The sequence below is a fragment of the Vipera ursinii genome (assembly GCF_947247035.1).
Source record: "Vipera ursinii genome assembly, chromosome: 2".
NCBI classification, from domain to species: domain Eukaryota; kingdom Metazoa; phylum Chordata; class Lepidosauria; order Squamata; family Viperidae; genus Vipera; species Vipera ursinii.
The window spans coordinates 14,974,003-15,118,181 of NC_139513.1; the positions used below are offsets into that span (position 1 = coordinate 14,974,003).

At 43.6% G+C, this 144,179-nt stretch overlaps 3 protein-coding genes and 1 long non-coding RNA gene across 12 annotated transcripts in view; all 4 read left to right on the forward strand.

Moving 5' to 3' along the window:
- Positions 1-20,432, forward strand: part of LOC310635354 (uncharacterized protein) — a 22,736-nt gene extending 2,304 nt beyond the window's left edge. The window contains exons 2-3 of one of the 4 annotated variants that reach the window (XM_083354201.1): positions 14,360-14,526; positions 17,742-20,432. In XM_083354201.1, coding sequence (XP_083210327.1) covers positions 18,087-19,643 — 1,557 coding nt within the window. In that variant the 5' untranslated portion in view covers positions 14,360-14,526; positions 17,742-18,086 and the 3' untranslated portion in view covers positions 19,644-20,432. Of the gene's footprint in view, positions 1-14,355; positions 14,527-16,387; positions 16,435-17,741 lie in introns of those variants that run through there. The other 3 variants (XM_083354200.1, XM_083354203.1, XM_083354202.1) reach the window with 3 other exon arrangements.
- A 29,872-nt stretch (positions 20,433-50,304) lies between these two features.
- Positions 50,305-93,902, forward strand: LOC310634669 (uncharacterized protein). 6 transcript variants are annotated; one of them, XM_083353199.1, is made up of 6 exons: positions 50,305-50,365; positions 62,447-65,753; positions 71,316-71,692; positions 78,557-78,642; positions 79,340-79,560; positions 93,862-93,902. In XM_083353199.1, exons 2-3 carry the CDS (start codon positions 62,908-62,910, stop codon positions 71,575-71,577), a joined length of 3,108 nt encoding a protein of 1,035 aa, XP_083209325.1. In that variant the 5' UTR covers positions 50,305-50,365; positions 62,447-62,907; the 3' UTR covers positions 71,578-71,692; positions 78,557-78,642; positions 79,340-79,560; positions 93,862-93,902. The 6 variants fall into 6 exon arrangements, 5 of the variants coding, with proteins under 5 accessions (XP_083209325.1, XP_083209324.1, XP_083209326.1 ...); XM_083353198.1 differs by lacking the exons at positions 78,557-78,642; positions 93,862-93,902 and having other exon boundaries at positions 79,340-79,844; XM_083353200.1 differs by lacking the exons at positions 78,557-78,642; positions 79,340-79,560; positions 93,862-93,902 and adding an exon at positions 77,256-77,599.
- On the forward strand, positions 80,014-83,360 carry LOC310634671 (uncharacterized protein). Its single transcript, XM_083353204.1, has 2 exons — positions 80,014-82,392; positions 83,270-83,360. Exon 1 carries the CDS (start codon positions 80,162-80,164, stop codon positions 82,229-82,231), a length of 2,070 nt encoding a protein of 689 aa, XP_083209330.1. The 5' UTR covers positions 80,014-80,161; the 3' UTR covers positions 82,232-82,392; positions 83,270-83,360.
- Positions 93,903-119,627: 25,725 nt separating the features above from the next.
- Positions 119,628-127,981, forward strand: LOC310635365. Its single transcript, XR_014491392.1, has 3 exons — positions 119,628-119,677; positions 120,530-120,642; positions 127,639-127,981. It is a non-coding gene; the product is annotated as an uncharacterized lncRNA (long non-coding RNA).
- Positions 127,982-144,179: the final 16,198 nt, after the last annotated feature.

The following is a 144,179-nucleotide window of genomic DNA, read 5'->3' on the forward strand; positions in this document are numbered from 1 at the left end:
AACAAATGAAGGATTTCCTGCTGGTGTGCTCTCCATGTATTAGCCTGGCACATCTCTGCATGATTCAAAACTTTTTTTTTGAAATAGTAATGGCGCTCGTTTGGCATGTTCGGTTTTATAGGTAATCCTCACTTATCGCCTACCATTCAGTCTTCAAAGTTTCATTGGTGCTGAAAAAGAGGACTTGCAAATATTCCTCAAAGTTTTGGCCATTGCAGTTATTTAGGGGTGGCACTGGCTTCCATTTACGAGGGTTGCGTTGTCCCACAGTCACGAAACTTCCATTTGGAACATTCACAACTGGTTTCCAACAAACAAAATCAATTGGAAATTGACAGGAAGTTGCAAGTCACAGTCATGTTACATTGCAGTGAGCAGACCATGGTGATTCACTTAATGACCACAGCCAGAATAGATGTTGTAAATTGACATACAGTGAGGAAAAAAGTATTTGATCCCATGCTGATTTTGTACGTTTGCCCACTGACAAAGGAATGATCAGTCTATAATTTTAATGGTAGGTTTATTTTAACAGAGAGAGACAGAATAACAACAAAAAAATCCAGAAAAAGACATTTCAAAAAAGTTATAAATTGATTTGCATTTTAATGAGTGAAATAAGTATTGGGCCCCTTTGCAAAACATGACTTAGTACTTGGTGGCAAAACCCTTGTTGGCAATCACAGAGGTCAGACATTTCTTGTAGTTGGCCACCAGGTTTGCACACATCTCAGAAGGGATTTTGTCCCACTTCTCTTTGCAGATCCTCTCCAAGTCATTAAGCTTTCAAGGTTGACATGTGGCAGCTTGAACCTTCAGCTCCCTCAAGAGATTGTCTATGGGATTAAAGTCTGGAGACTGCCTAGGCCACTCCAGGACCTTAATATGCTTCTTCTTTAGCCACTCTTTTGTTGCCTTGGCCGTGTGTTTTGGGTCATTGTCATACTGGAATACCCATCAATGACCCATTTTCAATGCCCTGGCTAAGGGGAGGAGGTTCTCACCCAAGATTTGACTGTACATGGCCCCATCCATCGTCCCTTTGTTGCAGTGAAGTTGTCCTGTCCCCTTAGGAGAAAAACACCCCCAAAGCATAATGTTTCCACCTCAATGTTTGACAGTGGGGATGGTGTTCTTGGGGTCATAGGCACCGTTCCTCCTCCTCCAACACAGAGAGTTGAGTCGATGCCAAAGAGCTCAATTTTGATCTCATCTGAGCTCAACACTTTCACACAGTTCTCCTCTAAATCATTCAGATGTTTATTGGCAAACTTCAGATGGGCCTGTACGTGTGCTTTCTTGAGCAGGGGGACCTTGCGGGCACTGCAGGATTTCACTCCTTCATGGCGTAGTGTGTTACCAATTGTTTTCTTGGTGAATATGGTCCCAGCTGCCTTGAGATCACTGACAAGATCCTCCCATGTAGTTCTGGGCTGATTCCTTACCGTTCTCATGATCATTGAAACTCCACGAGGTGAGATCTTTCATGGAGCCCCAGACCGAGGCATATTGACAGTTATTTTGTGTTTCTTCCATTTGCAAATAATCGCACCAACCGTTGTCATCTTCTCACCCAGCTGCTTGGCGATAGTGTTGTAGGCCCTTCCAGCCTTGTATAGGTCTACAATCTTGTCCCTGACATCCTTGGACAGTTCTGTGGTCTTCACCATGGTGGAAAGTTTGGAATCTGATTGATTGATTGCTTCTGTGGAGAGGTGTTTTTTTATACACGTAACCCTATAAGAGAGTGCTCCTAACCTCAGCACGTTTCCTTGTATAGAATTCTCCTGGGAACCCCAAATCTTGCTGATTGATAGGGGATCAAATACCTATCTTAGTCATTAAAATGCAAATCAGATTATAACTTTTTTAAAATGTGTTTTTCTTGATTGTTTTGTTTTTACTCTGTCTCTCACTATTAAACCTACCATTAAAATTATAGACTGATCATTTCTTTGTCAGTGGGCAAAAGAACAAAATCATCAGGTGATCAAATATTTTTCCCCTCACTATAGTTAAGGGATTCATACTTAACAATCACACCATTTATGAATGGACTTGCCAGTCCCAATGGCTTTCGGTAAGTGAGGACTACCTGAATTGGAATGTCATCAGTGTGGTTCTGGACAACATTTCTTCCCTTTATCTTATTTGGAGTGGTTGACTTCTATAGGAAAATTAGGTCCTTTAAATCTAGCCAAAGATTTTGGGATCATTTCATCAATTAACACCCCCCATCCATCGCTTTAAAATTATGCCACAAAATGTGAGTGTACCCACATATATGTGTATATGTATACTCTGTCCCCAGCACTTCCAGATATATTTCATGATAACTGTTTGGAATTGTATTAACTCATGACTGACCCAAGTCAATAAGTAAATGTCATAACTGAATGGGTATTTGAATCTGAATCTTACTAGACATGTATATTGAAAATGAACCATAATTAATGTATATTTGCTTTTAACTCAAATACTTTGGCCACCTAATGAGAAGGAAGGACTCACTGGAGAAGAGCCTAATGCTGGGAAAGATTGAGGGCAATAGAAGAAGGGGACGACAGAGAATGAGGTGGCTGGATGGAGTCACTGAAGCAGTAGGCATGAGCTTAAATGGACTCCAGAAGATGGTAGAGGATAGAAAGGCCTGGAGGAACGTTGTCCATAGGGTCGCGATGGGTCGGACACGACTTCGCAGCTAACAACAACAACAACAACAATGCTTTTGGATCTGGTTTTTTTCAAATGTGCAGCCATTTTATAAAGCATAATTAAACTAACCTTTTATGTGAATCTTACAGGCAACACAATGCCAAAGAGAAGACTCTGGAGAAATGAGAATGACAATCACCATTAAAATGCAAAGCAAACCAAGACAGCAATCAAAATCTTATTAGTTCCTCTGGAAAACCCCAAAACTCTTCTTCTTCCTCAGCAAGTGACAGACAAGGAAGAGAAAACCAGGAAAAGAGTTTTGAGCTAGACTAAATAGAGTATACAGAAGAGAGATATCAAAATATCAAGGGGGATCATTTTGTAGTTCACAAAAAGAGGGAAACCTCTGGAATTTCATTGGAAGAAATAGGTCACTTGGACCGTAATGCAGGCCTCGCCCTTTGAGCAAGGAAACAGCTTGAATCAAACCTCCATCCAACAAGGGATTCAGAGTGTTTTTGAGGTCCTTGAGAATCCAAGAACATCAGTGGTGGAAAACATACAGAAATCTGCCTATTGTGTGAAAAGCACAGATACCAGTGCTCCCAATGCAGCAAAAGCTTTGGACAAAACAGCTCACATGTGGAGAACTCACACTGTGGAGAAACCATTTGAGTGTCTGGCTTGTGGGAAAGGTTTCAGTCAGAATTCTTATCTGATAATACACCAGAGGATTCACACAGGAGAGAAACCATATGAGTGTTCAGATTGTGGGAAATGTTTCACTCATAATTCGAGCCTGATGAAACACAAGAGGACTTACACAGGAGAAAAACCCTTTCAATGTCCTGATTGTGGGAAAACTTTCAGTTATAATTCCGACCTGATGATACACCAGAGGACTCACACAGGAGAGAAACCCTTTGAATGTCCTGTCTGTGGTAAAGGTTTCAGTCAGAATTCCAGCCTTGTGAAGCACCAGAGGACTCACACAGGAGAGAAACCCTTTGAATGTCCTGTCTGTGGTAAAAGTTTCAGTCAGAATTCCAGCCTTGTGAAGCACCAGAGGACTCACACAGGAGAGAAATCTTTTGAATGTCCTGTCTGTGGTAAAACTTTCAGTTATAATTCCGACCTGGTGATTCACCAGAGGACTCACACAGGAGAGAAACCCTTTGAATGTCCTGATTGTGGGAAAGGTTTTAGTCGCACTTCTAACTTGGTGATACACCAGAGGACTCATACAGGAGAGAAACCCTTTGGATGTCCTGATTGTGAGAAAAGTTTTAGTCGCATTTTTAACTTAGTGGTACACCAGAGGACTCACACAGGAGAGAAACCATATGACTGTCAAGATTGTGGAAAACGTTTCAGTCATAATTCGAGCCTGATGAAACACAAGAGGACTCACAAAGGAGAAAAACCATATGAGTGTCAAGATTGTGGGAAATGTTTCAGTCATAATTTGAGCTTGATGAAACACAAGAGGACTTACACAGGAGAAAAACCCTTTCAATGCCCTGATTGTGGGAAAACGTTCATTTATAATTCTGACCTGGTGAAACACCAGAGGACTCACACAGGAGAGAAACCCTTTGAATGTCCTGTCTGTGGGAAAAGTTTCAGTCAGAATTCCAGCCTGGTGAAACACCAGAGAACTCACACAGGAGAGAAACCCTTTGAATGTCCTGTCTGTGGTAAAAGTTTCAGTCAGAGTTCCAACCTGGTGATACACCAGAGGACTCACACAGGAGAGAAACCCTTTGAATGTCCTGATTGTGGGAAAAGTTTCAGTCAGAATTTTAGCCTTGTGAACCACCAGAGGATTCACACAGGAGAAAAGCCCTTTAAATGTCCTGACTGTGGGAAAAGTTTCACTCATAATTCTGACCTGAGGAAACACCAGAGGATTCACACAGGAGAAAAACCCTTTAAGTGTCCTGACTGTGGGAAAAGTTTCTCTCATAATTCTGACCTAAGGAAACACCAGAGGATTCACACAGGAGAAAAACCATTTAAATGTCCTGACTGTGGGAAAAGTTTCACTCATAATTCTGACCTAAGGAAACACCAGAGGATTCACACCAGAGAGAAACCCTTTGAATGTTGCAGTTGTTATTCTGAACTGGTGAAAAACCAGAGGACTCACACGGGGGAGAAACCTTACAATGTCCAGTCTGTGGCTTTTATTTCAGAGAAAGATCATCCCTTACTGCACACAAAGAAATCCACATGAGCCCAAATTAAACGATTTTAGAGAAGGCTTGAATTTCATTTGTGATATCTCATTGAAAGTGTAGGCGAGAAATTGACTATTTGAATTTTGGCCTGACTTTTTTTATTCAAACATGTCTCAGGATTAGACTTGTAAGTGGAGAGAAAAGGAAAGTGGAAAAAGGCTAAGTACCAGTTTCTGGTTATCAACAGCAGTTACTGGATATTTCCTTTTCCAGAAGTGGTAGAATTCCTCAAAAAGGTTTGTAAGGTTTTACACTTAGCCTCACAATTGCCCCAACATTACTCAGGAATTTAAAAGAGCAAAAGGAACTCCTGAGCCAAGGTTTCAACAACCAAAGATCTTTTATTTTGATCAAAATAGAGTTGGGTGGCCACATCTCTCTTTGTGGCTGGTAGAGAGATGAAGGCAACAACCAGGAAAGATGTCTTCCACCTTTTATACCAGGGCTTTTCAACCAGTGGTACGGGTACCACCTGTGCTACATTGGCAGCTAGCTGGTGGTACGTGACCATCCTAGAAAAGTGGTAGCGGGGGAGGAGATGGCTGGAGCTGCAGGGCTGTCAGAGTTCAGCGGAAGTGCCAGGATCAGCTCCAGCTGGAGCTCGGCACTAATCCTGGCACTTCTGCTGAGCCCAGAAGAAGCACCGATCAGCTGGAATGTTGCAGCATCTCCAGGGTCTTGTGATTTACATTAGGGCTTTTCAACCTTTTCACATATTGTACCACTTTTAGGACATGACAATATTTGAGTACCACCAGTGCTTAGCAAGATGTCAAAAACCTGATGACTAAAAAAAGGGGGGAGAGGAGTTTGGGTTTTACTGATTAGATTCATTTGTTGTTATAGAAATTGCTACTTTATAATATGGAAAAGTAAAAAGTTGAGGTTCAATGTTAATGCTTCCTTTTACTGCAACAGAGGAACACTGTTCTTTTTCCCTTCTTGTGCTGTACCAGTATGCATTCAGCTGCTCCATTTTATATCAAGTTTAGGAATTAAGAACTGGGTTAATGTATTCAGCATTTACAAGGTTAATACAGCACCCTAGCAGGATTGTATGTAAGAATATATAGCATTTACAGGGTTAAAAGTTATTTCCTCAAGGGATGCCTTATGGGAATTGTAGTCTAACTGTTTAGTGAATACCATGCTTACCTAGTTAAGTGGGTGGAGTTTAAAGTTTTATGGCAGGACTTCCGGCCTTTGTCTTTGTACTATCTCTCTGGTTGAACCCTGGCATGGCTGGGGATGTCAAGCTCCATTTTCAACATGTAACTATGCTCAGGATGAAAAGTTCATCATTTTTTACCTAATGAGATGGGTCCAAATTACAACCTTGCATTCTGGATGGACCTTTGCTGCAACCGTGAGTTATTGACATTGGACGCATGTGAAATAAAGTGATTCCCATTTCATTTGAGTTTATTCTGGCTGATTCAAGTGGGATTAGCAATCACATCTCTACTTGAGACGGAACAGTAAAAAAATGATGCAATTATTTCCATTCTAAAAATATGGCACGTTTCCTCATTTAGCTGCAGTTAAAAAGGAGATGATTAATTAGCCATTCTCCAGCTGGCTCTGCAAGAGGCAGAGTCGCACTTCTATGATTTGTACCTCTATGAACTGTTGTCTCTTCCTGTCTTCTCGTGGAGACCAGCTTGAAAAGCCTGTTTAAATCTTACTGCCTCATTTGCCATTGAGTTTCTAGGCAGCGTTTGAAAATGATTTGGAGAATTGCCTCCCCTTCTTTCCTCTGCCTGGAAAAACCTGCACATTTGAAATGCAAATGAGTTTTCTGTTTGCTCACAGAGATTTGCTTTGAATGTTTACAAGTGTTTCTAAAGAACAGACGTGTGTATCTGTATGTCAGCTTGCAATTTGCAAAGGGAGACTGTTTGCAATCTCCAAGCCTTGTGTAATCAAATGCAGGGAATAATTGCTCTCCGAAGAAAGCCTTCATGTGTGATCAAATTCCCCTGCCTGCCTTCTCCAAAGGGAAACCGCTTTTCCACCCAATTTCACTGGGAAGATCAGAGATAACACTCTCTGTTGCAAACCCAATTTGTGTTTAAAGCAGTATTTTTACTCAGAGGAGAATGTTTTAGTTTGCTAAAGTCCTTTTGTTTAAAAGACTACTGAGAGTGGGTAGCCTGACCCTCCTGCTTGCTTAATTCAACATTCGTCTTTCTCCAGCCTCTCTGGCTCAGCCATAAAAGAGCAATAAAACAATTGCCTTGGTAACAACAACTGGTGGGAGAAAGCCACTGCTAGCTTCTACACCACCCCTCCCTTCTGACTTAATGGAATGTAGTGGGACAAGACAGCCCTAGTTTCAAAACAGGCAGCGACCCCTGGCACCCTCTGGCAGAAAGTGCCTGAATTACAAGCATTTAACATTAAACTGCTTGTGGTCCTGGAACATCATAAGAAGCCCATACATGGCGGCCTTGTTCTGTTCCAGCCTACGACCGGCCCTGTTTGAATGTCAGGGACAATCCCTTTTTATAATCAACAGGCTGGAAAAAACCTCCCACACCTTCCCCTTTTATCAGCAGTCCCAAGGCGTGGCTTCTCATTGCCTTCTCCCGAGTTGCCTCATTGCCTTCTGCTTTTCTGCTCTACTAGATTTTCTCCTGCTCCTAGCATCCCTGAACAGAGCCAGCTGTGGATCATCTTCCAGTCCCTCATGCTCACACGGTTAAGTCTGAACAAGATGGGAGGGGCCAGGCTGAGAGTCCTGCTGTGCATCAGACCCTTCCTCTGACACCAAAGGCTCTCCAAACCCCTCCTCCTCCTCTTCAGAATCGTCTGACTCAGCTACCGGAACCACAGGCTGACGCTCAATCACAACACTATCCCGCACTGTAGGGTCTTTCCCCCGGGTCTGCTGATCCAGATGCGGTCGGGATAGGAATTGTTCTTCGAAGGCAGACACCAAAGCAGGAGCATGAACGGTGGTCGTATCTTCCCAGGTGAACTCCTTGGGTCTGTAGCCTTTCCATTCGATTAGGTACTGGAAATGACCTTTCAGCCAACGGGAGTCCCTGATGCTGGTGACCTCGTACTCGGGGGTGCTGTCATCACAATGTTCTGGTGGGGGAGGTTCTGTTTGGCGGAGTGGACATGCTGGTTGCTCGGGGACCAACAGAGACTGATGAAAGACCGGATGCACACACAGGGAACGTGGCAGAGTTAAGCGATAGGCGACCGGATTGATGACAGCCTCGACTGGGAACAGTCCTAAATATCGGTGGTCTAACTTCTTAGCTGGCCGGGTTGACAGTAGGTTCCTGGTGGACAGCCAGACCCGATCTCCCACCAATAGTGGAGGCGTATCCTGCCTCAACCCATCAGCAAACCTTTTGTAATTGGCCTTGGCCTTCTCTGTCGCCGCACCAATCAATGGATCGCCTGTAACTCTGCCGTGTAGTTGTCCGCTGCTGGCTCCGGTGAGTCTAACAGGGAAAGGGGGGAAAACCAGGGGTGATAGCCCACATTGGCCATTGAATGGTGTCATCTGTGTGGAGGTGTGCTGCGAGTTGTTGAATGCAAACTCAGCTATGGCCAAATACTCCACCTGATTGTTTTGCTGCTGATTGAAATAGCAGCACAGATATTGCTCCAGAATTCCGATGACCTCGGTTCCCCCATCAGTTTGGGGATGATATGCGGACAAGAGGCAAATCTTGGAAATCCAACGCATGCATTAACTCCTGCCAGAAACGGGCTGTAAATCGTATCTATCAGATACAATTCTATCATGGAGGCCGTGTACCCGAAACACCTGCTGAATGAACATACGACTAGAGCCTTGGTGGAGCAGTGGGCTAATGCCTCCTTAAGTAACACCAGCTGCCTGCAATTATTGCAGGTTCACATCCCACCAGGCTCAAGGTTGACTCAGCCTTCCATCCTTCCAAGGTAGGTAAAATGAGGACCCAGATTGTTGGGGGCAATAAGCTGACTTTGTAATAATGCCACTTGGGGGGGGGGAAGCCCTAATAAGCAGGCATATATATAGAATGAAGGCTATTGCTAAGAACATTTGATTTGGGCTTAGATTGTAAGCCGCCCTGAATCTTCGGAGAAGGGCGGGATATAAATGGGATTAAAATAAAATAAAAATAAATAAATAGTGGTGCGGGCTGACGGAAAACCACAACATGGAATGAAATGCGCCATCTTAGTCAGCATGTCCACCACCACAAACACTGTCGTAAAACCAGAAGATGGGGTAAATCTGTCAGAAAGTCCATGGACACAGCCCCCCAGGGTCTTTTAGGTGTCAGCAAGGGCTGCAGTAATCCGGGCAGGGCCCCTGTTGCTGACTTGGCCTGCCTACACAGGATACAGGAAGTGACATAGGCCTGGACGTCGTGTTGGACTCGGGGCCACCAGAAGGTATGGGAGACCAAGTTCAGGGTCTTAAACAGGCCAAAATGCCCCGCCACCGGGTTATCGTGACACTGGCTGAGGATGAGTCCCCTGAGTGGCCCTCCCGGAACATAGAACCGGGCACGATAAAATAAGAGTCCATCTGTGACTGTCCATGGAGAATCTGGCCCCACCTCCTCCTTCCGCTGAGCCACTTACACATCCTGCTGCTGTGTCTCCCAGATCTGAGCCCATATATCTATCGGCTCCTGCACTGCAGCAAAAGACTCGATGGGGAGCACTGTCCTGGGCAAAACCTTGTCTTCCACTCGGAAATATTTGGGCTTCCTGGACAGAGCATCCACTCTTTGATTGCGACCGCTGGGTATGTACTTGACTCAGAAATTGAACCTTGCAAAGAAAAGAGACCACCAAATCTGGCATTGGTTCAATTTCCGAGCAGTCTGCAGCCTTTCCAGATTCTTATGATCCATCTCCGTCTCGCTGAACACATCAGCAAATTCAGTCAGTTCAGAAGGCAAGGAAACTCCTGGGGAACTCTCCATCTGGCCGGCACAGATATGGTGGGTGTAGTCCATGCACTGCAAGCTTGGGAAGGTGACCAAGTTCTGTGACCAATAGATCTGTGGGTCATGCGTCCGGAGCCACGCCAGTCCCAAGACCACGGGGAAATGCAGATCTGAGGTAATATAGAACTGTATGGCCTCCTCATGGGAACTGATGGCCATACATAATGGTTGCATGGCAGCCTTAATTGGCCCAGACAGGAGCACTCGACCATTGATAGTCTCCACTAACATGGGCAGTTCCACCGGGCACTGGGGAACAGCCCATTTGGCCACAAATGCTGAGTCCATAAAATTTGTGGTGGCCCCAGAGTCAAGGCATGGACTGAAATCCCCTTCAGCTTGCCGGGGAGCATCAGACATGCCTCCAATATCAGATGCCGTGGAGATCCACAGGCAGCATCAGAAAGACGTCACCTTTTAGATCAGGCTCGGGGCATTTCCCAACAGAGGAGTAGGGGGCTTTCTCAGGGCAGACTCGGTCACAGACGACCATTGTTGCTTCTTTGGGCAAAGGGCAGCCAAATGCACAGGGTCCCCACAGTAAAAACACAACCCCCCCGAACGTCGCCTCTTCATTTCTGCCACCGATAGACGAGGCCTGGCAGCACCTAGCTCCATTGGCTCCTCCCTTTGAACTGGGGTCTCACGCACAACAAGAGCCGCAGGGGTCTCTGGGGTGGCACGGCGACTTCTTCGCTGCTGCAGCCGAGCGTCGATCTGCAGACAGATGGATCAGCCCATTGAGGTCTGAGGGAATATCAACATGGGCCAGCTCATTCAACATCTCCGACAACCCATCCTGGAAAGCGTCCACAAGCACAGCCTCATTCCAGTCTGAATATCCTGGCTAAGCAGCCAAAAATCGCTGATATAGCTCTGTAGGGGGCATCGGCCTTGCCTCAGAGCTTTCAGGCATCGGGTAGCAATTTGCATCTTTATGGGGTCCTCATACATCAGACGCATATGATTACAAAACCCCACAAAGTTGTCCAACAATGGACTAGGTTGAGCCAGCAGAGGTGTGCCCCAACGAGCTGCATCACCAGAAAGAAGGCTTAACACAAACCCCACCTTATCCCGGTCAGTGGGGAAATCAGCTGCTCTCACGCTGATAAATAGCTGGCATTGTCCCAAGAAAGCAGGAAACATCTCTGGATTGCCATTAAATTTATCCGGCATCGCAACTTGGCATTTTCTCCTGGGTGGTGGTGGTGGTGGTGTAGCATGGACCTGTGCTTGTAATTGAGCCACCTGAGCTGCCAACAAAGCAAGTTGCTGGGTGAGCTGAGCATTCTCAGCACGTAGCTGCTTCATAATAAGGGGTGGGAGGCTGAAGTCAAACTGTTCTGTTCCAGCCTACAACAGGCCCTGTTTGAATGTCAGGGACAACCCCTTTTTATAATACAACCCAACCAAATTTATTTACAAACAAACAAACAAAAGTTAAACGAAAAGTTCAAACAAGACTAAAACCAAAAGGTTAAACAAGAATAACAGACCAGGACTCTAGCAGAAAATCTTCAAACGGTTGCCTTCAGCAACCAGCACCTCCCACACCTTCCCCTTTTATCAGCAGTCCCAAGGCGTGGCTTCTCATTGCCTTCTCCCGAGTTGCCTCATTGCCTTCTGCTTTTCTGCTCTACTAGATTGCCTCCTGCTCCTAGCATCCCTGAACAGCGCCAGCTGTGGATCGTCTTCCAATCCCTCATGCTCACACAGTTGAGTCTGAACAAGATGGGAGGGGGCAGGCTGGGAGTCCTGCTGTGCATCAGACCCTTCCTCTGACACCAAAGGCTCTCCAAACCCCTCCTCCTCCTCCTCTTCAGAATCGTCTGACTCAGCTGCCGGAACCACAGGCTGACGCTGAATCGCAACAGTCCTCTAGTGGCAACCTGCAAAACAACAAGCCTAGATTTATGTTACCTGCAACTGAAGCCTAAAGCAAAGCAACCCTACCCAGTCTTGCCAGTTCTAAACAAGGGAACAAGGAACAAATTGACCTTTGTTAAAGGCACAGTTTCACGGCCTATGGTTGAAGCTCTTAACAAGGGCAGGCAGTTCCTTAGAAATTCCAGACCAGCTTACAACTTGTGGTCCTAAGAAGAAAAAAATTGGCTCACCTTGTGTCCAAGTGAAGGCTAGGGGCAATAACAGGGTTGCATTTGGTCACACAGAACAGCGCACCCCCCCCAGTGGCTGACCTGCAAATAACAGGCTTGCCTCCAAAGAGCGACCCCTAGGGGTCAGAGGGTGAACTTTGTTGAAGTACCCGCTCATGCAAGCAGCACCCCGGTGGCTGCTCTGCAAATAAAAGGCTTGTCCCCAGGCACGTGTAGAGTACCCCCTAGAGGTCGAAGAGTGAACTTCACTGAAGTCGCCACTCATGTAAACAGTGCCCCCTGGTGGCCAAAAGGTGAACTTCCCTGAAGTCTCTAAATATGCAGAAGGTGTTCACTGAATTAGTTAAAATAACTAGGAAGTTTTTTGAACCTGTCCTAGACATGGCGGAGTGCCTTACTGATTTGGAAGATCCGCTTCAAGTAACCGACCTTGGAGAGCTGTTCCAACCAGCCAGCCAAGCAGAACTGCTACATTCAACCAGCCATGGAGAGAAGCTCCAGCTAATTGACCTTGATTTGCAGACAGAAATTGATGCCCAAGCTTTGGTGAGGTCAAAGACAACTCAGAAGCCCTATGACCTGAGGCAACAAAGAAAGCCTACAGAAGCCATGTGAGTGAACCTGATGGAGAAATAGGATGCGTACTGGGAAAAATTAAAGAAACTCTGCCTAGCGCCTAAAGAGGAGCTTTCTCCCGAATGCACCCTTTCATTAAAGGAGTTTTTCCGCAAATGGAAAGACTACGGGTGCTATCTCAAAAGGGTCTAGAAGCAGCTAAGGGATCCAGCCCTTGAAAAAGTAATACAACAACTCAGGCTAAGAAACAAGGACCGTGAGCGTTGCTTAGATAGTAAAAAATGCCTCCCTGAGGGTGAGCTACACATCAAAGGGACGCCAATCGAGAAGGTCGAGGCCGAGGTGTCCCATCATTTGCAAGCGTCATCCCGCTGCTCTAAGGTATCTTCCCACCCCACCAGCGTGTCCGATCAACCTTCCATCTCAGGCGCCTCCCGTCACTCCAAAACATCTCCTCGTCATAGCCACTCATCCCGAGTCCCCAGTGCAGTGCAAGCACAAGTTGATACTGTGGTAGCCGCAGCAGTTTTACATGTTGCAAAGGAAGAGCAGCTGCTAAAGGAAGAAATGGCCAAATCGGAGACCAACACAGCTCTACATGTGGCTAGACAAAAGGAAGAAATGGCCAGACTGGAGGCTAGACAAAAGAAGGAAATGGCCATAGCTCAGGGCAGGCTTGACTTTCTATGGCATCAACGGGAAGCAGAAGAAAGTGTGGCAAGAGTGGAAGCTTTACAGAAGGGACTCCAAGATGCTACCTTCAAGCCCAATTCTAGAAAGCCAGAAGTTGTAAACCCACATGACCATATGCAGGCCTACATTGAAAACCACAGCCTGATTTGATATGAGCAGGCAGGAGCGCCACAGTTGTCCACAAATTCTCTGAGAATCTCCATGACCAGATGTGTCAATTAGCCAGAGAACCGACAGTGGGATTAGGAATCACATCTCTACTTGTGACAGAACACTTCTCCCCCTCACTTTTTCCCCCTTTTCCCTCCCCACTGTGTCCTACTATTTGCTATTGTATTTTTGTATTTTATTCTATAATCTAATGCCTGGCTTTTCAACCTTTTCACCCACTGTACCACTTTTAGGATATGGAAGCGGAAGCGCCAGGATCAGTGTTTCTTCGGGGCTGTCAGGGCTCAGCAAAAGCACCAGGATGAGCACCAGACTCCAACAGAAGCTCGGCACTGATCCCAGTGCTTCTGCTGAGCCCAGAAGAAGCGCCGATCAGCTGGAATGTTGCAGCATCCCAGGGTCTTTCTCACCATGATCCTTCACATCCTTCTGGATAATTCTTCAGCTGGGTACAACAATCATTTCCTCCCTGTTATGCTTCCAGCAAACGATATCCAGATGGCAGATGGTGTTTTTTTCTGGGTGTATTACAGATAGTCCTCACATACCATTCCAGATTATGATGGTATAAAAAAACAGTTTGGCAAACGGTCCTTGCATTCACATTGTCCCCCGATCCTATGATAGCCATTACCATCCTTCCCAACAAGCTTAAGACAAACAAAATCCGTGTAGACAGAAGACAGAAATAAAATCACAAGTAGCAGTCATTTGATGTCTCACTGAATGTCCATGTTGATTCACTTGATGACCAGAATGGAAGTCAGGTCAAAAACCTGTTGCAATAAAATGACTTATCGGGACTCCCATTCATAACTGTGGTCACTAAGCGAGGACTACCCACCTTTCATTCATCACCACCCTTCCTGCAGTGGATGGGGAGGAGACCAAGATGCAGTAAGGAGTCTCTCTGGATGTTTTTTCTTTTAGAGAGCTGGTGAGCTGCAGGGGTGAAGGTGCTGTTGCTGAGTGGAGACACCCGAATTCCAGTCCCTCCTCAGCCATGAAAGGTCCTTCAGGCTCAGCCCCACTTGGTAGACCAGCCCAAAGAAACAGCCCCACAGGAAGACCCAAACATTTTATTTTAAATGGAGACGGAAGGTAATAAGAAAACCTGGCAAGTTTGGTTGTGTTATACCTCCCTCCCCCCAAACATCTTATGCTACTGTGAATTGTTGTTGTTAGCTGCGAAGTCGTGTCTGACCCATTGCGACCCCTTAGACAACATTCCTCCAGGCCTTCCTGTCCTCTACCATCTTCTGGAGTCCATTTAAGCTCACGCCTATTGCTTCAGTGACTCCATCCAGCCACCTCATTCTCTGTCGTCCCCTTCTTCTATTGCCCTCAATCTTTCCCAGCGTTAGGCTCTTCTCCAGTGAGTCCTTCCTTCTTATTAGGTGGCCAAAGTATTTGAGTTTTAGCTTCAGGATCTGGCCTTCTAAAGAGCAGTCAGGGTTGATCTCCTCTAGGACTGATTGGTTTGATCACCTTGCAGTCCAAGGGACTCGCAGGAGTCTTCTCCAGCACCATAGTTCAAAGGCCTCAATTCTTTGGTGCTCAGCCTTTCTTACGCTCCACCTTTCACTGCCATATATTGCAACTGGGAAGACCATAGCCTTGACTATATGCACTTTTGTTGACAGGGTGATGTCTCACTGTCTAGATTTGCCATTTCCTCCCCAGGAGCAAGCGTCTTTTAATTTTTTGGCTACAGTCCCCATCTGCAGTGAATTTTACTGTAAATTAGGGAGGCGTTACTCTGAGCTTGTTTGTAAAATTAATTTTTGTACATTACTTTAAAATTTTCAAATTAAAAAAGGTATGCATTTCCAACAAAGACTATGGCCACCTTTCATAGTTTTTTGCATGTACTTTTACAACCTTTTGAAATGTCCCTTTGGGAACTTTTATGTTTCTTTTGCCGTATATAGGCAGTCACCCCCTCTTTCTAAGGCCCCCCTTTTTTAGGCTCTGCTCCCTCTTTGCCTCTCCCTCTGCATTAGCTTTGTCCTAATGGAAACTTCTGTGCAAGAGAATTTACAGAAGCACTTGGCATTTAGCAGACTTAAAATATCTCCCTTCACAAATAAAACAGACACTGGGCATGTTTGGACACAGCCTGGCTCCCTTGGGGCCTGTGGCCTGTTGATGCTCCCAGGTCCTAAATCCAGGGGAGCCCCAGGAAATCTGCCATAAAGATTTAGGATGTAGATAGGTATGGATCTCTGCTGAGAGCCACACCCCTACAAAAGTGCAGGAATCTATTGATCGGCTTCCAATCTGCAAATTAACACCCTCCAAAATTTTCTGCTCAGGAATAAATCAAGGCTGAATTCTAACTCTGGAAAATAGGAAGATTGCTCCAGCAAGATTCAGGCTACTCTGAATAAATAGGAAATAAATGTTCCATGTTCCATAACTTTATTAATGGAATCAAGCTAGCAGTCTGGCAAAACTAAATGTTCATGAGTTGTCCGGCACCCCACAAGAGGAATAACTGGCTGGAGGAGTCTTCACGGATTCTTAAGGGTGGTGTGCTTGACTTCTGTATGCATATAGTTCTCCCCCCTCCTCCTTTGGTGTAGTTCTTCCTGCATGGGAAGCTTCTTGCTCTGTTCCTGTGGTGATGGGTGAATCCTCGGGAGGTCTGAAACAACAACTTAGGGATAATCATCATGGGGAAAGGCTATCGATGCGATCCCTGGAGTTGAAAGCGACTTGACGTCACATAATCAGTAAAAATGAATCTTGCAACTGCTTTCGGTAGAGACGGAGCAACGTGATTTTCAGCTTTATGTCACTAGATGGCGATAGACCACTCTCACTGCAAGTACAGCATTGGTAACAGGCGAACCGAGTTGAAACATTCGATTCTTAGATTCCTAGAGGGGATGTGGAGGGAAAGAGAACAACAGCAAAGGAACTTCCTCTTCCGGCTCTCCGCTGGGAGGATGGAGGTGGTGAGCTTAGTTCTCTTGGTCTTCCCAGGGTGGAAGCAGCAGCTGAAAGGTGAGCTGAGGACAGGTGGAGGAGAGGCCGGGACAAGTAGGGCTGTTTGGGTTTCCCTGGGTTGTAAAAGCAGAGAAGCAACGAGATGGAAACATGTCAGCTGCTACACATTCCTTCCCAGATTTTATTCCACTGGTGGTGCAAGCATTAAAACGGGTGCCTGCGTTTTTCTCAGTGTTGGGAGATTTAAAAATTCTCCATCATGTTAGGGTTAGCTCCTTGTGATTTATGAACATGTTCTTGGCAACAATTTGGAACTGATCTGCCAATGCTGTTTTTCGGAATTTTGTTTTTACTTCCATATCTAGGAAACAAATGCAGCATTTCCTGGTGGTGTGCCATCCATGTATTAATCTGACACATCTGCATAACCCAGAACTTTTTTTTAAATGGTAATTGGGCCCATTTGGCACGTTCGGTTTTTTAGATTATCCTTACCACTTACCATTCAGTCTTCACACTTTCAATGGTGCTGAAAAAGAGGACTTACAACCAGTCTTCAAAGTTGTGGCCATCCCATTTACTTAGGGGTGGCACTGGCTTGCATTCACAAGGGTTGTGGTGTTCCACAGTCATGGACTTTCCATTTTGAACATTCATAATTGGCTTCCAGCAAACAAAATCAATTGGAAATTGACAGGAAGTTGCAAGTCACAGTCATGTTACATTGCACTAAGCAGACCATGATAATTCACTTAATGACTGCAGCCAGAAAGGATGTTGTAAGTTAACATATTTAAGTGATGTCATACTTAACGATCACACCATTTAGGAATGGACTTGCCAGTCCCAATAGCTTTGGGTAAGTGAGGACTACCTGAATTGGGATGTCATCAGTGTGGTTCTGGACAGTATTTCTTACTTTTTTCTTATTTGGGGCAGTGGACTTCCAAGGACAAAACCGGTCCTTTAAATGTGCCGAGGATCTTGGGATCATTTCATCAGTTACAATCCCCCCAATCACTCTAAAATTAGGCCAAAAAATGTGAGTGTACCCACATATAGGTGTATATGTATAATGTGTCCCCAGCATGTCCAGATATATTTGATGATAACTTTGCAATTCTATTAACTCATGATTCACCCAGGTCAACAAATAAATTTCAAAACTGAATGAGTATTTTAACTTGAGTCACAGTAAATATGCTTTTTGGAAATGAATCATAATAAATGTAAGAGGTTAGATTAGTATTTTGGCATCTTTGCTGTTTATTGTAATGTAAGCTTTTGGATCTGGTTTTTTTCAAATGTTGTGCAGCCATTTTATAAAATATAATTAAACGAACCCTTTTATCTGAATCTTGCAGGCAACAGAATGCCAGAGAGAGCAATCTGGAGAACTGAGAATCAAAAGCAGCATGTGGAAAAAAGGTATCAAAATATAAACGGGGATCTCTTCCAAGTTCAGAAAAAGAGGAAAACATCTGGAAGTCAGTGGGAAGGAAAAGGTCACTTGGACCGTAATGCAGGCCTCACCCTGTGAGGAAGGAAACAGTAGCTGAATTAAAGCTCGATCCAACGAGGGAGTCAAAGTATTTTTAACGTCCTTGAAAATCCAAGAATCTCAGTGGTGGAAAAGATCCTCAGATGTGCCTATTGTAGCAAAAGCACAGATTGTAGATCACAGCTGAATATACACGAGAGGATCCACAATGGAGGAAAGCCATATCAATCCACCCAATACAGAAAAAGCTTTGGTCAGAACAGTTACCTTATGGTTCACAGAAGGACTCACACTAGAGAGGAGCCCTACCAGGGCTCCCAATACGGTAAAAAACAGCGAGCAGGATGAGCTGATAATACACCACAGGACTCATACTCTGGAGAAAAGTTGTGGGAAAACTTTCAATAAGAATTCCAACCTGGTGAGCCACCAGATGACTCACACAGGCGAAAAACCCTTTGAACTTCCTGACTATGAAACAAGTTTCAGTCATAATAAAAGCATGGTAAAACACCAGAGGACTCACACAGGAAAAAAGCAACTTGAATGTCCTATCTGTGGGAAAAGTTTCAGCCGTAATTCCAGCCTGGTGATACACCACAGGACTCACACAGGAGAGAAACCATATCAGTGCCCAGACTGTGGGAAAAGTTTTAGTTGTAATTCTGTCCTGGTGAAACACCAGAGGACTCACACAGAAGAGAAACATTTTGAATGTCTTGACTGTGGGAAAAGATTCAGTCAAAATTCCAGCCTGGTGAGCCACCAGTGGACTCACACAGGAGAGAAACCCTTTGAATGTCGTGACTGTCCAAAAAGGTTCAGTTATAATAACAGCCTAGTGAAACACCAGAGGACTCACACAGGAGAAAACCTAATTGAATGTCCTATCTGTGGGAAAAGTTTCAGTGAGAATTCCAGCTTGGTGAACCACCTGAGGACTCACACAGGAGAGAAACCATATCCGTGTCTGTATTGCGGGAAACATTTCAGTCGGAATTCCAACCTGGTGATACATCAGAGGATTCACACAGGGGAGAAACCCTTTGAATGTCCTGATTGTGGAAAAAGTTTTAGTGATAATTCCAGCCTGGTTAAACACCAGAGGACTCACACAGGAGAAAAACCCTTTGAATGTCCTGTCTGTGGGAAAGGTTTCAGTCAAAATTCCAGTCTGGTGATCCACCAGAGGACACACACTGGAGAGAAACCCTTTGAATGTCCTGAATGTGGGAAAAGTTTCACTCGTAATTCTAGTCTGATGGTACACCAGAGGACTCACACAGGAGAGAAACCCTTTGAATGTCCTATCTGTGGGAAAAGTTTCAGTGAGAATTCCAGCTTGGTGAACCACCAGAGGACTCACACAGGAGAGAAGCCATATCAGTGTCTGGATTGCGGGAAACATTTCAGTCGGAATTCCAACCTGTTGATACATCAGAGGACTCACACAGGGGAGAAACCCTTTGAATGTCCTGATTGTGGGAAAAGTTTTAGTGAGAATTCCAGCCTGGTTAAACACCAGAGGATTCACACAGGAGAAAAACCCTTTGAATGTCCTGTCTGTGGGAAAAGTTTCCGTCAAAATTCCAGTCTGGTGATCCACCAGAGGACACACACTGGAGAGAAACCCTTTGAATGTCCTGTCTTCGGGAAAAGTTTCAGTCAGAATTTGGACATGATGAGCCACCATAGGACTCTCAAAGGAGAGAATCCCAGTGTCTGGTTTGCGGGAAACATTTCAGTCGGAATTCCAACCTGGTGATACATCACAGGACTCACACAGGAGAGAAAACTTTTGAATGTCCTGTTTGTGGGAAAAGTTTTAGTGAGAATTCCAGCCTGGTTAAACACCAGAGGACTCACATCCTTTATTGCACACAAGGAAGTCCATTTGAGGCAAAAGTAGTGGAGTTTATAGAAGGCTTGAATTTCATTTGTGATATGTCAGTGAAAGTGTAGGTGAGGAACTGACTATTTGAATTTGGGGCTGATTCTTTCTAGTGAAACATTTCTCAGGATTAGACTTGTCAATGGAGAGAAAACAATATGGAAAAAATCCTACTACTGGTTTCTTGTTATCAGCAGCAGTTACTGTATATATTTTCCTTTGCTGAAGTTGTGGAATTCCTCAAGGAGTGGCTTTTGGGTGGTAGTTTTGTATATTGATTATTAAATTCCCACATGTGGAGTTTCAGTCTTCTTTTTCTGTCTGTTAATGTTTCATTAGTTTATAGTATACAATACAAATAAAATGCAAAAGTAAATAGCGGGAAAGATAGGGAAGGGGAAAGGAAATGGAAAAGTGAGGGAAGGGAACAACAAAAAAAAGAAGGCATTGACTTGTGACTTCCTTTGGTGCAATAAAATAGAGTATCAACCTCAAACGTCAACTTTTTACTTTTACAAAATAGTATAAACTAGCTATTTTGATAACAACAAATCTATCTAATCAGTAAAGCCCAAAATCAAAATTTCAGTTTTTTCCACCTGAAGCAAAATGTCCAGTAGGATTTCCACGGAGTAATAAAAATATTTGTATTCTTTTCATTGATCAGTACAGTCAATTTAGCCATTTCTGCAAGTTCCATCATTTTCTGCAACCATTTCTCCATGGTAGGAATCGATATAGTCTTCCATTTCTGAGCATAAAGTAATCTTGCTGCTGCCAACATATATAGCATCAAAATTCCATATTTTTTCCAGGATCTTTGTCCATTAGCCCCAATAGAAAGGTCTCTGGTTTTCTTTCTATATCCACTTTAAGAATTTTCTGTATTAACATATGAATCCTGCTCCAATATTTTCTTGCTTTATTATACATCCACCATAAAAAGTCCCCTTTTTATTTATTTATTTATTTTTTTATTTTAATTCCATTTATATCCCGCCCTTCTCCAAAGACTCAGGGCGGCTTACAAGCTTAGCAGTAGCCTTCATTCTATGTATATGCCTGCTTATTAGGGCTTTCACACACACCCCAAGCGGCATTATTACAAAGTCAGCTTATTGCCCCCAACAATCTGGGTTTACATTTCCAACATTCATTTGAAATGCCTTTATACATTTTTGATAACTTATCTGGTGTTAAATACCAACACTACATCATCTTGTAAAAGTTTTCCTTTAATAATAATAATAATAATAATAATAATAATAATAATAAAATAATAATAAAGTTGGAAGGAACCTTGGAGGTCATCTAGTCCAACCCCCTGCTCAGGCAGGAAACCCTATACCCATTTCAGACAAATGGCTGTCCAGTCTCTTCTTTAAAATGTCCAGTGTTGGAGCATTCACAACTTCTGGAGGCAGGTTGTTCCACTGGTTAATTGTTCTAACTGTCAGGAAATTTCTCCTTAGTTCCAGGTGGCTTCTCTCCTTGATTAGTTTCCATCCGTTGCTTCTTCTCCTGCCTTCGGGCGCTTTGGAGAATAGCTTGACTCCCTCTTCTTTGGGGCAGCCCCTGAGATATTGGAACACTATCATGTTACCCCTAGTCCTTTTCATAAAAATACACATACCCAATTCCTGCAACTACCGTATATTTTCTTTAGCAACATTTATAAGAAGAAGAAATTGGAAGGGACTTTGGAGGTCATCTAGTCCAACCCTCTGCTCAGGTTAAGTTATAGTTTAATGTAAATTTCAATCCTTTATTCCATGTATTCTCCCATTGTTCAAGCACTACATTATATCCAAAATTCTTTGGCCACTGAATCACAATCTTTTATTTGTTCATTTTCCAGATTTAGATTCAGTAATATTTTATAAACTTTACCAATAATATGTTCATCACTACAACACAACTCATTTTTAACAAAACTAAATCCATGATTCTTTTTGTCTAGTTTAAATCTTTCTTTCAATTGCATATATGTAAGCCAATGGCAGAAGTGACTTTCTGACTCTTAACTCCTTGGATTTGAGGGGAGGCTCGCCCAAATTAAAAGGTATTATTTTACCATAGATCCATCAATTCGCCCTCATCACCATCTCTTTTCTGAAAAACGCAGTGGCACCTTCGTAGAGAACCTTGTTTTATATTTATTCCAAACTCTCAAAATGGCACGTGTAACAAAATGATTACTAAAATCAACATTAACTTTGTCATACCACAAGTAAATGTGCCAGCCAAACCTTAATTTTTTTTTATTATTATTACATTTATATCCCGCCCTTCTCCGAAGACTCAGGGCGGCTTACAAGCTTAGCAGTAGCCTTCATTCTATGTACATGCCTGCTTATTAGGGCTTTCACACACACCCCCAAGCGGCATTATTACAAAGTCAGCTTATTGCCCCCAACAATCTGGGTCCTCATTTTAACTACCTCGGAAGGATGGAAGGCTGAGTCAACCTTGAGCCTGGTGGGATGCGAACCTGCACTAATTGCAGGCAGCTGGTGTTACTTAAGGAGGCATTAGCCCTCTGCTCCACCAAGGCTCATGGCCGCCTAAGTCCAGTAACTTATTCTGAAGGTTCGCCCATTCTTTTAGCCAAAACAAATGACAAGCATCAAAGTACAATTTCAAATCAGGCAAACCCAAAATACTTCTTTCCTTAGCATCTTGCAATAATTTATACCTGGTTCTCGGTTTTTCCCCCCTGCCATATAAACTTTGAAATATCCCTCTGCCATTGTTTAAACAGAATATCAGTTGCAAGTATTGGTAATGTTTGAAAAAGGAAAAGCAGCTTTGGTAAAACATTCATCATGAAATTACAGAAATTCTACCCAATAGTGATAAATGCAATTTATCTCATCTTAATAAATCTTTCTGAACAATTTTATGTTTGAGTTTGTTAATGTAACCCCCCAAATATTTCAACTTTTTCTCAACCCTAAGACTTTAGTCAGTATATCCCCAACCTGTGAGGTCGCATTCTTAATCAACATGGATGTTTTCTGCTTGTTTATTTTAAAACCAGCCAAGGACCAAAAGTCGTTTAGTTTCCTCATCAAATGTTCTATATTATTTTTTGCGTCTTGCAGAAATATCACCAAATCATCAGCAAAGGCCCTCAATTTGTAAACTTCCTTCTTAACTTTTATACCTTTTATTTTCCTATCTTGCTTGATATCTCTATTCAGGACTTCCAACACCAGGATAAACAGCAGTGGATACCATGGGCTTCACTTGTCTTGTACCCTTTCGAATGTCACATGAATTAGTTAAATCACCATTAATATTTTTTTTTCTTGCTGTGATGTATAAACAGCTTTGACCCCTTGAATAAAATTCCCACCAAAATCCATTTCTTCTTGAAACGTTGTTAGCTGCGAAGTCGTGTCTGACCCATCGCGACCCTATGGACAACGTTCCTCCAGGCCTTCGTGTCCTCTACCATCTACTGGAGTCCATTTAAGCTCACGCCTACTGCTTCAGTGACTCCATCCAGCCACCTCATTCTCTGTCGTCCCTTTCTTCTATTGCCCTCAATCTTTCCCAGCGTTAGGCTCTTCCCCAGTGAGTCCTTCCTTCTCATTAGGTGGCCAAAGTATTTGAGTTTTAGCTTCAGGATCTGGCCTTCTAAAGAGCAGTCGGGGTTGATCTCCTCTAGGACTCATTGGTTTGATCGCCTTGCAGTCCAATGGACTCGCAGGAGTCTTCTCCAGCACCATAGCTCAAAGGCCTCAATTCTTTGGCGCTCAGCCTTTCTTATGCTCCAGCTTTCACTGCCATATATTGCAACTGGGAAGACCACAGCCTTGACTATATGCACTTTTGTTGACAGGGTGATGTCTGCTTTTTAGTGTGCTGTCTAGATTTGCCATGGCTTTCCTCCCAAGGAGCAAGCATCTTTTAATTTCTTGGCTACAGTCCCCATCTGCAGTGATCGTGGAGCCCAGGAAAATAAAATCTATCACTACCTCCATTTCTTCCCCATCTATTTGCCAGGAATTGAGAGGGCCGGATGCCATGATCTTGGTTTTCTTAATATTAAGTTTCAACCCAAGTTTTGCACTCTCCTTCTTCACCCACAACAAGAGGCTCTTTAGTTCTTCACTTTCTGCCATTAGAGTGGTATCATCTGCATATCTTAGGTTGTTGATATTTCTTCCGGCAATCTTAATTCCAACTTTTGATTCATCTAGCCCTGCCTTTCTCATGATATGCTCTGCATATAAGTTAAATAGGCAGGGCGACAGTATACAGCTTTGCCGGACTCCTTTCCCAATTTTGAACCAGTCAGTGGTTACTTGTACAGTTCTCACTGTTGCTTCTTGGCCCACGTATAGGTTTCTCAACAGACAAATAAGATGGTCTGGTATGCCCATCTCTTTAAGAACTTGCCACAGTTTGTTATGATCCACACAATCAAAGGCTTTAGCATAGTCAATGAAGCAGAAGTAGATGTTTTTCTGGAACTCTCTAGCTTTCTCCATGATCCAGCGTATGTTGGCAATTTGATCTCTAGTTCCTCTGCCTCTTCGAAATCCTGCCTGTAGTTCTGATAGTTTTTGATCCACATATTGCTGGAGTCTAGCTTGTAGGATTTTAAGCATAACTTTACTAGCATGAGAAATGAGTGCAATAGTGCGATAGTTTGAACAGTCTTTGGCACTGCCTTTCTTTGGAATTGGAATGTAAACTGATCTTTTTCAATCCTGTGGCCACTGTTGAGTTTTCCAAATTTGCTGGCAAATTGAGTGTAGCACTAGCTCAGCTGGAATACTGTCACCTCCACTAGCTTTGTTGTTGCTCAGCTTTTCTAAGGCCCACTTCATTTCACTTCAATTCATACCTGAGCGGCCTAGTGCTTTTCCCTACTTTCTTCAGTTTAAGCCTAAACTTTGCAACGATAAGATCATGGTCTGGAGGAAGTCAGGTGGTCTCACTAGGTTGGTAAGGATAAGAGAACCAGATGGTAACCACTGATGGGTAATAGATTTTCCAAGAGGCCACAAAAGGATCAAAGAGGGGACTCCCAAGACCAGGGAAAAGGAGATAAAGATGTGGGAAAGGGAGATAATGTTTTCATCCCTCCTCACAGTCCCCTGGGGATGATCCTGGCTGGATGGAATCATCCTCCTTATAGTAGAATGGTAAAAGATTTAGATAAAGACCTGATGATTCAATACTGTTATTTGGGGACAAAAACGAATAGATGAGGGAACTCAGTGGCCATAGTTAGGTAGTTTTAATTACTTCATTTGAGGGCAAGGTTGGCAGAATAAACTATATACTTGAGGTAAAAGTAAAAGTATTATGATAAAGTATTGCTGTTTTAAATGTTAGCAGGATGGGATGGAGTCATCTGGAAAATACACCTGGGATAAGAGTAAAGATACCATGACTCAATATTGTTATTTTGAATGGCCAAGAAATCCTATTAAAAGCATTAGTGCATTTTGCTCAAAATATGGAAGTTTTAAAAATTGGCTATGTCAACCACTAACGTATAGGTTAATAAAAGAAATTTATATGCCTGTTGGATCCCAGGCAATATATAGTCCATTTTTGTTAGAGGAGTGTGGAGGTAGTGTCTGTGTGTCTGTGTTGTGTCTAATAATAATAAAAAATAAAAAGCCCTTATTTACAAAGAGATTAATAAAAACAAAGGAGCTCATTGGCTTGTGAACAGCTCCTTGTAATTATAATAATAGTTATTCATTTGTCAGAAGAAAGTATGAAATAAAATATCTGTATGTGAAATTGTTTATGCAAGCAGTTTGAATGGAAATGAATGTATGGATATGCTAATCCTCTGTCTGTGTGTGTGAGAGAGTTTCTCCCCCACCACAGACTATGAAAGAAACAGTAAACTGCAGAATTTTTTTGTTTATTAAAAAGTGAAATGAAAAAGCAATATAAGCGTTTGTATGAGAAGAGTTTCATGGAAGATGTGTGAGAGAATTCATGGAAATAATAATATAATAATAATAATAATAATAATAAGTTGGAAGGGACCTTGGAGGTCATCTAGTCCAACCCCCTGCTCAGGCAGGAAACCTTATACCACACATGTCAAACTCAAGGCCCGGGGGCCGGATCCGGCCCGCAACGTGGTTTCATGCGGCCCACGAAGCCATCTTGGAAACAGTGAGGGAACGGCCCCCACTGCCTTGGTCCTGGCCCAGAGACCCTCCTCCCGCCAGAGACCCTCAGATCTGTCCCACTCCTGCCCAGGCCTCCATAGGCACCCTTGATGTGAACGATGTAGAGCTGGCCACGCCCACCCAGTAGTCCATACGCACTCTAGCCATGCCCACCCAGTAGGCCACACCCACCCGGCCCCCTGAGGGCAACCGCCATGCTGATGCGGCCCTCAATGAAATTGAGTTTGACACCCCTGCCTTATACCATTTCAGACAAATGAGTGTCCAGTCTCTTCTTAAAAATGTCCAGTGTTGGAGCATTTACCACCTCTGGCGGCAGGTTGTTCCACTGGTTAATTGTTCTAACTGTCAGGAAGTTTCTCCTTAGTTCTAGGTTACTTCTCTCCTTGACTAGTTTCCATCTGTTGCTTCTTGTCCTGCTTTCAGGTGCTTTGGAGAATAGCTTGACTCCCTCTTCTTTGTGGCAGCCCCTGAGATATTGGAACACTGCTATCATGTCACCCCTCACCCTTCTCTTCATTAAACTACACATACCCAATTCCAGCAACCGTTCCCTATATGTTTTAGCCTCCAGCCCCCTAATCATCTTTGTTGCTCTTCTCTGTACTCTTTCTAGAGTCTCGACATCTTTTTTACATCGTGGTGACCAAAACTGGATGCAGTATCCCAGGTGTGGCCTTACCAAAGCATTGTAAAGTGGTATTAGTACTTCACTTGATCTTGATTCTATCCCTCCGTTAATGCAGCCTAGCACTGTGTTGGCTTTTTGGGCAGCTGCAGCACACTGCTGGCTCATATTGAAGTGATTGTCTACTAGGACTCCGAAGTCCCTCTCACAGTTACTACTATTGAGCAAGGTACCACCTATACTATACCTGTGCATTTGATTTTTCCTGCCTAAATGTAGAACCTTACTTTTTTCACCATTGAATTTCATTTTGTTAGATAGTGCCCAGTGTTCGAGTCTGTCCAGATCCTTCTCTATCTTAAGCCTATCTTCTGAAGTATTGGCATGTGAAGAAGAGAAAACTATTTTGTTAGTGGTGAGATTTTTGTGTAATTCTTCTTTTTCTGTCTCCTCCCCCCTTGCTGGCTGTGTTGCTTTAAGAGAGAGAGAGAGAGAGAGAGAGAGAGAGAGAGAGAGAGAGAGAGAGAGAGAGAGAGAGAGAGAGAGAGAGAGAGAGAGAGAGAAAGTGGGGTCTGATCTTTTAAATTTTTTTTCTGTTTAGAATTCTGGTTTGAGGAAGCTGGGGTGGATGTGAAATTTAATGTTTTAACCTACTTAATGGAAATTTGTTTCCATCAGAATGGAATCTGATTAAATTGGAATTTGACTAAATTTATATGAAAAGCAAAAAGTTGATACTAGTTTGATAGAAAACTATTTCAGTAACTCAGAATATCTTATTAAGCTTGTTTATTTATTTATTTATTTATTTTGTGTAGTTGCTTGTTTTATTTTTTTTAAATTAAATGTTTTTATGTCTGTGTACAGGATACACTGATAGAAAATCATACCTAAGAAAATTAAAGGAATTGTAATTCAACCCTTGTTTAAAATGAAGGAGTTGAGAAAATTTTGGGGATTATATATGAGCTATGTTGTTTCAAGTAAAGATTTGTGTGCAAACAAACTCAAGCAGAGTTTGGTGAGCATTCCTTTGTTGGCTCTTTACTAAGCAATATTTTTGTAAATGCGGACAAAGGAATGGCTAGAGAAAGGGGGTTTTACCCAGAAGTGGAGGAAAAGAGGCAGCCAGTGGTATTTTTGTCTAAAATTGACATTTGGGGAAGTCTTGGTGGTTAGCATTTCTTATCGTATGTGTAAACACTTGTTCATAGCAAAGTAGTTGGGGGAATAAAGCAATAACTCGGACACAGAAGCAACCACTGAAGGAGGGATGGTTGATACTTTTCTATGGTTAATATATGGTTGGTTATATGATAACTATGATATGTAGACAAGTAAATAAAATGCTCTATAACATCTAGTGGTGATGCTATTTCAATGCATTCAAGTTGATTTTAAATTACCTCAAGTGGGAAATTCCACAGTATGAAACTAATGACATGTTTATAAAGAATTAGATACTGGGGCTGTTTTCTGCTTTGTCTTTTCTCAGCAAGCAAGGATTAGTAGCCCAGACACCTCCATTGGAGTTTGCTGTCCACAAGTTTCAGCTTGGTGATTGGGTCCTGATAAAAAAAACTGGTGTGAAGAAAAACTTACTTCAGCCTGGGGTGGTCCCTACCAAGTCCTAACAACTGAAACAGCAGTTCGAAAGAAATAAAGGATGGAGCAAAAGAGTGGAAAATAATTCCTGGAGAAGACCCTTTCGGAATAAAAATTTACAGAAACCTGATGTGGTCATTGTGGGGTGAAGAAATAATAGCCTGGGTTTGTTTGTGATTTTTCTCTTGCAGGAGTAGCAGCTTTCCATCCAAGGATTCCAGAAGAAGCTGTGGACCTCTGCATTCTACAAACGTCTACATAATGTGTTGGTTCTGTGATTGCAATGGTGTTACTGAATGTTCTTATCACTGTTGTGATTGTGGACAATCTGTCCCTGTGAAGAAATTTGTGACATAGTAATAGTGGAGGATTGGTTAAAAATATGTAAAGGTCTGACATCAACACTCTTTAGCCCACATACCCAATTATAGGAGAAATTGAAATTTAGGCAGCAGAAACACAACCTAACTTAAATTCAGTTATATTAGGAGATAGTGATATTCAAATTCCATGGAATATAGAATGGATAGTTTTAAGGTGTATACAAGTTAATCAAACATAAGAGGAATGGAACAGAGATTAATAGAAACTACCATTACTAAAAGAATGTCTTTAGGAGAAACCCCCCTACACCATATAAAAATGAGGAAATGTGTTTGAGGGATAATGAGGAGGAAGAACAACATCCCAGAACCTTTCATAACTGGGATCATTATAGCTCAAGCTTGCTTGCCAACATATAAGTATATAACATAGCTCATATATGCAAAGTGCATTTTTTGTTTGTTTATAAATTTCTGAAAGGATAAAGAAAGGGTAGATTGAAAGGAATAAAAGTATTATTGAGAATTTCTAATGAGTCTAAAGGTTGAAGCAGAAGCCAACTGAAGATCAGAAATAATATATATCTAAGTATTGACAGGTACAAATGTGAAAAGGAGAAGTTACAAATTGCAAGAGGAAATATTGAAATAACTATAGAAGACAACTGTGCTAACAGAAAATTAGATGGCAAAAGATAGGATATGGACAAAGGGGCTTTCTGGAACATGGGAAGGATAGTGGTTTTAGGCGGTCTGGAAAGTTTATCGGATGATTAGGGAAGGGGCGTTGAGTGCGATAGGGGAGTGGGAATTGCGTCGGGGATAGGATATAAAAATGTATCAAACAGCTCTGTAAGGTGTAGCTGAACTCTTGTGTGTGTTTCAGTCCACCAAGCCTTTGCAAACGCTTCTTTTGAAATAAAAACTTTGTTGCTGGAATTCCAAGTGAGTTTGTTTTGTTTTGGATCTTGAGCCACGTTCCAAACAGTCACAAATATATTACCTGTAAAACCTTTTTTAGTCTTTCTGCCAAAATTGCAGTGAATAGTTTATAGTCCTCATTTAATAATGAGATTGGTCTGTAGTTCTTTATCATCATAGCATCTTGACTCTCCTTTGGAAGTATCACAATATTAGCTTCTCTCCAAAGTTGGGGATATCTTTCCCCCCTGTAATATAACAATCCTTACATGCTTTAATGCAGGGGTCTTCTTGGCCATTTTATGACTTGGCTGAGTAATTCTGGGAGTTGAAGTCCACAAGTCATAAAAGGGCCAAGTTTGAAGACCCCTGCTTTAATGGCTAAAGAAGTCCATCTTCAAAACATTTATAATATTGACTTGTCAGTTCGTCTGGGCCAAGGGCTTTGCCTGATTTCATTTTTCTTATAGCTTCTGATATTACAAATCTACCATATTCATCTGATAAAAGTAGCCTACGTTTAAATTGGAGTTTCATATATAACCCCCCCTTCATGGATTACTGCCTTGTCGTGGCAAAGGAGCTTGCATAATTCAATGAAGCTATGAGCTATGCCGTGCAGGGCCACCCAAGATGGAAAGGTCATAGCAGAGAGTTCTGACAAAACGTGATCCACTGGAGAAGGAAATGGCAACCCACTCCAGTATCTTTGCCATGAAAACCCTATGGACAGTACCAAAAGGCAAAACGATATGACGCTGGAAAATGAGCCCCTCAGGTCAGAAGGCGTCCAATATGCTACTGGGGAAGAGCAGAGGGCTAGTACTAGTAGTGCCAGAAAGTATGAAGCGACTGGGCCAAAGCCGAAAGGACGCTCAGCTGTGGATGTGTCTGGTGGTGAAAGGAAAGTCCGATGCTGTAAAGATTTTTTCACCATAGGAACCTGGAATGTAAGATCCATGAATCAAGGCAAGCTGGACATGGTCAAACAAGAGATGACAAGACTGAACAGCGACATCTTAGGTATCAGCGAACTAAAATGGACAGAAATGGGTGAATTTAATTCAGATGACCATCAGGTATACTACTGTGGGCAAGAATCCCTCAGAAGAAATGGAGTAGCCTTCATAGTCAATAAAAGAATAGGAAAAGCAATACTGGGATACAATCCTCAAAATGACAGAATGATCTCAGTTCGAATCCAAGGCAAACCATTCAATATCACAGTAGTCCAAGTCTATGCTCCAACCACCAGTGCTGAAGAGGATGAAATTGACCAGTTCTATGAAGCCCTACAGCACCTTATAGAACTAACACCAAAAAAATGATGTCCTTATCCTCATGGGGGATTGGAATGCTAAAGTAGGAAGCCAAATGATAACTGGAATAACAGGCAAGTTTGGCCTTGGAGTACAAAATGAAGCAGGGCACAGGCTGATAGAATGTTGTCAAGAGAATAAGATGGTCATAGCAAACACTCTTTTCCAACAACCCAAGAGATGGCTCTACACATGGACATCACCAGACGGTCAACACAGAAATCAGATTCACTATATGCCAAAGATGGAGAAGCTCTATATAGTCAGTAAAAACAAGACCAGGAGCTGACTGTGGCTCAGACCATGAGCTTCTCATTGCAAAGTTTAGACTTAAAGTGAAGAAAGTAGGGAAAAGCACTAGGCCACTCAGGTATAAATTAAATCATATCCTTGTTGAATATACAGTAGAGGTGACAAATAGATTTAAGGAATTAGATCTGATAGACAGAGTGCCTGAAGAGGTTTGCAACATTGTAGAACAGGTAGCAACCAAAACCATCCCAAAGCAAAAGAAATGCAAGAAAGCAAAATGGCTGTCTGAGGAAGCTTTGCAAATAGCTGAGGAAAGGAGGGAAGCGAAAGGCAAGGGAGAAAAAGAAAGATACGCCCAATTGAATGCAGAATTCCAGAGAATAGCTAGAAGAGATAAGAATGCCTTCTTAAATGAACAGTGCAAACAAATAGAAGAAAACAATAGAATAGGGAGGACCACAGATCTTTTCAAGAAAATTGGAGAGATGAAGGGAACGTTTCATGCAAAAATGGGCATGATAAAGGACCAAAATGGCAGGGACCTAAAAGAGGCAGAAGAGATTAAGAAGAGGTGGCAAAATTACACAGAAGAACTATACAAGAATGAGCTTAACGTCCCTGATAATCACAATGAGGTGGTCACTGACCTCGAGCCAGACATCCTAGAATGTGAAGTGAAGTGGGCCTTAGAAAAGCTGAGCAACAACAAAGCTAATGGACGTGATAGTATTCCAGCTGAGCTATTCAAAATCTTAAAAGACGATGCAGTAAAAGTGCTACACTCAATTTGCCAGCAAATTTGGAAAACTCAACAGTGGCCACAGGATTGGAAAAGATCAGTTTACATTCCAATTCCAAAGAAAGGCAGTGCCAAAGAATGTTCAAACTATCGCACCATTGCACTCATTTCTCATGCTAGTAAAGTTATGCTTAAAATCCAACAAGCTAGACTCCAGCAGTATGTGGATCAAGAACTACCAGAAGTACAGGCAGGATTTCGAAGAGGCAGAGGAACTAGAGATCAAATTGCCAACATATGCTGGATCATGGAGAAAGCTAGAGAGTTCCAGAAAAACATCTACTTCTGTTTTATTGACTGTGCTAAAGCCTTTGATTGTGTGGATCATAAAAAAATGTGGCAAGTTCCTAAAGAGATGGGCATACCAGACCATCTTATTTGTGGGCCAAGAAGCAACAGTGAACACGGAACCACTGATTGGTTCAAAATTGGGAAAGGAGTTCGGCAAGGCTGTATACTGGTGCCCTACCTATTTAACTTATATGCAGAGCACATCATGAGAAAGGCAGGGCTTGATGAATCAAAAGTTGGAATTAAGATTGCCAGGAAAAATATCAACAACCTAAGATATGCAGATGATACCACTCTAATGGCAGAAAGTGAAGTGGAAGTAAAGAGCCTTGTGTTGCGGGTGAAGAAGGAGAGTGCAAAACTTGGGTTGAAACTTAACATTAAGAAAACCAAGATCATGGCATCCGGCCCTCTCAATTCCTGGCAAATAGATGGGGAAGAAATGGAGGTAGTGACAGATTTTATTTTCCTGGACTCCAAGATCACTGCAGATGGGGACTGTAGCCAAGAAATTAAAAAACACTTGCTCCTTGGGAGAAAAGCCATGACAAATCTAGACAGCACACTAAAAAGCAGAGATATCACCCTGTCAACAAAAGTGCATATAGTCAAGACTATGGTTTTCCCAGTTGCAATGTATGGCAGTGAAAGTTAGACCATAAAAAAGGCTGAGCACCAAAGAATTGAGGCCTTTGAGCTATGGTGATGTAGAAGACTCCTGCGAGTCCCTTGGACTGCAAGGCGATCAAACCAATCAGTCCTAGAGGAGATCAACCCTGACTGCTCTTTAGAAGGCCAGATCCTGAAGCTAAAACTCAAATACTTTGGCCACCTAATGAGAAGGAAGAACGCACTGGAGAAGAGCCTAATGCTGGGATAAATTGAGGGCAATAGAAGAAGGGGACGACAGAGAATGAGATGGCTGGATGGAGTCACTGAAGCAGTAGGCGTGAGCTTAAATGGACTCCAGAAGATGGTAGAGGACAGGAAGGCCTGGAGGAATGTTGTCCATAGGGTCGTGATGGGTCGGACACGACTTCGCAGCTAACAACAACAACAACATATAAAACCACTCCATTATCTTTTTTTAGCCTAGCAGATATAAATTCCTCTCCAAGTCTTTATTTGTTAAATATTTCTCATCTTGTTTTCTAAATATGTGTTTCTTGGTTTCCTCCAGATTTTGGGCTACCGAATTCCCCAGGCAGCATACAAGTAGTCCTCAAGATATGACTGTCATGGGCCTTGAAATTACGGTTGTATGTTGCAACAGCTGTTCAGTGAGACTGCTTTCCTTAGCTACCCGCATCCCTCTGCTCGCCCTGATGCAGCCATTAATTGAATGTGTGAGTCGTTAAGTGTAACACTGGTTACCTCAGGGTTAGGGAAAACTCTTGGAGGCCTAGTGCAGGGCCATGTTTTCCTGCCTCTGGCATCCCTAGGCCTCCTCCATCCTCTGAGACATCTTATGCTCTGTTTCCCAACCTTTGTATCTCCACAGGGTACCCACAGCCTTTTTCCCCCCCACTCTCACTAGGACCCTGCAGTCCTTAGGCCTGACTTCCACCCACCAGGCCTCACACCCTCCTCTTTACCTTTTGAAAATCCCTGAACCTCATTTTGGGGAAGGAGAGGGCGGCGTGCATCCTTGGCCCTTGGAACTGTGTCATGGAAGTAGCCGTTATTTTCAGTGGGCCCTGGCTTTGTCCCTGGGCCATGCGGTGGACTTGTGGAAGCAGCTGCCATTTTGCTGCACTGTCCACGCTGTCGTGCAGAAGATGGATGAAACTCTCTGTTTTGCTACCTTAGCATGAGAAAAAATTGTACAGTTGAATATGTTTGATTTTTAAAAATGCATTATGTTAGAATTATTAGTAGCTTTTGACAAGGGAAACAATGCGTATTGTCAGTGTGAAGATTAGGTTCAGGCAAGTCGCTCAAAGTTGCCTCAGACAAGTTTAATAATAAAAAGGTAAGGTAAAGCTTATTTCCCAACTCTTGCTCAGTGGTGATAACTCCACACATAACACATAACATACTACAATTTTTAACTAGTAATGTGTTATATATGTAAACAACTCATATACTTCATTTAACAGATTGTATAAAGTAAGGAAAACAGTCTGACAGGAAAACACGCGGGAACTTTGACAGCTGTCAAAGTTCCCCGCACAGCGCAGGCGCAGCCACTGACAGCTCGCGGCTGTCAAAACACCGGACCATGCGGAAGCCTGAGCTGTCAACAGAAGACGACGCGGATTGGTTCCGGTTAGACGCGGCGCCAAAATGAACACCCCTGATTGGCTCTCGCTAACAGCTGCCGGCTATAAAAGCCGGACAAGTTATTCTATGTTTGCCTTGTTCTAAACAAACCTTGTTGTTAACTAGCCTGTCGTCCCGAGTGGTCCTTAGTCTACTTCACTGGCGACGAAGGTGGGATAGCTCCGGAGTTGAAGTCACGGCCGAGGAAGAGAGTTCCCGGCAAGAGCTGTCACGGGAAGTTTTAACTTCCATAGGAGCAACCCAGGACCGGACGACATGGCAAACTTCGGGCGTGTGAGGGAATTTGATACCCGCCATCCCGAGAGATGGCAATCACACCTAGGCCAGGTCGAGGGATTCCTCCTCGTCAGTAAAATCACTGACGACAGAGCAAAGGCCGCCGCTCTACTGTACATCAGCGGACCTCCAGTGTATGATGCCGCCGTTGGCCTGTTCAGCCCGGTGCCCATCACGGAAGTCTCCTACGCGGACCTGGTGGACCAGCTGAACAAGTACTATATGCCGGCTCGCTCAGAACTGTACTGGCGGGTCCAATTCGCCCAAAAGAAACAGCGGCCGGACGAGCCCGCCAACGAGTTCATCGCCGGGGTCAGACACGCCGCGAGGAACTGCTGCTTCCCCGACCTGGAGGACCGCATCAGAGACCAGGTGGTGATCGGTCTGAGGGACGAGAAGCTGCAGAAAAAGCTAACATCCAAAACCGACATGAGCCTGGCAGAGCTGACCAGAGAAATCATGGCCTACAAGCACAGCCACAAGAAGAAGCCGACGACCTCGACCCCAGAGAGCCCAGCGACCGTCTTCCAAGAGAGCGCAACCTTCAGCGACAGCGAAGAGTCAGTGGATTTCACCGACGGAGAAGCCCTGCAGCGCAGAATGGAACGCAGGCAACCAAGGAGAGGCGACACTTCAGACCGCCGTAGGTCCAGGAACCCCCCTCCGCCGTCGCCACGTTATGAGCAACGGGCCGCCTGTGCCAGCTGCGGGGGCAACCATGCCCGAGGAAGCTGCCGATTCAGAAACGCTAAGTGCCACAATTGCGGAAAGACCGGCCACATCAAACCGGTGTGCCGCAGCAAGGGGCGTGACAACATCCATGATCTGGAGGCAAACTCCCCAGGTAGGCCAGCTACCCAGGCCAGCAGAGAAAAACCGCCAGGGCCCCTGGTAGAGACAATTGACCGGGTAAACAGCCTAAGCGCAAAGGTTAAGATCTGGGTAAAAATTCAGGGGGTGCCCTGCCACATGGAAGTGGATTCAGGGTCAGCAGTCTCCTTAATTTCAGTAAAAACGTATCAGGAGATCTGTCGGCAAGGCAAGGGACAAATTCCCCTGAGGCAGACCCAGGTACACCTAGCTGACTTCCAGAAAACCCCTATTCCTCTGGAAGGGAGGGCTAAGGTCGTAGTGCAGTACAAGGGGTTCAAGGGCCCCTTAGAGGTCTTAGTTACACCAGGGAACCGCACCAACTTGATAGGGTTAAACTGGTTCGGGCTGCTAGGGATCGCCATAACGGGGGTAAACACAATTCAATCACCCAGCCTAGAAGCCGTTTGCAACAAATATGCAGACGTCTTCGATGGCACTTTAGGAAAATACACTGGACCCCCCATCTCCTTACAGTTAAACCCAGCAATCCAACCAATTAAGATAAGAGCTAGGAGAGTACCCTTTGCCCTAAAAGAAAAAATAGAAAACGAACTTGATCGCCTCATAGGTCTCGGGGTGCTTGAACCAACGGAGGGGGGGACCTGGGAGACCCCTATTGTCACCCCAATTAAACCTAATGGAGAAGTGAGAGTGTGCGCAGACTATAAAGCGACAGTCAACCTAGCCCTCAGCCCCCACGCTTACCCGGTGCCAGCGGTAAGGGACGTATTTGCTTCCATCCGTTCTGGCGCCATTTTCGCCAAACTCGATCTCACGCAGGCGTATTTACAACTGCCTGTCACTGATGACACCGCGGAAGCCCAGACAATTGTCACCCACCGCGGTGCCTTTAAAGTAAAGAGACTCCAATTCGGCATATCGGCGGCCCCGGGTATATTTCAGGGTATCATGGAGAAGACCCTGAAAGGAATACCCGGGGTCTGCCCCTATTTTGACGATGTTCTCATCGCCGGAGAAAACGAAGCAAACTTAGCTGACAGGCTGTCAGCTGTGCTGAGCCGGCTCAGAGAAGCCGGCCTCAAACTAAAGCGAGAAAAGTGCTCTATTGGAGTCACATCCACTGAATTCCTAGGGTACAAAATAGATGGCCAGGGCATCCACCCCACCACAGAAAAACTAAGGGCTATTCAAACTGCACCAAGCCCAAGGAATAAACAAGAGCTTCAAGCCTTTTTAGGATTATTAAACTTTTACCATGCCTTCATCCCCCATAAAGCCACTATCGCTGAGCCCCTGCATAGGCTCCTGGACAAGGGTACTGTTTGGTCCTGGACCAAGATACATGAGAATAGTTTCCAATCATTAAAAAAGATTATCTGTCACAGCTCAACTATCACCCTTTTCAGAGAAGACACCCCAATATGCATCGCGTGCGATGCCTCTCCCTATGGAATCGGGGCTGTGTTAAGCCATCTATTCAAGGATGGTACACAAAGACCCATAGCCTTCTATTCACGCACTCTGACCAAAGCAGAAAGAAATTACGCACAAATAGACAGGGAAGCCCTAGCAATAGTTGCAGGGGTCAAAAAATTTCATGACTACCTTTATGGGAGGCCATTTACTATATTTACTGATCACAAACCCCTGCTGGGCATATTCACTTGGAATAAAACTACACCACAAATTCTCTCTCCGAGAATATTACGGTGGTCCACATTCTTAGCAGCCTATTCCTATCAACTAATACATAAACCAGGAAAAGAATTAGGACACGCAGACTGCCTCAGCAGACTGCCCATGCAAAACAAGGACTCAGACCCAGCCCCAGCTGGTCTGATTTTAGCAATCTCTCAACTTCCAGATTGCCCCCTGACTGCAAACATTATAGCCAACAATTCAGCTAAAGACAAAATACTTAGCAGAATCCTCAAATGGGCCACAACAGGGTGGCCAGCTCAAAACCCACAACCCCAATTCCAACCATATTTAAACAGGAAAAATGAGATTTCCACCCATAGGGGATGCCTGCTGTGGGGAAATAGGGTCATCATACCAGAGAAAAACATAGACCAAACATTACACATTTTACATGAAGGACACCCAGGCATTGTAAAGATGAAAGCGATGGCTAGAAGTTATGTATGGTGGCCAGGCATAGATAAACAAATAGAAAAATATGTGGGAGGGTGCTATACCTGTCAGGCGACCCGAAACGAGCCACCCCAAGCACCAATCCACAAATGGGAAACTACAAGGAACCCTTGGTCACGTATACATTTAGATTTTGCAGGACCAATCCAGGGCCAAAGTTTCTTAATTGTAGTGGACAGCTATTCTAAATGGCTAGAAGTCACTCCCCTTAGAAAAACAACGTCTGGAGCCACTATTCAAGCCTTAAGAAAAATATTCGCCACACATGGCCTTCCTGACACCATAGTTTCAGACAACGGACCTCAATTCACCTCTCGTGAATTTCAGATGTTCGCTATGAAGAATTGTATTAGGCTGGTCACGTCTGCACCGTTCCACCCATCGTCGAACGGAATGGCTGAAATTATGGTACGGTCCACAAAAGAAGCTTTGAAAAAATTCGCTAAAGGGAACTGGCAGAGGCGTCTCAGCCAGTTCCTCATGTCACAACACACAACTCCATGCACAACAACGGGCAAATCACCAGCGGAACTGAGATGGGGGAGGAGGCTAATAACACGACTCGACAGACTGCACCCTGACACATGTCCGGAAGAAAAAGAGCACTCCTACCCAACCCGCACACTTAACCCAGGACAGCTGATATGGGCACGGTCATACACGGATAAAAACAAGTGGGTCCAGGGGACAGTACTAAAACAAACCGGACCCATTTCATATCTTATAGCCACACAAACCCATGGCAACATACGCCGCCATATAGATCAACTCAGACCCAGACAACCGCCACACAACTCAGAGCAACCAATGGAACTCGAGCTACAACCACCCCCAGAAATACTTCCTATACCAAACCAGGAAGAAGGACAGCAGGGGAACGAACTACCAGAACCAGACAATCCCCCACCCCCCCGCCGCTCCAACAGGAACCGGAGAGCCCCCGCCTACCTAAAAGACTATCAGTGGGCAGGCTCCAACGCCCAAGGGGGAGGAAACGCGCCAGGGGAGGGGTAAGGGGTGTGTTATATATGTAAACAACTCATATACTTCATTTAACAGATTGTATAAAGTAAGGAAAACAGTCTGACAGGAAAACACGCGGGAACTTTGACAGCTGTCAAAGTTCCCCGCACAGCGCAGGCGCAGCCACTGACAGCTCGCGGCTGTCAAAACACCGGACCATGCGGAAGCCTGAGCTGTCAACAGAAGACGACGCGGATTGGTTCCGGTTAGACGCGGCGCCAAAATGAACACCCCTGATTGGCTCTCGCTAACAGCTGCCGGCTATAAAAGCCGGACAAGTTATTCTATGTTTGCCTTGTTCTAAATAAACCTTGTTGTTAACTAGCCTGTCGTCCCGAGTGGTCCTTAGGCTACTTCAAGTAATCTCCCTCTTGTGCATTCTGCACCTCTAACTAATCTGTAACTAACACTCAGCTTCTCCTCCCCTCTGATTATAAATTTATTTCATTTTCAATCGTACATCACTCCAGCCGCTCTCTGCCTCTGAAGACGTGAGCTGCAGTTAGGCCTCGACCTCTGTAATTTATTGTTGCATTACTATCTGCCCCAGTCCTAAATTCTATGAAAACACAGCAATTCATTAGGCAGAGTTTAAAAAAATTAGAACGGCTAAACTGGATCTATTTTGATTGGCATTCTTCTGAAATTGAAGAATGATCTTCTCCCTCACTGCCTGTCTTAGAGACAGAAACTGGGACATTTCAAACTGAACAACGAAGCTATGGTTTCCCTTTAAAGCAGCCATTGGTTCTTCCAGTGGGTTTGAAGCCTTTGAAAATCATAACATTACAGAGGATCTCTCTGACTTCCCTGATGATTCTCCGAATTCTGAACCAGATTCAACAGACATCGTGAAAGTTGAGGTCCCTGTGGAGGGAGGCAGTGAATAGACAGAAATGTTTCGAAAAGCCTGGAGATGAATTCCTTTAACATAAGAAGAACTTGGCTGATCAATCTGAAAGCTAGTCCTGAGTGTGGCACTTGTGCATTTGAAGGTGCCTGTGACCCCCACTCTTCGTTCTTCTGGGCTCTGTGCCCTCTGATTTGATTCCTTCTTTTAAAAGATTGAGAATTCACAAGTTATTTAATTAAAGCAAACTTCTGCTTCTGTTTCCACTGATGCTTCTGGGGAAACAGAAATGATTGGCAGCTATAAATGAAGCCAGAATGAGTTTCTTTAAAACAGATGACGCCAGACAAACATTATTGCCATTTTTGATGAAGTAACTACATTAGTGGATCTGTGAAATGTGGAGATAGTATACTTGGACTTCAGCAAGTCATTTGACAAAGTAATTTAATTGAATTTAATTTAATAATTTAATTTGTATACCGCCCTTCTCCCGAAGGACTCAGGGCGGTGAACCGGGCAATACATAATAAAAAACAGGATACAAAAATTAAAAAGTGATTAAACAGCTATGCCCGTAGTAATTGATACATATTAAAAGTTAAAACTAATTATAAAAAAACCCCCAACCCCATCCCGTCAGACCAGGCCAGCTTGTTCAAAAAAGAAGACCATAACTTACTTCTTGGTAAGGTAGAGTAATGTAGGATAGATAGAGCCAGCACCAGGTAGATTCGTAACTGACTGACAAACCTCATTCACTTGATATTCCTCCATAGAACTACATCTACATGGGGAGCAGCATGCAGTGGGCTTCCTAAAAGTTTGTTCTTGGGCCTAGTACACTTCATGATCTACAGGAGGGGATAGAAGGAGAACTCATGAAATTTGCAGATGACACCAAGTTTGGGGGGGGGGGGGAAGAGCCAATACTTTAGAAGATAGGCTTACGATCCAGAAGGATCTTGAACAGCGGCTCCATGGTGATTGAAATGAGGTCCTACACTTAGGTAGGAAATAAGGTCCTACACTCAGGTAGGAAAAACCAGATGCACAGGTTGTCAAGGTTCCAACTAATCAACCAAAACAAATCAGAACTCTGAGGCTTGAAATTTCCTCAAAGAACATTTTTATTGGATACATAATATGGGCACGGTCAAAAGTGAAAACAACTCTAAAATTCCCCTCAGGGATACAACATAATTAAATGTATTAATTCCATCCCCTCTTAGTCTATAGATCATGCTACCCAATTGCAGCAGTTGGGGGGCTCTGTTTCTCCACCTTCTAGCTCCTTTGGGAACGACCTTGGTTCTCATCAGACCACTTCATGTTTAGACTAGCAAACAAGCGTGTGTGTGTGTGTGTGTGTGTGTGTGTGTGTGTGTGTGTGTGTTGACTGAGAATGACAAGATGGTTCCAGCCAGGTTCCTTCCTGAGATTACATAGGTATGAATAGGTAGTACATGGCTCAACATTAGTAAGTGTGAGAAGAATCTAGGTTTTCTAGTCACTATTGGACAAGTATGAGCCAGTAGTGTGCTCCAGCTGTCAATAAAAGTCAATGGAGTCTTAGGCTGCATCAACAGAGGGATTGTGTCAAGACAAGAATTAATAGTACTGCTTCACACTATGCTCGTGAGACCACACTTAGAATATTGCATCAAATTCTGATCACCAGAATACAAAGAAGATGTTGAGATCTTAGAAAGTGCAGAAAAGATCAGCAAAGATGGTAAAGGGTCTGGAAGTTAAATCGTATGATGATCAGTTGAGGGAGCTAGGATCACTAGGCTATCAAAGAGAAGGATTAGAAGGAACCACGTTAAGAGGGCTTTGAAGAACTGGCTGTGCTCCCCGTGGCAGCCTCTTGGGAAGAGCTCAGCTCACAAAGCCATCCATTTGGAAGGGAGCCATCCATTTTTGTGCGTCCATAATCCCAAACGCCTCCATCAGTCCCAGAGGAAGGGGACCTCCCAGAGCAGAAATGTTTTTTTCTCTCCATGATCCTTCACATCCTTCTGGGTAATCCACCAGGTGGGTACAACCATTATTTCCTCCCTGCGATGCTTTCAGTAAATGACATCCAGATGGCAGACGGCTTTTTTTCTGGGTGTAATACAGATAGTCCTCACTTAGCATTTGCCTCATTTAGCAACCATTCAAGATTATGATGGTTTAAAAAAACAGTTTTTGGCAAACAATCCTTGCATTTACAAGTATCACATTGTCTCCTGATCCTGTGATAGCCATTACCAATCTTCCCAACAAGCTTTAGACAAATAAAGTTCATGTGGGAGTCAGAAATAAAATCACAAGTAGTAGTCAATTGATGTCTCACTTAATGTCCATGTTGATTCATTTAATGACCAGAATGGAAGTCAGGTCAAAATTGCTAGTCACAATTGTGGTGACTGAGTGAGGATTGCTGGCATTCATTCGTCCACACCCTTCAGGCTTCTTCTTCCTGCAGTGGATGGGGAAGAGGCCAATGTGCATTAGGGGGTCTGTCTTTCCTATTAGAGAGCTGGTGAGGTGCAGGCGTGAAGATGCCGTTGTTGGGCTAGGAGTGGAGAACATCCGAATTCCAGCCCCTCCTCATCCATGAAAGGTCCTTCAGTTTCAGCCCCACTTGGTAGACCAGACCAAGAAATCAGCTCCACAGGAGAGTCTAACACTTTTATTTTTTACTGAGACCTAAAGGTAATAAGAAAATCCTGCAAGCCTGATCATGTTGTGGCTCCCCACCACCCAAGTCTTATGCTGCAGTGAATTATTTTATTTATTTATTTATTTAATTTATTTAGATTTATATACCGCCCTTTCCTGAAGGACTCAGGGCGGTTTACAGGATGTTTAAAAGAAAATCAATACAAAAGTTAAAACAATTTAAAAAAGATTAAATGAAACCCTGAGAGAAAATAAAAACCCCAGTTAAAATTAAAAATTAAAAATTCTCAGCCTGGGCCAGAGAGCTCGAAGAGCCAGGTCTTCAGGTCCCGGCGGAATGAACGGAGGTCTGGGGCGTGTTTGAGCCTTTTTGTAAAATTATTTCGTTTGAGCCTTTTTGTAAAATTATTTCGTTTGTTTTGTATATTACTTTAAAAATTTTGACTTAAAAAGGTATGCATTTCCAGCAAAGACTATGGCAACCTTTCATAGTTTTTTGGATGTACTTTTACAACCTTTTGAAACGTCTCTTTGGGAACTTTACGTTTCCCTTTTCATTCTATAGGCAGTCACCCCCTCTTTTTAAGCCCCCCTTTTCTAGGCTCTGCTGCCTACTTGCCTCTCTCTCTCAATATGAAGAATAGAATAGAGCTGGAAGGGACCTTGGTGGTCTTCTAGTCTAGACACCCCCCCCGCGGCACCCCTCCTTGCTTAAGCAGGAGAACGTTCAGGGGTAGGCAAGCTCGGCTCTTTTATGACTCATGGACTTCAACTCCCAGAATTCCTGAGTCAGCTGACTCAGGAATTCTGGGAGTGGAAGTCCATGAGTCATAAAAGAGCCGAGCTTGCCTACCCCTGAGTCCTATACCATCTGAAACAAGTGATTGTCCAGTCTTTCCTTAAAAACCTCCAGTGACGGAGCACCCATGATTTCTCAAGGCAAGCTGTTCCACTGGTTAATTGTAATCACTGTTAGGAATTTTCTCCTTAAATCCAGATTTCTTCTCTCTTTCATCAATTTCCAACCATTGTTTCTTCTCCCCAATAATACATATAAGGAATAAATGTTCCGTGTTCCATCATTTTATTATTGGAATCAAGCTGGCAATTATTTAGGGACTCTGCACACAAATAAGCAGTTCATGAGCTTTGGAGGCCCAGAACCTTGTTAATTTTGAAAAGCTAAGTAGGGTCAAGCCTTCAAGTTTCTGTTTCTTGCAAAACCTAAGTGTTCATGAGTTGTCCTGCACGGCAAACCCCCACTCCAAAAAAGGAATAACTGGCTGGAGGAGTCTTCACCGATCCTTAAGGGTGGTGTGCTTGACTTCTGTAGGCGTCAACTTCCCTCTGCCCAGTGCGCTCCCACAGAGAGGGCCTCTTAAGGGTGCCGCCGTTTGGAGAATGCCGTCTGGTGGCTCCCAGGGGGAGGGCGTTCTCTGTGGGCGCGCCTGACCTATGGAACCGTTTACCGGTTGAGCTCCGGATGGCTCCCGACCTTCGCTCCTTCCGACGGGACCTAAAAACCTATCTGTTTGAGCAATCCGGTCTGGTCTGACGGGTTTTGTTTTAATTATTGTTTTAACGTAACTTATCTTCTGCATTTGGGCATTAGGATTTAATTTGTTTTCAATTTCTGTATTTGTGCATTTTGATATTTATGTCACTGTTCACCGCCCTGAGTCCTTGGGGAGAAGGGCGGTATACAAATCAAATAAATAAATAAATAAATAAATAAATAAATAAATAAATAAATAAATAAATAAATAAATAAATAAATAAATAAATAAATAAATAAATAAATATAGTTCTCCCCCCTCCTCCTTTGGTGTAGTTCTTCCTGCATGGGAAGCTTCTTGCTCTGTTCCTGTGGTGATGGGTGAATCCTCGGGAGGCCTGAAAGAACAAGTTAGGGATAATCATCATGGGGAAAGTCTATCGATGCGATCCCTGGAGTTAAAAACGACTTGACGTCACATAAGCAATTAAAAAAAATCTTTCGACTGCTTTAGGTAGAGACGGAGCAACGTGGTTTTCATCTTTATGTCACTAGATGGCGCACTACAGATAGGCTAGAGTCGCTAGACACACTCTCCCTTCAGCATTGGTAACTGAGGCGAACCGAGTTGAAACATTCGAATTTTAGTTTGCTAGAGAGGATTTGGAGGAGAGGAGGACAACAGCGGAGAAACTTCCTCTTCCGCCTCCCCGCTGGGAGGACGGAGGCGGGGAGGGCGGTTCTCCTGGTCTTCCTAGAGTGGAAGCAGCAGCTGAAAGGTGAGCTGAGGACAGGTGGAGGAGAGGCTGGGAGCAAGTAGGGCTGCTTGGATTTCCCTGGGTTGTAAAAGCAGAGAAGCAAGGAAATTGAAACATGTCAGCTGCTACACATTCCTTCCCTCCCCAGATTTTATTCCACTGGTGGTGCAAGCATTAAAACTGGTGCCTGCGTTTTTCTCGGTGTTGTGAGATTTAAAAAGTCTCCATCATGTTAGGGTTGGCTCCTTGTGATTTTATGGACATGTTCTTTTCTTGGCAACAATTTGGAACTGATCTGCCAGTGCTGTCTTCCGGAATTTTGTTTTTACTTCCATATCTAGGAAACAAACGCAGGATTTCCTGGTGGTGTGCCATCCATGTATTAACCTGACACATTTGCATAACCCAGAACATTTTTTTTAAATAGTAATTGGGCCCATTTAACATGTTTGGTTTTATAGATTATCTTCACTTACCGCTTACTGTTCAATCTTCAAAGTTTCAGTGGTACTGAAAAAGAAGACTTACAACCATTCTTCAAAGTTGTGGCCATCCCATTTACTTAGTGGTGGCAATGGCTTGCATTCACAAGGGTTGCGGTGTTCCACAGTCACAGACTTTCCATTTGGAATATTCACAACTGGTTTCCAACGAATAAAATCAATTGTTAATTGACAGGAAGTTGCAAGTCACAGTCATTTTACATTGCACTGAGCAGACCACGGTGAGTCAAAGACCGCAGCCAGAAAGGATGTTGTAAGTTAACATAGTTAAGTGATGTCATACTTAATGATCATACCATTTAGGAATGGACTTGCCTGTCCCAATGGCTTTTGGTAAGTGAGGACTACCTGAATTGGGATGTCATCAGTGTGGTTCTGGACAGTATATCTTACCTTTTTCTTATTTGGGGCAGTGGACTTCCAAGGGCAAAACCGGTTCTTTAAATGTGCCGAGGATCTTGGGATCATTTCATCAGTTGCAATCCCCCCATCACTCTAAAATTAGGCCAAAAAATGTGAGTGTACCCACATATAGGTGTATATGTATAATGTGTCCCCAGCACGTCCAGATATATTTGATGATAACTCTTTGCAATTCTATTAACTCATGATTCACCCAGGTCAACAAATAAATTTCATAACTGAATGAGTATTTGAACTTGAATCACACTACATACGTTTTTTGAAAATGAATCATAATAAATGTAAGGGGTTAGGTTAGCATTTTGGCATCTTTGCTGTTTATTGTAATGTATGCTTTTAGATCTGGGTTTTTCAAATGGTGTGCAGCCCTTTTATAAACCATAATTAAACAAACCCTTTTATGTGAATCTTACAGGCAACAGAATGCCAAAGAGCAATCTGGATAATTGAGAATCACAAGCAGCATTAAAATGCAAAGCACACCAAGACAGCAATCAAAATCTTATTAGTTCTTCTGTAAAAACCCCAAAACTCTTCTTCTTCCCCAGAAGGTGACAGACAAGGAAGAGAAAACCAGGAAAAGAATTTTGAGCAGGAAAAATAGAGTATGTGGAAGAAAGATATCAAAATATCAAGTGGGATCTCTCCCAAGATCAGAAAAAGAGGGAAACATCTGGAAGTCAGTGGGAAGGAAAAGGTCACTTGGACTGTAATGCAGACCTCGCCCTGTGAAGAAGGAAACAGTATCTTGAATTAAAGCTTGATCCAACGACGGATTCAGAATATTTTTGACGTCCTTGAAAATCCAAGAATCTCAGTGGTGGAAAAGATCCAGAGAGCTGCCTATTGTGGCAAAAGCACAGATTGTAGATCACAGCTGAATATTCACAAGAGGATCCACAATGGAGGAAAGCCATATCAATCCACCAAATGGAGAAAAAGCCTTGGTCAGAACAGTTGCCTTGTGGTTCACGGAAGGACTCACACCCGAGAGGAGCCCTACCAGGGCTCCCAATACGGCAAAAAACAGCGAGCAGGACAAGCTGATAATACACCACAGGACTCATACTCTGGTGAAAAGTTGTGGGAAAAGTTTAAATAAGAATTCCAACCAAGTGAGCCACCAGAGGACTCACACAGGCGAAAAACCCTTTGGACGTCCTGACTATGGAAAAAGTTTCAGTCATAATAAAAGCCTGGTAAAACACCAGAGGGCTCACACAGGAAAAAAGCCACTCGAATGTCCCATCTGTGAGAAAAGATTCAGCTGTAATTCCAGCCTGATGATACACCAGAGGACTCACACAGGAGAGAAACCCTTTGAATGTCATGACTGTGCAAAAAGGTTCAGTCATAATAACAGTCTAGTGAAACACCAGAGAACTCACACAGGAGAAAAGCCATTTGAATGTCATTTCTGTGGGAAAAGTTTCAGTCAATATTTCAGCCTGGTGATACACCAGAGGACTCACACAGGAGAGAAACCATATCAGTGTCCAGACTGTGAGAAAGTTTTCAGTTGTAATTCTGTCCTGATGAAACACCAGAAGACTCACACAGGAGAAAAACCCTTTGAATGTCCTGACTGTGGGAAAAGTTTTAGTCGTAATTCCAATCTGATGATACACCAGAGGACTCACACAGGAGAGAAACCCTTCGAATGTACAGATTGTGGGAAATGTTTCAATCAAAATTCCAACCTGGTGTGCCACCAGAGGACACACACAGGAGAGAAACCTTTTGAATGTCCTATCTGTGGGAAAAGTTTCAGTCAGAATTCCCACATGATGAACCACCAGAGGACTCACACAGGAGAAAAACCGTTTGAATGTCCTGTCTGTGGGAAAAGTTTCAGCTATAATTTTGACCTGGTGAGCCACCAGAGGACTCATACAGGAGAGAAACCCTTTCAATGTCCGGACTGTGGGAAACGTTTCAGTCATAATAAGAGCGTCATGAAACACCAGAGGACTCACACAGGAGACAAACTGTATCAGTGTATAAACTGTGGGAAAAGTTACACTCGTAATTCTGACCTGGTTAAACACCATAGGACTCACACAGGAGAAAAACCTTTTGAATGTCCTGAATGTGGGAAAAGTTTCAGTTGTAATTCCAGTCTGATTGTACACCAGAGGACTCACACAGGAGAGAAACCCTTTGAATGTCCTGTCTGTGGGAAAAGTTTCAATAAGAATTCCAACCTGGTGAGTCACCAGAGGACTCACACAGGAGAGAAACCCTTTGAATGTCCTGTCTGTGGGAAAAGTTTCAGTCAAAATTCCAGCCTAGTAATCCACCAGAGGACACACACTGGAGAAAAACCTTTTGAATGTCCTGTCTGTGGGAAAAGTTTCAGTCAGAATTCCCACATGGTGAGCCACCATAGGACTCACACAGGAGAAAAACCCTTTGAATGTCCTGTCTGTGGGAAAAGTTTCAGTGAGAATTCCAGCTTGGTGAACCACCAGAGGACTCACACAGGAGAGAAGCCGTATCAGTGTCTGGATTGCGGGAAACATTTCAGTCGGAATTCCAACCTGGTGATACATCAGAGGACTCACACAGGGGAGAAACCCTTTGAATGTCCTGATTGTGGGAAAAGTTTTAGCGAAAATTCCAGCCTGGTGAACCACCAGAGGACTCACACAGGAGAGAAACCGTATCGGTGTCTGGATTGTGGGAAAGGTTTCAGTCAGAGTTCCAACCTGGTGAACCACCAGAGGACTCACACAAGGGAGAAACCTTTCAAATGTCCATTTTGTGGACGTTACTTCACGCATAAATCATCCCTTATTGCACACAAGGAAGTCCATTTGAGGCAAAAGTAGTTGAGTTTATAGAAGGCTTGAATTTAATTTGTGATATGTCAGTGAAAGTGTAGGTGAGGAATTGACTATTTGAATTTGGGACTGATTCTTTCTAGTGAAACATTTCTCAGGATTAGACTTGTAAATGGAGAGAAAACAATATAGAAAAAGTCCTACTACTGGTTTCTTGTTAGCAGCAGCAGTTACTGTATATATTTTCTTTTGCAGAAGTTGTGGAATTCCTCAAGGAGAGGCTTTTGGGTGGTAGTTTTGTATATTGATTATTAAATTCCCACATGTGGAGTTACAGTCTTCTTTTTCTGTCTGTTAATGTTTTATTAGTTTATAGTATACGATACAAATAAAATACAAAAGTAAATAGCGGGAAAGATAGGGGAGGGGAAAGGAAATGGAAAAGTGAGGGAAGGGAACAAAAAAGAAAGAAGGCATTGACTTGTGACTTCCTTTGGTGCAATAAAATAGAGTATCAACATCAAACGTCAACTTTTTACTTTTACAAAATAGTATAAACTAGCTATTTTGATAACAACAAATCTGTAATCGGTAAAGCCCAAAATCAAAATTTCAGTTTTTTCCACCTGAAGCAAAATGTCCAGTAGGATCCAGTAGCAAATTTACAGACGTACATGGTATTTAGCATTTAGCAAATATAACATTGTCCTTCAGGAACGGAGCTGGCATGGTGGGAGCTCTTGGGTGCAGACCTGGCCAGCAGGAGTGAAGCTGGCTCTTATGGAGCCTCTGGCCTGATGGTGATTTAGGCCGGGGTAGGCAACCTTGGCTCTTTTATGCCTCGTGGACTTCAAGTCCCAGGCTCAGGAATAAAAGAGCCAAGGTTGCCTACCCCTGATTTAGGCCATGGCCTAAATCCTTGGGAACCACAGGAAATCAGTCATAAAGATTTGGGATGTAGAGAGGTTTTGATAACCGCTGAGAGTCACCCTTAAGAAAGCAGATTGTGCATTCTGTAAAACAGTCACGAACGCTTAGTGCTCAGCACATAACATCTTCACAAGCTAAGTAGCATCACATCACTAATACCACTTTACAATGCCTTAGTAAGGCCACACCTGGAATACTGCATCCAGTTTTGGTCACCACGATGTAAAAAAGATGTCGAGACTCTAGAAAGGGTACAGAGAAGAGCAACAAAGATGATTGGGGGACTGGAGGCTAAAACATATAGGGAACGGTTGCTGGAATTGGGTATGTGTAGTTTAATGAAGAGAAGAGTGAGGGGTGACATGATAGCAGTGTTCCAATATCTCAGGGGCTGCCACAAAGAAGAGGGAGCCAAGCTATTCTCCAAAGCACCTGAAAGCAGGATAAGAAGCAACGGATGGAAACTAGTCAAGGAGAGAAGCAACCTAGAACTAAGGAAAAACTTCCTGACAGTTAGAACAACTAACCAGTGGAACAACCTGCCTCCAGACGGTGAATGCTCCAACACTGAAAGTTTTTAAGAAGAGACTGGCCAGCCATTTGTCTGAAATGGTATAGGGCAGGGGTCTTCAAACTTGGCCCTTTTATGACTTGTGGACTTCAACTCCCAGAATTCCTCAGCCAGCATGCCTGGCTGAAGAATTCTGGGAGTTGAAGTTCACAAGTCATAAAAGGGCCAAGTTTGAAGACCCCTGGTATAGGGTTTCCTGCCTTAGCAGGGGGTTGGACTAGATGACCTCCAAGGTCCCTTCCAACTACTACTACTACTACTTCTTCTTCTTCTTCTTCTTCTTCTTCTTCTTCTTCTTCTTCTTCTTCTTCTTCTTCTTATTATTATTATTATTATTATTATTATTATTATTATTATTATTATTATTATTATTATTATTATTTCACTTGGATCAGTTGCAAAATTGGTTGTTAGAAGTCAAAAACGACTTGATAGCCTTTAATCAGTGAAAAGGTCTTGCAAACGCCTTAGGCGGAGACGGGACATGCGCGTATTTCCACCAATTACCCGCGGTCAAGCAGGCGAATCTTTGCCTAGAAAGCGGACGATCCAGCCGGCGGGTTTCTGTAGCTGAGCTTAAACGAGTTAAAACCATTGAGTGCTGCATTGCTAGAAAGGAGGGGAGGAGAGAGGAAGCGCCGAGGAACTTCCTCTTCCTGATCACTCATCGGAGGAAATTGGTGTGCAGAGTGCCTCTTTTGCTCTTCCCAGGATCGAAGCAGCAGCTGGAAGGTGAGTGGAGGGCAGGTCGGAGGAGAAGCCGGGAGCAAGCGGGGCTGTTTGGTTTCCTCCACGGCCTCCAAGCAGAGAAGCAACTAGGCCAGGGGTAGGCAACCTCGGCTCTTTTATGACTCATGGACTTCAACTCCCAGAATTCCTGAGCCAGCCAAGCTGGCTCAGGAATTCTGGGAGTTGAAGTCCATGAGTCATAAAAGAGCCGAGGTTGCCTACCCCTGAACTAGGCTGAAGCAGGTCAGCTGCTGCTGCTGCATTTTCCTTCCCTCCCCAACTTCTTAGTCCGCTGGTGCTGCAGGCTGTTAAACTGCGGGCTGCAATTTCCTGCTGGTGGGAAGATTTAAAAAGTCTCTTTCAAGCGAAGGTTGATTCTTTGGGAACGGCCTCCCTCCAAAGGTTGTGGGTGCTGCATCACTGGAGGTTTGTAACAGAGTTGGAAGGAACCTTGGAGTTCTCTATTGCAACCACTTACTCCAGCAGGAGACCCTAGGGCAGGGGTAGGCAACCTTGGCTCTTTGATGACTCGTGGACTTCAACTCCCAGAATTCCTGAGCCAGCCATGCTGAGGGGAAAGGGAGAGGCTTCCAAGCTGAGCCATGCTGGCTTAGGAATTCTGGGAGTTGAAGTCCACGAGTCATAAAAGAGCCAAGGTTGCCTACCCCTGCCCTAGGGTCTACCCACCATTTCAGAGAAGTGGCTGTCCAGTCTCTTCTTAAAAGCCTCCAGTGATGGAGCATCCACAACTTCTGAAGGCAAATCATTCCACTAGTTCAGGGGTAGGCAACCTCGGTTCTTTTATGACTCATGGACTTCAACTCCCAGAATTCCTGAGTCAGCATGACTCAGGAATTCTGGGAGTTGAAGTCCATGAGTCATAAAAGAGCCGAAGTTGCCTACCCCTGCACTAGTTAATTGTTCTTACTGTCAGGAAGTTTCTCATTAGTTCTAGGTTGCTTCTCTCTTTCATTAGTTCCCATCCATTGGTTCTTGTCTTGTCTTCTGGTGCTTTGGAAACTATGTTAATGCCCTCTTCCTGTCCCCTCAAGTACCGTATTTCTTCGTGTATAAGATGCTACTTTTTTCCCCCTGCAAACACCCTGTTCAAAAATCAGGTGTGTCTTATACAAGAGCAGCGCCTTATACACGAAAAAATAATGGTAACCTCCAGAGCCTAGGGCATACATGCCGCCTGGTGCTGGAGGATCGCGTTGTCTCAAGGATGCTGCCAATCCCACTGAAGCTGCCGCCTATGACCCGTTTTTCACCAGCGCAGCTCAGGCTGAAGCCACAAGAAGCACCGGGAAGCCGCCTCAGTATACTACAGTGATTGACGGCCGAGGGGGTGGGCGGGGCTAAGCCCGCAGAGCGTTATCTTATTGGAGGAAATCGCCTCTCTTGTGCGATGGCATGTCCACTTGTTTTACTGCCGCTAAAGATGTGGTTTGTTTAATATTTAAAATGTTGGTTTCTGAATTTTTTGCTTAGAAAATTGAGTGCCGTCTTATACAAGGGTGGGTCTTACAGACGGAAAAATACGGTATTGGGATACGGCTATCATGTCACCCCTAGTTCTTCTTTTCACTAGATCAGATATACCGTACCCAATTCTTGCAACTGTTATTTATATGTTTTAGCTTCCAGGCCCCTAACCATTTTTGTTGCTTGTTTTCTGCACTCTTTCTAGAGTTTCAACATCTTTTTTATCATATGGTGACCAAACCTTGATGCAGGATTCTAAGTGTGGTCCTACATTTTATAAAACAGTACTAATACTTCATATGAATCTTGATTCTATCCCTCTTTTAATACAGCATTCGGTTTTTTGGCCACTGCAGCACACTGCTGGCTCAAGTTGGACTAGAAGTTTCTTCCCACTCTGTTATTCTATTATAATAATAATACAACAGGTCATCTAGTCCAACCCCCTGCTGAGGCAGGAAACCTTATACCATTTCGGACAAATGGATGTCCAGTCTCTTCTTAAAAACTTCCAGTGCTGGAGCATTCACCGCTTCTGGAGGCAGGTTGTTCCTCTGGTTAATTGTTCTAACTGTCAAGAAGTTTCTCCTTAATTTTAGGTTGCTTCTCTCCTTGACTAGTTTCCATCCATTGCTTCTTGTCCTGCTTTCAGGTGCTTTGGAGAATAGCTTGACTCCCTCTTCTTTGTGGTAGCCCCTGAGATATTGGAACACTGCTATCATGTCACCCCTCACCCTTCTCTTCATTAAACTACACATACCCAATTCCAGCAACCGTTCCCTATATGTTTTAGCCTCCAGCCCCCTAATCATCTTGGTTGCTCTTCTCTGTACCCTTTCTAGAATCTCGACATCTTTTTTACATCGTGGTGACCAAAACTGGATGCAGTATTCCAGGTGTGGCCTTACCAAAGCATTGTAAAGTGGTATTAATACTTCACGTGATCTTGATTCTATCCCTCTGTTAATGCAGCCTAGCACTGTGTTGGCTTTTTTGGCACTTCCCTTCTCTCCCTCTCTCTCCCTCTCTCTCTCTGTGTGCGCGCACGAGAAGGTGAAAAGCTTATTGAGCGGGACTCCTGTCTTTGCTGCGGTTTGCACAGAAAGGAGCAAAAAGCAGCAGCTCTCAAGGGCAAGAGAGCTACAGCTTGTCCAGAACAGCGTGAAGCCAGCTTGCCAGGTGAGCAGAAGATTGGAGAGAGGGAAAGAGGGGGGGAGGAGAGAGAAAGAGCGAGAGAGAGAGAGAGAGAGAGAGAGAGAGAAGTGAAGCGAAGCTCAAGAGAGAAAACAAATATGAATACATATGGTTGTCTTTACTGGATTTTTGGTAAAGAATGTTTAATGAAATATTTTGATGGTTTTTTAATTAAGAGGTGAGTTATGGGGATAATTATGCTGTATTTAGATAAGCTACTAAAATTGTTTTTACCTGTTGGGATGAATGAGAAAGGTTTTTTTTCCCTCTTTCTCCTGTCCTTTTCTCCCCGCCCCCCGCCCCCCCGCAATTTTTTTCTTTTCTATTTTTTCTCTTTGTACTTTTTATAGTTTGCATAGGCTTTTTATTTCATAAATACAAGGAGGATTCAAATAGACATTTGAGTATTTCATTTAAAAGTCACCTTCGACCCAGCGTCTGGTTGTTTTTTTTTTTTGGAGTTCAAAATGCTTTTGTTGCATGCAGAAATAAAGATTTGTTTTCTTTTTAGCAGTTCATTGATTTCATAATTGCAGCACACTATAGGTTTTTTAAACATAGCGCAAAGGTAAAAAAAGGATATATGCAGTGTTATCTTCATTTTAGATGTCAAAAGGGCTTTGCGGCTCCCAGTATTTTCTTTTCGGTGGGAAACGGGTCCAAGTGGCTCTTTGAGTGCCTACCCCTGCCCTATACTATACCTGTCCATTTGGCTTTTCCTGCCTAAATGTAGAGCCTTACTTTTTTCACCATTGAATTTCATTTTGCTAAATAGCGCCCAGTGTTCGAGTCTGTCCAGATCCTCCTGTATCTTAAGCCTGTCTTCTGGAGTGTTGGCTATTCCTGCCAGCTTGGTGTCATCTGCAAATCTGATGAGTTCCCCATCTATCCCCTTGTCCAAACCATTTGTTATGTATTTAATGTTAATCACGTTGTATACCTCACATGTTCATGAGGGAAACCCGGCAGCCCGTTGACAGCTGTCGCTTCCCGGACCTCGAAGACCGCATCACGGACCAGGTCATCGTTGGTCTGCGGAACCAGAAACTCCAAAAGAAACTTGTCACCAAGCCAACTATGGACCTTGCCGAGTTGTCAATCGAAATCATGGCTTACGAAGACAGCCACAGGGAAGACGCAATCCCGGCGGGGAACCCCTTCAGCGGGTCAGTCCATCAAGACTACCCAAGAAACCCCGACCCGGGAGCACCCAAACAAAAAAACGAAGTGGACGCCATCCGTCCGAGATCTGGCAACCCCCAAGTCCGCCGCGAAGGCGACAGGAGACCAGAACAGCCAGCCGGTGGCTCAAAAGACCCCGCCACCCGCCCCAAGTGTGCCAGCTGCAGCGGCAACCACGCCAGGGCCTCTTGCAAATTCCGCAACGCCAAGTGCCATGGGTGCGGCAAAACTGGCCACATCCGCTCCGCCTGCCGCAGCACGAACCGCGACACCCTCAACGATCTGGAAGTCGCCCCGGAAGGTAATATTTTCCCCCCTAAATTGCCCAGGGAAACCCTAAGGTCATCTATCCTGACCACTAGCACGGACCAGGGGCCCTTAGCCACTAACTACATCCGCCCAAAAGTTAAAATCCAAATCCGCATACAGGGAGTCCCATGTGAGATGGAGGTGGACTCAGGGTCCTCAGTCTCCATCTTATCTTGGGACACACTTCAAGGAATCGCGTGTCAATGCGGACGCCGGTTTCCTCTTAGCCCCTCAAAGATCCTTTTAGCTGATTTCCAGGGCGCTCCGATCAAACTAAAAGGAGAAACCAGACTTTCAGTCAATTACAGGCAATTTCACGGCGAACTGACAGCCCAAATTGCAGTAGGGAGGCGAGCCAGCCTCATTGGCCTCAATTGGTTCGAAGCTTTGGGCATAAAAATCATCGGCATCAACCACTCTCAGTCCCGTCAATTAGAAGCCGTCTGCCACCAGTACGCTGACGTGTTTGACGGGACTCTGGGGAAATACAACGGCCCCCCCATAGACTTAAAGCTAAACCCAGAGGTCCTTCCTATTAGAATCAAGGCAAGGAGAGTCCCCTTCGCCCTCAAGTCCAAAATCGGAGCGGAACTCGACAGGCTAGTTGGCTTAGGAGTGATTGAACCCACAGAAGGGGGTACTTGGGAGACCCCTATTGTCACCCCAGTTAAGCCCAATGGGGAAGTCCGCCTCTGCGCGGACTATAAAGCCACCCTGAACCGTGCATTAAACCCCCACGCCTATCCAGTCCCAGCTGTCAGGGACGTGCTCTCCTCCATTCAGTCGAGCACCATTTTTGCCAAACTCGACTTGGCTCATGCTTTTTTGCAATTGCCAGTCTCCGAAAAGACAGCTGACGCCCAGACCATCGTTACCCACCGCGGGGCGTTCAAGGTGAACTGCCTGCAGTTCGGGATCGCTGTGGCACCTGGCATATTCCAGGAAGCCATGGAGAGAACCCTTAAAGGAATTCCCGGAGTCTGCCCCTACTTCGATGACGTGCTCATTGCGGGGGAGACTGAGGAAATTTTAGCAAACAGGCTGCAGGAGGTGCTGCAAAGATTCCGCGCCGCCGGCCTCAAACTGAAAAAAGAAAAATGCTCCATAGGAGTCCCCGCCACTGAATTCCTGGGCTATAAGATCGACGCTAAGGGAATCCACCTTACGGATTCTAAAGTCCAAGCTATCAGGGCAGCCCCACCCCCCCAAAATAAGGCAGAACTTCAAGCCTTCTTAGGACTCCTTAATTTTTATCACGCCTTCCTCCCCCAAAAGGCAACTATAGCAGAACCACTGCACAGGCTGCTAGATAAAGGAGCCCCCTGGCTCTGGACCCAGTCCCACAATGACAGTTTTCAGAAACTAAAACAGCTCCTATCCAGTAAATCCACAGTCACCCATTACAGAGAAAAATTGCCCCTCTGCGTTGCTTGCGACGCCTCCCCCTATGGCATAGGCGCAGTCCTCAGCCACCTCCACAGCGATGGAACACAATCCCCCATCGCTTATTACTCCAGGACCCTATCCAGAACTGAGCGTAACTACGCTCAAATAGATAAAGAGGCCCTAGCAATAGTGGCTAGCGTGAAAAAAATTCACGACTACCTATACGGTTGCTCCTTCACAATTTTTACCGACCACAAACCACTGCTAGGGCTCTTCACCTGGGACAAATTAAAACCGCAAATCTTATCCCCTAGAATGCTGCGCTGGACCACGTTCCTAGCGGCTTATTCATTCAAACTTGAACACAAACCTGGGAAGGAAATGGGTCACGCGGATGGGTTAAGCAGGCTGTCCCTGCCCACCCTCGAGCCGGACCCCGCGCCAGCTGGCCAAATCCTGGCAATCCAGGAACTGCCGGACCGCCCCTTATCGGCCAAGGACATAGCTGCAGCGACCAGCAAGGACAAAGTACTTGGGAGGGTCCAAACCTCGGTCCTAACAGGCTGGCAGTCCACCTCCCCTGGACCAGAATTCCAACCCTACTTTCTTAGGCGACACGAACTGTCAGCTCACCTTGGCTGCATCCTATGGGGCAGCCGCATCATCATCCCAAGCCCCCACAGACAGCAAGCTTTAAACTCCCTCCACGAGGGCCACCCAGGTGTGGTTAAAATGAAATCGCTTGCCCGCAGCTACCTATGGTGGCCAGGGCTCGACGCTGACATAGAAAATCACGTAGCCACCTGCTACATGTGCCAGCAAACCAGACCACCCCCGCCACATGCCCCCATCCACAAATGGGAGGTGACTAAGAACCCCTGGTCCAGTGCCCATATCGATTACGCCGGCCCCTTCCAGGGCCAATACTTTCTCATAATAGTTGACAGCTTCTCCAAATGGCTAGAAGTCATTCCTGTCTCTACCACAACCACCGCAGCTACAATCAGGGGGTTGAGGAGGGTTTTCGCCACCCACGGGTTACCCGATGTCCTAGTGTCCGACAACGGCCCCCAATTTACCTCTCATGACTTCCAGATTTTCACCAGGGACAACTTGATTAGGCACACCACGTCCGCGCCTTTTCACCCCTCCACGAACGGCCTCGCAGAGGCCATGGTGAAGGCCACCAAGGACTCCCTGAAGAAAATCATCTCCGGAGACTGGCACTGCAGGCTGGCACAATTCCTCCTAGCCCAACATTCCACTCCTTGCTCCACCACCGGCAAGTCACCGGCCGAGCTCCGTTGGGGTCGCCGCCTGGTCACCAAGCTGGACCGTCTACATCCTGACAGGGCAGCCGCGGAACCAAACCACACGCCATCTGTCAAAACATTCCCTCCCGGCCAACTCATCTGGGCTAGGAACTTCGGGGCCAGCGACAAATGGCTACAAGGCATGGTATTAAACCAAACCGGCCCAGTCTCCTACCTAATTGACTTAGGGGGCGGACGGCACATCAAACGACACACCGACCAACTAAGACCCAGAGCGCCGCAAAGCCACATTCCCCAAACACCCCCTATTACGTTAATCACCCCACCCCCACAGTTACCGCCAAGCCCGGCGCCGCGCAACCCCGATGTCCCCATCAGCTCCGAACCTCCAAGCCCGACAACTTCCCCCACCGGAGGAAGGGGGGATCAGCCCAGCGTGGATCTCTGCCGCTCCACCAGACCGCGAAGGACGCCAGCTTACTTAGCCGACTACGAATGGGCCAGCAGCAGAACCATTGAACCCGAGCCAAGTTGAAAACTTCCAGGGGGGGGAAAGGGGTGTTATGTATTTAATGTTAATCACGTTGTATACCTCACACGTTCATGAGGGAAACCCGGCAGCCCTTTGACAGCTGTCAAAAGGGCTGCCGCGGCTCCCCCCCACTGACGCGGCAAGCGGCCGATTCTGACAGCTGTCAAACTGTCGCGCAGGCGCAGTACACTGACAGCTGTCAAACCAGTCGGGCCGCGCAGGCGCAGACCAGCCGGAGCTGTCAAAGCTGCCAGCTGGCCACGGCAACAGCTCGCTGACAGCCGCGGCTGTCTCAGCTGGTCTCGCTCGATTGGCTGTCGTCGCGTGGCGGGAGAACGCCGCCAGTTGATTGGGTTGTTACTGTTTTTGTTTGACACAGTTCTCTATAAATAAGGGGGATCCCCGGCGGTGCCTCGCCCGGGACCTGAGCCCTAAATAAACTGTTAACCGAGCCTGCTGCCTCCTGGTCTTCCTTTGGAACAATCCATCATTGATGAAGATGTTGAAGAGCAGTGGGCCCAGAACCCCACTACACACTTCCCTCCATGTAGATGCGGTTCCATTGAGGACCACACGCTGAGTACGGTCGGTCAGCCAGTTATGAATCCATCTGGTGGTGATGCTGTCTAATGTACATTTTTCTGTCTTATCAAGTAGTAGGTTATGATCTACTTTATCAAATGCCTTACTGAAGTCCAAGTTAATTATATCCACAGCATTCCACTAATTTTGTCACTTGGTCAAAGAATGCAATAAGATTTGTCTGGCATGATCTATGCTGGCTTTTAGTAATGACTTTGTTTGCCTCTAGGACGTGTTCACTGATTCGTTGTTTGATTATCTTTTCCAGAATCATCCCAGGTATTGAGGTCAGGCTGATAGGTCTGTAATTTCCTGGATCCATTTTTTTTCCTTTTTGGAAGGTGGGAACTACATCAGCTCTTTTCCAGTCATCTGGTAGTTCCCCATTGCTCCAGGATCTTTGAAAAATATAGTTCAGTAGTTCAGAGATCACATCTGCCAGTTGCTTGAGAACCTTGGGGTGTAGTCTATCTGATCCTGGTGAATTGACCTCATCTAGGCTGGACAGGTGCTCACTTACCATTTTCTTGCCTATCTTAACTTGCGTTTCTATTCTGTTTTTTATGGCACTGTTTTTGGTAGGTTGGACTGTTTTTTCCCTTTGTGTAAAGACACATGCAAAAAATGAGGTAAATAGTTCTGCTTTCTCCCTGTTGCTTGTCACCTTCTTGCCACTTTCCCCCACTAATGGACCAATCATTTCCTTAACTTTTTTCTTTTTTTATATGTTGGAAGAAGCTTTTTTTGTTATTTTTGACTTTGGTCGCAAGCCTTAGTTCATTTTGAGCCTTAGCTTCCCTCACTTCATCTTTGCAGGCACGGGCTATTTGCTGATATTCTGACTTAGTTATGTGCCCCTGTTTCCAATTCTTATACTTGTCCTTTTTATCTTTCAGTTTATCAGAGAGTTCTTTATGCAGCCATGCTGGTTTCTTTTGAGAGCTGTTATTTTTCTTCTTTGTTGGTATTGTACTAGACAGGGCCTTTTCAAAATTTCCCAAGCTTCTTGAGTTGTTTTCCCCTTTAGGATTCTCATCCATGGAATTCTTCCCACAATCTCTCTACGTTTATTGAAATCAGCTCTTTTAAAGTCCAAGACTGTAGTTTGACTGTGTTCTATTGCTTGTGCTTCCATAATGTTGAATTCCAATATTGCATGATCACTTCCTCCCAAGGTTCCTGTGACTTCAACACCTTCTATAATTTCATCTCTGTTAGTGAAAATTAGATCCAAAATTGCTAATCCCCTAGTTCCCTTCTCTACTTTTTGGGAGACAAAGATGTCTGCTATGGGCTTGCTGTTTTCATGGCAACAATATCGGACTGATCTGCCACTGCACTTTTCTGGGATTTTTGGTTTTTTACTTCCATTAATCACCTAAAAGCACATTGTTTCCTATTGGTGTCCCATCCATGTATTAAACAGATCCAACTGTGCTCAGTCCAGCTCTTTGAAAACTACCTATTGAGGACCTTTCGGGATGCTTGTTTTATATAGGTACTTCTCCCCATTTGTTTCATGAGCCTTCAGAGTTACAATGGCACTGTGAAAGCAGACATAAACCTGGTCTACAAATTTCTGGCCGTCATAGTGCTTGTTGAGTGACCACACGTCAACAGTTCTTGTCGTTATGAAGGTGCAGGAAAAGGAGTTGCACCAGTTTGGGTTCTGCCAACTGATGCACATTTATGATGGCTACAGCATCCCACACTCATGATCCCCATTTGTGACCTTCTCATCTAGATTCTGACGAGCAAAATCAATGGGTGTACTGGTAGGAAATTGCAAGTCACAATCATATAACATTGCCTTTAACAGCCTACAGTGATTTTCTTACAAACAGCAGAAGAACAGGTGTACATTGGCCCTGTCATATGACATGCTTAATGATCAGGCTGCTTAAGTGACACAAAAGCCAGTCCAAATTGCAGTCAGTAAGTGAAGACTGCTTGAATTGGGATGTCACCAGAGTAGTTGTGGGCAGTATTTTCTGCCCTTATTTGTAGGTAAGGCCTTCCATGAGGAAACCTGGTGCTTCAAATCTTGCAGAGGCTTTGGGCATCATTTCATCAGTTAAAGCCATATCTCTAAAGTTAGCTCAAAAGCTTTGACTTAACCATTTTGGGACATTTTTCCAGGCTTAAAAGACATAGATTTTCTCAATATAGACATTTGTAGTTGTATGTATGTGTATTTCTCCCTCTATGCATATATCTACAATTATATAATCTATCCCCATCACTTCTAGATGTATTTGATGATAACCCTTTGCAGTGCTAAGAATTTGTGATTGACTCAAATCAACTGAATTTGACTGAATGGATATTTGAACATGGATGACGATTGTCTTCCATGTGTCAAATGAATCATAAATAATGTAAAAGATTATTCCATCATTGTGGCATGTGGTGAGACCTCTCCTCAAGAAGCCTGCCTTGGACCCAGTTGTGTTAAATAACTTTCGTCCGGTCTCCAACCTTCGCTTTCTTGCAAAGGTTGTTGAGAGTGTGGTGGCGCATCAGCTCCCTCTGGTTCTGGATGAAGCGGATTATCTAGACCCGTACCAATTGGGCTTCAGGCCCTGGTACAGCATGGAGACGGCATTGGTCGCTCTGGTGAATGATCTCTGGAGGGCTCGGGACAGGGGATATTCCTCTGTCCTAATCCTATTAGACCTCTCAGCGGCTTTCGATACCATCGACCATGGTATCTTGCTGCGGCGTCTCAGGGGATTGGGAGTGGGAGGCACAGTTCTTCACTGGTTCTCCTATCTCCTGGGACGTTCGCAGTTGGTGTTGGCAGGGGGGCAGAGGTCGACCGCGAGGCCTCTCGCTTGTGGAGTCCCTCAGGGGTCGGTCCTCTCGCCTCTCCTGTTCAACATCTATATGAAACCGCTGGGTGAGATCATTCGTGGTTTTGGAGTTGGGTATCATCAGTATGCTGATGATACCCAGCTTTTCATTTCGACCCCAAACCACCCCAGTGATGCCCTCAACGTGATGTCCCGCTGCCTGGAGGCGGTTCGGGTCTGGATGGGGAGGAACAGGCTTCGACTCAACCCTGACAAGACTGAGTGGCTGTGCGTACCGGCATCTCGGGATATTCAGGATATCCCATCTCTTTCTATGGGGGGTGAGTTATTACCCCCCGTAGATAGGGCTCGCAACTTGGGAGTCCTCCTAGACTCACATCCTTCTTTAGAAGACCATATAGTAGCTGTGACTAGGGGGGCCTTCGCCCAGGTCCTCCTGGTGCGCCAGTTGCGGCCCTATTTAGACCGGGATGCCTTATGTACGGTCACTCATGCGCTCGTGACCTCTCGTCTGGACTACTGCAACGCTCTCTACATGGGGCTGCCCTTGAAGACCACTCGGAGGCTCCAACTGGTACAGAATGCAGCCGCGAGAGTTGTGTTGGGAGTTTCCCGACACTCCCATGTTACACCTCTGCTCTGCGAGCTGCATTGGCTTCCAGTTGTCTTCCGGGTGAGATTCAAGGTGTTGGTAATGACCTACAAAGCCCTACATGGCATGGGTCCGGAATACCTTGGGGAGCACCTGCGGCTGGCGTCAACTTCCCTCCGCCCAGTACGCTCCCACAGAGAGGGCCTCCTCAGGGTGCCACCGGTCAAAGAATGCCGACTGGTGGCCCCCAGGGGGAGGGCGTTCTCTGTGGGCACGCCAGATTTATGGAACCATCTTCCGGTTGAGCTCCAGATGGTGCCTGACCTCCGCTCCTTCCAGCACGATCTAAAAACTTACCTCTTTGAACAAGCTGGCCTGGTCTGATGGGATGGGGTTGGGTTTTATTAATGTGTTTTAACCTAATTTTTTAATGTGTTTTAACTTATTGTAAGAGTTGTGGGCATTTTGTTTAATCTTTTTTAATTTTTGTATTTTGTCTTTTAACATGTACTGCCCTGTTCACTGCCCTGAGTCCTTCGGGAGAAGGGCGGTATACAAATAAAATTAATAATAATAATAATAATAATAATAATAATAATAATAATAATAATAATAATAATAATAATAATAATAATGTTTGCTTATTTATTGTAATATATACGTTTTTGTTTTTTTCACATCTTCTGAAACCATTTTGTACACAATTAAAGTTACACTTTTCTTTGAATTTTACAGACAAAGAGGATGGCAGTAAGAGCACTCTGGCCAACTGAGAATAACAAGCAGCACTGAAAAGAAAAGAAAATCGAGCCAGAAATCAAAGTATTTTCCATTTCCTTCAGAAAACTACACCTCCTCCTCCTCCTCCAGCAGCTGTTAGAAAAAGAGAGAGAAAATCAAGAAATATTTCAACTGAATGAATAGAACATATGGATCCATTATATGAATACATTACATGAAAAGTCAAGGGAGATTATTTTTCCATTCAGAAAAATATCTGGAAGTCAGTGAGGAGGTAAATGTTATTTGGAAAGCCATGTACGGCAGATACTGATGCAGGCCTGGCTCTGGGAGGAAGAAAACTGCTTGAATCAAAACACCACTAAACAACGGATTATCCATATTTTTGACCTCCATAAAAATATCTGTGGTGGAAAGGCTACATTGTGGGAAAGATAAAACTTGCACGTCTCATTATGGATGAGAGGATCCACACTGGAGAAAAGGCATACAAATATTCTGAATGTGGCAAAAGCTTTGGTCAGACCAGCTCCGTTGTGGTTCATGGAAGGACCCACACAGGACAGAAGCCCTATAAGTGCATCCAATGTGGTAAATGCTTTAGTGAGTATGGCAACTTGGTGATACATCAGAGGACTCACATCAGAGAGAGACCATATAAGTGCCCACATTGTGGGAAAGGTTTCATTAGAAATTCCCACCTTGTGAGACATCTGAGAACACACACAGGAGAGAAACCCTTGGAATGTGCTGACTGTGACAAAAGTTTCATTAGAAATTCCCACCTCATAAACCACCAGAGGACTCACTTGGGAGAGAAACCCTTTAAATGTCCTGGCTGTGGGAAAAGTTTCAGTCAAAAGTCTCATCTCATGAGACACCAAAGGACTCACACCAGAGAGATACTGTTTGAATGTTCTTATTGTGGGAAACGTTTCAGTCAGAAATCCAGCTCGGTGAAACACCAGAGGACTCACTCAGGAGACAAACCCTTAGAATGTCCTGATTGTGGGGAAAAATTCAGTCAGAATTCCAATCTGGGAATACACCAGATGGCTCACACAGGAGAGAGACCCTTTGAATGTCCTGATTGTGGGAAAAGTTTCAATAGAAATTGCCACCTCATGAGACACCAGAGGACTCACATAGGAGAGAAACCTTTTGAATGTCCTAATCATGGGGCAAATTTTAGTCAGAATTCCCTCCTTGTGAGACACCAGAGGACTCACACAGCAGAGAAACAGTTTAAATGTTCTTATTGTGGGAAAAGTTTCAGTCGCAATTACAGCCTGGTGATACACCAGAGGACTCACACAGGAGAGAAACCATTTCAGTGTCTGGAATGTGGGAAACGTTTCAGTCAGAATTGCAGCCTGGTGATACATAAGAGGACTCATTCAGGAAACAAGCCGTTTGAATGTCCTGATTGTGGGAAACGTTTCAGTCTCAACTCCATCCTGGTGATACACCAGAGGACTCACACAGGAGAGAAACCCTTTGAATGTCATGATTGTGGAAAAAGTTTCAGTGAGAATTCCAACCTGGTGAAACACCAGAGGACTCACACTGGAGAGAAACCATTTGAATGTCCTGAATGTGGGAAAAGTTTCAGTCAGAATTGCAGCTTGCTATTACACCAGAGGACTCACACAGGAGAGAAACCATTTGAATGTTCTATTTGTGGAAAAAGTTTCAGTCAGAAATCCCACCTTGTGAGACACAAAAGGACTCACACAGGAGAGAAACCCTTTGAATGTTGTGATTGTGGAAAATGTTTCATTAGAAATTGTCACCTTGTGAGACATCGGAGGACTCACACAGGAGAGAAACCCTTTGAATGTCCTGATTGTGGGAAATTTTTCCGTGATAATTCCAACCTAGTGATACACCAGAGGACTCATGCAGGACAGAAACCTTTTGAATGTTCTGATTGTGGAAAACGTTTCAGTCAGAATTCCCACCTCGTGAGACACCAGAATACTCACACAGGAGAAAAACCTTTTGAATGTCCTTATTGTGGGAAATGCTTCAGTTGCAATTCCAGCCTGTTGATACACCAGAGGACTCACACAGGAGAGAAACCATTTGAATGTCGCGATTGTGGAAAATGTTTCATTAGATACTACCACCTCATGAGACACCAGAAGACTCACACGGGAGAGAAACTCTTTCAGTGTCCTTATTGTGGGAAACGTTTCATTAGAAATTGTCACCTGGTAAGACATGAGAGGACTCACACAGGAGAGAAACATTTTGAATGTCCTGATTGTGGAAAATCATTCAGTGAGAATTCCAACCTGGTGATTCACCAGAGGACTCACACAGGAGAGAAACCATTTGAATGTCTTCATTGTGGAGAAAATTTCAGTGAGAATTCCCATCTGGTCATACACCAGATGACTCACACAGGAGAAAAACCCTTTGAATGTCCTGATTGTGGGAAAACTTTCAGCCAGAATTCCCACCTGGTGATACACCTGAGGACTCACACAGGAGAGAAACCATTTGAATGTCCTGATTGTGGGAAAAAATTCAGTCAGAATTCCAACCTGGTGATCCACCAGAGGATTCACACAGGAGAGAAACCATTTGAATGTCCTGAATGTGGGAAAAGTTTCAGTCAGAATTGCAGCCTGCTAATACACCTGAGGACTCACACAGGAGAGAAACCTTTTGAATGTCCCGATTGTGGGAAAAGTTTTAGTCTGAATTCCATCCTTGTGATACACCAGAGGACTCATACAGGAGAGAAACCCTTTGAATGTCGTGATTGTGGGAAAAGTTTCCGTCACAATTCCAGCCTGGTGGTGCACCAGAGGACTCACACCAATGCTAAACTGTATCAATGTCCAGATTGTGTGAAAAGTTTCGATAAGTGTTCTGACCTGATGAAACACCAGAGGACCCATACAGGAGAGAAACTCTATGAGTGTCCAGATTGTGGTGAAGGTTTCTGTCTGAATTCCCACCTGGTGAAACACCAGACAGTTCACACAGGAAAGAAACTCTATGAGTGTCCAGATTGTTCGAAATGTTTCCTTTGGAATTCTCAGCTGGTGATACACCAGAGGACTCACACAGGAGAGAAACCATATGAGTGTCCAGACTGTGGGAAAGAGTTCAGTACTAGGTCTAACCTTATAAATCATGTGCTTATACACACAGGGGAGAAACCATTTCAGTGCCCTGACTGTGGACGGTTCTTTTGGAAACATTCCATACTTGTTGAACACAAGAAAATCCATGAGGCCCAAAGTGATGAATGTAGAGAAGGCTTGAATTTCATTTCTAATGTCCCATTGTAAGTCCAGCTGAGAAACTGACTATTTAATTTGACTACAAAGAATTTGCCTGAAAAGGAAAGAATGGAACGCTTTAGTTTGATCATGGCTGTCTGGCCATCCGGAGCAGAAGTTGGGCAATTCTGTAAAATCTTTTTGGGAGTATTCTTTGCATTTTCCTATTGATAAATGCTAGAAGTGACATGTGCAGAGTCCCAGCCTTCTTCTCTGTCCCTGTCCTCAAGATTTTCCAGAATTACCCAGTCAACATCTTTTTGGGATAGGAGCACTCAGACTATAGTTAGAGATTGTGGCTTCTCATAGAAGGAGAAATGAGAGGAGAAGAGAGGGGTTCAAAGTTCATGTTTTCCTAACTGTTCCAGGAATTCAGTGCAGCAAGCATGTCAGTTCAGATTGGGTCAAGAATGAGGCAGGCAAGGGGAGGAAATCATGAGTAGCAAATATTTTGGGAGAGTTTGGGGCAGTGACAAATGAAGTGTAAAATTTCAGATGTAAAGGCTGTTCTGCCTTGCAGGTGACCTTCGTGGAGAAGAGCTGTAGGAATATTGAGTTGAGGAGAAAAGGGATTATGGTTTTGATCACAGGATCTCCAGGTTTATTAGCAATTTCTGCTGTGATCTCCTTAGCTTGGAAGTGCCTTCTTATTAGCCTTTGACAGCTGAGGGGGAATAGTTTTTGAGAAAGAAAGAAAAAAGGAAAGTTCCAGTGTGTGTGTGTGTGTGTGTGTGTGTGTGTGTGTGTGTGTGTATAAAATTGATTTTTTACAATAACAATCTTTAGTGCTTAGTAATTAATGCGTTGTCTGGGTTCACATATTTTACATGAATAATAATACATTTTTCATTCCTACTCTTTACTCTGTTTTTCTAGTCATTTATAAAAGTTATCCCATGTTTGAAAGTATTCTGAATCTTGTTTCCCTTTCATTTTCAATGTAAGCCTATTTATTTCTGCACAGTCCAGAATTTTCTTAATTATATCTTCTTCAGATGGCGTTTCTTCGTTTTTCCAATACTGAGCAAAAGTAATTCTTGCTGCTGTTAGTTCATGTAATATTAAATATACACATTCTTTATCATGGTTTTCTGAGGTTATACCTAAAAGAAATACTGGTAGTTCTGGTTTATAGTCTACATGTTTTCCTGTCATCTTCTCTAGCCACCCATGTATTTTTGACCAGAATTTTTTTTGCTTAGGGCATGTCCACCAAAGGTGTAGTTAGTACGTGCCTGGATTATATCCACATTTCCAACAATTGCTAGACATATTTTTAAACATTTTTGCTAATCTTGCAGGTGGTAAATGCCATCTATAAAACATTTTATATAAATGTTCTTTATAGGTAGGTGCCCTTGCTATTTTATAGTTTCTGTCCCACAAGTTTTGCCATTTTTCTAACAATCCATTGTGCCCAAAGATTTTTGTCCAAATTATCATTGTTTGGGGTGTAGAGATGTTGCGATGAGCGACCGGTCAGGGTTCTGGCTTCAACTCTTAGAGCCCCTTAACAGGGGTGGGAATTTAGAGAGACCCTCGCAAGGGTGGACACCTTGAGTAAGGAAGGATCTTGCCTTTTACCACCGACCCAGTATGCCGGAAATTCCGACGGTCATACTTGGGAACTGCGATGATTAGGCAGAGTTAGAGACAGAGTAAGACAAACTGAGGCACCAGTACAAGAAGGTGAGGGAGCATGGAGTGCTCGGGGTGGATGGTGTGCCCCCCCTAACAGCTCCATAAACCCTCCTTTTTATTAGGCTGTTTCATTTGGGAGGGGTGAAGTACACATGAGGAATTAACATAAAGGAAAAACATAACTCATTGCATACATCTGCTAATGAACATATGTGAGGTCAAAGGAAACAATAAAACATAGTTTATGCTAACAGAGAACTGATAATGAAGAGGGTAAAGGTCATTACAGGAAACAATAAAGCATAGCTTATTATATTACAGAGAATACTAGGGTTGTCATAACTTGAAACATAACTTGAAACATAACTTGAAACATATAAAAGACAAGTCTTTGTTATAAATGAAGCAAGGAGCAAAGGTTTATCACAGGAAGGCAGAGGCCCTATCTTGAAGCAAGGACAACTTCAGGAAAACTATATACTGGGCAATTTAAATGAAACAAGTCTTTGTTGTATACACATGTGAATCAGAGACAGGAATGTGGTTGTAAATAAGAAAAGAGTTTTATCACCAGAGGCAGAGATGGAATGTAGGAATGTGGCCTTACAATTGCAGATTTGGAGAAGAGGCAGAAGTGTTAAACTGAGTGCAGGAATGTAACTTTGCAAATGGGGGGGAAGGCAGAAGTGTTCAAAGAAGGTCTTTTGCAGGCAGAGGAAAGCAGATTAATATAGGAATTTAAAAAGGTCTTTTGGGATATAGGAATCAAAAAGGTCTTTTGGGAGTCTGGGATTTACATAGAGAGGTTTTGGATCTCCACTGAGTCACCCCTAAGAAAGCTGATTGTGTAATTGTGTAAAACAGACATGTCAAACACAAGGCCCAGGGGCAAGATCCGGCCCGCGAAGTGGTTTCATGTGGCCCGCGAAGCCATCCTGGAAACAGTGAGGGAATGGCCCATGCTGTCTTGGCTCCGGCCCAGGCCATCAGGAGCCAATTTACAATTTTGTGGTGGTCATCTATGCTGAAATACATTCAGTCTTAGCTCCACAAGGCCATCTGGAAACAGTGAGGGACTGGCCCCTGCCGCATTGGCCCCGCCCCCTGAGTGCATGCTAGGGAGATATCACCCTTTGTGAGGAATGAAGAAATGCACCATTGCCTGGAAGTGGCCAGCCCATGGCCCAGCCTACTTCGGGCAGGCTAGGGGCTGGGCAGCATTGTGCTTCTCTTCAGATTTGTGCCACCCAGCTCAGCCTCTGGGCACTGTGAAGAGAGGGCCATGTGCTAGCCACTTCCAGGCGATGGTGCATTTCTTCATTCCTCCTGAAGGATGACACTTCCCCAGCTGCGTTTCTTGCCTGTTTTTCTCCCTCCCTTATCTCAAATTTTTTCCCATCACTCTGTTCTTAGGAAGGAAGGAAGGAGAGGGAGGGTCTGAGGGAAGTCCTGCCTTAATCCTTCCCTGCTGCCCTTTCACCATCCCCTTGCCCCCTCCTCCTGGCCTAACCTGGGTGGTCTCCCATCCTATTGCTAAGGAAGCTTTGGATACAAAGCCAGGTCTCCTCACATGGAGAGGAAGTGGGCCTCCCTCTTGACGTTGCTCTCATACCCATCATGAGCAACCTGGCTAAGGAGAGCAAGCACAGCAGCTGGGCACCCCCTTGGGGAAGTGGGGGTGAGCTTAGTGCTGCAGGTGCTTGAAGGCTAGGCTGGGCATTTGACCTCCGCACCACTGTGCAGCCTCCCCGCCCCCCCCCCCCCCCCGCATGGCCTGAGAGGAACAGTGAGGCTCCTCCAGTGGACCATGCCTTGGCACTTGCCCCAGTCCCATCTCCTTCTTCCAGAGACCCTCAGATTTGTCCCACTCCTGCCCAGGCCCCCATAGGCACCATTGACGCGAACAATGTAGAGCTGACCATGCCCACCCAGTAGGTCACACGCACCCCAGCCACGCCCACCCAGTAGGCCACACCCACCCTGGCCATACCCACCCGGCCCCTCAAGGGTAACCGCAATGCTGATGCGGTCCTCAATGAAATTGAGTTTGACACCCCTGGTGTAAAACTTTCATGTATTTTTTAGGATTCAGCACACAGCTAAGCTTCACAAGCTAAGTAGCATCACATTTCACTCTTTCACTAGGCTCAGTTGCAAAAGGTCACATGCTAGAAGTCAAAAAACTACTTGATGGCTTTTAATCAGGGACAACATCTTACAAATACTTTAGGTAGAGACTTCAAGGAGTTAAAACCATCGAGTACTGTATTGCTAGAGGGGAGGAGGATAAGCACAGAGGAACTTCCTTTTCCGGATCACTGACGGGAGGAAGGTGGTGTGCAGAGTGGCTTTTGTGCTCTTCTAAGGATCGAAGCAGCCTCTGAAAGGTGAGCGGAGGGCAGGTCGGAGGAGAAGCCGGGAGCAAGCGGGGCTGTTTGGTTTCCTCCACGGCGTCCAAGCAGAGAAAGAAACGAGGCTGAAGCAGGTCAGCTGCTGCTGCTGCATTTTCCTTCCCTCCCCAACTTTTCAGTCCGCTGGTGCTACATGCTTTGAAACTCAGGGCTGCAATTTTCTGCTGATGGGAAGATCTAAAAAGTCTCCTTCTAGTGAAGCTTGATTCTTTGGGAATGTCTTCCCTCCAAAGGTTGTGGGTGCTCCGTCACTGCAGGTTGGAAGGGACCTTGGAGGTCTTCTAGTCCAACCCCCTGCTCAAGCAGGAGACCCTGTACCATTTCAGACAAATGGCTGTCCAGTATCTTGTTAAAAGACTCCAGTGATGGAGCAGCCACAACTTCTGAAGGGAAATCATTCCACTAGTTAATTGTTCTCAGTGTCAGAAAATTGTTCCTTAGTTGTATGTTGCTTCTTTTGCATCATTTCTTGCCTTCTGGTGCTTTTTTTTTTAATCCCATTTATATTCCGCCCTTCTCCGAAGACTCAGGGCGGCTTACAATTTAAAGCACAAATCAACGTGCTTAGCAGAAGCCTTCATTCTATGTATATGCCTGCTTATTAGGGCTTTCGCCCCCCCAGCGGCATTATTACAGAGTCAGCTTAATTGCCCCCAACAATCTGGGTCCTCATTTTACCTACCTCGGAAGGATGGAAGGCTGAGTCAACCTTGAGCCTGGTGGTATGCGAACCTGCACTAATTGCAGGCAGCTGGTGTTACTTAAGGAGGCATTAGCCCACTGCTCCACCAAGGCTCTTTTTGGAAAATAGGTTGACCCTTTCTTCTTTGTGGCAACTCCTGAGGTATTTTATTTATTTATTAATTGGTTTTATATACCGCCCTATTCCCAAAGGACTCAGGGCGGTTTACAGGGCAAAGTTAAAAAACAATATAAGTTAAAATAGAGTTAAAATAGAGTTAAATAACAATTAATAGCCCCAAAAGTTAAAAATTTAAAACCCCTCAGTCCAGGCCAGATAAATCAAATAACCAGGTTTTTAGGTTATTTGGGGTACTACTATATTTCCTCTAGACTAGAAATACCCAATTCCTCCAACTGTTCTTCATATGCTTAGTTTCCTGCTAAATCATCTTTGTTTCTCTTTTCTGCACTCTCTCCAGAGTCTCAACATTTTTTTTATAACATTTTTATGACCAAAGCTGGATGCAATTTTTTAAGTGTGGCCGTACTGTTTATAAAGCGGTACTAATACTTCACATGATCTTGATTCTATCCCCCTCTTAATGCAGCCTAGGATTGCACTGGATTTTTATTATTATTATTATTATTGCTATTGCAGCACACTGCTGGCTCATATTTAAATGATTGTCCACTAAAACTTCAAGGTCCCTCTCATAGTTACTGCTATTGAGCCAGGTTTCACCTATTCTGTTCCGTTACATTGCTTTGTTTCTGGGCTAAGTGTAAAATCTTCTCTTTTTTTCCTCCATTGAATTTCATTTTGTTACATAGGGCCCAGTGTTCAAATCTATCGAGATTCTTCTGTGTCTTGAGCCTATCTTCTTGGGTGTTGGCTATTCCTGCCAACTTGGTGTCATCTGAAAATATGATGAGTTCTCCTTCTATTCCCTCATCTAACACATTTATGAAGATATTAAAGAGTACCAAAATGGATCTTGGGGTACACCACTGCTTACGTCCCTCCATGCAGAAGTATTGTAGAATTCCCTCCATTAAGGAATACACTTTGAGTGCAGATTGTCAGCCAGTTTGAATCTAAGACAAATAAGAATAACAAGCAACTTTAAAAAGGAAAGCAAATCAAGCCAGAAATCAAAATATTTTCCATTTCTTCAGAAAACCGAACAATTCTCCTCCTTCTCCAGCAGGTAAGAAGAGACTGGGAAAAGCACAGATTTCGGTCAGCACTGATAGAAATGGACACAAAGTGAAGCAAGCTGTCAGAAAGAGGAGTTTTAATTCAGAAGCCAAAAGATGTAGTGACACAGCAATGGGTTAGCTAGCTGATTAATAGGTTGAGCCCCACAACCTCTATAACCTTTCTGTGCTATTGAAACTTTGATGAGATTTGTAAGGGTTTTGTTTTCCTAATTTTCTTGCCTGTTCTTATCCTTCGGGGAAAACGTTAATCCTATCCCCAGGGAAAGAAGATAGCTCTCTGCTCAGATCGGCTGGGGGGGGAGGAAGTGAAATCACTCTGCAGCCCTAGAACGCGCGAGTTTGGAGTTTGGGAAAGTGAGCAGGGCCTTAACATAAAAGGCTAGTTCTGCTTTCAAAAAATAGAGAAAGGAGGGAAGATTATTGGGCTCCTTGCCTCATTCCCGCTTGAAGCCATCCTTAGCAACAAGGAAAAATCTAATCTATCCAACGCTACCCAACATTTCAAATATGTGTGCACTGAGAGGATAGCAATTTTTAAGACGCCAGTCCTGCATATCTATATCTAGGAATAATCTCATTAAACCCATGAGGCTGTGAAACACAGAAAGGAAAAACACATACACACACACACACACACACACACACACACAAAGACAGCTTCCAATCTTGTGAGTAATTCCAACAGCTAAACTAGCCTGAGAGAAATTCCAAATCTCCTCACCTTCCCAAACTCCAAACTCACGCGTCCTTCTTCCCTCACTTGCCTTCTCCAACTCCAAACTCACGCGTCCTACGATCGTCTTCCAAGTTTGGAGTTCGGAGAAGGCAAGCGAGGGAAGTAGGCTGTGAAACACAGCAAGGCTGTGAAACACAGAATGCATGCGCGCGCGCACACACACACACACACACCAGCTGCCAAATGAACCTTGGTCTTCCTCTGCAGAGACATCTTCAGCACCTTGTTGAGGCCGTGGGGGTTTGTCATGCTGCAAGTTTGCTCTCTGCTCAGCGCCTGCTAAGGGCTGGCTGATAACAGAGGGAGCGGTAGCCTTGCCATGTGCTCCTCACCGGCCTGCTCCCATGCAAACTCTCGCTGACAGTGCTGAACCGGCAGTCGCCATCGGATGCCCGCCTTCCCAAACTCACGTGTCCTACTTTTCTCGCTCGCCTTCTCCAACTCCAAACTCCCGTGTCCTAGTTTGGAGTTTTGGAAGACGAGCGAGGAAAGTAGGACGCACGGGTTTGGAGGGAGTAGCATAGCCTGTACAAAAGCTTTTTGTGTGTGTGTGTGTAAAAAAAGGTGCCGGAACGCTGTTCTGAGCGTTCTATGAGAAAAAAGCCATAATAATAATAATAATAATAATAATAATAATAATAATAATAATAATAATAATAATAATAATAATAAAAAAAATTGGAAGGTACATAGCTGGCCAGTCTCTTCTTAAAAACCTCCATTGTTGGAGCATTCACCACCTCTGGAGGCAGGTTGTTCCACTGGTTAATTGTTCTCACTGTCAGGAAGTTTCTCCTTAGTTCTAGGTTGCTTCTCTCCTTGACTAGTTTCCATCCATTGCTTCTTGTCCTGCTTTCAGGTGCTTTGGAGAATAGCTTTGACTCCCTCTTCTTTGTGGCAGCCCCTGAGATATTGGAACACTGCTATCATGTCACCCCTCACCCTTCTCTTCATATCAAACAAAATAAAGCCAATCTAAGACCAATCAAAGGGACTGGTCAACAGGGTGAGTTCAAAAACCATAAGAAGCAATTAGGCTGAAACATGTCAGTTGCTGCATATTATAGGACAAATAACTGGCTGGAACAGTCTTCATCGATCCTTAAGAGAGGTGCATTTTCTTTCTTCTGTACGCATATAGTTTCCTCCCCTCCTCCTTTCCCTTGGTGTAGTTCTCACTTCTTGCATGGGAAGCTTCTTCCTCTGTTCCTGTGGTGATGAGTGAATCGTTGGGAGGCCTGAACAAACAGGTTAGGGACAATCATCACGGGGAAAGTCTATCAATGTGATTGCTGGAGTCGAAAAGGACTTGACACATAATCAGTAAAAAAAATCTGGCAACTGCATTCAGTAGAGATGGAGCAGCCTGGTTTCATCTTTATGTCACTAAATGGTGCACAATAGATAAGCTAGAGTCTAGACCAGGGGTCGGCAACCTGAAACAGTGAAAGAGCCACTCGGAACCGGTTCCCTTACAAAAGAAAAAACGGAGCCGCAAAAAAGAGTGCGCATGCGCATGCATGCGCAAAACAAGAGACTGATCAGTGGCCCTGTGTATGCGTCCTCCCGGCAGATCTGGCAACTCCGTAAGGCCAGCCCCGAACTTCATAAGTGGAAATCGAGGGAGATTGCAGGGAACACGAGATCAGCGTTTCTCAGCCCGTGCTGATCTCGCCCTTCTTGCAGTCTCCTTCTCTCTGTTTCAGCTTGCTTTTCGGCTACTTTTCTTTCGGGGGATCCAGCCTTTGCCGCCCACTTCTTTCAACAGCTGGATGCTCCGAAAGAAAAGCAGCCGAAGGTAGCAGCTCTGTGAGTCTCCGCCAAGAGAATGGATGGCGGAGAGAGAATGGGGGCGGCGGATCCCTCGAAAGAAGTCTCTGCTGAGACGATAGAACGGGGTGGCAAGCTGCTGAGAGAATGGGGCGGTGGAGCGCTCCGCCGAGAGAATGGGGCGGTGGAGGCTTGCCGCCCATTCTCTCGGTGGAGATTTCTTTTGGGGGATCCAGCCTCTGCCGCCCCCTTCTCTCAGCTGCCCAGCTGAGAGAAGGGGGCGACAGAGGCTGGATCCCCCAAAAGAAGTCTCCGCTGAGACGAGAGAATGGGGCAGTGGAGCGCTCCGCCGAGAGAATGGGGTGGCTTGCTGTTCTCTTGTCTTCTCGCGGCAGAGGCCGGATTCCCCGAAAGAATGGGCGGTAAGCCTCCACCGCCCCATTCTCTTGGCGGAGCGCACCACTGCTCCATTCTCTCGGCGGAGAGAAGGGGGCGGCAGAGGCTGGATCCCCAAAAAAAGTCTCCGCCGAGAGAATGGGTGGCAAGCCTCCACCGCCCCATTCTCTTGGCGGAGGCTTGCAGAGGTGGCGGCGGAGCTGCGTGCGCAGCTCTCCAAACCACCGCCGCCCCGTTTGGAGAGTTGCTTCCTTCGTCAAACATGTTTGACGAAGGAATCAGTTCTGTAAACAGGGCGGTGGCGGTTTGGAGAGCTGCGCATGCAGCTCTCCAAACCGCCGCCGCCAGTTTGGAGAGCTGCTGTCTTCGTCAAACATGGATGAAGGCAGCAGCTCTCCAAACGGGGTGGTGGAGGTTTGGAGAGCTGCGCGCGCAACTCCCAAAATCTCTGCCACCTCATTCTCAATGGGACTTTTTTACTCCCACTTTTTTTCCAGAAAGGCGGAGGAGTGACTGGGAGCCGCATGCGGCTCCGGAGCTGCGGATTGCCAACCCGTGGTCTAGACAATTGTCACTGCAAATAGAGCATCGGTAATAGAGGGAAACGGAGTTGAAATATTTCAATATTAGAATCCTAGAGAGGATTTGGAGAACAGCAGAGGAATTTCCTCTTCCTGCTCTCTGCTGGGGGGATGGAGGAGGTGAGGTTAGTTCTCCTGGTCTTCCCAGGGTGGAAACAGTAGCTGAAAGGTGAGTTGAGGACAGATGGAGGAGAGGCCGGGAGCAAATAGGGCTGTTTGGGTTTCCCTGGGTTGTAAAAGCAGAGAAGCAAAGAGGTTGAATCATGTCAGCTGCTACACATTCCTTCCCTCCCCAGATTTTATTCCATTGGTGGTGCAAGCTTTAAAAAGGGTGCCTGCATTGTTATGTGTTTGTTGAGAGATTTGAAAAGCTCCTTCAGATGAGGGTTGGCTCCTTGTGATTTTATGGACATGTTCTATTCTTGGCAACAATTTGGAACCGATCTGCCAGTGCTGTCTTCAGGAATTTTGTTTTTACTTCCATATCTAGGAAGCAAATGCAGGATTTCCTGGTGGTGTGCCATCCATGTATTAACCTGGCACATCTGTTCGTAACCCAGAACTTTTTTTAAAAAAAAACCCAAATACTAAATGGGCTCATTTGGGATGTTCGGTTTTATAGGTAATCCTCATTTACTGCTTACCATTCAGACTTTCATTGGTGCTGAAAAAGAGGACTTACAACCGTTCCTCAAAGTTGTGGCTGTCACAGTTATTTAGGGGTGGCACTGGCTTGCATTCACAAGGGTTGTGGTGTCCCACAGTCATGGACTTTCCATTTGGAACATTCACAACTGGCTTCCAGCAAACAAAATCAATTGGAAATTGACAGGAAGTTGCAAGTCACACTCATGTTACATTGCATTGAATGGACCATGGTAATTCACTTAATGACTGCAGCCAGAAAGGATGTTGTAAATTGACATAGTTAAGTGATTCATACTTAATGATCACATCATTTAGGAACGGACTTGCCAGTCCCAATGGCTTTCAGTAAGTGAGGACTACCTGAATTAGGATGTCATCAGTGGGGTTTTGGATAGTATTTCTTGCCTTTATGTGGTTTGGAGTGCAACCAGGTTGTAGATCAGCGCCCGGTCAGCCTGGGCCGGGCCGAGGTGCAGCGGGCCAGTCCTTTGCTCTTTTCAGAGCAGATCCCCGGGCCGGATGAAACCACATGTCGGGCCGCATCCAGCCTGCAGGCCTTGTGTTTGACATGTCTGGGTTAAGAGGACTGGCAGATCAAGGGCAGAAAGAGGGAGGGAGAGAGGGAAAAAGGAAGGGAGGGAGGCAGGGATTGAGAGAGAGAGAGACAAATATATATATGAATATGTATGGTTGTCTTTCCTGTCAACAAAAGTGCGTATAGTCAAGGCTATGGTCTTCCCAGTTGCAATGTATGGCAGTGAAAGTTGGACCATAAGAAAGGCTGAGCGCCAAAGAATTGAGGCCTTTGAACTATGGTGCTGGAGAAGACTCCTGCGAGTCCCTTGGACTGCAAGGCAATCAAACCGGTCAGTCCTAGAGGAGATCAACCCTGACTGCTCTTTAGAAGGCCAGATCCTGAAGCTAAAACTCAAATACTTTGGCCACCTAATGAGAAGGAAGGACTCACTGGAGAAGAGCCTAATGCTGGGAAAGATCGAGGGCAATTGAAGAAGGGGACGACAGAGAATGAGGTGGCTGGATGGAGTCACTGAAGCAGTAGGCGTGAGTTTAAATGGACTCCAGAAGATGGTAGAGGACAGGAAGGCCTGGAGGAACATTGTCCATAGGGTCGCGATGGGTCGGACACGACTTCGCAGCTAACAACAACAACAACATGGTTGTCTTTACTGGATTTTGGGTAAAGAACGTTTAATAAAATATTTTGATGGTTTTTTTAATTAAGAGGTGAGTTATGAGGATAATTATGCTGTATTTAGATAAGCTACTAAAATTGTTTTTACCTGTTGGGATGAATGAGAAAGGGTTTTTTTCCCTCTTTCTCCTGTCCTTTTCTCCCCGCCCCCCGCCCCCCCCCGCAATTTTTTTCTTTTCTATTTTTTCTCTTTGTACTTTTTATAGTTTGCATCGGCTTTTTATTTCATAAATACAAGGAGGATTCAAATAGACATTTGAGTATTTTATTTAAAAGTAACCTTCGACCCACCGTCTTTTTTTTTTGGAGTTCAAAATGCTTTTGTTGCATGCAGAAATAAAGATTTGTTTTCTTTTTAGCAGTTCATTGATTACATAATTGCAGCACACTATAGTTTTTTTATACATAGCGTAAAGGTAAAAAAAGGATATATGCAGTGTTATCTTCATTTTAGACGTCAAAAGGGCTTTGCGGCTCCCAGTATTTTCTTTTCGATGGGAAACGGGTCCAAGTGGCTCTATACTATACCTGTCCATTTGGCTTTTCCTGCCTAAATTTAGAGCCTTACTTTTTTCACCATTGAATTTAATTTTGTTAGATAGCGTCCAGTGTTCAAGTCTGTCCAGATCCTCCTGTATCTTAAGCCTGTCTTCTGGAGTGTTGGCTATTCCTGCCAGCTTGGTGTCATCTGCAAATTTGATGAGTTCCCCATCTATCCCCTTGTCCAAATCATTGATGAAGATGTTGAAGAGCAGTGGGCCCAGAACCCCACTACACACTTCCCCCCAGGTAGATGCGGCACTATTGAGGACCACATGCTGAGTATGGTCGGTCAGCCAGTTATGAATCCATCTGGTGGTGATGCTGTCTAATCCACATTGTTCTATCTTATCAAGTAGTAGGTTATGATCTACTTTATCAAATGCCTTACTGAAGTCCAAGTTAATTATATCCACAGCATTATCCTGATCCACTAATTTTGGCCCTGTCATATGACATGCTTAATGATCAGGCTGCTTAAGTGACACAAAAGCCAGTCCCAACTGCAGTCAGTAAATGAAGACTGCTTGAATTGGGATGTCACCAGAGTAGTTGTGGGCAATAGTTTCTGCCCTTATTTGTAGGTAAGGCCTTATATGAGGAAACCTGGTGCTTCAAATCTTGCAGAGGCTTTAGGCATTATTTCATCAGTTAATGCCACATCTCTAAATTTAGCTCAAAAGCTTTGACTGTAACCATTTTGGAACATTTTTCCAGGCTTGAAAGACATAGATGTTGTCCATATAGACATTGTCAATACACATCCTCGAATGGAAGCATACACGAATCTCTGTGACAAAACAGAGGTTGCTTTATTCAGCTCCAATGCACATAAAGTGAAAACAAAGTCAGCATTGGTAGCACATCGCTCCCAACGCTTACATAGTCGCCAGGTACAGGGCTCCGCCCTCAATCCATAGACCAACATCCGCCCACACATCCATATAAATTCTCCTCCCCCCTACAGCTCTGTTTGCTGCTGTCTCCAGACGCCATCCCCACGCGTGTTCGTCAGCTTGCCTTCCCCCTGTCCAGCAACCCACCCCCAACCAGGTAAGTAGACCAGGTAACCCCCACCCTTATTCCCAGTAGGGAGCTCCAAATACTCCGCTGCCCCCCCCAAGGTCTCATAACCTGCCGGTAGCAGAGCCACCAGTACGTTCTAGACTCCATGCAGCCCTTTCCAGTGCTTCCCGGATCAGCTGTTCGGCGGCAGGCCCGGCAGGAAGGCCAGTTTGCACAGCCGCGACTGCCAGCATTACCGGAAGCAGATGGCAGGCGGCCGAAGAAGGACGTCCAGGAAGGCTAGCGGCGTTCGTAGGGACGGGCGATGGACATGGCTGCCTGGCGGTAGGCCCCACGTGCAGACTGTTGGAGGCAGGAACTGGGGGAGAGGGGCCGGGGAGAGAGACCGGCCCCCCCACTGAATGTATGTGTATTTCTCCCTCTATGCATATATGTACAATTATATAATCTATTCCCATCACTTCTAGATGTATTTGATGCTAACCCTTTGCAGTGCTAAGAATTTGTGATGGACTCAAATCAACTGAATTTGACTGAATGGATATTTGAACATGGATGACGATTGTCTTCCATGTGTCAAATGAATCATAAATAATGGAAGAAATTATTCCATCATTGCGGCATGTTTGCTTATTTATTGTAATGTATACTTTTTTGTTTATTTCACATCTTCTGAAACCATTTTGTACACAATTAAAGTTACACTTTTCTTTGAATTTTACAGACAAAGAGGATGGCAGTAAGAGCACTCTGGCCAACTGAGAATAACAAGCAGCACTGAAAAGAAAAGAAAATCGAGCCAGAAATCAAAGTATTTTCCATTTCCTTCAGAAAACTACACAATTCTCCTCCTCCGCCTCCAGCAGCTGTTAGAAAAAGAGAGAGAAAATCAAGAAATATTTCAACTGAATAAATAGAACACATGGATCCATTATATGAATAAAGGTAAAGGTAAAGTTTCCCCCATACATGCATGCTAGTCGTTTCCGACTCTAGGGGCTCATCTCCGTTTCAAAGCTGAAGAGCCAGCGCTTGTCTGAGGACATCTCTGTGGTCATGTGGCCGGCATGACTAGATGCCAAAGACACACGGAACGCTGTTACATTCCCACCGTAGTTGTCCCTATATTTCTACTTGCATTTTTACGTGCTTTCGAACTGCTAGGTTGGCAGAAGCTGGGACAAGTCACAGGCGCTTACTCTGTTATTCGGCACTCGGGATTCGCCAAACTGCCGACCTTCCGATCGACAAGTTCAACATCCTAACCCACTGAGCCACCACGTCCCTATTATATGAATACATTACATGAAAAGTCAAGGGACATTATTTTTCCATTCAGAAAAATATCTGGAAGTCAGTGAGGAGGTAAATGTTATTTGGAAAGCCATGTACAGCAGATACTGATGGAGGCCTGGCTCTGGGAGGAAGAAAACTGCTTGAATCAAAACACCACTAAACAAGTGATTATCCATATTTTTGACCCCCATAAAAGTATCTGTGGTACAAAGGCTACATTGTGGGAAAGATAAAACTTGCAAGTCTCATTATGGATGAGAGGATCCACACTGGAGAAAAGGCATACAAATATTCTGAATGTGGCAAAAGCTTTGGTCAGACCAGCTCCGTTGTGGTTCATGGAAGGACCCACACAGGACAGAAGCCCTATAAGTGCATCCAATGTGGTAAATGCTTTAGTGAGTATAGCAACTTGGTGATACATCAGAGGACTCACATCAGAGAGAGACCATATGAGTGCCCACATTGTGGGAAAGGTTTCATTAGAAATTCCCACCTCGTGAGACATCTGAGAACACACACAAGAGGCAAAAACTTGGAATGTGCTGACTGTGGCAAAAGTTTCATTAGAAATTCCCACCTCATAAACCACCAGAGGACTCACTTGGGAGAGAAACCCTTTAAATGTCCTGACTGTGGGAAAAGTTTTAGTCAAAAGTCTCATCTCATGAGACACCAGAGGACTCACACCGGAGAGATACTGTTTGAATGTTCTTATTGTGGGAAAAGTTTCAGTCAGAAATCCAGTTTGGTGAAACACCAGAGGACTCACACAGGAGAGAGACCCTTTGAATGTCATGATTGTGGGAAACGTTTCAGTAGAAATTACCACCTCATGAGACACCAGAGGACTCACATAGGAGAGAAACCCTTTGAATGTCATGATTGTGGGAAACGTTTCAGTCAGAATTGCAGCCTGGTGATACATAAGAGGACTCACACAGGAAACAAGCCATTTGAATGTCCTGATTGTGGGAAAAGTTTCAGTCTCAATTCCATCCTGGTGATACACCAGAGGACTCACACAGGAGAGAAACCCTTTGAATGTCATGATTGTGGAAAAGGTTTCAGTGAGAATTCCAACCTGGTGAAACACCAGAGGACTCACACAGGAGAGAAACCATTTGAATGTTCTATTTGTGGAAAAAGTTTCAGTCAGAATTCCCACCTTGTGAGACACAAAAGGACTCACACAGGAGAAAAACCCTTTGAATGTTGCGATTGTGGAAAATGTTTCATTAGAAATTGTCACCTTGCGAGACACCGGAGGACGCACACAGGAGAGAAACCCTTTGAATGTCCTGATTGTGGGAAATGTTTCCGTGATAATTACAACCTAGTGAAACACCAAAGGACTCATGCAGTACACAAACCTTTTGAATGTTCTGATTGTGGAAATCGTTTCAGTCAGAATTCCCACCTCGTGAGACACCAGAATACTCACACAGGAGAAAAACCCTTTGAATGTCGCGATTGTGGAAAATGTTTCATTAGATACTACCACCTCGTGAGACACCAGAAGACTCACACAGGAGAGAAACATTTTGAATGTCCTGATTGTGGAAAAAGTTTCAGTGAGAATTCCAACCTGGTGAAACACCAGAGGACTCACACAGGAGAGAAACCATTTGAATGTCCTGAATGTGGGAAAAGTTTCAGTCAGAATTACAGCCTGATATTACACCAGAGGACTCACACAGGAGAGAAACCTTTTGAATGTCCTGATTGTGGGAAAAGTTTTAGTCTGAATTCCATCCTTGTGATACACCAGAGGACTCATACAGGAGAGAAACCCTTTGAATGTCATGATTGTGGGAAAAGTTTCCGTCACAATTCCAGCCTGGTGGTGCACCAGAGGACTCACACCACTGGGAAACTGTATCAATGTCCAGATTGTGTGAAAAGTTTTGATAAGTGTTCTGACCTGACGAAACACCAGAGGACACATACAGGAGAGAAACTCTATGAGTGTCCAGATTGTGGTGAAGGTTTCTGTCTGAATTCCCACCTGGCGAAACACCAGACAATTCACACAGGAAAGAAACTCTATGAATGTCCAGATTGTTCGAAATGTTTCCTTTGGAATTCTCAGCTGGTGATACACCAGAGGACTCACACAGGAGAGAAACCATACGAGTGTCCAGACTGTGGGAAAGAGTTCGGTACTAGGTCTAACCTTATAAATCATGTGCTTATACACACAGGGGAGAAACCATTTCAGTGCCCCGAGTGTGAACAGCGCTTCAGGAAACATTCCACCCTTTTCGCACACAAGAAAATCCACATTAGGTCCAAAGCGATGAGTGTAGAGAAGGCTTGAATTTCATTTCTAATGTCCCATTGTAAGTCCAGCTGAGAAACTATTTAATTTGACTACAAAGAATTTGCCTGAAAATGAAAGAATGGAACGCTTTAGTTTGATCATGGCTATCTGGCCATCCGCAGCGGAAGTTGGGCAATTCTGTAAAAATCTTTTTGGGAGTATCCTTTGCATTTTCCTATTGATAAATGCTAGAAGTGACATGTGCAGAGTCCCAGCCTTCTTCTCTGTGCCTGTCCTCAAGATTTTCCAGAATTACCCAGTCAGCATCTTTTGGGGATAGGAGTACTCAGACTATAGTTAGAGATTGTGGCTTCTCATAGAAGGAGAAACGAGAGGAGAAGAGAGGTAGGCGGGGTTCAAAGTTCATGTTTTCCTAACTGTTCCAGGAATTCAGTGCACCAAGCATGTCAGTTCAGATTGGGTCAAGAATGAGGCAGGCAAGGGGAAGAAATCATGAGTAGCAAATATATTGGGAGAGTTTGGGGTAGTGACAAATGAAGTGTAAAATTTCAGATGTAAAGGCTGTTCTGCCTTGCAGGTGACCTTCGTGGAGAAGAGCTGTAGGAATATTGAGTTGAGGAGAAAAGGGATTGTGGTTTTGATCACAGGATCTCCAGGTTTATTAGCAATTTCTGCTGTGATCTCCTTAGCTTGGAAGTGCCTTGTTATTAGCCTTTGACAGCTGGGGGGGAATAGTTTTTGAGAAAGAAAGAAAAAAGGAAAGTTCCAGCGTGTGTGTGTGTGTGTGTGTGTGTGTGTGTGTGTGTGTGTGTGTGTGTGTGTGTATGTATGTATAAAATTGATTTTTTACAATAACAAACTTTAGTGCTTAGTAATTAATGCGTTGCCTGGGTTCACATATTTTACATGAATAATAATACAGTTTCCATTCCTACTCTTTACTCTGTTTTTCTAGTCATTTATAAAAGTTATCCCATGTTTGAAAGTATTCTGAATCTTGTTTCCCTTTCATTTTCAATGTAAGCCTATTTATTTCTGCACAGTCCAGAATTTTCTTAATTATATCTTCTTCAGATGGTGTTTCTTTGTTTTTCCAATACTGAGCAAAAGTAATTCTTGCTGCTGTTAGTACATGTAATATTAAATAGTTCTGGTTTATAGTCTACATGTTTTCCTGTCATCTTCTCTAGCCACCCATGTATTTTTGACCAGAATTTTTTTTTTGCTTAGGGCATGTCCACCAAAGGTGTAGTTAGTACGTGCCTGGATTATGTCCACATTTCCAACAATCGCTAGACATATTTTTAAACATTTTTGCTAATCTTGCAGGTGTAAATGCCGTCTATAAAACATTTTATATAAATGTTCTTTATAGGTAGGTGCCCTTGCTATTTTATAGTTTCTCTCCCACAGGTTTTGCCATTTGTCTAACACTCCATTGTGCCCAACGTTTTTTGCCCAAATTATCATTGTTTGGGGTGTAGAGAGGTTTTGGATCTCCACTGAGAGTCACCCCTAAGAAAGCTGATTGTGTAATTGTGTAAAACCTTCGTGATTTTTTTAGGACGCAGCACACAGCTAAGCTTCACAAGGTAAGTAGCATCACATTTCACTATTTCACTAGGCTCAGTTGCAAAGGTCACATGCTAGAAGTCAAAAAAATACTTGATGGCTTTTAATCAGGGACAACATCTTACAAATACTTAGGTAGAGGCTTCAAGGAGTTAAAACCATCGAGTACTGTATTGCTAGAGGGGAGGAGAGAAGCACGGAGGAACTTCCTTTTCCGGGTCACTCACGGCAGGAAGGTGGTGTGCAGAGTGGCTTTTGTGCTCTTCTAAGGATCGAAGCAGCAGCTGAAAGGTGAGTTGAGGGCAGGTCGGAGGAGAAGCCGGGAGCGAGCGGGGCTGTTTGGTTTTCTTCACGGCGTCCAAGCAGAGAAAGAAACGAGGCTGAAGCATGTCTGCTGCTGCTGCATTTTCCTTCCCTCCCCAACTTTTCAGTCCGCTGGTGCTACATGCTTTGAAACTCAGGGCTGCAATTTTCTGCTGATGGGAAGATCTAAAAAGTCTCCTTCTAGTGAAGCTTGACTCTTTGGGAATGTCTTCCCTCCAAAGGTTGTGGGTGCTCCGTCACTGCAGGTTGGAAGGGACCTTGGAGGTCTTCTAGTCCAACCCCCTGCTCAAGCAGGAGACCCTGTACCATTTCAGACAAATGGCTGTCCAGTCTCTTCTTAAAAGACTCCAGTGATGGAGCAGCCACAACCTCTGAAGGGAAATCATTCCACTAGTTAATTGTTCTCAGTGTCAGAAAATTGTTCCTTAGCTGTATGTTGCTTCTTTCCTTTTGCTTCATTTCTTGCCTTCTGGTGCTTTGGAAAATAGGTTGACCAGTGCTTTTTTTGTAAAAGAAAAAGGTGCCGGAACTCACACATGTCATATAACCCGCCTTGCCTACCCTACAAGGTTCCATCCAAAAAAGGTGCCGTAACTCCGTTCTGAGCGTTCTGTGATAAAAAAAAGCCCTGAGGTTGACCCTTAGTGTGTGGTAGGATGTGTGGTAGGATGGAGGGTTTGTTGTCACTGTGTGTTGGGGGGAGAGAGCACAGGAGGAGGCTCAGCTAATCTCAATGTACACATGTTGTACTTTGACAGTAAAGGTATTATTATTATTATTATTATTATTATTATTATTATTATTATTATTATTATTATATTAAAAGCTGTCAGAGGAGTTTTAATTCAGAAGCCAAAAGATGTAGTGACACAACAGTGGGTTAGCTAGCTGATTAATAGGTTGAGCCCCACAACCTCCATAACCTTTCTGTGCTATTGAAACTTTGATGAGATTTGTAAGGGTTTTGTTTTCCTAATTTTCTTGCCTGTTCTTAGCCTTCGGGAAAACGTCAATCCTATCCCCAGGGAAAGAAGATGATGAATTTCTGAGTGTTCGTATATGTGATCCTGTCAGTTTCCACTGTTTATTCCAGGACTATCTTTTTCTCACTGTAATTGTTTCTTTTACAGAGAGAGAGAGAGATTGAGGGAGGGAGGGAGAGAGAGAGAGAGAGAGAGAGAAAGAGGGAGAGAGAGAGAGGGAGGGAGGGAGGGAGGGAGGAGGGAAAAAAAACCTCTGGTGGTTTTAATTTCGGCTTGGCTTTTCTTAGGCATAGGAAATGGCAGTTTCTTTTAGGAATATTCTTAATAGAATATTCTCTTCATTTTTAATTAACGATAATCTTATCAGAGAAGTAGAGGTGGTACAAAGTTTATATTTTCCTAACAAAGTTCCAGGAATTCAGTGCACCCCAAGCATGTCTGTTCAGATTGTGTCAAGAATGAGGCGTGCAAGTCGAAGAAACCATACGAATAGCAAGTATATTGAAGGAGTTTGGGACAGTGATCAAAGAAGTATAACATTTCAGGTGTAAAAGCTGCTCTGTCTTGCAGGTGACTTTCATGGAGGAGGGCTGTTGGGGAAAAAAAGATTGTGTTTTTTGATCATAGGATCTCCAGCAATTTCTGCTGTGATCTCCTTAGCTTAGAAGTGCCTCCTTTTTAACGTTTGACGGCTGGGGGGGGTGAGAACAGCATCAAAAGGCTGATACTTCACGTGAAGTACTAATACCACTTTACAATACCTTGGTAAGGCCACACCTGGAATACTGCATCCAGTTTTGGTCACCACGATGTAAAAAAGAAGTTGAGACTCTAGAAAGGGTACAGAGAAGAGCAACAAAGATGATTGGGGGACTGGAGGCTAAAACATATGGGGAACGGTTGCTGGAATTGGGTATGTGTAGTTTAATGAAGAGAAGGGTGAGGGGTGACATGATAGCAGTGTTCCAATATCTCAGGGGCTGCCCCAAAGAAGAGGGAGTCAAGCTATTCTCCAAAGCACCTGAAAGCAGGACAAGAAGCAACGGATGGAAACTAGTCAAGGAGAGAAGCAACCTAGAACTAAGGAGAAACTTCCTGACAGTTGGAACAATTAACCAGTGGAACAACCTGCCTCCAGAAGTGGTGAATGCTCCAACACACTGGAAGTTTTTAAGAAGAGACTGGACAGCCAGTTGCCTGAAATGGTATAGGGTTTCCTGCCTGAGCAGGGGGGGTTGGACTAGATGACCTCCTGAGTCCCTTCCAACATTATCAACATCATCATCATTATTATTACTTTTGTGGTCTCTCCCTCGGTTAGAAGATGTGAGAAAAAAATTGTACAGTAGATAATATTTCTAAAACAGCATTGCGTTAAGTATCATGAATATTTTTAAGAAAGAAAAAATAAAGGAAAGTGTCAGCATTTCTACAAACATTGGGACAGGACAATGCAAAAGCTCTCTTCCCAAAACACGGGAGACGTTTCCTCTTTCACTTCTCTCCCAGGGCTCTTTTTTTTTTCAAAAAAATACCTTCAAATAAAGAGAGGATCATCATTCGTAGCAGCGGAAGTGACATTTTAGCTAGGCAGATGAATGATCCTGATTTTACTCGGCTTAGAAGACACCAAAGAATTCCAAGATTATTCATTTCACCCACACAATTCAAAATGAAAAGTTACAGTTATTTTTGGGAAGGTCACATTGCATGGGATCTCTTTGCAAAGAGGACACCCAGTGACCAGGAGCAGATCAGGCCTGGCACGTGGAGAAACCAGGAGGCTTGTTTGGCCTGAGTCTCAAGTTCCAAGTGATTTCAGACTGAAATACGTGCAACATTTCTAAACATTAAAATAGTAAAAGTTATATTTCATCTGTTTTCCTTTTTGTTTTTCCTTAGTGTCATATTTTAGTGCACGTCTTATCGTGTCTCGTTATGGTTAGGGGTTGGAAACCCTGGGTAATGATCCCAAAGCCTTGGGATCTCTCACAGGGGATGTCAGAATCCTTTTATATTTCATTTCTAACGATCTCCTCTGTGCTAAAACCAAATCTCATCTTCCCCTGGATTCTGCCATTACTAAGGGGGAGAGGAGACAGGCATGTGGGCTTTATTGTTTTCACTTCCTCCATAAATGTACCCTTTTGTTTATCCGCCTGTCTGCTATCCATTACAGTGTAACAAATTGCTTTTTATGCTATGCATTCTCTCTGAATTTCCCTACCTTACCAGGCAACTAGAAATAGGAGTGGGGGAAAAGATACAACTCTCCGGGATCTGGTTTATTTCTCCGAAGGAGGTGTGAGGAGCTGTGGAAATGATCCTGCTGCAAACCGGCCCAGATTGATGTTATCTTTCCTTTCCCACGATGGACTGACCACCTGGAGATTGGCTGATCTGGAACTGACCGAATGAACTGTGGGGTGGGGCTTGGTTGGGGGCACTTTAAAATTATCGAGATGTAAGGGAATCCCTCAGATCGTGTCTATTATGCCTGCTATCTCCTATTTCTCAGTAGAAGTTCCTGCTTGGAAGAAATTGTCTCCAAGAGTTCTACTTTCTTAAGATGTGGGTTGAGGTGGGTTCTGACATTGGGCTCTAGAAAAATATCAAACAAAGCCAATCTAAGACCAATCAAAGGGACTGGTCAGCAGGGTGAGTTCAAAAACCATAAGAAGCAGTTAGGCTGAAACACGTCAGTTGCTGCATATTATAGGACAAATAACTGGCTGGAACAGTCTTCATCGATCCTTAAGGGAGGTGCATTTTCTTTCTTCTGTATGCATATAGTTTCCTCCCCTCCTCCTTTCCCTTGGTGTAGTTCTCGCTTCTTGCATGGGAAGCTTCTTCCTCTGTTCCTGTGGTGATGAGTGAATCGTTGGGAGGCCTGAACAAACAAGTTAGGGACAATCATCACGGGGAAAGTCTTTCAGTGTGATTGCTGGAGTCGAAAAGAACACGATGACACATAATCAGTAAAAAAAATCTGGCAACTGCATTCGGTAGAGAGGAAGCAACCTGGTTTTCATCTTTATGTCACTAAATGGCGCACTATAGATATGCTATAGTCTAGACCAGAGGTAGGCAACCTCGGCTCTTTTATGACTCATGGACTTCAACTCCCAGAATTCCTGAGTCAGCATAAAAGTCCATGAGTCATAAAAGAGCCGAGGTTGCCTACCCCTGGTCTAGACTCTAAGACACGGGTCGGCAACCCGCGGCTCCGGAGCTGCATGCGGCCCTTTAAGCCGTCTCGTGCGGCTCCCAGTCCTCCTCTGCCGTTCTGCAAAAAAAGTCCCATTCAGAGAATGGGGCGGCGGAGGTTTGGAGAGCTGATGCCTTTCGGGGCCAAAAGAAATGCGAACGAAGGCAGCAGCTCTCCAAACGGGGCAACGGCGGTTTGGAGAGCTGCGCGCGCTCCAAACCTCCTCCGTCCAGTTTCCAAGGCTGCCGGCTTCGTCCATGTTTGAGGAAGCCAGCAGATCTCCAAACGGCCGGCGGCGGTTTGGAGAGTTGCGCGCACAGCTCTCCAAACCTCCTCCTTCCTGTTTGCAGGGTTGCTGGCTTCCTGAAACATGGACGAAGCCGGCAGATCTCCAAACGGGTGGAGGAGGTTATGAGAGCTGCGCAGCTCTCCAAACCTCCGCGGCCCCGTTTGGAGAGCTGCTGCCTTCGTCCGCTTTTTTAAGAAATGGCGCCCCGTTTGGAGAGTTGCTGCCTTTGTGTTTGAAAGAAACGCAGAAGAAGGCAGCTCTCCAAACCTCCGCGGCCCCGTTTGGAGAGCTGCCTTCGCGTTTTGGAGACCTGCGCAGGTCTCCATACCTCCGGTGCCCCATTTGGAGAGCTGCTGCCTTTGTCCGTTTATGAAAGAAATGCGGACAAAGGCAGCAACTCTCCAAACCTCTGGTGCCCTGTTTGGAGAGTTGCTGCCTTCGTGTTTGAAAGAAATGGGGGCAGAGCTGGTGCTTGTTTTGCGCATGTGCACGCATGCACATGCACATTTTGCAGCTCCCACTTTTTTATGTGTGTGACGAAACCGGTTCCGAGTGGCTCTTTCATTGTTTCAGGTTGCCAACCCCTGCTCTAAGACAATTGTCACTGCAAGTAGAGCATCGGTAATAGAGGCAATATTTCAATATTAGAATCCTAGAGAGGATTTGGAGAACAGCAGAGGAATTTCCTCTTCCTGCTCTCCGCTGGGGGGATGGAGGAGGTGAGGTTAGTTCTCCTTGTCTTCCCAGGGTGGAAACAGTAGCTGAAAGGTGAGTTGAGGACAGATGGAGGAGAGGCCGGGAGCAAATAGGGCTGTTTGGGTTTCCCTGGATTGTAAAAGCAGAGAAGCAAAGAGGTTGAATCATGTCAGCTGCTACACATTCCTTCCCTCCCCAGATTTTATTCCATTGGTGGTGCAAGCTTTAAAACGGGTGCCTGCATTTTTATGTGTTTGTTGAGAGATTTGAAAGGCTCCTTTCAGATGAGGGTTGGCTCCTTGTGATTTTATGGACATGTTCTATTCTTGGCAACAATTTGGAACCGATCTGCCAGTGCTGTCTTCAGGAATTTTGTTTTTACTTCCATATCTAGGAAGCAAATGCAGGATTTCCTGGTGGTGTGCCATCCATGTATTAACCTGGCACATCTGTTCGTAACCCAGAACTTTTTTTTTTAAAAAAAAAACAAAACCAAATACTAAATGGGCTCATTTGGGATGTTCGGTTTTATAGGTAATCCTCATTTACTGCTTACCATTCAGTCTTCAGACTTTCAGTGGTGCTGAAAAAGAGGACTTACAACCATTCCTCAAAGTTGTGGCTGTCACAGTTATTTAGGGGTGGCACTGGCTTGCATTCACAAGGGTTTATTTATTTATTTTATTACATTTATATACCGCCCTTTCCCTGAGGACTCAGGGCGGTTTACAGGGAATTTAAAACCAAAAATAACAAAAGTTAAAACCAGTTTAAAAAAGATTAAATTTAACCCTGTGCAACTAAAACCCCAATTAAAATAAATTAATCCTCAGCCTGGGCCAGAGAGCTCGAAGAGCCAGGTCTTCAGGCCCCGGCGAAATGAACGGAGGTCGGGGGCAGTCCTCGGCTCCACTGGCAGCTGGTTCCAGAGGGCAGGCGCCCCCACTGAGAAGGCCCTATCCCTGGGCGTTACCCGCCGGCAATCTCTTACCGGAGGGACCCTGAGCAGACCCTCCCTGTGGGAGCGCACTGGACGAAGGGCACTTGATGCTGGCAGCAGGTGTTCCCTCAAGTACCCCGGACCCAAGCCATGTAGGGCTTTATAGGTAATGACCAGCACCTTGAATTTCACCCGGAGGGCAACCGGAAGCCAATGCAGCTCGCGGAGTAGAGGTGTTACATGGGAGTATCGGGACACACCCATTACAACTCGCGCGGCCGCATTCTGCACCAGTTGAAGCCTCCGAGTGGTCCTCAAGGGCAGCCCCATGTAGAGAGCGTTGCAGTAGTCTAAATGGGAGGTCACGAGCGCATGAGTAACTGTGCGTAGGGCATCTCGGTCCAGATAGGGACGCAACTGGCGCACCAGGCGAACCTGGGCAAAAGCCCCCCTGGTCACGGCTCCTATGTGGTCTTCAAAATTGAGTTGTGAATCCAGGAGGACGCCCAAGTTGCGAGCCCTATCAACGGGGGGTAACACCTCACCCCCCATCGTTAGAAATGGAATAGTCTGGTTAACCCGAGATGCCAATATGCACAACCACTCAGTCTTGGCGGGATTGAGACGAAGCCTGTTTCTCCCCATCCAGACCTGGACCGCCTCCAGGCACCGGGACATCACGGCGAGGGCATCACTGGGTTGGTTCGGGGAGGAAAGAAAAAGTTGGGTATCATCAGCGTACTGATGATACCCCACCCCGAAACCACGAATGATCTCGCCCAGCGGCTTCATATAGATGTTGAACAGGAGGGGCGAGAGAACCGACCCCTGAGGAACTCCACAAATGAGAAGCCTCGGGGCGGATCTCTGCCCTCCCGTCAACACCGACTGCGAGCGGCCCAGGAGATAGGAGGAGAACCACCGTAAAACGGTGCCTCCCACTCCCAACCCCCTGAGACGCCGCAGCAGGATACCATGGTTGATGGTATCAAAAGCCGCTGAGAGATCTAATAGGACCAGGACAGAGGAGCAACCCCTGTCCCTAGCCCTCCAGAGATCATTCACCAGCGCGACCAATGCCGTCTCCGGGCTGTGTCCGGGTCTGAAACCTGATTGGTACGGGTCCAGATAATCAGTTTCCTCCAGGAACAGAGGAAGCTGATGCGCCACCACACTCTCAACAACCTTCGCCAAAAAGCGATAGTTATTTAAAACAGCCGGGTCCAAAGCAGGCTTCTTGAGGAGGGGTCTCACCACCGCCTCCTTCAAGGCAGCAGGGAAGACACCCTCCTTCAAAGAAGCAGTTATTACTGCATGCAACCAGCCTCGTGTCCCCTCCCGGGCCGCATAAGCTAGCCAGGAGGGGCACGGATCCAACAAACAGGTGGTGGTGCTCAGTCTCCCCATGATCCTGTCCACATCATCAGGGGAAACAGGGTCGAACTCATTCCAGATAACATGCTCAAGACCGCCCGATTCCTCCACATCAGACTCTGCCCAGTCAGAGTCCAGACCGGTCCGGATCTGAGCGATTTTGTCCGCCAGATGATGACTAAACTCCTCGGCTCGTCCCCGCAAGGGATCCTCCCTCACCTCCTGGTTAAGGAGGGAGCGAGTTACCCTAAACAGGGCGGCTGGGCGATTATCTGCGGACGCGATAAGGGCAGAAAAGTAGTTAGACTTCGCCGTCCTTATCGCCGCAAGATAAGACCTTATAAAGGTTCTTAACTGCAATCGGTCAGATTTGGATCGGCTGGACCTCCAACCGCTCTCTAGACCTCGTCTCCGACGCTTCATCTCCTGGAGCTCCACAGAGAACCATGGGGCCCAACGGGATCTGCGCCGGGTCAGAGGTCGCAAGGGTACAACGCAGTCAAGTGCCCCGGCGGCCGCCGTTTCCCAGGCATCCACCAGAGCATCGACTGGGCTGTGGATAAGGGTGATAGGTATAGGCCCAAGCGCCCTCTGGAACCGTTCCGGGTCCATTAGGCGCCTGGGGCGGAACCACCTGGTCGGTTCCGCCGCCCAGCAGCGGGGGGTGGCATAACGGAAAACCAGCCGCAGGAGGTAATGATCTGACCATGACAGGGCGGTGATGGTTGGTGAACCCCCTCCCAGATCATCCAACTACTGTCCAGATAGGAACACCAGGTCGAGAGTATGATCCCCCACATGTGTCGGGCCCTCAATAACTTGGGTCAGGCCCATGGCTGTCATGGAGGCCATGAACTCCCGAGCTAACTCAGACGACCCTCCCAGTGACGGCAGGTTGAAGTCACCCAGGACTATAAGCCTGGGGAACTCCACCGCCAGCCCTGAGAGAGTGTCGAGCAGCTTGGGCAGGGCTGTTGCCACACAGCCGGGCGCCAGGTATGTGAGCAACAAGCTCAACTGAGCCCGAGGACCACATCTCAAGAGGAGGGATTCACTCCCGGCCATCTGGACAAAGTCTCCCGAATAACCACTGCCACCCCATCACCCCTGCCCTGAGCCCGTGGCTGGTGTAGCACCCGGAAACCTGGAGGGCATAACTCAGTCAGAGGCACCCCTCCCTCCGAACCCAACCAAGTTTCCGTAATGCACACTAGATCCGCACATTCCTCCTCGATCAGATCATGAATGAGGGGAGCTTTGTTAACGACGGATCTAGCGTTAAAATAAACCAGCCTGAGCTCAGGGACCTGATCACCCTCATCCCCGGGTAAGAGGGTGCTAACCGGAGGGTCGGAGCGCGCCACCGCTTGGAGATAGCGGGGGTGCGATCCCGGGTGTTGATATGGCCCTCCGTGCAAGCACCTGCTGCCATTCCCTATCGTCGTGGGGATTTGAAGCCCCACCCCCACATTCCCAGAACCAGCAGCCACCGACCCCGTCCCGTCAGGACCCCTAACAGGCCCAGACTGAGTGCCGGTTAAAGATTCCCTCCCCACCCTCCTACCCCTCCCCCTCCCTAACCTTTTAAAATAACCGGCTAAAATTTTTATCAGGGGCCTCTTAGCACGTCTCAACTCGAGGCCCCTATCTAAGCCCAGCCACCTCTCGGAGTCCCAACACTTGGGATCGTCATTAAGGGGAGTGTGGAAACAGGCGGTAGGTCGCGCCCAGGAGGGAGAAACCCCCGAGGGCATACAGATCAGCTTCGGAGTAACGGAAACAAACCATGCAGCACTAGAGTGATCACAGGGTTGTGGTGTCCCACAGTCATGGACTTTCCATTTGGAACATTCACAACTGGCTTCCAGCAAACAAAATCAAGTCACACTCATGTTACATTGTATTGAACAGACCACAGTGAGTCACTTAAAGACCGCAGCCAGAAAGGATGTTGTAAATTGACATAGTTAAGTGATTCATACTTAACGATCACACCATTTAAGAACTTCCAGATATATTTGATGATAACTCTTTGCAATTCTATTAAGTTGTTATTGACTCAATTCAACAAGTAAATTTCATAAATGAATGGGTATTTGAACTTGGGTCACATTAGACATGTTGAAATGAAAATGAATCATTATTAATGTAATGGGTTAAGTTATCATTCTGGCATCTTTGCTTTATATTGTAATATATTTTTGTGGATTTGGTTTTTTCCCAAATGTGTAGCCCTTATATAAACATAATTAAACTAAGCCTTTTATGTGAATCTTACAGGCAAAAGAATGCCAAAGAGAGTAATGTGGAGAACTGAGAATCACAAGCTTCATTAAAATGCAAAGCAAACGGAAGCAGCAATCAAAATCTTATTAGTTCCTCTGGAAAACTCCAAAACACTTCTTCTCCAACAGGTGACAGAGAAGGAATAGAAAACCAGGAAAAGAGTTTTAAGCTGAACAAAATAAAGTATACGGAAGAGAGATATCAAAATAAGGGGGGTCATTTCCTAGTTCACAAAAAGAGGGAAACATCTGGAAGTCGCTGGAAAGGAAAAACTCACTTGGACAGCCACATAAGACAGACTGTAATGCAGGCCTCGCCCTCTGAGGAAGGAAACAGTAACTTGAATCAAAGCTCCATCCAACAAGGGAATCAGTACTTTTGATGTCCTTGAGAATCCAAGAATATCAGTGGTGGAAAAGATCCTCAGATGTGCCTATTGTGAGAAAAGCACAGGTTGTAGATCGCAGCTGAATATTCATGAGAGGATCCACACTGGAGAAAAGCCATACCAATGCTCCCAATGCACCAAATGTTTTGGTCAGAACAGCTCACTTGGTTCATGGAAGGACTCACAACAGAGAGGAGCTCTACCAGGTCTCCCAATCTGGCAAAAGATATAGTGATTAGGACAAGCAGATAATACACCAGAGGACTCATACTATGGAGAAACTGTTTGACTGCTCGGATTGTGGGAAAAGTTTCAGTCAGAATTCCTACCTGGTCATACACCAGAGGATTCACACAGGAGAGAAAGCCTTTGAATGTCCTGACTGTGGGAAATGTTTCAGTCGTAATAACAGCCTGGTGAACCACCAGAGGACTCACAGAGGTGAGAAACCTTATTGTCCAGAATGTGGAAAAACTTTCAGTTATAATTCTGACCTAGTGCAACATCAGAGGACTCACACAGGAGAAAAACCCTTTGAATGTCCTGACTGTGGGAAACGTTTCAGTCAGAAATCCAGCCTGGTCATACACCAGAGGATTCACACAGGAGAGAAACCCTTTGAATGTCCTGTTTGTGGGAAAGGTTTCAGTCGTAATTCCTCTCTGGTGATACACCAGAGGATTCACACAGGAGAGAAACCTTTTGAATGTCCTGTCTGTGGGAAATGTTTCAGTGAGAATTCCAGCCTGGTGAACCACCAGAGGATTCATACAGGAGAAAAGCCATTTGAATGTCCTGTCTGTGGGAAATGTTTCAGTCATAATTTCAGTCTGGTATTACACCAGAGGACTCACACAGGAGAGAAACCTTATCAATGCCCAGACTGTGGAAAAAGTTTCAGTTGTAATTCCAGCCTGGTGAAACACCAGAGGGTTCACACAGGAGAGAAACCCTTTGAATGTCCTATTTGTGGGAAAAGTTTCAGTGAGAATTCCAGCCTGGTAAACCACCAGTGGATCCACACTGGAGAAAAGCCATTTGAATGTTCTATCTGTGGGAAATGTTTCAGCCATAATTCCAGCCTGATGAGACACCAGAGGACTCACACAGGAGAGAAACCTTATCGTTGTCCATACTGTGGAAAAAGTTTCACTTATAATTTTGATCTGGTGAAACACCAGAGGGCTCACATAAGAGGGAAACGGTTTGAATGTCCTGTTTGTGGGAAACGTTTCAGTGAGAATTCCAGCCTGGTGAACCACCAGTGGATTCACACAGAAGAAAAGCCATTTGAATGTCCTGTCTGTGGGAAAAGTTTCAGTTACAATTCGAGCCTGGTGAGACACCAGAGGACTCACACAGGAGGGAAACCATTAGTGTCCGTATTGTGGGAAACGTTTCATTCAGAAATCTAATCTGGTGATACATCAGTGGACTTGCACGGGAGAGAAACCTTTCAGATGTCGTTTGTGGACATTACCTCAGGCATAAATCATCCTTTATTATACACAAGGAAGTCCATATGAGGCAAAAATAAATGGGTTTATAGACGACTTGAGTTTCATTTGTGATATTTCATTGAACGTGTAGGTGAGGAACTGACTATTAGAATTCTGACCTGATGCTTTCTGGTGAAACATGCCTCAGGATTAGAGCTGTAAGTGGAGAGAAAGCAAAAATGAAAAAAGTCCTACTACCAGTTTCTGGTTATCAGCAGCAGTTACAGGATATTTCCTTTTGCAGAAGTTGTGGAATTCCTCAAAAAAACTTTTGGGAGGTGTTTTTGTATATTGATTATTGAATTCCCACATGTGGAGCTTCAGTCTTCTACCTTGGTTTCCTCCAGATTTTGGGACCCCGAATTCTTCAGTCAGCATACAAGTAGTCCTCAAGATATGACTGTCATGGGCCTTGCAGTTAAGTTTTCATGTTAAAATAGCTGTTAAGTGAGACTGCTTTGACAATGGATACAATGGATGTTGTCAGTGTTACTATGAACATTAGGGCAAGGCAAGTTGCTCAAAAGTTGCCTCAAACAAGTTTAATAATAAAAAGCTTATGTAAAGCTGATTTCCCAACTTTTACTATTGATGAGGACTCCATACATACAGTGTCTTTCTAACATACTACAATTGTTAATTTGTAATCTGTCTCTTGTGCATTCTGCACCTCTGTATCTACTGTGTTTCCCAAAAAGTAAGGCCTACCCCAAAAATAAGCCCTAGCTTGATTTTGGGGGGTGGGCCTAATATAAGTTCTACCCCCAAAATAAGCCCTAGTTTTGGGGTGAGGCACACCTAAAAATCAAGCTAGGGTGGGGGGCAGGAGTGTGGAGTTGCCCCATGCACCCCGTACCCACTTGCCTTGCTCCAGCGATTCTGGAACAGCAGCAGTCATTCTGTTCAACTTGGGGAAAGTCTTCTAACCCAACAGGAGAAAGGTTGGCAGTACTTCATCAACCAGCCCAAGCTACTTGCAACCGAAGTCCAAAAGTACTAACCAGCACAGCTGTGAACGGCCTGCTTGAAGCTGGGTGAGGAATTTGATCTTTTCTATTCTACATTTAATTTCCTGGAAAAGATCCCCAAGAAGCAAAATACCTCCAAAAGGGAAGGAGGGGGATTTCCGCCCCACCCTTATAATTTGGAAGCGGTCAATTAAACTTTTTATGGAGGATCAAAATATATGGAAGTTAAATAAATATAAAATCTGAAATTTAAAACTTAACTCTGGATAAATCTAAAATTGTTGATTGGTTAAGACTCTTATTCTAAAGATACCGTAATTGTTCATTTTGGAAATTGAAAAACAAATAGTTGCTGACACCTAGTGGTGGATGAAGACTATGACAGCTATGACTTTAATATAAGACTTGGCAAAACCTGGGAAAAGCTAATCTGTGTTTGTGACCTTCAAAGCTTTAACAACAAAGAACAGCTGTTACAAAAAAGAGAGACAACAATCTGGGCTGTAGACAAAGAGAATTATAAATGTCAGGAACAAATCTTTTTTGAACTATTTGGATTACAAATATCTATTTAATCGGGACTCTAAAGCTATTTGCAGAGAAAAGAAAAGGAAAACTCAAATTCTTGACTATCATGGATCAGAGACATGTAGAAAGAACATATCAAGAAAGCCTAAATACCTCCCAGGAGGAGATATATAGTACATTGCAAGTAATTCAAACAACAATGATTTTAAACCACAAAGAAATCCAAAATAACTTTGAAAATATAAATCAATCTATTTCCAAGTTAACTCTACAACAAAAAAAATTCCCAGAAAACAACAACAGAGAAGAAGCAGATAAAACAGATAAATGGATACAAAATTGAGAATAGAGACTTAAAGAGGGACTTTAACAAAACAAGGAAACATGATTTAATCCTAGTGGGGAAAAATTCACAAGAATTGGAAAAAACAATTTATCCCTTAAGACTACAAAATAAATCTGAGGACAAGAAAACAGATTGGATAAAATGGACTGTAGAGATGTCAGGAACATCGGAGAGAAAGGAAATGATAAGAGAAGCAGAGAGAAAAAAAAGATTTTCAACAAACATGGAAAGGCAGAAGCCCCGTACAAAGACACTTCATCTGATTTACTTTTTATGTCTACAGTAACATTTACAAACATCTGGAAAAACCTTTCGACACAGCAAAATACATTGATTAAGAAAGATACTCAGCAAAGGAAAAAAACCAAAGTGGAAATCAAGAAAATAGACAATGGGTCCTACCAGAGAGAATACCTAAAAAAGAAACATTTGTTTGAATGTGGTTAAAAAAATAGAAAAGTTTTGGAATAGATATGTCATTCTAAGAGGGATGAATCCCCTAAATAACATAGTATGCTCCCCCCCTTTTTAATTCTATTTCTTGATATGAATAATATAAAAAAGTTGAAATAGTTTAGATAAAGGAAATGTTTCAGATATTTAAATGTGATTGAATTTTAAGAAAGTTATAATGGATAAAAATGTTTTGAATAAGAGTTAACGGACTAGATGACTAGATGTATTAAATGGTATGCTCTCCTTTCTTTTTTCCCTGCTGTTTTATCTATTCCTTAAGAAATGTAAAAGTGTGAGATGGTTCATATGGAAAAAATAGAGTTAAAATTTTAAATGTAATTTTTGAAAAAATCTTAACCAGTAAGAATACTTAGAATTTTGTGGGAGAAACAAATTTAAATAAGGCCTGTAACAGGATCTATGATATGACAACCAGAATGATTGGATAGAAAAGAAATATTATATTGATGTGATTATTATTTTTAGGAATATTGGGGAAAATATATATTTAATTGTTATCTATCATAACAATAAGAATTGTATTAATTCAATGTTTGCAAAAGAGGATATTTTGGGGAAAAGAGGAAATCAACTAAAACCATTATGTGGATTATGGATTATAGAAATCAATTGTTAGTGATTATTCTACAAATGTAAACCGAGACAACCCACTGTTCACCAATTATTAAGTGATTTATGTTTTTTAAAAAATCAATAAAATATATTATTTAAAAAATGAAGCTGCTCCTTTGGCTGCAGAAGTGAATGGGCTGGGCGTGGCTGTTGGAGCCAGAGATGAGTATAAAAGATATCCCCTGGAAATAAGACCTGGTGCCTCTTTTGGAGGCAAAAAAAAAGACCCAGTCTTGTTTTCAGGAAAACACAGTAATCTGTAAATAATACTCATCTTCCCTTCCCTCCTGGTTATAAATTTATTTCATTTTCAATCGTACATCACTCCAGCCGCTCTCTGCCTCTGATGACGTGAGCTGCAGTTAGGCCTCGACCTCTGTAATTTATTGTTGCATTACTATCTGCCCCAGTCCTAAATTCTATGGAAACACAGCAATTCATTAGGCAGAGTTAAAAAATTAGAACGGCTAAACTGGATCTATTTTGATTGGCATTCTTCTGACATTCCGGGATGGTCTTCTCCATCACTGCCAGTCTTAGACATAGAAACTGGGACATTTCAAACTGGACAACGAAGCTATGGTTTCCCTTTAAAGCAGCCATTGGTTCTTCCAGTGGGTTTGAAGCCTTTGAAAATAATAACATTACAGAGGATCAGCCTGACTTCCCTGATGATTCTCCGAATTCTGAACCAGATTCAACAGACATCATGAAGGCTGAGGTCCCCGTGGAGGGGGGCAGTGAGTAGAAACAAATGTTTCGAAAAGCCTGGAGATGAATTCCTTTAACATAAGAAGAACTTGGCTGATCAATTTGAAAGCTAGTCCTGAGTGTGGCACTTGGGGTATTTGAAGGTGCCTGTGACCCCACTCTTGGTTCTTCTGTGCTTTGTGCCCCACTGAATTTTATTCTTTCTTTTAAAAGATTGAGAATTTCACAAGTTATTTAATTAAACCAAATTTCTGTTTCTGTTTACACTAATACTTCTAGAGCAACAGAAATGACAGGCAACTGTAACTGAAGCTAGAAAGGGTTTGTTAAAAACAGATGACGCCAGACAAACATTATTGCCATTTTTGATGAACTAACTGAATTAGTGGATCTGTGAAATGTTGTGGAGATAGTACACTTGAACTTCAGCAAGTCATTTGACAAAGTAGACCACAACTTACTTCTTGGTAAGATAGAACACTGTGGGATAGACAGAACTAGCAGCAGGTGGATTTGCAATTGACTGACAAACAGCACTCGGTTGACATTCCTCAGTGGAACTACATCTACATGGAGAGAAGCATGCAGTGTGGTATGAAGTGCCATCTTAAGTTATTGAATGAAAAGGGAATCAATAAAATATACATTGGGGTTCTTTTATTACAGATTCTAACATGCAACAGAACTGAGCTACGATAGCTGAAATGGCACTATCGCCATCCAAACCTTACTAGATCTACATTAGAATTTTTTTAAAAAAAATCCCATTTATATCCCGCCCTTCTCCGAAGACTCAGGGCGGCTTACAATTTAAAGCACAAATCAATGTGCTTAGCAATAGTCTTCATTCTATGTATATGCCTGCTTATTAGGGCTTTCGCCCCCCCCAAGCGGCATTATTACAAAGTCAGCTTATTACCCCCGTAGCTAGGGGGGCATTTGCCCAGATTCGCCTGGTATACCAATTGCGCCCCTTTCTGGACCGAGATGCCCTACGTACAGTCACCCACGCACTCATTACCTCCCGTATAGACTACTGCAATGCTCTCTACATGGGGCTGGACTTGAAAACCACCCAGAGGCTTCAGCTGGTGCAGAATGCGGCTGCACGGGTAGTGATGGGAGCTCCCCGATACTCCCATATAACACCTCTGCTCCATGAGCTGCATTGGTTACCGGTTGCCCTCCGGGTGAGATTTAAGGTGCTGGTACTTACCTTTAAAGCCCTACATGGTCTAGGCCCGGTATATTTGCAGGACCATCTGCTACCGGGAACGAATTCCCATCGCCCAGTACGCTCACACAGAGAAGGCCTCAGGGTACCGTCGGCTAGACAATATCGGCTGGCGAACCCCAGGGGAAGGGCCTTCTCTGTGGGAGCGCCAGTCCTATTGAATCAGCTCCCCCCTGAGCTTCGGATGGCCCAAGATCTCCAGTCCTTTCGCCGTGGCCTCAAAACACTCCTTTTCCACCTGGCTGACCTGGACTGACAGGCATTTTAATTATGTTTACAATTTTTAATTTATTTTTAATTTTAATTTATTGCACAGAGGACTTTAATTTTAATTTTATCTTAATTTCTGTACTTATTATATGTTATTGTTGTTAGCCGCCCTGAGTCCTTCGGGAGATAGGGTGGGATATAAGTCCCATTAATAAATAAATAAATAAACAATCTGGGCCCTCATTTTACCTACCTCAGAAGGATGGAAGGCTGAGTCAACCTTGAGTCTGGTGGGATGTGAACCTGCACTAATGGCAGAGTAGAGTGTCCCTCTAAAAATGTTAGCCCTGGTGACCAGTCGGTGCTTTGGTGGGCTATTCTATTTTTTTGTTTTGTTTTTAAAAATTTATTTTGGAAACATTTTTCTTTGTGATTTAATATGCAAACAAACTTACAGAAGTACATGGTATTTAACATTGTAAGTTCTACATTTAGGCAAGAAAAACCAAATACACAGGTATAGTATAGGTGGTACCTTGATCAATAGTAGTCACTGTGAGAGGGATCTCTGAGTCCTACTGAACAATCTCTTAGATATGAGCCAGCAGTGTGCTGCAGCTGCCAAAAAAGCCAACACAGTGCTAGGCTGCATTAACAGAGGGAGAGAATCAAGATCAGGTGAAGTATTAATACCACTTTACAATGCCTTGGTAAGGCCACACCTGGAATACTGCATCCAGTTTTGGTCACCACAATGTAAAAAAGATGTTGAGACTCTGGAAAGAGTACAGAGAAGAGGAACAACAACCCGGAGCTGCGGGTTGCAGACCTGTGGACTAGGAGGTCCCTTCCAACTCTGTTATTCTGTTATGGACTTTCTGTTTTCTTGGCAACAAAATGGGACTGAAGCTGCCACTGGTTTTGATGGGATTTTTTTTAACTTCCATGACTTGCCAATAAGCATGGTATTTCCTATTGCTGCTGCATTTGTATATTAACCAGGTTGGACATGTCTTGACTCAACACTTTTTAAAAAAAAATAGCTATTGAGCTTTTGGGATGTTCAGTTTGATAGATAGTCCTTGCTTACCACTTGTTCCCTGAGCCTTCAAGGTTACAGTGGCACTGTAAAAGCAGACTTACACCTGGCAACACAGATTTGTGGTCATCGTAGCACTTGTTCAGAGACCTAAACAAGTCAGCAGTTCCTGTGCTTATGAAGGTGCAGGAAGAGGAAATGCACCAATTTGGGTTCTGCCAACTGTTGCATATTTATGATGGTTGCAGTATCCCACTCTCACAATCTCTGGTTATGAGCTTCACAGCTAGATTCTAAGAAGCAAAATCAGTGGGGATGCCTGCAGGAAGTTTCAAATCACTGACATATGAAATTGCCTTTAACAACCCATAGGGATTTGCTTAATAACTGCAGAAGAACAGATGTAAGTTAAGCCCCGTCATGTTACATGATGCTTAATGACCGATTGCTTAGTGACACAGAAGCCAGTCCCAATTGCCAGTCCCCCTCTTCATGGAACCCGGCAGGAGCCACAAGAAACCCCCCCTTTTTATTTTTTACACACCTGACACAACGTCCAAGACTTCAGAGGCAAGCAACACAATCAACAAAAACATGAAGCCGCAGGTTTACTGTTGCCTTTGACAACCAGCACCTCCCACACCTCTTCCTTTTATAGTCCAGCCAGGGCATGGCTTCTTAATGACTTTTCTTTTGCCTCTGGAGCCGCCCCACTGCCTCCCTCTGTCTTGCTCACCTCTCCTCTCTGCGCCTTCATGCATCTGGGACTGGCTCCATCTGTTCTTCATTGTGGTCCAACTCAGACTCCCAAAACTGCTGTGTCGCTGCCTGAGTGTGAGTAGAGGGGCCAGGCTCCTCATCTGACTGTGAGTCTTGGTGGTCCTCAGTACCTTCCTCAGATTCCAATGTCACTTCAGGCCTCTCCTCCTCATCTGAGTCCTCAGACTTAGCTGCTGGATCCACTGGCTGGTGAGGAATCACAACAGGAGTTGTGGACAGTATTTTCTCCTCCTATTTGCAGGTAAGGACTTCCATGAGCAAAACTGGTGCTTCGAATCAGGCAGATGCTTTTGGCATGATTTCATCATTTATAAAACATACAAAGAACGGCTGCAGAGAGACTAGGGGTTATTTTGAAAAGCTAAGTAGGGTCAAGCTTCCATCTTCAAGTTTCTGTATCTAGCAAAACTAAGTGTTCATGAATTGTCTTCCACCCCTGCAAGACAAATAACTGGCTGGAAGAGTCCTCACCAACATGATAGTAGTGTTCCAATATTTGAGGGTCTGCCACAAAGAGGAAGGGGTCAACCTATTCTCCAAAGCACCTGCAGGCAAGACAAGAAGCAATGGATGGAAACCTATCAAGGATAGGTACAACCTAGAGCTAAGGAGAATTTTCCTGAGAATTTTCCTCATCATGGAAAATTTTTCAGAGGAGATTGGACAAGCATTTGTCAGGAATGGTAATAGGGTCTCCTGCCTGAGCAGGGGGTTGGACTAGAAGACTTCCAAGGTCCCTTCCAACACTATTATTCTGTTATTGATCAGTTAAAAACCCCACATCTCTAAAATTAGTTCAAAAGCTTTGACGACAACCATTTTGGTACATTTTTTCAGGCTTGGAAAACATGGATTTTCTCCATATATACATTTGTAGATGTGCGTATCTGTATTTCTCTCTGTATGTGTCAGGGCCTACTTCAAGCCCACATCTTAAGAAAGCAGAACTCTTGGAAACAGTTTCTTCCAAACAGGAACTTTTATTAAGGATAGGAGATAGCAGGCATAATAGACAGGAACTGAGGGATTCCTTTACAGATCGGTATTTTAAAGTGTCCCTAAGCAAACCCCACCCCACAGTTCATCCGGGCGGTGCAGACCAGCAAATCCCCAGATGTTAAGTTCATCAATGGGAAAAGAAAGATAACATCAGTCTAGCTCCGTTTGTGCAGGATCATTCCACAGCTCTTCACACCTCATTTTGAGGACAGAGAAATAAACCAGGTCCCGGAGGTTTGTGTCTCTACCCCACCCTTTTTCCCAGCTGCCCAGTTAGGGAGGAGGAGTTTAGAGGGATGCATAGTATAGGAGGCAATTTGTGACATTGTAACGGATAGCAGACAAAAGGCAAATAAAAGGTTACATTGTAGTTAATAGAGGAAGGTAAAGCAATAAAACTCGCATGCCTATCCCCCCTCCCCTTTGGGAGTATGGCAGAATCCAGGGAAAGGTGAGATTTGGTTTTAGATCAAAGGAGATCTAACAGGCTTCAGCTCAACCCTGACAAGACTGAGTGGCTGTGCGTGTTGGCATCTCGGGAAACGCAGAATATTCCATCTCTTAATATGGGGGGTGAGCTATTACCCCCTGTAGATCGGGCTCGCAACTTGGGGGTCCTTCTAGATTCACAGCTCTCCTTAGAAGATCATATAGGAGCTGTGACTAGGGGGGCCTTCGCCCAGGTTCACCTGGTGCGCCAGTTGCGGCCCTATCTAGACCGGGATGCCTTGCGTACAGTCACTCATGCGCTCGTGACCTCTCGTTTGGACTACTGCAACGCTCTCTACATGGTGCTGTCCTTGACCACTCGGAGGCTTCAACTGGTGCAGAATGCAGCCGCGCGAGTGGTCTTGGGGGTCTCCCGATACTCCCATGTTAAACCTCTGCTCCGCGAGCTGCATTGGCTGCCAGTTGCCCTCCGGGTGAGATTCAAGGTGCTGGTAATGACCTATAAAGCCCTACATGGCATGGGTCCGGATTACCTATGGCAGCACCTGCTGCCGGCATCAACTTCCCTCCGTCCAGTGCGCTCCCACAGAGTGGGCCTCCTCAGGGTGCCTCCGATCAGAGAATGTCGATTGGTGGCCCCCAGGGGGAGGGCGTTTTCTGTGGGCACGCCAGACCTATGGAACCGTTTGCCGGTTGAGCTCTGGATGGCCCCCGACCTTCGCTCCTTCCGACGTGATCTAAAAACTTATTTGTTTGAACAAGCCGGCCTGGTTTGATGGGTTTAGGGTTGGATCTAATTTTAACATAGTTTTAAGCATTGTATTATATTGGGCATGATTATTTAATTCTTTTAACTTCTTTTAACTTTTGTATTTATATTTTGATATTTATTGCCCTGTACACCGCCCTGAGTCCTTCGGGAGATGGGTGGTATAAAAATTTAATAAATAAATAAATAAATAAATAAATAAATAAATAAATAAAAATGAAATATAAATGGATTCTGACAGTATGCATATATCTGCAATTATATAATCTATTATCACTTCCAGATGTATTTGATGATAACCCTTTGCAGTGCTAAGAAGTTGTGATTCACCCAAATGAACAACTGAATTTGATTGAATGGATATTTGAACTTGGATGTCAGTAGTTTTCCATGTGTCAAATGAATCATAAATAATGTACGAGCTTATTCTAGTATCCTACCATGTTTGCTTTTTCATTTTAGTGTATACTTTCTTCTTTTTTCACATCTTCTGAAACCATTTTATACACAAAGTTACACTTCTTTGAATCTTATAGACAAAGAGAATGGCAATATGAGCACTCTGGGCAACTAAGAATAACAAACAACATTGAAAAGGAAAAAAATAGAACCAGAAATCAAAATATTTTCCATTTCCTTCAGAAAACCACACAATTCTCCTCCTCCAGCAGCTGTTAGACAAAAGAGAAAATCAAGAAAGATTTCAAACTGGAATAAGAATATGCAGCAATTAAGGATACATTACATGAAAAGTCAAGGGAGCTTATTTTTCATTCAGTAGAAGAGGGGAATATATGGAATTCATTTGGAGAAAAGCTCAGTAGGAAAGCGACATAGAGCAGACAGTAATGCAGGCCTCAATCTTTCAGAAAGAAGATGGCTTGAATGAAAGCACCACTAAACAAATTTTTGACCTCAAGAATATCAGCTGTGGAAAAGCTGATTTATAGATGTGACTATTGTGACTATTGCAAGAAAAGCATAGATTACACATCACAGCTGATTATGCACAAGAGGAATCACATAGGAGAAAACCCATACAAATTACCTGAATGTGGCAAAAGCTTTGGTCACAACAGCTCACGTATGTTTGTTGTTTGTCGACTTCAATCATTCCCCAGCATCTAGTAGACAAACTGGGCCTTTTAGGCTTAAACATCCTTTGTGCAACTGGATTCTTTGTCTTACCAACAGGCCCCAATATGTGCGAATTGGAACAAATACCTCTAATACCATTTTCTTGAGCACAGGTTCTCCTCAGGGCTGTGTCCTAAGTCCGCTATTGTTCAACCTGTTGACCCATGGCTGTTGTGCTAGGTTTGCCACCAACCATATTGTGAAGTTCGCAGTAGTGGGCCTTATTCATGATAACAAGGTGGAGGCTTACCGCAAGGAGGTTGAGGGGTTGGTGAACTGGTGTAAGGAAAGCAGCCTAGTTTTAAATACTGGAAAAACCAAAAAAATCATTGTTGATTTCAGAAAAGGCAGGCACAGCCACACTTCTTGGTGCATAAATGATTCACCTGTGGAGATGGTTACCAGCATCAAATTCCTGGGTGTGCAGCGAATGAGTAGGCTGGCTTGGTCGCTCAAGAGTAAGAAACTGGTGAAGCGGACACAGCAGTGCCTGCATTTTCTGCGTCGCATGAGAAAAACACATCTTCCTTCCTCTGTCCTGACCACTTTCTACAGGGGAACAATCGAGAGCATCCTATCATACAGCATCACAGTCTGGTTTGAAAGCATCACTGCTTCAGACAGGAAGGTGGTGGAGAGAGGGGTGAGGATGGCTGAAAAGATCATTGACAGTTCCTTCCCCTCCATCCAGGACATAGCACAGAAGCGTTGCTTGAGTAGGGTCTGTAAGATTATCTGGGATGCTACACATCCTCTTCATGACCTGTTTTCCTTGTTACCTTCTGGGAGGAGGCTTTGTGGTATCCATAGCAGAACATCCAGATTCAGCCATAGTTTCATTCCATACAGCATTAACCATGTGAACTCTCAGGCTTGTTCCTTCCGTTATATATTCAAGATGGACAGTATTTAATATTTATTTGTTATATATATGTAGGGGTGTGGGTTTATACATGTGTGTGTGTGTGTGTGTGTGTGTGTGTGTAGAGAGAGAGAGTTAGGTGTGTGTCATGTGTGTGTTCCACTAAATTTCATTTTTGATCTGTGCCGTTGTGCCCACAGTAAAAAAATGACAATAAATGTTTGTCTTGTCTTGTTTTATCTCCCTTGTGGTTCATGAAAGGAGTCACAGAAGAGAGAAGCCATAAAAATACTCCCTATGTGGTAAATGCTTTAGTGAGCATGGCAACGTGGTTATACTGTACATCAGAGAACTCACAGCAGGGAGAAAATGCATATCTGTAGACTGAGTGAAAGTTTCGTTGAAATTCCTGCATCTTGAGACACCAGAGGACTCATAAGGAGAGAAACCCTTTGAATATCCTGATTGTGGAAAGAGTTTCAGTCAGAATTCCTACCTCATTGGACACCAGAGGACTCACAAAGGAGAGAAACCCTTTGAATACCCTGATTGTGGGGAATGTTTCAGTTATAATTCCACCCTGGTGATATCCCGGAGGACTCACGCTGAAGGGAATCCCTTCAAATGCCCTGATTGTGGGAAAGGTTTTATTAGATATTGCCACTTTCTGAGACACCAGAGGACTCACACAGGAGAGAAAACTTTTGAATGTCCTGATTGTGGGAAACTTTTCAGTCAGAATTCCCACCTCATGAGACACCAGCGGATGCACACAGGAGAGAAACCTTTTGAATGTCTTGATTGTGGCAGAGTTTTAATTAGAATTCCAACCTTGTGGAGCATCAGTAATTGAGGCGAATGGAGTTGAAGCATTCAAATATTAGATTCCTTGAGGATGTGGAGGAGAGGAGGAGAACAGTAGAGGAATTTCCTCTTCTGGCTCTCTGTAGGGAGGGTGGCTCTCCTGGTCTTCCCATGCTACAACCAGCAGCTGAAAGGTGAGCTGAGGACAGGTGGAGGAGAGGCCGGGTTGTAAAAGCAGAGAAGCAAATTGGTTGAATCATGTCAGCTGCTACACATACCTTCTCTCCCCAGATTCTATTCCACTGGTGGTGTAAGCTTTAAAACTGGTGCATTTTTGTGTTTATTGGGAGATTTAAAAGGCTCTTTCAGGTTAGGGTTGGCTCCTTGTGATTTTGTGGACATGTTCTTTTCTTTCTAACAATTTTGAACTGATCTGCCAGTGCTGTCTTCAGGAATTTTGTTTTTACTTCCATATCTAGGAAACAAATGCAGGATTTCCTGGTGGTGTGTCATCCATGTATTAACCTGGTGCATCTGTGCGTAACCCAGAACTTTTTTAAAAAACCAAATAGTAATTGGGCCCATTTGGCATGTTCGGTTTTATAGGTAATCTTCACGTACCACTTATCATTCAGTCTTCAGAGTTTCAGTGGTACTGAAAAAGAGGTCTTACAACCGTTCTTCAAAGTTCTGGCTGTCACGGTTATTTAGGGGTGGCAATGTGGTTCTGGACAGTATTTCTTGCCTTTAACGTATTTGGAGTGGTGGACTTCTATAGGTAGAATAGGTCCTTTAAATCTAGCTGAAGATCTTGGGATCATTTCATCAATGAACAAACCCTCCATCACTCTAAAATTAGCCAAAAAATGTGGGTGTACCCACGTGTGTGTGTGTGTGTGTGTTTGTGTGTGTGTATAAAATCTGTCCCCAGCACTTCCAGATATATTTGATGATAACTCTTTGCAATCCTATTAACTTGTTATTGACCCAAATCAACAAGTAAAATTTCATAACTGAATGGGTATTTGAACTTGGATCACACTAGACATTATTGAAAATAAATCATTATTAATGTAAGAGATTGTTATCATTTTGGCATCTTTGTTTTTTATTGAAATGTATGCTTAAGCATCAGGTTTTTTCAAATGTTGTGCAGCCCTTTTATAAACCCTAATTAAACTAACCCTTTTATGTGAATCTTACAGGCAAATGAATGCCAAAGAGAGTAATGTGGAGAACTGAGAATCACAAGCTTCATTAAATTGCAAAGCAAACGAAAGCAGCAATCAAAATCTTATTAGTTGCTATGAAAAAACCCCAAACATTTCTTCTCCAACAGGTGACAGAGAAGGAATAGAAAACCAGGAAAAGAGTTTTGAGCTGGACAAAATAGAGTATACGGAAGAGAGATATCAAAATATCAAGGGGGATCATTTCCTAGTTCACAAAAAGAGGGAAACATCTGGAAGTCATTGGAAAGGAAAAACTCACTTGGACAGCCACATAAGATAGACCGTAATGCAGGCCTCGCCCTCTGAGGAAGGGAACAGTAACTTGAATCAAAGCTCCATCCAACAAGGGAATCAGAGTACTTTTGATATCCTTGAGAATCCAAGAATATCAGTGGTGGAAAAGATCCTCAGATGTGCCTATTGTGGGAAAAGCACAGGTTGCAGATCACAGCTGAATATTCATGAGAGGATCCACACTGGAGAAAAACCATATGAATGCTCCCAATGCACCAAAAGCTTTGGTCAGAACAGCTCACTTTTGGTTCATGGAAGGACTCACAACAGAGAGGAGCTCTACCAGGTCTCCCAGTGCAGCAAAACATATAGCGAGCAGGAGAAGCAAATAATACACCAAAGCATTCACACTATGGAGAAACCCTTTGAATGTCCTGACTCTGGGAAAGGTTTCAGTCATAATAGCAGCCTGGTGAAACACCAGAAGACTCACACAGGAGAAAAGCAATTTCAATGTCCTGATTGTGGTAAAAAGTTCAGTCATAATTCCATCCTGCTGGACCACCAGAGGACTCACACAGGAGAGAAACCCTTTGAATGTCCTGACTGTGGGAAACATTTCAGTCATAATTCTTACCTGGTGAAACACCAGAAGACTCACACAGGAGAAAAGCCATTTGAATGTCCCTTCTGTGGGAAAACTTTCAGTGTCTATTTCAATCTGGTCATACACCAGAGGATTCACACAGGAGAGAAACCGTATCAGTGTCCAGACTGTGGAGAAAGTTTCAGTTGTAATTCTGACCTGGTGCAACATCAGAGGACTCACACAGGAGAAAAGCCCTTTGAATATCCTGACTGTGGGAAAAGTTTCAGTCGTAATTGCAACCTGGTGATACACCAGAGAACTCACACAGGAGAAAAGCACTTTGAATGTCCTGACTGTGGGAAAAGTTTCAGTCGTAATTACAACCTGGTGATACACCAGAGAACTCACACTGGAGAAAAGCACTTTGAATGTCCTGATTGTGGGAAAGGTTTCAGTCGTAATTACAGCCTGGTGAGCCACCAGTGGATTCATACAGGAGAGAAACCCTTTGAATGTCCTGATTGTGGGAAAAGTTTCAGTCGTAATTCCTGTCTGGTGATACACCAGAGGACACACACAGGAGAGAAACCATTTGAATGTCCTGTCTGTGGGAAAAGTTTCAGTCAGAAATCCAACCTGGTGAACCACCAGAGGACTCACACAGGAGAAAAGCACTCTGAATGTCTTGATTGTGGGAAAAGTTTCAGTCGTAATTACAGCCTGGTGAGCCACCAGTGGATTCATACAGGAGAGAAACCCTTTGAATGTCCTGATTGTGGGGAAAGTTTCAGTAGTAATTCTGAGCTGGTGAAACATCAGAGGACTCACACAGAAGAAAAGCCCTTTGAATGTCCTGATTGTGGGAAAAGTTTCAGTTGTAATTCCAGCCTGGTGAGACACCAGAGGACTCACACAGGACAGAAACCCTTTGAATGTCCTGATTGTGGGAAAAGTTTCAGTCGTAATTCCTGTCTGGTGATACACCAGAGGACACACACAGGAGAGAAACCATTTGAATGTCCTGTCTGTGGGAAAAGTTTCAGTCAGAAATCCAACCTGGTGAACCACCAGAGGACTCACACAAGAGAGAAACCCTTTGAATGTCCTGTCTGTGGGAAAAGTTTCAGTGAGAATTCCAGCCTGGTGAACCACCAAAGTACTCACACAGGAGAGAAACCATATCAGTGTCTGGATTGTGGAAACAGTTTCAGTCAGAATTCCAGCCTGGTGATACACCAGAGGACTCACACGGGGAGGAAACCTTTTAGATCTCATTTGTGGATGTTGCTTCAGGCCTAACTCATTCTTTATCACACATGAGGAAAGTCCATATGAGGCAAAAGTAAATGAGTTTATAGACCACTTGAATTTCATTTGTGATATTTCATTGAAGGTGTAGGTGAGGAATTGACTATTCAAATTCTGGCCTGATGCTTTCTAGTGAAACATGTCTCAGAATTAGAGTTGTAAGTACAGAGAAAACAAAAATGAAAAAAGTCCTACTACCAGTTTCTGGTTATCAGCAGCAGTTATTGGATATTTCCTTTTGCAGAAGTTGTGGAATTCCTCAAAAAAACTTTTGGGAGGTGTTTTTGTATATTGATTATTGAATTCCCACATGTGGAGCTTCAGTCTTCTACCTTGGTTTCCTCCAGATTTTGGGACCTCGAATTCTTCAGTCAGCATACAAGTAGTCCTCAAGATATGACTGTCATAGGCCTTGCAATTAGGTTTGCATGTTAAAATAGCTGTTAATTGAGACTGCTTTCCTTAACTACTCACATCCTGCTGCTCACCCTGATGCAGCCGTCAATTAAATGTGTGAATCACTAAGCAGAACACTGGCTACCACAGGGTTGGAAAACTCTTTGGAAGCCTAGCACAGGGTCAGGCTTACCTGCTATAGGCATCCCTAGGTTTCCCCACCCTCCAAGACAGCCTGTGCTCTGTTGCCCAGCCCTGGTGTTCCCACAGTCCTTTCCCTCTCCCCCCCACAAGCTCCCCATAGGCTTTTCCCCCTCCCACTGTGTCCCTGCAGTTCTTAGGCCTGATTCCCACCCCACGCCTCAAACCCTCCTTCTCCTTAACTTTGAAACTCTCTGAACCTCATTCTGGGGATGGAGGGGGAGGGCACACATCTCTAGGCTGTATGATTGTGTCCTGGAAGCAGCCATTATTTTCAGTGGGCCCTGGCTTCATCGCTGGGCTATGCAGTGGACCTGTGGAAGCAGGTACCATTTTGCCACATTGTCCGCACTTTCATGCAGAAGAGTGACAAACCGCTGATTTGCTACCTTAAAATGAGAAAAAAATATGTTTCATTTTTAAAGATGTATTATGTTAGAATTATCAGTAGCTTTTGACAATGGATACAATGGGTATTGTCAGTGTTACTATGAAAATTAGGGCAAGGCAAGTCGCTCAAAAGTTGCCTCAAACAAGTTTAATAATAAAAAGCTAATGTAAAGCTGATTTCCCAACTCTTGCTTAGCGATGAGGATTTCACACATAGTGTCTTTCTAACATACCACAATTGTTAATCTGTAATCTCTGTCTTGTGTATTCTGCACCTCTATAACTACTGTTTCCCTAAAAGTAAGGCCTACCCCCCAAAATAAGCCCTAGCTTGATTTTGGGGGATGGGCCTAATATAAGTCCTATCCCCCAAATAAGCCCTAGTTTTGGGGCGAGGCACACACCTAAAAATCAAGCTAGGGCAGGGCGTAAGGGTGTGGAGTTGCCCCATGCACCCTGCACCCATTTGCCTTGCAGCCAGGCTTCTCACTGGCCCACTTCCTATGCAGTGTCTTCTGCAGCCAGGCCTGGATTTCTCAGTCACAGGCCTTTCGGGAACACCACTGCAGCAGAGAACCAAGCTATGGATTCATTTTTTCAGGCTTGAAAGACATGGATCTTCTCCATATATACATTTGTTGGTATGCGTATCTGTATTTGTCTCTGTGTGCATATATCTGCAATTACATAATCTATCTTATCACTTAGAGATATATTTGATGATAACCCTTTGCAGTGCTAAGAATTTGTGACTGACCAAAGTCAACAAGAGAATTGACCACAAATCAAAAACTGAATTTGATTGAATGAAAATTTGAACTTTGATGTCGGTAGTTTTCCCTGTGTCAAATGAATCATAAATAATGTAAGAGATTATTCTTGCATTGTGTCATATTTGATTTTTCATTTTAATGTATACTTACTTTTTTCACATGTTCTGAAAATATTTTATACACAATTAAATTTACACTTTTCTTTGAATCTTATAGACAAAGAGGACGGCAATAAGAGCATTCTGGACAACTAAGAATAACAAGCAACATTGAAAAGGGAAAAAAAATCAAATCATAAATCAAAATATTTTCCATTTCCTTCGGAAAACCACAAAATTCTCCTCCTCCTGCAGCAGCTGTTAGACCAAAGAGAGAAAATCAAAAAGATTTCAAACTGGAATAAGTAGATTATGCAGAAATCAAGGATACTTTATATAAAAAGTCAAGGAAGATTATTTTTCATTCAGTAAAAGAGGGAAATATATGGAATTCAGTTGGAGAAAGGCTCAATAGGAAAGCGACATAGAGCAGAGAGTAATGGAGGCCTCAATGTTTCAGAAAGAAAACGTCTTGAATGAAAGCACCACTAAACAAGGGATTGTTCATATTTTTGATCTCCTCAAAAATATCAGCTGTGGAAAATCTCCATAGATGTCCCGTTTGTGGGAAAGGCATAGATAGGAAATCACAGATTATGCATGATAATCACACTGGAAAAAAGCCATAACAATTATCCAAATGTGTTGAAAGCTGTATTTAGAACAGCTCTCTTGAGAGTAACCAGAGGACTCAGAGGACAGAAACCCTTTGTTCTGATTGTGTGAAAGTTTCATTATAAATTCCCAAGTTGTGAGACACCAGAGGACTCAACACAGGATAGAAACCCTTCGAATGTTCTGACTGGGAAAAGTTTCCATCACAATTCCAGTTTGGAGATACACCAGTGGATTCACTCCAGGGATAAACTCTGTGAGTGCCCAGATTGTGGGGGGAAAATTTGCCACATGATGAGACACCAGAGGACTCACACAGGGGAGAAACCCTTTGAATGTTGTCTTTGTGGGAAACGTTTCAGTCAGAATTACCATCTCATGAGACACCAGAGGACTCATACAGGAGAGAAAGCATATGAGTGTCCTGTTTGTGGCAAAAGTTTCAATCAGAATTCCAATCTCATGAGACACCAGAAGACTCACACAGGAGAGAAACCCTTTGAATGTCCTGATTGTGGGAAAAGTTTCAGTTATAATTCCAGCCTGGTGATACACCAGAGGACTCACACAGGAGACAAACCCTTTGAATGTCCGGATTGTGGGAAAGATTTCAGGGATAATTTCAGCCTAGTGATACACCAGAGTACTCACACAGGAGAGAAACCCTTTGAATGTCCTGATTGTGGGAAACGTTTCACTCAGAATTCCAACCTCATGAGACACCAGAGGATTCACACAGGAGAGAAACCTTTTGAATGTCCTGATTGTGGGGAAAGTTTCAGTCAGATGTCCACACTTGTGAAACACCAGATGATTCACACAGGAGAGAAACCCTTTGAATGTCCTGTCTGTGGCAAAGGTTTCAGTCGCAATTCCAACCTTGTGGTACACCAGAGGATTCACACAGGAGAGAAGCCCTTTGAATGTCCTGATTGTGGCAAAAGTTTCAGTTATAATTCCAGCCTGGTGATACACCATAGGATTCACACAGGAGAGAAACCCTTTGAATGTCCTGATTGTGGTAAACGTTTCAGTGAGAAATCTAACCTGGTGAAACACCAGAGGACTCATACATTAGAGAAAACATTTGAATATCCGGATTGTGGAAAATGTTTCAGTGATAATTCCAGCCTGGCGAACCACCAGAGGACTCGCATAGGAGAGAAATTGTATCAGTGTCCGGACTGTTGGAAAAGTTTCAGTCAGATGTCCAACCTGGTGAAACACCGGAGGATTCACACAGGAGAGAAACCCTTTGACTGTCTTGTCTGTGGGAAAAGTTTCAGTCGCAATTCCAATCTGGTGGTACACCAGAGGATTCACACAGGAGAGAAACCCTTTGAATGTCCTGATTGTGGCCAAAGTTTCAGTTACATGTGGGAGAAACTTTTCAAATGTCCAGTCTGTGGACGTTACTTGACTCATAAATCATCCCTTATTGCACATGAGGAAACCCACATGAGGCAAAAGTTGAAGAGTTTAGAAAAGGCTTGAATTTCATTTGTGATCTCCCATTGAAAATGTGTAAGTGTAGGTGAGAAATTGACTGTTTGAATTCTGGCCTGATTCTTTCTAGTGAAACATGTCTCAGAATTAGACTTGTAGGTGGAGAGAAAAGAAAATTGGAAAAAGGCTAACTACCAGTTTCTTGTTCTCAGGAGCAGTTACTCAATATTTCCTTTTGCAGAAGTAGTGGAATTCCTCAAAAAGGCTTCTGGGTGGTCATTTTGAATATTTATTATGTAATTCCCACATGTGGAGTTTCAGTCTTCTGCCTTGCTTTCCTCCAGATTTTGAGGCCCAGAATTCCTCAACCAGCATACAAGTAGTCCTCAAGATACAACTGTCATGGCCTGCCAATTACGGTTGCATGCTGCAACGGCCATTAAGTGAGACTGCTTTCCTTAACTACCCTGATCTCCCTGAGCCTCTATGGCCCTTCCCTCCTCCATAGGGTTCCCCAGTCATTTCCCTCCCCCTCCCCCTAGGGTCACCACAGGCCTCTCCTTCCCCCAGGATCCACTTTATCCTGATTAACAAGTCTCACACCCTCCTCCTCCTTACCTTTTCTGATCCTCATGTTGGGAAAGGAGGGGAGGGCATGCATTCCTGGGCCTCATGACTGCGTCCTGGAAGCGCCCATCATTTTCAGTGGGTCCTGGATTCATCTGTGGGCCATGCGGTGGATTTGTGGAAGCAGCTGCCATTTTATCATACTGTCTGCACTGTCTCACAGAAGAGTGACAAACCTTCCTGTTTTGCCACCTTAACCTGAGGGGAAAGGTGTACAGTAGAAAATGTTTCATTTTTAAAAATGTATTATGTTGGAATTATCAGTAGCTTTTGACAAGGAAAAAATGGGTATTTTCAGTGTTGCTATGAACATTATGGCAAGGCAAGTGATTCAGAGTTGCCTGAAACTGTGAGATGGGCAGTGATTAAGTTTAATAATAAAGGAATTTAATACTAAATAAATATTAAGTCATTTCCCAACTCTTGCTCAGTGATGAGGATTCCACACATACAGTGGGTTTCTAACACACTACAATTGTTAACTTGTAATCAGTCTCTTTTGCATTCTGCACCTCTGTAACTAATCTGTAACTAATACTCAGCTTCCCTTCCCTCCTGATTATAAATTTAAAATTCAGTTTCAATCGTACATCAGTCGAGCCATTTTCTGCCTCTGATTGGTTTGAGCTGCAGCTAGGCCTCTGCCTCTTAATTTATTGTTGCATTGCTATCTATCTGCCCCAGTCCTATCAAAGTACGGCACTTCTTTAGGCATGGTTAAAAAATTCAAGTGGTTAAAATGAATCTGTTTTGATTGACAATCCTTTCGGATTCAGGGATGGTCTTCTCCATTCCTGCCATTCTGAGAGAAGGAAATTATGACATTTGAAACTGGAAAACAAAGCTAGGATTTCCCTCGTATTTTTACCACTTCTAAAGCAGCCTTCAGTTGTGCAATATCATTGCTCCCTTGGATCCCATTGGGGTTGTAGCCTTTGAAAACCATAATGATCTGTCTGACTTCCCTGATGATTCTCTGAATGTCAAAGGGAGCACTGTGGAGACCTGAGAATCAAAAGCAGCATTAAAATCCACAGCAAGTCAAGGCAGCAATCAAAATCTTATTAGCTACTCTGGAAAACCAGAAGTTTTCTTCCCCAGCAAGTCAAAGACAAGAAAGAGAAAGGCGGGAAAAGGGTTTTGAGCTGGAAAAAATTGACTATATGGAAGAAATATATTGAAATATCAAAGGAAATCATTTCCTAGTTCAGAAAAAGAGGGAAATATCCGGAAGTCAGTGGGAAGGAAAAGGTCACCTGGACAATCACATAAGGCAGACCTTTTTGGAATAGAACAGAATAGAGCTGGGAGGTTTGTATTTAAATTGTGGTTTATATTACACTATATCTAGAAATGTAAACTAGAAATAAAATACGTACATGGGGTGAAACAGCAAACACCAATACACAGCAATTACAGTGATCAAACAGACGAGAGAGAAAGACTCCAGCAGAAAAATTTCCCTTTTATATTCAGACTCTTAAAGGGATACACACACCTGCTGAGTCATTCCTAGTATTTCATCATCCATGTTACATTACATCTTTACATAAAGCTGTTTAGCCTTTAAATCAGGATCCTGACACAACAAGAAGTGATGGTACCGCTTTACACCGTGCTGGTGATTCCACACTTAGGATACTGCCCCCCATTCTGGTCCCATGGTATGGTATAGATGTTGAGACCCTTCAAAACGTGCAGAGAAGAAAGATGATAAATGGTCTGGATGCTAAATGGCAATCTATTGAGAGAGCTAGTTATACTTAGGCCATGGAAGAAAAGGATTGGGGGGTGCATCATGGCTGTCTTCCACTACTTGAGGGGCTGTCACAAAGAAGAGGAGGTTGAATTATATTTACAAAAGGCAGAAGAAGAACTAATGCATGGAAGGTTGTCAAAGAAAGATCCAACCTAGAAATTAGGAGAAAATTTCTGTCAGTGACTGCAATTGATCAAGTGAATAGCTCTCCTCCTGGCATTGTGGATGCTCCATCACTGGAGGTTTTCAAGAATAGACCGGACATTCATTTGACGGGTTATATAAGGCTCCTGCCTTGAGCAGCGGGTTGGACTAGAAGACCACTGAAGTGCCTTACAACTCTATGATTCTATGAGTTTAAAGATATCTTAGAAAATATGTACTGAGTGACCCCATAAACGTCGTTCTGGTAAGGGACCTTTTTTAAAAAAGAAATACTAGGCAAATTACAAACTCGAAAAATTTACAACGAAACAAGGATGTGCAAAACATTTTTAAAAAAGAAATATGCATTAAAAAAGAAAAAAAACAGGTTTACATATAGTAAATCAGTTGAATGTTGATAAGTATATTGTAACAATATTAGTTTCTTACCCTTGCAAAACAGGCCCAAAATTTTTGAATTTCTATCTCTATTTCGAATCAATTTGACCTTCATTTATCTACTGTGTATAAAGGCAAAGTGCTGAACAGATGAACCAACAGTAAAGTTAAACATCAAAGCCCTCTCTTAACCATCTATTGTATTTAACTACAATGGCTTTTATTTACAATAACTCACCCCAATCTTTCTCTCTGATCCGTACAGGATCAAATATCCTCATTTGATTCTTAATAATAAAACTTTTCCTTAAGATTTTGATTGAGGACTTTCCCAACAATTGTGTCTTATTCACAAAAGTTATAAACCTCTGTTGTCAATCCATTTTACCCAAAAGGTTCAGCCAAAATGGTTTTACAGTTTAATAAAATAAGACCATTCCCCAATCTTCTTAAGAAAGTTCAGTTCATAACGCATGAGTCTGTTTAACACTAAATGTTTGGAATCCACATCCTCTTCAGCCTTCTCCAACCAGCCCACAGTTTCCATCCATGGTCAGGCGGCTTCTGAGAAGTGGCTGTGCTCCCAGTTGCAGCTTCTTAGGAAGAGCTGAGCCCACAAAGTCACATGGGTCCATTTGGGCAGAGCCATCCATTCATCTGTGCTCATAGGATCACGTGAAAAAGAGTTCTATGGTTTTTACATACCAGGACATACTACAGTCATCTGGTCCTTAGCAATTCTTAAAAATAGGTAAATAAACCTCAGAGGAAAAACAAGAATACATATTTGTACGCCATCTTGAGTTCTGAATGAAAAAGGAATCAATAAAATATACCTCGTGCTTATTTTATTACCAGATTCCTCCATGCTGCCTATTTTCCCCTCTCTGTGACCTAATGATTTCTGTGACTTCTGTGCAAAATTTTTTACAGAAGTTCATGGCATTTAACGTTCAGCAGATATACATTGTCCTCCCTCAGGAATGATCCTGGCATGCTGGGTGTCCATGGACGCAGCCCTGGCCAGCAGAAATTGCCTCCCCTGGAGGATCTGGCCTGATGGGGCTGCCATGGCCTAAATGCTTGGGAGGCAAAGGAAATCGGTCATAAAGATTTGGGATGTAGAGAAGTTTTGATCACCACTCAGAATCACCCTTTAAAAAGCTTATTCTGTAATTCTGAAAAACTCATGAACTTTTAGGGCTCACAAGCTGAGCAGCATCACATTTCACTATTTCACTTGGATCAGTTTAATTTTATTTTATTTTATTTATATACTGCCCTTCTCCCGAAGGACTCAGGGCGGTGAACAGGGCAAGTATATAAAATATACAAAAATATAAAAGTTAAAAGTTAAACATGCCCGACTAAAAACAGTAAATACAAATATTAAAAATGACCATAAAACCCAACCCATCCCCCATCAGGCCAGGCAAAGATCGGTTGCTAGAAGTCAAAAACGACTTGATAGCTTTCAAGCAGGGGAAAAAATCTTGCAAACGGCTTAGGTAGAGATGAGACAGGCGTGGGTTTTTTTTGTTTTTTGTTTTTGCCACCTATCCGCGGTCAAATAGGCAACCTCTGTGTTTAGAAAGCTGAAAAATGCAGCAAGCGGCATCTGTGTTTGAGTTTAAAGGAGTTAAAACCATCGAGTACTATATTGCTAGAAAGGATGGGAAGAGATGAGAAGCGCCGAGGAACTTCCTCTTACTGCTCATTCATCGGAGGAAATTGGTGTGCAAAGTGGCTTTTGTGCTCTTTCCAGGGTCGAAGCAGCAGCTGGGAGGTGAGCGGAGGGCAGGTCGGGGGAGAAGCCGGGATCAGGAGGGGCTGTTGGGCTTCCTCCACGGCGTCCGAGCAGAGAAGCAACTAGGCTGAAGCAGGTCAGCTGCTGCTGCTGCATTTTCTTTCCCTCCCCAACTTTTAAGTCCGCTGGTGCTGCAGGCTGTTAAACTGGGGGCTGCAATTTTCTGCTGGTGGGAAGATTTAAAAAGTCTCCTTCAAGCGAAGGTTAATTCTTTGGGAATGGCTTCCCTCTCCAGACGTCGTGAGTGCTGCATCACTGGAGGTTTTTAAGAGGAGACCGGACAGCCATTTGTCAGGAATGGTAATCGTGTCTCCTGCCCGAGCAGGGGATTGGACTAGAAGACCTCCAAGGTCCCTTCCAAGTCTGTAATTCTATTATTCTTTTTGTTTTCTTGGCAACAAGATGGGACTGAAGGTGCCACTGATTTTTATGGGATTTTTTTTTACTGCCATGTCTTGCCAATAAACATGGTGGTTCCTACTGGTGACCCATCCATGTATTAACCAGGTTCAATCGTTCTCAACCCAGCACTTTTTAAAAATAGCTACTGAAGAGCTTTTGGGAAGTTCAGTTTGTATAAATAGTCATCGCTTATCACTTGTTCCCTGAGCCTTCAAAGTTACAATGGCATTGTAAGAGCAGACTTATGCCTGGTAAAACAAATGAGTGGTCATTGTAGCACCTGTTCAGTGACCTGAACCTCAGCAGTTCCTGTCGTTATGAAAGTGCAGGAAAAGGAAATGCACCAATTTGGTTTCTGCCAATGTTGCACATTTATGATGGTTGCAGTATCTCACACTCATGATCCCCTTTTGTGACCTTCCTAATTAGATTCTGACCGGCAAAATCACTGGGGGTCCCGGCAGGAAGTTTCAAGTGACAGTCATGTGAAATTGGCTTTAACAACCCACGTGGATTTGCTTTACAACTGCAGAGGAACAGATGTAAGTTGGCACTCTCATATGACATCATGCTTCATGATCGGGCTGCTTATTGACATAAAAGACCGTTCAGTTGCAGTCAGTAAGTGAGGACTGCTTGAATTGGGATGTCACCAGAGTAGTGGTGGGCAGTATTTTCTCCTCTTATTTGCAGTTGAGGACTTCCATGAGCAAAACTGGTGCTTTAATCTTGCAGAGGCTTTAGGCATCATTTCATCAGTTACAGTAGTGGCCAAAATTGTAGAAACCTTTTTGGAAAGGTCTATATTTGAGGTTTGATGGCTAATAACACCACATTTTTTTTGAGTAGTACCATAAAATTATTTTATTGTTAGTTGCGAATTTGTGTCTGACCCATTGCGACCCTATGGACAATGTTCCTCCAGGCCTTCCTGTCCTCTACTGTCTTCTGGAGTCCATTTAAGCTCACACCTACTGCTTCAGTGACTCCATCCAGCCACCTCATTCTCTGTCGTCCCCTTCTTCTATTTCCCTCAATCTTTCCCAGCATTAGGCTCTTCTCCAGTGAGTCCTTCCTTCTCATTAGGTAGCCAAAGTATTTGAGTTTTAGCTTCAGGATCTGCCCTTCTAAAGACCAGTCAGGGTTGATCTCCTCTAGGACTGACCGGTTTGATCGCCTTGCAGTCCAAGGGACTCGCAGGAGTCTTCTCCAGCACCACAGTTCAAAGGCCTCAATTCTTTGGCGCTCGGCCTTTTTTATGGTCCAACTTTCACTGCCATTACATTGCAACTGGGAAGACCGTAGCCTTGACTATACGCACTTTTGTTGACAGGGTGATATCTCTGCTTTTTAGTGTGCTGTCTAGATTTGCCATGGCTTTCCTCCCAAGGAGCAAACATCTTTTAATTTGTTGGCTACAGTCCCCATCTGCGGTGATCTTGGAGCCCAGGAAAATAAAATCTGTCACTACCCCTATTTTCCCCCCATCTATTTGAAGAAATTGAGAGGACCGGATGCCATGATCTTGGTTTTCTTAATGTTAAGTTTCAAGCCAACTTTTGCACTCTCCTTCTTCACCTGCAACAAGAGGCTCTTTAGTTCTTCTTCACTTTCTGCCATTAGAGTGGTGTCATCTGCATATCTTAGGTTGTTGATATTTTTCCCAGCAATCTTAATTCCAACTTTTGATTCATCTAGTCCTGCCTTTCTCATGATGTGCTCTGCATATAAGTTAAATACAGTATACAGCCTTGCCGAACTCCTTTCCCAATTTTGAATCGATCAGTGGTTCCGTGTCCAGTTCTCACTGTTGCTTCTTGACCCGCATATAGGTTTCTCAAGGGACAAATAAGATGGTCTGGTACTCCCATCTCTTTAAGAACTTGCCACAGTTTGTTGTGATCCACACAATCAAAGGCTTTAGCATAATACATGAAGCAGAAGTAGATGTTTTTCTGGAACTCCCTAGCTTTTTCCATGATCCAGCGTATGTTGGCAATTTGATCTCTAGTTCCTCTCTGCCTCTTCGAAATCCTGCTTGTACTTCTGGTAGTTCTCGATCCACATACTGCTGGAGTCTAGCTTGTAGGATTTTAAGCATAACTTTACTAGCATGTGAAATGAGTGCAATGGTGCAATAGTTTGAACATTCTTTGGCACTGCCTTTCTTTGGAATTGCAATGTAAACTGATCTTTTCCAATCCTGTGGCCACTGTTGAATTTTCCAAATTTGCTGGCAAATTGAGTGTAGCACTTTTACTGCATTGTCTTTTAAGATTTTGAATAGCTCAGCTGGAATACTGTCACCTCCACTAGCTTTGATGTTGCTCAGCTTTCTTAAGGCCCACTTCACTTCACATTCTAGGATGTCTGGCTCGAGGTCAGTGACCACCTCATCGTGGTTATCAGGGATGTTAAGCTCGTTCTTGTATAGTTCTTCTGTGTAATTTTGCCACCGTGTCTTAATCTCTTCTGCCTCTATTAGGTCCCTGCCGTTTTGGTCCTTTATCATGCCAATTTCTGCATGAAACGTTCCCTTCATCTCCAATTTTCTTGAAGAGATCTCTGGTCCTCCTTGTTCTATTGTTTTTTTCTATTTCTTTGCACTCTTCATTTAAGAAGGCATTCTTATCTGTTCTAGCTATTCTCTGGAATTCGGCATTCATTTGGGTGTATCTTTCTTTTTCTCCCTTGCCTTTTGCTTCCCTCCTGTCCTCAGCTATTTGCAAAGCTTCCTCAGACAGCCATTTTGCTTTCTTGCATTTCTTTTTCTTTGGGATGGTTTTAGTTGCTACCTCTTGTACAATGTTGCAAACCTCTGTCCATAGTTCTTCAGGCATTCTGTCTATCAGATCTAATTCCTTAAATCTTATTTGTCACCTCTACTGTATATTCATCAGGGATATGATTTAGTTCATACCTGAGTGGCGTAGTGCTTTTCCCTACTTTCTTCAGTTTAAGCCTAAATTTTGCAACGAGAAGCTCATGGTCTGAGCCACAGTCAGCTCCTGGTCTTGTTCTTACTGACTGTATAGTGCTTCTCCATTTTTGGCTGCAGAGCACATATTCAGTCTGATTTCTGTGTTGGCCATCTGGTGATGTCCATGTGTAGAGCCGTCTCTTGGGTTTTTGGAACAGAGTGTTTGCTATGACCATCGTATTTTCTTGACAAAATTCTGTCAGCCTGTGCCCTGCTTCATTTTGTATTCCAAGGCCAAAATTGCCTGTTATTCCGGTTATCTTTTGGCTTTCTACTTTAGCATTCCAATCCCCCATGATGATAAGGACTTTTCTGTTCCAGCCTACTACCGGCCCTGCAGAAATGTCAGGGACAACCCCTTTTCAATAGTCAATAGGCTGAAAGTAAGCCAACCAAATTTATTCACGCAAATGAAACGAAACAGATCCAAAACAGAGGAAAACAAATACTAACCATGACTAAATCAGAAGCTGTTCAAACGATTGCCTTCAGCAACCAGCACCTCCCACACATTCCCCTTTTAAACACAGTTTCAAGGCATGGCCTCTCTTTGCCTCCTCCCGAGGTGCCTCATTGCCCTCCTTTGTTCACTCCTGCTTGTCTGCCTCCTGCTTCGAGCATCCTTGAACAAAGCCAGCTGTGAATCATCTTCGTCCAAGCTTTCAGGCTCACACAGCTAGGTCTGAGGAGGAACAAGATGGGAGGGGCCTGGCTGAGAGATCTGTGATGCCTCAGAACTTTCCTCTGCAGGCTCTCCAATCCCCTCCTCCTCCTCAGAATTGTATGATTCAGCTGCCGTACCCACAGGCTGACACTGAATCACAACAAGAACATCGTTTTTTGGTGTTAATTCTATGAAGTGCTGAAGGCTTCATAGAACTGGTCAATTTCATCCTCTTCAGGACTGGTGGTTGGGGCATAGACTTGGACAACTGTGATATTGAATAGTTTGCCTTGGATACAAACTGAGATCATTCTGTCATTTTGGGGATTGTATCCCAGTATTAGGGACGCGGTGGCTCAGTGGGTTAGGATGCTGAGCTTGTCGATCAGATGGTCGGCAGTTTGGTGGGTTGAATCCTGAGTGCCACATAACAGAGTGAGCTTCTGTTACTCGTCCCAGGTTCTGCCAAACTAGCAGTTCGAAAGCACGTAAAAATGCAAGTAGAAAAATAGGCACCACTACAGCGTTCTGTGTGCCTTTGGTGTCTAGTCATGCCAGGCACATGACCACGGAGACGTCCTCGGACAAGAGCTGGCTTTACCTTTTTATCCCAGTATTTCATACTTTTTTATTGACTATGAAGGCTACTCCATTTCTTCTGAGGGATTGTTGCCCACAGTAGTATACCTGATGGTCATCTGAATTAAATTCACCAATTCCTATCCATTTTAGTTCGCTGATTCCTAAGATGTCGATGTTCAGTCTTGTCATCTCTTGTTTGACCATGTCAACTTTCCTTGATTCATAGATCTTACATTCCAGGTTCCTATGGAGAATAAATCTCTACAGCATCGGACTTTCCTTTCACCATTAGATACATCCACAGCTGAGTGTCCTTTCGTCTTTGGCCCAGTCGCTTCATTCTTTCTGGCACTACTAGTACTAGCCCTCTGCTCTTCCCCAGTAGGATATTGGACGCCTTCAGACCTGAGGGGCTCATCTTCCAGTGTCATGTCTTTTTGCCTTTTGGTACTGTCCATGGGGTTTTCATGGCAAAGATACTGGAGTGGGTTACCATTTCCTTCTCCAGTGGATCACATTTTGTCAGACCTGTCTGTCTTCGGTGGCCCTGCACGGCATAGCTGATATATAATTTTATGGCCCCTTCATGGATTACTGCCTTGTCATGGTGAAGGGGCTTGCGTAATTCAATGAACCTATATCAATGGAAAGATAATTTAGTCAAGAATGTAATGCAATAACTTTTACGAAGGATTTGCAATTAGAATTGGAGTTATAAAGAAGAAAAGTGAAACACGTAGAAAAAATGAAATACATAAAAATTATCACTATGTCAGTTAATACTTAGTTGTGTAACATTACAGCCTTACAACGTCTTCCCATGGACTGAACCAAGTCCTTTAGTTCTGCAGCTGTTATAATGTGAAACTAAGATTGAATGATTGCTTCTATTAACTGGGTTTTATTGCTGGGTCGCTTCTGACTAACAGGTTTCTTTAGTCGGCTCCACAGATTTTCAACTGGGTTAAGATCTGGGCTATTCCCAGGCCATTCCAGCAGTGGAATATGATTATCTTGAAACCACCTTTGCACACAGCAGCAACATGATATGGAGCTGAATCCTGTTGAAATATAAATGCTTCATTGTCATAATTATTATTATTAATAATAATAATAATAATAATAATAATAATAATAATAATAATAAGAAGAAGAAGAAGAAGAAGAAGAAGAAGAAGAAGAAGAAGAAGAAGAAGTTGGAAGGGACCTCGGAGGTCATCTAGTCCAACCCTCTGCTCAGGCAGGAAACCCTATACCATTTCAGACAAGTGGCTGGCCAGTCTCTTCTTAAAAACTTCCAGTGTTGGAGCATTCACCACTTCTGGAGGCAGGTTGTTGGAAAAGATCATGTGCGGAAGGCTTCAGTTTGGGCTCAAGTATTTCATTAATGTATTTTGGGCCATTTGTATTCCCATTAATCACACAAATTCTGCCCACACCTTTTGATGTCATACAACCCCAGATCATAACACTGACTGGGGGTTTCATGGTACATGTAATGCAGTCAGGTTGCAAATCATCTCCGATTCTTCTCCTTACGTATTTTATGCCATCAGTATCAAACAGGGAGATCTTGGTCTCATCACTCCAAATAACTCTGTCCAGGTAACTTGAGTTTTAGCCCAATTTAGTCTTTTAAACCTTTGTTTGAGAGATAAAAGTGGCTTTTTTTGTGAAGTTCTAGATTTTAGACCAAATTCCTGCAGTCTGTGCCAAACAGTCCTTGCACTCAACTTCACATTGCATTGCGCCATTTCATCTTGTGTACACCCAGGTGATTTTATTCTGTCAAATAGGCACAGTCTCTTAATTCTTCTATCATCACTTGCTCTTGTGCACCTTTTCCTACCTTTGCCAGTGTGGTTTTGTAGTGACTGAGTCTCCTTATACCTCTTCAGAAACGTAGAAATGCCACCTTTGGTTAAGTTTTCACCAATTTTTCTTCTAATTTGTTTATAACTGTAGCCTTGTTCACTTCATAATACTATTTTACATCACTTTCTGGGCATCCAGTCAACTCTTTGCACCATTACTTTAATTTTATTACGTTTCATAAACTCACTAAATGAAAGAACACAAAAAACCACAAGCAACGTGATAGAAATCACATAACTTTTCATAGAATACAGATAATTGAACAATCTTTGTTGCATTACATTCTTGATTAAATTATCTTTCCATTGATATATAATTTTATGGTACTACTCCCAAAAGAAGTGGTGTTTTTAGCCATCAAACCTCAAATGTACACTTTTCCCAAAAGGTTTCCACAATTTTGGCCACTACTCTATAAAGCATATAAAGAATGGATGCAGGAATGGGTTATGTCTAGTTGAATTAAAAGAAAGACTAGGGATGACATGATAGCAGTGTTCCAATATTTGAGGGTCAGCCACAAAGAGGAGAGGCTCACCCAATTTTGCAAAGCACCTGAAGACAAGACAAGAAGCAATGGCTAGAAATTTATCAAGGACAGGACCAACCTAGAGCTAAGGAGGAATTTCTTGACAGTTAGACAGAATAAATGGATGCTCCATCCCTGGATTTTGTTAAGAAGAGTTTGGACGACCTGTTTTCTGAAATGGTATAGGGTTCCCTCCCTGAGCAGGGATTGGACTAGAAGACCTCTTAGGTCCCTTCCAACTCTATTGAGCACCTGTTACTCGTCCCAGCTTCTGCCAACCTAGCAGTTCGAAAGCACGTAAAAATGCAAGTAGAAAAATAGGGACCACTATGGTGGGAAGGTAACAGCATTCCGTGCGTCTTTGGCGTGTAATCATGCCGGCCACATGACCACGGAGACGTCCTTGGACAAGTGCTGGCTCTTCGACTTTTAAATGGAGATGAGCACCGGCCCCTACAGTTGGAAACGACTAGCACACATATGCGGGGGAACCTTTACTTTTACCTTATCTCTAAAGTTAGCTCAAAAGCTTTGATTTTAACCATTTTGGGACATTTTTCCAGGCTGGAAAGACATAGATATTCTCCATATAGACATTTGTAAGTGTGTGTCTGTATTTTTCTTTGTATGCGTAAATCTGCAATTATAAAATCTATAACCAGCACTTCCAGATATATTTGATAATAACCCTTTGCATTGCTAAGAATTTGTGATTGATCCAAGTCAACAAAAGAATTTCTTGATTGAACAGATATCTGAATTTGGATGTCTGTAGTCTTCCATGTGTCAAATGAATCATAATTAATGTATGAGGTTATTTAGTATTGTGGCATGTTTGCTTTTTCATTGTAATGTATTTTTCCCCACATCTCTAACCATTTAATTACACTTTTCTTTGAATCTTATAGACAAAGAGGATGGCAATAAAAGGACTCTGGACAGCTAATAATAACAAGCAACATTGAAAAAGAAAAGCAAAGCAAGCCAGAAATCAAATATTTTCCATTTCCTTCAGAAAACCACAAAATTCTCCTCCTCCTGCAGCAGCTGAGGAGAGGGAAAATAAAGAAAGATTTCACACTAGAATAAGTAAGTTATTGAGAACTCAAGGATACTTTACATGAAAAGTCATTGAAGATTATTTTTCATTCAGTAAAAGAGGGAAATATCTGGAAGTCAGTTGGAGGAAAAGGTCAGTAGGAAAGTCTCACAGAGCAGAGAGTAATGCAGGCCTCGCCCTGTGAGGAAGAAAACGGCTTGAACAAAGGCACCACTAAACTAGGGATTGTCCATATGTTTAACCACCTCAAAAATATCACCTTGGAAAAGCTCCGTAGTTGTGTCTATTGTTGGAAAAGCACAGATAGCAAATCATAGATTAAGCATGATAGCATCCACACTGGACAAAAACGTTAACAATTATCCACATGCGTTGAAAGCTTTAGTCACAACAGCTGGTACATGGAAAGACCCACATAAGAGAGTAACCAGAGGACTCAACACAGGATAAGAAACCCTTTGAATGTTATCTTTGTGGGAAACTTTCAGTAAGAATTCCAGTCTGGAGATACATCAGTGGATTAACTCCAGGGATAAACTGTATGAGTGTCAAAATTGTGGGAAAAGAAATTGCCACATGATGAGAAACCAGACGACACACACAGGAGAGAATCCCTTTGAATGTCCTGATTGTGGGAAAGGTTTCAGTCAGAATTCCAACCTAGTGATACACCAGACCACTCACAGAGGAGAGACACCCTTTGAATGTCCTTATTGTGGGGAAAGTTTCAGTCAGATTTTCAACCTACTGTTATACCATAGGATTCACACAGGAGAGAAACCCTTTGAATGTCCTGATTGTGGGAAAAGTTTCAGTGAGAATTCCAGTCTTGTGAAACACCAGAGGACTCACACAGGAGAGAAACCCTTTGAATGTCCTGATTGTGGGAAACGTTTCAGTCAGATTTTCAACCTAGCATTACACCATAGGATTCATACAGGAGAGAAAGCCTTTGAATATCCTGATTGTGGGAAATGTTTTAGTGAGAAATCCAAGCTGGTGATACATCAGAGGAGTCCCACGGGAGAGAAACCATACCAGTGTCTGGATTGTGGGAGAAATTTCAGTAGCAATTCCTCCCTAGTGAGACACCAGAGGACTCACACAGGAGAGAAACCCTTTGAATGTTCTGATTGTGGGAAAACTTTCAGTCAGAATTCCAACCTTGAGAAACACCAGAGAACTCACACAGGAGAGAAACCTTTTGAATGTCCTGATTGTGGGAAGTGGTTCAGTCAGAATTTCAACCTCGTGATACACCAGAGGACGCACACTGGAGAGAAACCCTTTGAATGTCCTGATTGTGGGAAAAGTTTCAGTCATAATTGCAACCTTGTGAACCACCAGAGGACTCACACAGGAGAGAAACCCTTTAAATGTCCTGATTGTGGGAAATGTTTCAGTGAGAATTCCAACCTAGTGATACACCAGAGAATTCATTCAGGAGAGAAACAGTTTGAATGTCCTGTTTGTGGGAAAAGTTTCAGTCGGAATTCCAGCCTTGTGAATCACCAGAGGATTCACACAGGAGAGAAACCCTTTGAATGTCCTGATTGTGGGAAAAGTTTCAGTCACAATTTCAACCTATTGATACACCAGAGGATTCACACAGGAGAGAAACCCTTTGAATGTCCTGATTGTGGGAAAAGTTTCAGTCAGAATTCCAGCCTTGTGAAACACCAGAGGACTCACACAGGAGAGAAACCCTTTGAATGTCCTGATTGTGGGAAAAGTTTCAGTCACAATTACAACCTAGTGATACACCAGAGGATTCACACAGGAGAGAAACCCTTTGAATGTCCTGATTGTGGGAAAGGTTTCAGTAAGAATTCCAGCCTTGTGAAACACCAGAAGACTCACAAAGGGGAGAAACCCTTTGAATGTCTTGATTGTGGGAAAAGTTTCAGTCGGAATTCTAGCCTTGTGATACACCAGAGGACTCACAGAGGAGAGAAACCCTTTGAATGTCCTGATTATGGAAAAAGTTCCAGTTAGAATTTCCAGCTCATGAGACACCAGAGGACTGACACAGGGGAGTAATCTTTGAAATGTCCAATCTGTGGACGTTGCTTCAGTTATAAATCATCCTTTATTGCTCACAAGGAAATCCACAGGAGGCAAAAGTTGAATAATTTAGAAAAGGCTTGAATATATCAACTTGGAAATCTATTCGGCAAAATAAGAAGGCTAGAGACACATTCAAGGGATTTGACTCACCCTATCAGAAGGAGTATTACATCAGTAAACACTTGTTTGGATATGGTTAAAAGAATAGAGAACTCTGAACATAAAGGAGCGCTATAACAAGAGGCCTAAGAGATTTAAGTAATATGGTATGTTTTACAATATATGAAATGTAAAAATATTGGGATGATGTAACTTTTATAAATATAAGTTAAATATAAGCTGATCAGAAAGGATATTATACCCAGATGTTATAAGATAGATGAGAAGCACAGTATTTTTTTATAATACATGAAATATGAAAATATTGGGATGGTGCAACTAAATGGAAAAATTTGGATAGCTAGATGATTAACATTGAGAAAACCATGACTGATAAGAACGGATTGAATAAAAGGGGAAATTAAGCTTAAACAAAAATCAGGAAAATAGGATGCATGGTAAACTAATGAGATGATGGTTATAAGAATAATATAAGCTGATAAAAAATGTTACACATAGATGTTATCATACTTTGTATAAATGTGAAAAAATGTCTAATCATTTATATCAGGGGTCTTCAAACTTGGCCCTTTTATGACTTGTGTACTTCAACTCCCAGAATTCCTCAGCCAGTATGCCTGGCTTAGGAATTCTGGGAGTTGAAGTACACAAGTCATAAAAGGGCCAAGTTTGCAGACCCCTGATTTATATATTGAAAATATTAGGAATTATATTTGTTTAAGGTTGAAGAATGAAAATACATGCGAGAAAGGAAGATAAAATAATAATATACTAATTATGGAATTATCAAACAATAATTATTGATTGTTAATTATTATTGCTTTTTTCTTTTTTCTTTCTCATATATATATAAAACAAGACAACATGCTGTACACCAGGCACTAGAGATTGTTATTGTTAAAAACCAATAAAAATGTTTTTTAAAAAAGAAAAGGCTTGAAATTCATTTGTGATCTCCCATTGAGACATTGACTATTTGAATTGTCTGAATCTTTTTACTCAAACATGTCTCGGGATGAGACTTGTAGGTGGAGAGAAAAGGAAAATGGAAAAAGACTACCAATTTCTGGTTATCAGCAGCAGTTGCTGGATATTTCCTTTTGTAGAAGTAGTGGAATTTCTCAAAAAGGCTTCTGGATGGTAGTTTTGGATATTGATTATGTAATTCCCACATGTGGAGTTTCAGTCTACTGTGTTGGTTTCCTTCAGATTTTGAGGCTCAGAATTCCTCAGCCAGCATACAAGTAGTCCTCAGGATACAACTGTCATGGCCTGCCAATTACGGTTGCATGCTGCAACGGCTGTTAAGTGAGACTGCTTTCCTTAAGAACCCTGATCTCCCTGATGCAGCAATTAATGAAATGTGCGAGTCACTAAGGGGAACGCTGGCTACCTCAGGGTTGGGGAAATTTCTTGGAGGCCTAGCGCAAGGCCATGCTTGCCTGCCTCTGGCATCCCTAGGCCTCCACACTCCGAGACACCCTGTGCTCTGTTTCCCAACCTTTGTATCTCCACAGGGTTCCCACAGGCTTTTTTCCGCACTCTCACTAGGGTCCTGCAGTCCTTAGGCCTGACTTCCACCCACCAGGCCTCACAACCTTCTCTTTACCTTTTGAAAATCTCTGAACCTCATGTTGGGGAAGGAGGGGGGGGCATGCATCCCTGGCCCTTGGGACTGTGTCCTGGAAGCAACTGTTATTTTCAGTGGGCCCTGGCTTTGTCCCTGGGTCATGGGGTGGACTTGTGGAAGCGGCTGCCATTTGGCCAAACTGTCAGGCAGAAGAGAGACAAACCTCTCTGTTTTGCTACCTAACATGAGGGGGGAAAATGTACAATTGAAAAGGTTTCATTGTTGATAAGGGGAAAAAATGGGTATTGACATTAGGACAGCGAGATGGGCAGTGATTAAGTTTAATAATAAATGAATTTAATAATAAAAAGATAATGTAAAGCTCATTACCCAATTATTGCTCAGTGGTAGATACAGTGGGTTTCTAACATATACAATTATTAACTTGTAATCTGTCTCTTGTGCAATCAGCATCTCTTAACTAATCTGTTTTACTCGGCTTCCCTTCCCTCCTCATTTATAAATTTAAAATTTCAGTTTCAATCATACATGAGTCCTGTCACTCTCTGTCTCTGACAATGTGAGCTGCAGGTAGGCTTCTGCTTCTTAATTTATTGTTGCATTGCTATTCACCCTAGTCCTAAATTCTATAAAAATACGACAATTCATTAGGCACAAATATTAGAATGGCTAAACTGGATTTGTTTTGATTGGCATCCTTCTCAGATTCAGGGATGGTCTTCTACATCAAAGGTCCCCAATCTTTTGGACCCCAGGGACCGATTCTGTGGAGAGAGGTTTTTCTGTGGACCAGAGGGAGTGTGGTTTTGTGTGCTGCCTGCATCCCTTGAATGGAGCTTCGCTTGTTTATGCGGCCTGGTTTCTAGCATGCTGCAGACCAGTGCCGGTCCACGGACCAGGGACCCCTGTTCTACATCACTGCCAGTCTGAGAGAGGGAAATTAGGACTTTTCAAACCAGACAACTAAGCTATGGTTTCCCTCTAAAGCAGCTATTTGTTGTGCCAGTGGGTTTGTAGCCTTTGAAAATTAAAGAATCACAGAGGATCTCTCTCATTTCCCTAATGATTCTCCAAATTCTGAACCAGATTTGACAGACATGGAAGTTGAGGTCCCCATGGATGGTGACAATGAGTATGACAATGGAAGGTTGTCAAAGAAAGATGCAATCTAGAAGTAAGGATAATTTTTTTGTCAGTGAGTGCAATTAATCAATGTAATAGCTGTCCTCCTGGCGTTGTGGATGCTCCATCATTGGAGGTTTTCCAGAATAGACCGGACAGTCATTTGACTGGGGTTATATAAGGCTCCTGCTTTGAGCAGCGGGTTGGATTAGAAGACCCCTGATGCTATGATTCTATGAGTTTAGAGGCAGCTTAGAAAGTAGCTGAAAAGAGCAACCCCATAAACTTGCTTCTGGTAAGAGTCCCTTTTTAAAAAATAAATAAATGGAAAATTAAGATAGAATACACACTCCAAAGGGAAAAAAAATAAAATAGCAAAACAAGGATAGCCAAAACATTTTTAAAAACCCTGTATTTAAAAAAACACACAGATTTACATATACTAAATCAGTTGAATGTTGATAAGTATATTGTAACAATATTAGTTTCCTACCCTTCCAAAGCAGGCCCAAAATTTGTGAACTTTTACCTCTAGTTAGAATCAATTTGTCCATCTGTCTACTGTCCTTCTACTGTCTATCTGTCCACATACTGCTGGAGTCTAGCTTGTAGGATTTTAAGCATAACTTTACTAGCATGTGAAATGAGTGCAATGGTGCGCTAGTTTTAAAATTCTTTGGCACTGCCTTTCTTTGGAATTGGAATGTAAACTGATCTTTTCCAATCCTGTGGCCACTGTTGGGTTTTCCAAATTTGCTGGCAAATTGAGTGTAGCACTTTTACTGCATTGTCTTTTAAGATTTTGAATAGCTCAGCTGGAATACTGTCACCTCCACTAGCTTTGTTGTTGCTCAGCTTTTCTAAGGCCCGCTTCACCTCACATTCTAGGATGTCTGGCTCGAGGTCAGTGACCACCTCATTGTGATTATCAGGGATGTTAAGCTCATTCTTCTATAGTTCTTCTGTGTAATTTTGCCACCTCTTCATAATCTCTTCTGCCTCTGTTAGGTCCCTGCCATTTTGGTCCTTTATCATGCCCATTTCTGCATTAAATGTTCCCTTTATCTCTCCAATTTTCTTGAAGAGATCTCTGGTCCTCCCTGTTCTATTGTTTTCTTCTATTTCTTTGCACTGTTCATTTAAGAAGGCATTCTTATCTCTTCTAGCTATTCTCTGGAATTCTGCATTCAATTGGGCGTATCTTTCTTTTTCTCCCTTACCTTTTGCTTCCATCCTTTCCTCAGCTATTTGCAAAGCTTCCTCAGACAGCCATTTTGCTTTCTTGCATTTCTTTTGCTTTGGGATGGTTTTGGTTGCTACCTGTTCTACAATGTTGCGAGCCTCTGTCCATAGTTCTTCAGGCACTCTGTCTATCAGATCTAATTCCTTAAATCTATTTGTCACCTCTACTGTATCTTCAACAGGAATATGATTTAATTCATATCTGAGTGGCCTAATGCTTTTCCCTACTTTCTTCAGTTTAAGCCTAAACGTTGCAACGAGAAGCTCATGGTCTGAGCCACAGTCAGCTCCTGGTCTTGTTTTTACTGACTGTATAGAGCTTCTCCATCTTTGGCTGCAGAGCATATAGTCAATCTGATTTCTGTGTTAACCGTCTGGTGATGTCCATGTGTAGAGCCGTCTCTTGGGTTCTTGGAAAAGAGTGTTTGCTATGACCATCGTATTCTCTTCACAAAATTCTATCAGCCGGTGCCCTGCTTCATTTTATTTATTTATTTATTTATTTTATTATATTTGTATACCGCCCTTCTCCCGAAGGACTCAGGGCGGTGAACAGGGCACATATAAAATGCAAATTACAAAAGTTAAAAGAGAATTAAATAAGAGCCCGAGCTAAAAACAATAAATAATAGTATAAAAAACCCACAGTAAAAACCCCAACATATCCCCCATCAAGCCAGGCCGGCTTGTTCAAATAAATAGGTCTTAAGATCGCGTCGGAAGGCCACAAGGCCAAACACAAGGCCAAACTTGCCTGTTATTCTGGTTATCTTTTGGCTTCCTACTTTAGTATTCCAATCCCCCATGATGATAAGGACATCATTTTTGGGTGTTAGTTCTATAAGGTGCTGTAGGGCTTCATAGAACCGGTCAATTTCATCCTCTTCAGCACTGGTGGTTGGGGCATAGACTTGGACTACTGTGATATTGAATGATTTGCCTTGGATTTGAACTGAGATCATTCTGTCATTTTGAGTATTGTATCCCAGTATTGCTTTTCCTATTCTTTTATTGACTATGAAGGCTACTCCATTTCTTCTGAGGGATTCTTTCCCGCAGTAGTATACCTGATGGTCATCTGAATTAAATTAAATTAAATTAAATTCATTCTGTCCATTTTAGTTCGCTGATACCTAAGATGTTGATGTTCAGTCTTGTCATCTCTTGTTTGACCACGTCCAGCTTTCCTTGATTCATGGATCTTACATTCCAGGTTCCTATGGAGAAAAAATCTTTACAGCATCGGACTTTCCTTTCACCACCAGACACATCCACAGCTGAGCGTCTTTCGGCTTTGGCCCAGTCCCTTCATTCTTTCTGGCGCTACTAGTACTAGCCCTCTGCTCTTCCCCAGTAGCATATTGGACGCCTTCCGACCTGAGGGGCTCATCTTCCAGCGTCATATCGTTTTGCCTTTTGGTACTGTCCATAGGGTTTTCATGGCAAAGATACTGGAGTGGGTTGCCATTTCCTTCTCCAGTGGATCACGTTTTGTCAGAACTCTCTGCTATGACCTTTCCGTCTTGGGTGGCCCTGCACGGCATAGCTCATAGCTTCATTGAATTATGCAAGCCTCTTTGCCACGACAAGGCAGTAATCCATGAAGGGAAATAAAATATACCTTGCGGTTATTTTATTCCAGATTCCTCCATGCAACAGAGCTCAGATCCATCCAATAGATGAAATGGCCACTCTCCCCACCCAAAACCTACGAGATGTACATTAAAAACAGCACTGCAGGGTGTTCCGCTAAAAAGGTTAGCTTGGTGATCAGTGGGCCATGTGCTTTGGTGCGATAGTCTATTCTTCCTTTTCATTTTCTTTTAAAAAATGTATTTTAGAAATATTTCTTCTACCATATATTGGCAGACTTAGCCTTAGTCTTAGCCCCGTATTTTCTGGACCCTGCTGCATATTTTCCCCTCTCTGTGACCTAATGATTTCTGTGATTTCTGTGCAAGAAAATTTACAAAAGTTCATGGCATTTAACATTTAGCAGATATACACTGTCCTCCCTCAGGAATGATCTTGGCATGCTGGGTGTCCATGGACGCAGCCCTGGCCAGCAGAGGTGGCCTCCCCTGGAGGATCTGGCCTGATGGGGCTGCCATAGCCTAAATCCTTGGGAGCCACAGGAAATCGGTCATACAGATTTGGGATGTAGAGAGGATTTGATCACCACTCAGAATCACCCTTTAAAAAGCTTATTCTGTAATTCTGAAAAAAAACCGTCTTGAACTTTTAAGGCTCAGCACACAGCTTGATAGCTTTTAATCAGGGGAAAAAATCTTGCAAATGGCTTAGGTAGAGATAAGCTTGTTTTTTATGCCATCTATCCGTGGTCAAATAGGCAACCTCTGTGTTTAGATAGCTGAAAATGCAGCCGGCCGCATCTGTGTTTGAGTTTAAAGGAGTTAAAACCAACGAGTATTGCATTGCTAGAAAGGATGGGAAGAGATGAGAAGCGCAGAGGAACCTCCTCTTCTTCATCACTCATCGGAGGAAGTTGGTGTGCAAAGTGGCTTTTGTGCTCTTCCCAGTATCGAAGCAGCAGCTGGAAGGTGAGTGGAGGGCAGGTCGGAGGAGAAGCCGTCAGCAAGCGGGGCTGTTTGGTTTCCTCCACGGCCTCCAAGCAGAGAAGCAACTAGGCCAGGGGTAGGCAACCTCGGCTCTTTTATGACTCATGGACTTCAACTCCCAGAATTCCTGAGCCAGCTTGGCTGGCTCAGGAATTCTGGGAGTTGAAGTCCATGAGTTGAAGTCCATGAGTCATAAAAGAGCCGAGGTTGCCTACCCCTGAACTAGGCTGAAGCAGGTCAGCTGCTGCTGCATTTTCCTTCCCTCCCCAACTTTTCAGTCCGCTGGTGCTGCAGGCTGTTAAACTGGGGGCTGCAATTTTTCTGCTGGTGGGAAGATTTAAAAAGTCTCCTTCAAGCGAAGGTTGATTCTTTGCGAATGGCTTCGCTCTCCAGACGTCGTGAGTGCTGCATCATTGGAGGTTTTTAAGAGGAGACCGGACAGCCATTTGTCAGGAATGGTAATAGGGTCTCCTGCCTGAGCAGGGGATAATAATAATAATAATAATAATAATAATAATAATAATAATAATAATAATAATAATAATAATAATAATGATGATGATGATAATAATGATAATAATAATAATGATAATAATGATAATAATAATAATGATAATAATAATAATAATAATAATAAGAAGAAGAAGAAGAAGAAGAAGACGAAGAAGACGAAGAAGAAGAAGAAGAAGAAGAAGAAGAAGAAGAAGTTGGAAGGGACCTTGGAGGTCATCTAGTCCAACCCCCTGCTAAGGCAGGAAACCCTATACCATTTCAGACAAATGGATGTCCAGTCTCTTCTTAAAAACTTCCAGTGTTGGAGCATTCACCACTTCTGGAGGCAGGTTGTTCCACTGGTTAGTTGTTCTAACTGTCAGGAAGTTTCTCCTTAGTTCCAGGTTGCTTCTCTCCTTGACTAGTTTCCATCCATTGCTTCTTGTCCTGCTTTCAGGTGCTTTGGAGAATAGCTTGGCTCCCTCTTCTTTGTGGTAGCCCCTGAGATAATGGAACACTGCTATCATGTCACCTCTCACCCTTCTCTTCATTAAACTACACATACCCAATTCTAGCAACCGTTCCTTATATGTTTTAGCCTCCAGTCCCCTAATCATCTTTGTTGCTCTTCTCTGTACTCTTTCTAGAGTCTCAACATCTATTTTACATCGTGGTGACCAAAACTGGATGCAGTATTCCAGGTGTGGCCTTACCAAGGCATTGTAAAGTGGTATTAGTACTTCACGTGATCTTGATTCTATCCCTCTGTTAATGCAGCCTAGCACTGGGTTGGACTAGAAGACCTCCAAGGTCCCTTCCAAGTCTGTAATTCTATTATTCTTTCTGTTTTAATAATAATAATATTCTTGGCAACAAGTGCCACTGATTTTTATGGGATTTTTTTTTACTTCCATGTCTTCCCAATGAACATGGTGGTTCCTACTGGGGACCCATCCATGTATTAACTAGGTTCAACTGTTCTCAACCCAGAACTTTTTAAAAATAGCTACTGAAGAGCTTTTGGGAAGTTCAGTTTGTATAAGTAGTCATCGCTTATCACTTGTTCCCTGAGCCTTCAAAGTTACAATGGCATTGTAAGAGCAGACTTATGCCTGGTAAAACAAATGAGTGGTCATTGTAGCACCTGTTCAGTGACCTGAACCTCAGCAGTTCCTGTCGTTATGAAAGTGCAGGAAAAGGAAATGCACCAATTTGGTTCCTGCCAACCGTTGCACATTTATGATGGTTGCAGTATCTCACACTCATGATCCCCGTTGGAAAAGTTTCAGTCAGATGTCCAACCTGGTGAAACACCGGAGGATTCACACAGGAGAGAAACCCTTTGACTGTCTTGTCTGTGGGAAAAGTTTCAGTCGCAATTCCAACCTGGTGGTACACCAGAGGATTCACACAGGAGAGAAACCCTTTGAATGTCCTGATTGTGGCCAAAGTTTCAGTTACATGTGGGAGAAACTTTTCAAATGTCCAGTCTGTGGACGTTACTTGACTCATAAATCATCCCTTATTGCACATGAGGAAACCCACATGAGGCAAAAGTTGAAGAGTTTAGAAAAGGCTTGAATTTCATTTGTGATCTCCCATTGAAAATGTGTAAGTGTAGGTGAGAAATTGACTGTTTGAATTCTGGCCTGATTCTTTCTAGTGAAACATGTCTCAGAATTAGACTTGTAGGTGGAGAGAAAAGAAAATTGGAAAAAGGCTAACTACCAGTTTCTTGTTATCAGGAGCAGTTATTCAATATTTCCTTTTGCAGAAGTAGTGGAATTCCTCAAAAAGGCTTCTGGGTGGTCATTTTGAATATTGATTATGTAATTCCCACATGTGGAGTTTCTGTCTTCTGCCTTGCTTTCCTCCAGATTTTGAGGCCCAGAATTCCTCAACCAGCATACAAGTAGTCCTCAAGATACAATTGTCATGGCCTGCCAATTACGGTTGCATGCTGCAACAGCCGTTAAGTGAGACTGCTTTCCTTAACTACCCTGATCTCCCTGATGGCAGCCATTAATCGAATGTGCGAGTCACTAAGGGGAACACTGGCTACCTCAGAGTTGGGGAAAACTCTTGGAGGCCTAGTGCAGGGCCAGGCTTGCCTACCTCAGGCATCCCTAATCCTCCCCCACCTTCCGAGACACTCTGTGCTCTGTTTCCCATCCTTTGTGTCTCTATGGCCCTTCCCTCCTCCATAGGGTTCCCCAGTCATTTCCCTCCCCCTCCCCCTAGGGTCACCACAGGCCTCTCCTTCCCCCAGGATCCACTTTATCCTGATTAACAAGTCTCACACCCTCCTCCTCCTTACCTTTTCTGATCCTCATGTTGGGAAAGGAGGGGAGGGCATGCATTCCTGGGCCTCATGACTGCGTCCTGGAAGCGCCCATCATTTTCAGTGGGTCCTGGATTCATCTGTGGGCCATGCGGTGGATTTGTGGAAGCAGCTGCCATTTTGTCATACTGTCTGCATTGTCTCACAGAAGAGTGACAAACCTTCCTGTTTTGCCACATTAACCTGAGGGGAAAGGTGTACAGTAGAAAATGTTTCATTTTTTAAAATGTGTTATGTTGGAATTATCAGTAGCTTTTGACAAGGAAAAAATGGGTATTTTCAGTGTTGCTATGAACATTATGGCAAGGCAAGTGATTCAGAGTTGCCTGAAACTGTGAGATGGGCAGTGATTAAGTTTAATAATAAAGGAATTTAATACTAAATAAATATTAAGTCATTTCCCAACTCTTGCTCAGTGATGAGGATTCCACACATACAGTGGGTTTCTAACACACTACAATTGTTAACTTGTAATCAGTCTCTTGTGCATTCTGCACCTCTGTAACTAATCTGTAACTAATACTCAGCTTCCCTTCCCTCCTGATTATAAATTTAAAATTCAGTTTCAATCGTACATCAGTCGAGCCATTTTCTGCCTCTGATGGTTTGAGCTGCAGCTAGGCCTCTGCCTCTTAATTTATTGTTGCATTGCTATCTATCTGCCCCAGTCCTATCAAAGTACGGCACTTCTTTAGGCATGGTTAAAAAATTCAAGTGGTTAAAATGAATCTGTTTTGATTGACAATCCTTTCGGATTCAGGGATGGTCTTCTCCATTCCTGCCATTCTGAGAGAAGGAAATTATGACATTTGAAACTGGAAAACAAAGCTAGGATTTCCCTCGTATTTTTACCACTTCTAAAGCAGCCTTCAGTTGTACAACATCATTGCTCCCTTGGATCCCATTGGGGTTGTAGCCTTTGAAAACCATAATGATCTGTCTGACTTCCCTGATGATTCTCTGAATGTCAAAGGGAGCACTGTGGAGACCTGAGAATCAAAAGCAGCATTAAAATCCACAGCAAGTCAAGGCAGCAATCAAAATCTTATTAGCTACTCTGGAAAACCAGAAGTTTTCTTCCCCAGCAAGTCAAAGACAAGAAAGAGAAAGGCGGGAAAAGGGTTTTGAGCTGGACAAAATTGACTACATGGAAGAAATATATTGAAATATCAAAGGAAATCATTTCCTAGTTCAGAAAAAGAGGGAAATATCCGGAAGTCAGTGGGAAGGAAAAGGTCACCTGGACAATCACATAAGGCAGACCTTTTTGGAATAGAACAGAATAGAGCTGGGAGGTTTGTATTTAAATTGTGGTTTATATTACACTATATCTAGAAATGTACACTAGAAATAAAATACGTACATGGGGTGAAACAGCAAACACCAATACACAGCAATTACAGTGATCAAACGGACGAGAGAGAAAGACTCCAGGAGAAAAACTTCCCTTTTATATTCAGACACTTAAAGGGATACACACACCTGCTGAGTCATTCCTAGTATTGCATCATCCATGTTACATTACATCTTTACATAAAGCTGTTTAGCCTTTAAATCAGGATCCTGACACAACAAGAAGTGATGGTACCGCTTTACACCGTGCTGGTGACTCCACACTTAGAATACTGTCCCCCATTCTGGTCCCATGGTATGGTATAGATGTTGAGACCCTTCAAAACGTGCAGAGAAGAAAGATGATAAATGGTCTGGACGCTAAATGGCAATCTATTGAGAGAGCTAGTTATACCTAGGCCATGGAAGAAAAGGATCGGGGGGGTGCATGATGGCTGTCTTCCACTACTTGAGGGGCTGTCACAAAGAAGAGGAGGTTGAATTATATTGTACAAAAGGCAGAAGAAGAACTAATGCATGGAAGGTTGTCAAAGTAAGATCCAACCTAGAAATTAGGAGAAAATTTCTGTCAGTGACTGCAACTGATCAAGTGAATAGCTCTCCTCCTGGCATTGTGGATGCTCCATCACTGGAGGTTTTCAAGAATAGACCGGACATTCATTTGACGGGTTATATAAGGCTCCTGCCTTGAGCAGCGGGTTGGACTAGAAGACCACTGAAGTGCCTTACAACTCTATGATTCTATGAGTTTAAAGATATCTTAGAAAATATGTACTGAGTGACCCCATAAACGTCATTCTGGTAAGGGACCTTTTTTTAAAAAGAAATACTAGGCAAATTACAAACTCGAAAAATTTACAACGAAACAAGGATGTGCAAAACATTTTTTAAAAAAGAAATATGCATTAAAAAAGACAAAAACAGGTTTACATATAGTAAATCAGTTGATAAGTATATTGTAACAATATTAGTTTCTTACCCTTGCAAAACAGGCCCAAAATTTGTGAATTTCTATCTCTAGTTCGAATCAATTTGACCTTCATGTATCTACTGTGTATAAAGGCAAAGTGCTAAACAGATGAACCAACAGTAAAGTTAAACATCAAAGCCCTCTCTTAACCATCTATTGTATTTAACTACAATGGCTTTTATTTACAATAACTCACCCCAATCTTTGTCTCTGATCCGTCCAGGATCAAATATCCTCATTTGATTCTTAATAATAAAACTTTTCCTTAAGATTTTGATTGAGGACTTTCCCAACAATTGTGTCTTATTCACAAAAGTTATAAACCTCTGTTGTCAATCCATTTTACCCAAAAGGTTCAGCCAAAATGGTTTTACAGTTTAATAAAATAAGACCATTCCCCAATCTTCTTAAGAAAGTTCAGTTCATAACGCATGAGTCTGTTTAACACCAAATGTTTGGAATCCACATCCTCTTCAGCCTTCTCCAACCAGCCCACAGTTTCCATCCATGGTCAGGCGGCTTCTGAGAAGTGGCTGTGCTCCCAGTTGCAGCTTCTTAGGAAGAGCTGAGCCCACAAAGTCACATGGGTCCACTTGGGCAGAGCCATCCATTCATCTGTGCTCATAGGATCACGTGAAAAAGAGTTCTATGGTTTTTACATACCAGGACATACTACAGTCATCTGGTCCTTAGCAATTCTTAAAAATAGGTAAATAAACCTCAGAGGAAAAACAAGAATACATATTTGTACGCCATCTTGAGTTCTGAATGAAAAAGTAATCAATAAAATATACCTCGTGCTTATTTTATTACCAGATTCCTCCATGCTGCCTATTTTCCCCTCTCTGTGACCTAATGATTTCTGTGACTTCTGTGCAAAAAATTTTACAGAGGTTCATGGCATTTAACGTTCAGCAGATATACATTGTCCTCCCTCAGGAATGATCCTGGCATGCTGGGTGTCCATGGACGCAGCCCTGGCCAGCAGAAGCTGCCTCCCCTGGAGGATCTGGCCTGATGGGGCTGCCATGGCCTAAATGCTTGGGAGCCACAGGAAATCGGTCATAAAGATTTGGGATGTAGAGAAGTTTTGATCACCACTCAGAATCACCCTTTAAAAAGCTTATTGTGTAATTCTGAAAAACTCATGAACTTTTAGGGCTCAACACACAGCTAAGCTTCACAAGCTGAGCAGCATCACATTTCACTATTTCACTTGGATCAGTTGCAAAGATCGGTTGCTAGAAGTCAAAAACGACTTGATAGCTTTCAAGCAGGGGAAAAAATCTTGCAAACGGCTTAGGTAGAGATGAGACAAGAGTGGGGTTTTTTGTTGTTGCTTTTTTGCCACCTATCCGCGGTCAAATAGGCAACCTCTGTGTTTAGAAAGCTGAAAAATGCAGCAAGCGGCATCTGTGTTTGAGTTTAAAGGAGTTAAAAGCATCGAGTATTATATTGCTAGAAAGGATGGGAAGAGATGAGAAGCGCCGAGGAACTTCCTCTTACTGCTCATTCATCGGAGGAAGTTGGTGTGCAAAGTGGCTTTTGTGCTTTTTCCAGGGTCGAAGCAGCAGCTGGGAGGTGAGCGGAGGGCAGGTCGGAGGAGAAGCCGGGAGCGAGCGGGGCTGTTTGGTTTCCTCCTCGGCGTCCGAGCAGAGAAGCAACTAGGCTGAAGCAGGTCAGCTGCTGCTGCTGCATTTTCTTTCCCTCCCCAACTTTTAAGTCCGCTGGTGCTGCAGGCTGTTAAACTGGGGGCTGCAATTTTCTGCTGGTGGGAAGATTTAAAAAGTCTCCTTCAAGCGAAGGTTAATTCTTTGGGAATGGCTTCCCTCTCCAGACGTCGTGAGTGCTGCATCACTGGAGGTTTTTAAGAGGAGACCGGACAGCCATTTGTCAGGAATGGTAATCGTGTCTCCTGCCCGAGCAGGGGATTGGACTAGAAGACCTCCAAGGTCCCTTCCAAGTCTGTAATTCTATTATTCTTTTTGTTTTCTTGGCAACAAGATGGGACTGAAGGTGCCACTGATTTTTATGGGATTTTTTTTTACTGCCATGTCTTGCCAATAAACATGGTGGTTCCTACTGGTGACCCATCCATGTATTAACCAGGTTCAATCGTTCTCAACCCAGCACTTTTTAAAAATAGCTACTGAAGAGCTTTTGGGAAGTTCAGTTTGTATAAATAGTCATCGCTTATCACTTGTTCCCTGAGCCTTCAAAGTTACAATGGCATTGTAAGAGCAGACTTATGCCTGGTAAAACAAATGAGTGGTCATTGTAGCACCTGTTCAGTGACCTGAACCTCAGCAGTTCCTGTCGTTATGAAAGTGCAGGAAAAGGAAATGCACCAATTTGGTTTCTGCCAATGTTGCACATTTATGATGGTTGCAGTATCTCACACTCATGATCCCCTTTTGTGACCTTCCTAATTAGATTCTGACCGGCAAAATCACTGGGGGTCCCGGCAGGAAGTTTCAAGTGACAGTCATGTGAAATTGGCTTTAACAACCCA

Excerpts from the sequence above, each read along its gene's own strand:
- LOC310634669 (XM_083353199.1), top strand. The coding sequence starts at position 62,908 with ATGGATGAGAGGATCCACACTGGAGAAAAGGCATACAAATATTCTGAA. Across the intron at positions 65,754-71,315 it reads TTCATTTCTAATGTCCCATT|GGCCCAGTGTTCAAATCTAT; the intron begins GTAAGTCCAGCT and ends TTTGTTACATAG.
- LOC310634671 (XM_083353204.1), top strand. The coding sequence starts at position 80,162 with ATGGATGAGAGGATCCACACTGGAGAAAAGGCATACAAATATTCTGAA.